This window comes from Trichoplusia ni, chromosome 4, assembly GCF_003590095.1.
Source record: "Trichoplusia ni isolate ovarian cell line Hi5 chromosome 4, tn1, whole genome shotgun sequence".
Classification (NCBI taxonomy): Eukaryota; Metazoa; Arthropoda; class Insecta; order Lepidoptera; family Noctuidae; genus Trichoplusia; species Trichoplusia ni.
In genome coordinates this window covers 2,493,837-2,636,406 of record NC_039481.1, presented here as the reverse complement: position 1 = coordinate 2,636,406, position 142,570 = coordinate 2,493,837, and the positions used below count along the sequence as shown (strand labels likewise).

Below are 142,570 nucleotides of genomic sequence, written 5' to 3'. Positions count from 1 at the left end.
CCACGATTACTTATGTCAAGCATTATCCTTTTACAAGTAGCTACTTATGTACATTGCTGGCATGACGTGTGATTTGCAGTGCATAATATGAGTTACAAAGTAATCTATGTACTTCCTTCGTTCATAAATCTTTATTGAAAATGAGCAATCGAAAAATAAAAATGAATAATACAAAAATAACTCAAAAATGCACCAGTGCGATACTCGGTAAATAGGTATCGGTAAGGCGTACTTCGTCTGTTACCTAAAACAGTGCCGGTGTGAATGACAGGGTATATGGCGCCCTCGATATAGTGTATATCTCACATTACTTTAAATGAAAAGCAAGACTTTTAAATATATTTCAGGGCTCCAATTCCGTTATTTACAATGGCCGATGAATGAATGGAAATTGGATTAAAATGACACTTTTCTTATTCTCTTAAGCACTTTTCCAACACAATTATTGGAAATTCCATACGGTGCGGAATTTGGGCCCAATACCCTTGCTCTCTCTTGCTGTCAGGGATCCTACACCGGCACCGCTTAATACACGCATCGGTATTATTGTTTCACCCAAAAACAGAACAAAACTGGAGTGAACGCATTCCATAGATCCCGCGGCCTTCCGCCCCGCCCTCACATTCCATCGAGATAGCTCGAGGATCATAGATATTGAAGATAGCCACTTCGATCAAAGCCCGAAAAAAGTAGGAGCAAATTCTTACTAAGAAAGTAAAATCGGAAATCACAACAAATTGTGTACCTGACATGCTCTATCGTGCATGTATTTAATGCTTTACCACTACCATTATCCTAGGTACTATCTACCTAATCAGTAAAACTCAAAATAAGAATTCAGCCTAGCTAATTTAGCCTAACTTAGAAATACTGTAAAACACATGCAATCAATTTTCTTTAAACAAAATCTGCCCCATGTTCTTCACATTAGTATCTGCCTTTTGAAGCTAATTAGCCAATTAGTTTTCAAGAGGGTCTGATAAAAGTTAACAACGAAATTCAAACGGATGTCACAGTTTCAAGATTTTTTTTAATTCGTAACCGTTACACATTTGCCATCTTTATTTGCGCACATAGGAAATCGGGAAGGTTTTTACATGACCGGGAGTTTTTTTTTTTTTAAGCCATAAATGAATATAGGTTCGTTATGTGTGACATTTACACACAAATGCTACAGACCTAGAAGACAAGAGTCTTGCGATGTAAATGAGTCGTATAGGAATGAGGGATGTCCGGGCATACTGGTGCCAAATGCGTATAATATGTACACTAGTTGATCGCAAAAGTCTGAACTGTTATTGGTTAGTAAACAACTACTAACCAATAACAGTTCAGACTTTTCTACAAAAATTTAGGAATTTCTATTGAAGCTTCTTGAGACAATCCTTACCTATTCAAGGTTCTTATGCCATCTAGTAACCACTAGTGCAACTTTTCGATTTAAGTATACAATAACAGATGGTGCTGACTTCCACAATCTCACAATGCGTAATACGACAATGGTTCGAATACGTTACCTATCAATTCCAATATTTTTTTCTAGGTGGCGCTTATAGTCAATATACGGTATGGTAATAAATTACTACAAGTTTTGATCTCAATAAATAATGTCAGGAACATGAACATGTAAAAACAATGCATCTTATACAAAATGAAAATTAAACTAAGGAATGGAAATGAAAGCTTCTATTATTTCTTAATATTTTATTCACTCTACATCCCAAACTTCTTCAAAGGCAGTACATAATTTAGCGCATGTTAGTGCAGCTGAAAGTGGATAGTTACTGATGGATATAACATCCTCTGAGTAGTCAACTTCAACCTTGCCGTGTGCCATTGCACCAATAACCATGACTATTGGCTCATCTTTTGGAACTAATTCCCTACAGTTTTTCACAACCTTAGAACTAAAGGACATTGTGACTTTCCTTACACCTACTGGCAGGTGTGACGTAATAGGATTTTTGATAACTTTAAGCAGCTTCATCGGCCCATCTGAAGCTCTAATTGCAAATTTGTGAAGCAGTTGCACTGAAAATAAGAGAACAATAAAAAGTCAACCAAGTGTAATGTTGCACACAATATGAAATGTTCAATCAATTTTAAATTAACTCAAGATCATTTTAATTGATTAACTCACCCATTAAACCAGCAAATCTCTTAAAAGTCCGTGGTATTCTGGTTTGTGGATTGATTTCAATGAGTACATTTTTTTCTGTGTGAATGTAAACTTGCAGTAGGCCAGCTCTGTTCAAGGGTGAATCCATCAACATCAGGAGAGACTGGTGTGTGATGTCTGGTCGGCAGGAGCCTGGCTCTCTGTCATTCTTTCTAAGAATGTTAGCATGGTCATCGCAGTTTAACAGTTCAAAGCTATTACCTGTCTGAAATAAAAGTATGTTTAAAGTTTAGATGTTATGCTATCTTTAGGAGAGAAATTTTAATAGATGTTTAATTGATAATACAAAAATGTGTTTCTAAAAGCAAGCTTATGGCTAACAAAGCCCTTGTGGGTGACACCAGACCCACAGGAGATTGCACTCAAGCCAGTTGGGGATCAATTTCCGTAACAACACCCACTGGTCAAGAGGCCGCGTGTCTGCGGGATGGATGGGGACAGCGGGTAACGATCCATGACGATTATTTAAACTGTCAATTGAATCAGGTCCATAGCAGCACAGCAACATAATTGTAAATAAACAACAATATAACAACATTTGCGGCCAAAGAATGTGATTTCTTACTTTAACCGTTTCCAACTGTGCGTTTTCCAGGATGACTATAAGACGTTTCTCTTGCTTCTTTATATGCGAAGTTACCAAGTGTCTAGGTATTGGATCGTATTCAAATTCATCATCTTTTGCCGCAAATTTCCGTTTTTTGCCCATTGTAGTTTAGTAACTGGTCGAGGTATGTATGGAGAATTCAAGGTTTGAAATATAATTGGTATCTTAAGCAAATCTACAATTATTTGACTATTTACAATGTTATCGCCCTCACGTTCTATTTATTTTTAACCAAATACCCACGTGCAACGGACAATGACATTTGACAGTGATTTGACAATGACATTGGGTACACAAAACTGTCGATGACGACGGTCGATGGTTTGGACTATTATAGAAACAGTCTTACTTACTTATAACAAAAAATAGGATGCACTTAAGTAAATAATGATTAAGTAACAGTACTAGACTTTACAGTAATAAATAGGAAGGTTGTTAATTTCTCATACTTCAGTTTATTTTATACCCAAACCATATTATTTTTAAGGGCAATTCTTGTGAATTGACAACATATTGACAATTTGTAAAAAGTCAAAACATACCTCTCTTCTTTCTGCTCATAGCCGATATTCGAAAGAAATAAATAGTTTACATCTAAAGTTATTAATTCTTAGTAGAATTTGCCTTTGGACATAATTAGTGCTTCGTCATGGCCAACGACAGAGAGGTTCTCCGAGAAATATGGGATGGGAAGCTACCTATTTGTTTTCAACTGGCCCAAGAAGAAATTATGGAAATCCAACAACCTGATCCATTTTATGTGATGGTTCCTAGACTGAGCTACTTCCCACTTGTTACTGATAAGGTTAGTGAAATTTAAGAAAACCTTTAGATGAAATTAACGTTAAAAAATAAAAATTACAAAAAGAAATTATGCATTTCAGATGAAAAGGCACTTCTTACGCTACATATCTCAAGAAAATGCTGATAATGAAATGTGGTTGGACTATAATGGGCAGCCACTCAAATGGCATTATCCTATTGGTTTCCTATATGATCTTTTTTGTGGGAATGACCCACAACTGCCCTGGCTGCTGACTGTGCACTTTACCAAATTTCCAGAAGAGATCCTACTTCATTGCCCTAACAAGTAACTATAAAAATATTTTATACTTATTATGGACAGTAACTTTAGGTACTAATAGACACATATGAAAAACTTTACTACTTTTCAGAGATGTTGTTGAAGCACACTTTATGTCTACAGTCAAAGAGGCAGATGTTCTAAAACATAGAGGCCAAGTTATGTCTACTATGCAGAAAAAGGATCACAACCAGTTATGGCTTGGACTGCAAAATGGTAAGGTAAAAATTAAGGTAGGCTTTTTTGTAAATGGAATTTAAAAGTAAACTTATTTGAGTTTATCAGACAAAGAAAATGTTAAAATTTAGTCTTGAAGTTATAATTATTTTATCACTTTACAGACAAATTTGATCAATTTTGGGCTATCAACAGGCGCCTGATGGAATCTCATGGAGAAAATGAAGGATTCAAACATATTCCTATAAAGTTATATTCTGATGATGGCACATGCAGCCAGCGTCTGGTGTGTCCCAAAAATAATGATGGCAGTCGCAAAACATTGCTACAGATGACTACAGAACTGTATCCAGAAAAATGTGATGGTATGTTTTGTAATTTACTAGTATTTATTGAACCTGGTCAGAAGATTTAATTTTTATAGAACACTGAACTGAACTTGTGTGGAATTTTATACTTAGGTTTTCTAATCACTTTTTCACTTTTTTTTAATGAAAGTCTTAAAAAGATTATAGCAAAAGTTTAGGACTATCCCTACACAGTGACCTTAGGTTGCGATTAAATAATACATGTCTAATAATATAAAAATATCTTTATTGTTTCAGTTCAATTGAGAACACATGGGATAGTTATTCCGTCTGACACACCACTACAATGGCTCTCAGAGCATCTGAGTTATCCAGACAATTTCCTTCACTTGTGTGTGTTTTAAATCCCTAGTACTTGACACCAAAGTATATAAGTTAGAAGTATTTAAGTAAGAAGAAACAATAAAACAACTAAATAAACAATGCAATTTAATGGTAATCCATTCAGACAATGTGGTGTTTAAATAATCAAAACAGTATGATAAATGACTAGATTTGGTTTTGTGATGTTGTATAACAAAATCAACCTTATCATTCTAGTCTTAGAGACGATTGTGGAATATTGTGGAATAAATCTGTTGAAAGATTAATAACAACAAAAATCTATTAAACCTTCATAGACATAACTGGCTCAGATACCAAACCTCCTGTGTGTATTTTACATTGCACCTTGACATTGTTTAAATGTAGGAAAAACCATTTTAAGTGGAAAAGAAAACAAAATCATTTTAACATAGAGAGAACATTCCTTATAAATTAAGTGCAGGTATCTTATCAATACTAAGTATTATTTACAAAAAAATATATTTTAAGCTCACTAGCACTTAAAACATTTTACCCAGTTAACAATAAATAATACATGATTTCAAAGAAATATCTGAAATGCTAACAGAGTTCAATGTTAGTAGATCAGTAACAGAGTAATTAAAATCCACAATTGATACTACACAGAAACCTGATTAAACTTTGTAAAACATAATTTTATGGTGGAAAGTGAATATAATTTACGTAATTGTGCTTGAATGCAAATAAATATATTTTTTGCTTGACAACATTCTGTGTAGTAGCAATGGAGCAATAATCCATGATTTTTTAAATTAATCAGGCAGTATAATTTTTTGTACAAACAAGGTTTAAAGCTGAACATATTAATTCAACAAAGGTTTTGTTTAAAAATATCACAACATTAATCTTAAATTAAATACATTAGTTACAGCTCTGTTTTCGGTTTATACTTCTGAATAATGTAAGGAATGTGTCTGGTAAATCGCTTGCATCCATTATTAGCAAATATTGGCTGGTCCTCATTTGGACCATATGTTATGACGGATAATGCTTCCCTGTAAAGATATATATTTTATATAATAAGCAAGGAAAATCATTTAGTTTTAATAAATCTTAATATATTTCAAATATTAAAAGTTGTTTCAATTTATGTGATCAAGTAATTGTAACTCTATTTTTCGACTGAATTATATTTCAGTCAGTTTTGGACTAAATAAAATAAATCAATAAAAAATATTTTTATAATACTTACGTCATCATTTCCTTGGTTGGGTGATAAATTGCATGAGCTCGAAACTCGGCCAATGCACACATTTCCACATGTTGTTGCTCCAATGGTAGGAAAGGCACATAGTGGTCAATCAAATGGTTAGCAATAGCTGCTGCCTTTTCAAATCCCCCTAAAATTAAATCATTATTTAATATTACATTTTTATTTATACTTACTTACTATATATTTAACATTTTGTGTTGATTTTTGAAGAGGTTTCAAAAAGTCATGGAAAATTGGTATTTATTTCAATATCAATTCTGAATGTGTCACCAATTTCGATTTTTCAGGTCATTTTTTATGTTTGGGAGGGTAGTGATTGACTGACGAAATTACAAGGATTTACTATCAAGTTGCTCTCGGATACAAATGCTGATTACCTTGAAAATATGCTGTCCTCCTAATAATAGGTTCAAAATCGTGAAATTCTACATCATTTCTCTTAGCACCTTGTTCATACAACTCTAATAACTTTGTTGCTATTTCCTGTCCTCCTATATTTGATATAAAAATAAATATGCTGTCTCTATAACAAAAAGATAAATTCATTATGCTATGGAATAAAGCTAAGTTGACTGTGCAAATGATATGAGTATGAATGTTTATACTAAAAAAAGAAAAACTGAGCAATCTGAATACTATGAATCATTACAGCCGTATTGATTTAATTTGTATCTGGCTCCTTCATCATTTGACTGGCCATATGACTTCTAAATAATTTCTTGAAATGTAGCCACAATGCTACTAATGGGTTTGGAATAGAGATAAAAGTGTTTTAGATCAAAATAAAACCATAATTATACATTGCATGAGACAGAAACAGAAGTATTTGTAGCTGCCTTGATGTGCCAAGTTATGTTTGCCACATTGTTATCTATACTAATATATAAAGCTGAAGAGTTTGTTTGTTTGTTTGAAGGCACTAATCTCAGGAACTACCGGTTCAAATTGCAAAAATCTTTTTGGGTTTAATAGACCATTCATCAAGGAAGGGTTTAGCATCACGCTGCAACTAAACAGGAAAAAATATTCATCTTCGAGGGCTTCTGTTCAAAAATTCTTAACTTATATCTTCTAATGACGCGGACGAAGTCGCGGGCAACAGCTAGTAAATAATATAAAATGAGCCTTGCCTGTAGTCTACTCCATCCACAGCTTGATAGTGGTCAAGCATTGGCTTAATGGTATCAAGCACTGAGGGACACATGTCATGTATCTCATCAAATATTATAAGAGATCTTGGACATTTCTTGACAATGTTATTTAAGTATGCCACCAATTCTTCCTGAAAACAGTTGATTTCTTTGTTTATGTTGCTTTAATTCAACTATTTTTGGATGTATATTCTTTGTTTCAACTCAACAACTTTATTGTAACTCTTCGAAAAATCTGTTTATATAAAAAATATAGCAAGTACTCACTTTTTTCTGCTGTAGATTTGAGCAGTCAAAATCCTTCTTACCCATGTACAGTTTAACATATTTGCTTTGCATACCTCTTTCAAAGAGAGCTTCAGCTATCATTGTGGCTGCATAATTCTTACCTACTCCGGGCCAGCCATGTAAGCTGATAACTAGAGCTTTTCTATTCTTCCTATTTTCATCAAGAACAGCCTCCTTGTGAGCATGAAGAATATTCACCAATTCATTGACCAGAGGCTGTCCAAACATTTTTTGAGATATTGATAATTTTAACTCTGTAAACATGTAATGAATAAGAAAACATGTTTTTTGTTACCACTTAGAATTATAAAACATTAATTACTCAAGAAACACACGAAAATGGCAGCAGGCAGTATACAAGAGAATCTGAGTATGCTAAAAAATAATTACAGTCATAGAAGCTTAAATTTTATAAAGAAAAATGAAAACAAAGGACATAAAAAAGAATGTTTGCATTAGTACTCACTATTTATATCGTAAGGCACATGCTGATCATTACAACATTCCACATAACGACAATACGTGTTGTCCTTTATTGTGGTCCATTTGTACCAACCAGCTGACAGCAAAGCTGAACCGACTAATGACGCGGTTATAAACTCTGAGGCACCATGTTGGCATAAAGATATTATTATTGCAAAAAATATAAAGATATGTCTATACAACATTTTGAACCTTTGAGGATCTTTACAAAGAGTTGATAAACAAAAACACGTGAACCATCACTAAGTAAATACTTAAGTCTTCCTAAACTATGATTAATCCTTTATGAAAACTTTGTAAGTTCTTGGTTACAGATACGGCAGACTTATTGTATTCATCAGATTCATCCGTACCCGCCAATAAAGTCCCTTATCTAAGCCGTAAATTAAAAGGTTTCTTTTCCAAACTCAAGTGAAGTGAATGACAGTTTGAATCTAATGAATGAGCGTTTGACATTTTCCCAGCTTCATTTGAAGTTTGACTGACAGTAGTGCAGTACTGTCAAGCCGACGTTAATGTAGCCAAGTGAAAATCTGATGTAAAATAAATTGTACCAACAAAACATTTAAGGCGTAACCTCTTACCTCATGATCGCTAGTCGCGGTAGCTTCAAACCCGCATGACAATGCAATTTAGTACTATAAAAATGCTAGACCGATTTTAATAAAATTTTGATGGAGCTCAACATTTAAAAACGTGGGTATTTAGATTTCATCAATCTTTTTTTTTATTAATGGGTTGCAGTATTATTATTATATCATAATTTTGTTGACATGTTTTGGGTAACTTGGGTTTTGTTGAATGCTTGGCATGCTTGCTAGATCATGAGTGGCAGCAAAGGAAGAGCTTTTATCTTCTGTCGCCTATCTGTCAAAAACTAGAAACTGCTACTACTAAACTATTGTACCTAATTAAAGTTTAAAAAGAGAAGTCTCGAAATGTAACTTTTTAACAAAAAAATTACTTGTGAGTAGAGTGAAAACATCCCAAACTTATGTTGTCGTTAAAACATTCATGCAATTAGGTAGAGCGAGGTAAATTAATATTTGTGTAGTACTTGCCTACATTAGAGTTGAACTCTCAACTATTCGAACCAGCAAAAATAATTGCTCTATAGTAGATAGACACGATAATGGCAGCCACTAAGTTCAAGATCGAATCAGGAGTCCAATTACTAGCAAGACTAATAAAGAAAGCGGAGGTAGAAAACTTTTACACTGATTTATTTCAACCTGGACTAAGAAGCGACGATGTAGTCGAAATATTTGGTAGCATTAGTTTTTCAACTATACTAATAGATGTGATCAGCGAAGCGTTGTTACCCAAACAGATGAATGAAAAACCTTTAGGTGTTTTGTTATTTAACACTGTTGGACAATTTAACTACACAGATTTAATAAATACAATGAGAGCTAAGATTGAATCATTCAAATATACAAATGAAGATTGCCTTATAGACAAGGAAAATATACTACAGAAGGCCTTAAGCAATTTGTTCATACTTGAAATTTATGATGCAACCCAAATGTATGCAACTATTTATAATTTAGATAACATATTAGCAAATAAACAGAGTATATCATTACTCATTGTTGACACACTTACAGCATTCTATTGGTCAGAGCAAGGATTTAAAATATCAAAGATGGATTCATATATAAAAAATTTACTTAAGATGATACAAAAAGTTTCTAAAGAGTATAAACTAATATTTATGTATACACGACCTGGATATTTCGGTTCAAGCAAAGATTCAGATAATCTTGAAACATGTGAAGTTCAAGTATCGGAAGGTGTAAACATTACAGTACAGCTTTTAGACAAAAATTCTACAGGAGTATATCAAGTTAATGTAAAAACTGTGGATTCATATTATAAAAAGTGTTTTTGTATATTAGATAATGGCATTAAGTGGCAGTAAACAAATAATTGTTATTTTATTTCAGTCCCTAATATCTTAAAATTTTAAACTGTTTCTTAGGACTAAATCAACATGCTAATCTCTAGTTAGTTTTAATGGAAAATTGTGTAAACATATGACTCAAGGTATTACATCATAAAAAGACGAAAAAATATTGTCATCAAACTACATCAATAACTATGGCTAAGAGTAATTTTTAATAATAGTAGTAAGTACTAAATTACTGGTGGTGTTGGTCAGGACCAGTGCCTATTAGGTTAAAGAACATCTCTAAGTTCACTAATCACAATTTTTAAAAGGCTACTTAGGTATTAAGATTTATCTGTCTAACAGATAAATATTTTTCTACTCAAAATGGAAACATGAAATTTAATAATATAAGATTGTTTAGTTTTGAAGTGCAATTATTTAAAAGGTAATTAGTTTTATCACTGTTCTCAATTATGCTTACAGCTAAATGTACAAAAGCTCTGCCATATCAAAACACCCTTTTGCAGCTTGTACAATACAATATTAAGTTTTGATATTATTACAAAATGTTTCTTATCCTACTTTACAATATTATGTATACCCAAAAACTGTTGTATGCTCATGAAATGCAATAGTTATATTACAGCTTACTTTAATAATAATCTAAAATTAATACTGAGAGAGATCACAAGAAGAGATTCAGAAAATACTAGAATAAAATTGACTAAGTGCTTATAAATTAGTTATGCTCATCACATCATCAGATATATAACATACAAAAAAGCTGCAAAACCATGACTAAAATAATTTAAATTCTCCCATTTATTTATAGTGTGAAAGTATGAGTATCCAGATTCTTGAACAGAAAATGATGCCTCAAACATAACACCTAAGTAAGCAAGATGTATTACTGTAATTATAGAAAAAAAAGTGTTTGTGACAATTGCTAGCATAGTGTTCTTCTTATATTTATGATCACATTGTTTACCACAAGGATTAGCTAGACAGCACACCTCCAAAGCTAAAGCCACTTTATGGCGTAAATTGTACTCAACATATGAAAAAGTCCCTATACTGAGAAGAACAGCTGAAAATTGGAAATTTAACCCATGTAGCAAAGATGATACAGCATATGTAACAAATATTGCAAAGAATTGCCCATAGGGTTGGCAAGTTTTAAAAACATAGTTTTTTAACCATTGATGCATTGGAATGTTCCAATAAATAACAACTTGTACAAGAGATCTTGGTAGTTCTATGAAGTATGGCTTTGTCACATGTACTTCTGAATGGCAGTCATTTGTAAGTCCAAATCCTGCACTTAACATTGATACAATGGACATACTGGACACAAAGTAATGTGACATTCTAAATGCTTGTGCATCTCTATATGCTACCAGCCATTTTGGCATCTCATCATCTATATACCATGGCACAATACAGTTTGATAAAAATAAGAAGAGCATTGATACAGATAAGTTTAGCACAATTAATTTTATCCACCTTTTGGTCAGAAATTTAACTTCAAGATAGTGATTGTAAGTATGAAATGAAATCCAAGGTCCTAGAATACAATTTGCTGGGCAGAGGATATACCCTCCAAATTCCACAGGATTAAGCATCCTCTTAAACAAATCTCTGTCCAATTCAAAAGCTACTGATATGATCTTCATAGCTGCAATCATCTGGATACCTCTTATTTGCTGCCACATTTTAGGATTAAGCACATACAATTCACATAATAACAGAAATGCTATTACAGATACAGACATTAATAATCCTCTCCATTTTTTAGTTACAAATGATATTAATATAATGAGTATGTAGGCAGTAGTTGTGAGACCCACAGTCCATATGAATGGAGGTCCAATGTTATGATATAAAAGAAAACTTCCAATAACTAAACATAAACTGTGACGCACATTATGAGGCAACGGCACAAACTGAATAACAAGGCGAAGTAAAACATTAGCAATTATTAAATCCTTTGCGAATCGGAGTCCTTCGTAGAGGGTAGGTTCCCCACATAATGTTATGTAGGTCCAGGCAGTTTCATTATACTCTTCGTCCTCATCCATCTTACCGGTTGTGTGCCGGCTTCTTTGTTTCGCGTGTTTTCAGACAATGGGCTGATTAAGTTTTCCAAGACATATCTATAAATTTGGTTCTAGGGATTAGTGAAAATATAACTATTATAGCTTACGTCTGTCTGTGTTTAACAAATTTATATTGTCACATTTTGTGCAGATTCTAATACAAAATTACAGTTCGCGTAAACTATTATTATAATATATATATAGCTGTTGGTATTTGACAAGACATAGATAGCATAATATCTGTCAATGTCAAGAAATAAATTTATAGAGATTGAAATTTTCTGTGAGATGGGTTACTAAAATTGTCTGTGAATTTCATATATAAAACATGATGAACACGAAATATTTCTAATTAAAATTATTCAATATATTTTTTTTAACAAAATATTAACATCATATAGGTAGGTTCAGAATAGATAAGAATAAATTAACAAAATATGAAAATAAATATCTATTCGTGTTAACCATTTTATTTTATGTAACAATTGTCTTTTAAATATGTTTGTTTTTTTTATGTATTATTTTTAAAGAATCAAATAGTCACTATTATTTACTTTATCTGCGGTAGGTAAAATGAGTTGACAACACCGACGCTACACTATTGTTGCATTGATTTTGGTCGGGATGTTGCATTTTATTAATAGTTTTACTATCTATTTGGATATATTTAATCAAAGGTGCATATAAGACTAATAGTGATGCTAAGTTAAATATGAACACTGATAAATACAAAACAGTGCGTTCACGTACCTTGAAGTTTCATCGACACTCACTTTTCGCCATAGGTTCATAGACAGTGTTGGCGTGTGTATGTGTAACTGTTTAGTAAAAGTAAAACGAGATATGTGCTTTTAGTGTTATAAGTTTAGAAAAGATGGCTAGTCCGTCACCTCAGAGTAGCCCAATGCCGCCTCCACAGGCACCAAGCCCAATGGGGCCGCCGACTCAGAGCCCGGCGCCGCCACAGTCGCCACACAGCCCTTATAACCAGCAACATGTCAATGGACCGCCGCCGTCTCATCCTTCTGGCGCTGGACAACCGCCTATGCCTAATCATATGTCGCCCTCAGGCCCTCCGCATCCAAGTGCCAATGGCCCACCTGGTGTACCTTTACAACATCCTGGAATGCCACCTAGTGGCCACCAAATGCCACCGCATATGGTGGGCCCGCATATGCAGGGACCTCCCGGTCACCCAATAGGGCCTGGGGGCTCTCATCCACCTGGACCAAATGGTCACCCTGGTGCACCTCAGCATCCTAACATGCCTGGGCAGGGACCACCTCATGGATACATGCAGCATCAGATTGGACATATGCCTCCAGGACAGGTAAAGATGTTTTTTGCTGTTAATTGTACAAATATCACCAACATTCCTCTTATAATGTATGCTAAAAGTCTAGTTAAGTGAAATTTAATCTCATGTTAGTACAATTCATTAGCAATAGTCTCATACAAAATAATAGTAAATGTTAAATTCATTTGTAAAATGTTGAATAAAAAGCAAATTAGGATAAATGGATATTCTTTATTGAGTATTTATGTACTCCATGAAAAAAATAAATTTGTAACAGGAATTATTAAAATAACTAAGTAATTTATAGAGTTTCTGATCTGAGTACTAAATAATGGACTGTAAACGCTGCTGGCTAACATCAATGTCTCTTTTAACATAGTTGAAAACTGATTAGTCAGTGGTACTATATCCTTTGCACTCGGAAATATGTAACCGCTAGTCTTCATGTAGATGGTAAATACCACTGGTGTGTTGAATTTCCTTTTAACCCAGTCAGCAATATTACCAGTGTAATTATCTGTTATGACATTAATATAGAAATGATTATTTTCATAATGAAACATTTTCATTATGAAAAATTTGACTAATTCCATAGAGTTTATATTAAAATAGACTGGAAAAAGTGTAGAATGTTACACCTAGAATAATATCTTATAGGAACATTATCAGAACATATACTTACAAAAGTAACTACAGGTAGGACCATAAAAGAAATCACCATTTTCATGCTCTTCCATTACTCTGTCATGCACTGATGACAGTATATCCATCTGGAAACCAGAATTTCAAACTTATAGAAACCTTGTTTTATGTACTCAACAATACTTTTTGTGAGCTAGATTACCACCTACCAGAATGGGGTAATTATTACAATAAACATTGGTCCATCCAAATGGTATTGTTATCAGTTTTTCAAAACCTTGTATATTAATGAATACCATCATGTTCAGTGCAATTTTATCCAAAAACTTTGCTAAGTTTGAAGTTTCTTCCTCAGACAGTGATTTACCACCTGAGTAAACTGGATCACATTCTTCATCTCGAACTGGTATAAAAAAACACAAATATTGAAACTCATACAGAATCCAAATACTATTTACACATATACCTACATAAGTATAAATAGTAGTTATAAATTTGATAAAAAAAAGCATGAATATATAGCATTAGATTAAAGGTAAAATTTTATCAAAGTATATAATATTAATTTAGTCACAATTATATTTAAGTAACTCACTGAAATCTCTGCTGCTAAACCAATTCCTGTTCAAGTTTATGCCAATGGCTGATTGGTTTCTATTACACATTTTTTTGGGAAAATAAATTCTTCTGTTTCTTCCCCAAGACCAGTCCTGTAATTATTTAGATTGTTATTGTTAACCATTATATGTTAATCTTATGGAATTATTATTTTCTACTGAAATGGGTTAAATAAAAAGTGAAAAAAATCCTTTTTAGAAGCTTTGAAATTGTTCGCAATGACATGACACACAAAAAGTTGATTTGAAAAGCCTTATTGATAACCTGCAAGCTGGTAACTCAATATTGTACTTACCTTTTTTATGTTAAAATCATATCCATCAGGGTTCAGTATTGGGACAATATAAAAGTCATAATGTTTTGTAAGTGAATCAACATCTTGCTTTTGTTCTAAGATATATTCAATAAAGTTTAGTAATATTGCTGGTGACAACCAGTCCTTTCCATCTTCTCCTCCCAACAAAAATACTGCAGTATGCTTTCTTCCTGTTGATAGTTTTAGTATAGAAAGTTCTCGACTTAAATAAGTTTTAGCAATTTTGATCTTAGTCAAAATTGGATTCTTTCTAATTTTTATGTCCATCCATATATTTAGTGAATCCCATGTATAAAATCCATTTGATACATTTGGCATACGGGTGAAAGGGGAGTCCTGTTCAATAATGATATCCTTTATATTTGGGATCCTGTTGATGAAATAATATGAAAGTATTACCTGGTTCAGTCAAGATATACCTAGTATTAAAATCCCAGGATGCGACATAAAAAAGAGAATTCATTTATCACAGATAAGTAACTGATTGACTGAGTATTGATATCCTGAATCACAGATATGGAGCTCCGCAACCTCAAACCAAGACAGACAAGACACATTTTTTTAAGTCTTAATTTTATGTGTATGAAATTAAAAGCTTACAATTTTTCAGGAGGTATTATTATGTATTCTATATCATTATCTTTCAACTTTTCTTCAAATGTTTTTGTACAGCATGCATCAACAACTATATCCATTGGTACACCTGCTTCATTGGAAACTCCATTCAAAAATATCACATTATCATTTCTTATATACATATAATATAAAAGTGCTCGTTCTCTTGCATTAAAAGCCGTCACCTCATAAATGGTATACTTTTTAATTTTAGTGAAAAGACACACAACTTTCGGTAATATTAAATATAAATAAATAATAACAAACTTCAACATGTTGTTATATATTCAATGAGGCTATGGTTTCTGACATTGTGCATAGTTTTACATAATAAATTCAAATACAAATAAGTACACTGTGTCACTAATTAAAAAAAAATATGTACATGGTAACTTGCAGGTTTCTTCGTTTGCAAGTTGACCAAGTTTAAAAAAAAACCTTTGTGAAACAGTTGAAACTTGACTAAGAATGTTAATTTCAGCACATGTTACAGGGTCCTATGCAAATGGGTGGAGGTCCATCGCCCGGGAATGGTCCGCAAGGTCCACCGGGCGGCCCGGGAGTGCCGCTGCCGCCGCCGCACGGTCACCCGCAGGGTATGCCGCCAGCCGCGCCCGGACACATGCCATCTCATCACGCCATGATGCCTGGCCAGGGCCCGCCCCCGCACGCCGCATCCCCCGGCTACGGGCACGCGGGCGGGGCGGGCGCGGGCGGCGCGGCGCCCTCGCCCGGCGCGCCCGCCCCGCCGCAGCAGGCCGGCGCGCCGCCGCACCCGCCGGCCGCGCAGACGCCGCCGCACGGACAGCCGCCACCACCTTCCTCCTCCACTAATGGCGCACCTCCGGCTTCCTCTCCGATGCAGGGCTCGCTACCGACACCTGGCCCCGATAATTTGCACGCTATTCAGCGTACTATTGATTCTATGGAAGAAAAGGGCCTTCAAGAGGACCCAAGATTCTCACAATTATTAGCCCTGCGAGCCCGTTCGAACCCGCAAGATCCCGGAAAAGGATTATTCAGCAACAATCAACTTTGCCAGCTGAAGTGAGTATTGTAATCGTTAAATTTAAAATTTATTTCTGCAAAGGTTATGGCCTAACTAATTTACTACTTATTTTTAGAGCACAAATTACGGCATACCGAAATCTCGCTCGAAACCAGCCACTGACTCAGCAGATAGCTCTGATGGCATCTGGTAAGCGGACGGGCGAGGCCCCGCCCGAGTGCCCGACGCCTCCGGCTCAGGCTTACGGTGAGGCAGGGCAGGGGGCCCCGGCGGGCGCGGCGGGCAGTGCAGGTGCGGGCGGCAAGGCGGGCGCGGGCGGCGCGGCGGCCGAGGCGGCGCGCGGCGGCGGCGGCGCGCCCCCCACGCCGCTGCCCATGACCGGCCAGATGGCGCCCCCCACACAGCTCACCCCGCCATTGGTCAATCCGGTAAGTTTTAAAAAACCAATCATACCTTAAGTTTACTCCGACAATTTGCAATGTCCTGTGTTAACACGCATGCATAGAAACCATGTCAGCCATGTAATTTCAAAGAGTATAAGATAATTTTTTCATTATATCTTGCAATTTAGGACATAATTTTTATAAAATGTGTGCTTTTAGCCAATGAGCGGCGGGCCACCGCTGCGAGGTCCCGCACCGCTGCGAGCTCCCGCACCCGGCACTCAGCCGCAACATCAGGTACCATTTTATCACGACCTACTAGCAGATAGAGATAGAGCCAGAGTTATAATCTTTATATAACATTTCTTTTTGTAGTAAAATAGACTGAACGAATCGTATAATTTAATGTTTTGTCCATAGCCGGGAGTACCAGTACCAGGGGCGAAACAAAACCGTATCACCAGCATGCCCAAACCAGTTGGCATTGATCCCCTCCAGATATTGAACGAAAGAGAAAATAGGCAAGTGATATCTTGTAGTGGTTATTGAACAATAATGGCTTAAAACCTAAAACAAAGTGTGTTCTGCGTGTAACTTTTTTCTTCAACATAAATATTTGAGTAATCCTATGTATGAAAAGTTTACTTTTATGTATACAGAATAGCAGCGCGCATCGCCCACCGCATTGAGATGCTGTCGAACTTGCCGGCTAACATCCCCGATGACCTGCGTCTGCAAGCACAGATTGAACTCAGAGCACTTCGGGTTCTTAACTTCCAGAAACAGTTACGTTCTGAGGTAACTATTTCTATAATATATATATATTTTCTAAGGTGCAAACATAATAATGAAGTTAAGTCAGGAGTCGGATGAGAGGTGTAATAGTGGTTTGTCGTTTTTCATACTGTCGATGCCATTTTTGTTGGTGCAGTCTGATTTAGTTTTAAAGACTACAGTGTTGTCAGCCGATATCGTCTATAAGTATTCCCGAATTAGAGGCATTTTATTATTGAATAAACAATGGCAGATAATGAATATCTTGCGCATGCAACACCTCACTACATAACATTAAATATGGACATTACCATAGATCTTGGGGCAAGTGCGTCGCGACACGACACTGGAGACGGCTGTGAACATAAAGGCGTACAAACGCACCAAGCGGCAGGGACTGCGCGAGGCCAGAGCCACCGAGAAACTTGAGAAGCAGCAGAAACTCGAGGCCGAGAGGAAGCGGCGCCAGAAACACCAGGAATTCTTGCAGACAGTGCTGCAACATGGTATGTACAATTACTCACTACTATTACATAGATGTAGCATAAACGTCTTCAGATAGAGGAGTGTCTCAGAAACCTTCCCAACTACTTCGGATCTTTGTGCTAGCCAAATGAGTAGTAGTCTGATACGCACTACAACAAGAATAAGGATCGCATTCCTGACAGTTACGAACGAGCACGCTGAGCTAATTTTTTTCATTCTATCTCAATCTGGTGTACGAAAGAGATGAAAATTGTACTGAGCTCTCCTTCAGAATTGTTAGGAATCCCTAAAAGGAATTGAAGGAGGCTTTAACCCGCGGCATAAGCAAAGTTGAGCCTACCCAGACCTAATATCAATATTTTTTTGTTATTATATGTCATTGATTTTTATGTATACTTGTAGCTAAGGACTTCAAGGAGTACCACCGTAACAACGTAGCTAAGTTGGCGCGTATGAACAAAGCTATAATGAACCACCACGCTAACGCCGAACGCGAGCAGAAGAAGGAACAAGAGCGTATCGAGAAGGAGCGTATGAGACGGTAAGATATTGTAAACACATCCATATGATTAAACAATTGTGTCAGCGTTCATTTAAAAATTAACCTTAATGCAGTATGTATAAGGTTTATTGTAATAGTTTGTGTATGTGCTGGACAGTGGGTATCAATGTATTATGAAATCAGACATTCTAAATCTCATTTTATAAAAAAAACTATCAGCTCGACATATAATCTTTTAAACAGTGAGTTTAGAACAGCAGCAATTATTTATTTACTCATATCCTTTTAGCTTGATGGCTGAAGATGAAGAGGGTTACCGTAAGCTTATCGATCAGAAGAAAGATAAGCGTTTGGCGTTCCTGCTGTCGCAGACCGACGAATACATTGCCAGTCTCACGGAGATGGTCAAACAGCATAAGCAGGAACAACGGAAGAAACAACAGGAGGAGGAGCGCAGGAAAAGGGTTCGTATTTCTTGTTTGTTTGGGTCCATTTTACTCATTCTTATAGTGGACAAGCCAAAATATCAAAGAGTTCCTATTTGAAGTCCTAACGAGATAGATATAAACAGATTTTATAAAAAATAATGTTACATTTTAAGCAGTTTGGGTGTTTAATAAAACGAAGGTTAAAAAATACCTTATTAGCTAGTGGACTTCCCTGGGTTATCATTGAAAAACGTACCAATATTGTTTTTCAAGCAATCTCTGAAAGAGTACTACTCACGTTAAATTCCCTAAAACTAGTGCATTATTAAAATATATTTGTATAAATACAGAAGTCAAGGAAGAAGAAGTTGCTAGAAGGTGGAGAGATCGACGCTATGGACGACAGCTCTCAGACGTCTGACTCGCGCGTTCACGTCATGGATCCGAAGACGGGCGAGGTTAGTCATGCACATATATCGTGTACTTTGCAGAGTTTCTACTAAAACAAGTTATGATTCCACAGAACTTATTTGTAACATATCATATACATACATATCTTAAAAATAAATGTCAGATTATTAGCCTTAAATACCAAGTTGTTTGTCTTTAAAAAAACTTTGATTCTAAACTCAGATACTGCGAGGTGAAGAGGCACCGCTGTTGTCTCAGTTGAAAGACTGGATGGAGACTCATCCTGGGTGGGAAGTACTGTCTGACTCTGAGGATTCGGGAGATGACAGTCAAGATGATGATGGTAAGTACCTACATAGAACTAGTAGGAAACGATAATAATGCAGCAAAATATCAATCAAGAACATTACATAGGTATTTTTAAATTTATTAATAAATTATTAATTTTAATATTTAAATAGGCAGCTTTACCGTTTTTTCTCCAATCATTATCCCATATTATATCGTCCATATTGTCACATATGACGACGTCACTTTTTTTTCCTGGTAACAGAGAGAAGGCGAGGCCACCGAGATGAAAGGAGTGATAAGGAGAAGACGGATGAGGAGAAGGCGCGGGAAATGATCAAGAAGGCCAAGATCGAAGACGATGAATACAAGACGGAAGAACAAACATATTACAGGTATGTCTGATATATTATACTTGATGAGAACTGGATTATATCGGATACTTTTTTTACTTTTATAAGCGAGAGGGAGCACTCGGTCCCTAATTTATATATAATGTATAATTTTTATTTCAGTATTGCGCACACAGTCCACGAATCAGTTACCGAACAAGCCAGCATTCTGGTTAACGGAAAGCTCAAAGAATATCAAATTAAGGTACCTTATACTGCTATATTATGATTAACTTTCTTCCAGATTTTCACGATCATAATCTTTTTTTTTTTTTTGTATTTTTAGGGTCTCGAATGGCTGGTATCTTTGTTCAATAACAATTTGAACGGCATTTTGGCTGATGAGATGGGTCTCGGAAAAACCATTCAAACTATTGCCTTGGTCACGTATTTGATGGAGAAGAAAAAAGTTAACGGACCATTCCTGATTATTGTGCCACTCAGGTAATATACGTAAAATATAAATGCTTTTTGCTGTTCTTTAAAGTCAGCCCTTACATTTTCTAGTTTTAAGTCTTTACGTTCAGCAGTTCATAGAACACTACACGAATGTAAAGAGGTGTACCATATTTCAATCAATCAGAAATAACTACAAGTATTCGAATGAACCCATACGTGAAACTAGAAAATATAATAATTATGTTCAATGATTCCGGGCTATTTGATACAAAAGAGTATAATTCCAGTACTCTGTCGAACTGGGTGCTGGAGTTCGAGAAGTGGGCGCCGACAGTGTCGGTGGTCTCGTACAAGGGCTCGCCGCAGTCGCGCCGTCTCGTGCAGGCGCAGATGCGGTCCACCAAGTTCAACGTCTTGCTCACCACCTATGAATACGTCATCAAGGATAAAGCAGTATTGGCTAAGGTGAGTTTAATACACCGTCATTATGCATTTTATTTTTTATATATTTGATAGTTTGTGTACATACGAAATAGTAAAAAACTATTAAACAGATACCTCCACCAGTAGATTTAATTTGACCTTGTTTTCGAAATTATTTTCAAGGATTTGGTAGCCTTCTATTTGCGGCATTACCTTTTACTATCATTACAAAATCAAACAACTAACCAAGTATGCTATGAACAAATGCAAGTCAATATTACAATTGATAATCTACATATACTCTATACTATAACCTCTACATATTTTTACATTAATCGTTAACATATCGAGTTCTTCGTTTATTGCAGCTCATAACAACTGAAAATGTTTGTTTTTTAAAAGCTTGTGCTATAATTGTCAACAAACAATTCGTAGGTGCAATGGAAGTACATGATAATCGACGAGGGTCACCGCATGAAGAACCACCACTGCAAGCTGACGCAGGTGCTGAACACGCACTACATCGCGCCGCACCGCCTGCTGCTGACGGGCACTCCGCTGCAGAACAAGCTGCCCGAGCTCTGGGCGCTGCTCAACTTCCTGCTGCCCTCCATCTTCAAGAGCTGCTCCACCTTCGAGCAGTGGTTCAATGCTCCCTTTGCTACTACCGGGGAAAAGGTAAAGCATGTTAAATGTATTCCGGCACGACTGATTGTCAATTTAGTTACCTTAGAATTATTCTCGGGGTATTAAAATACTGTCGAATAATTGGGCACTAGAACATTAACTCCCTCTAGTTTTTTTAAATAACACATTTCCAACATTTCATTGCGTTATTACTTTATTCAGGTTTAAAACTATTTGGTAATATTTAACTTAAATATTTAGCTTTTAATAGTAAAAAGAAATGCATTACGCGAATTATTACAACGTTTATAATTACTCAGTAACACGTTTGCAATTTTTCTCATTTTTACCTGCAGGTCGAGTTGAACGAAGAAGAAACTATCCTTATTATCCGTCGTCTGCACAAAGTACTTCGTCCGTTCTTGCTGCGTAGGCTTAAGAAGGAGGTCGAGAGCCAGCTGCCCGACAAGGTCGAATACATTATCAAGTGTGACATGAGCGGTCTGCAACGAGTTCTATACAAGTAAGTGAAGCTGAACTGCCTTTTTGTATATTATTTCATGCAATTAACTGCTTAAATGCATAGAAATAAGATTATTAAGCAAAACCTCTTTCAACTTAATAACTAATTTGACCTATTACAGGCACATGCAATCTAAGGGAGTGCTACTGACGGATGGCTCAGAGAAGGGCAACAAGGGCAAGGGCGGGGCTAAAGCTCTCATGAACACCATTGTACAACTGCGCAAGCTTTGTAACCATCCATTCATGTTCCAACACATTGAAGAGAAGTTCTGCGACCACATTGGCACTGGCGGGGGAGTGGTTACTGGGTAAGTGTTGTCTCTCTCTCTCCCTCTCTCTTCTTGTCTATTTTGAACTTGTTAGAGATGATTGAAACTGTTTACGGGGTAAAAATTGTCGAAGGTTATCTGAAGAGCGATAGGAAGCATTTATATAACGGAACTTTTCTTAATTTTCGATTTTTTTGTAGTATGAAATGAATGCCTATTCAACTTCAAATTAGCTTTCATTATTTTAAATAGTAGTAAACCTTTTTAAAACTGATAATTATGGATGAAGACGTTATTTCGTAACAGCGCAGATTTCATGATGTATTCTTTTACAGGCCCGATCTATACCGAGTGTCTGGTAAATTTGAGCTGCTCGACCGTATTCTGCCTAAACTGAAGCAAACAGGTCACAGAGTCCTAGTGTTCTGTCAAATGACGCAGTGCATGACCATCATTGAAGATTACCTCTCATGGAGAGCATTCCAGTATTTAAGGTAATTTGTTACTTGTATTATATAACTGTAATATATTAACGAAACATACTTAGTTATGAATTAAAGTTTAAGATTTACTAAACATACTTCCTTTTTTTAAGTTAATATTCGTAACTAAAGCACAGATTACTAAATAGTTACTAAGTAACAGATACTTCACTCGGTACAAAATTTCCAATAAATGCTGCTATAATAGCCTTCTCCGTCGCATCAGCAACAATCGTACAGTTGTGATTGCTTCTCACCGCGCGATCCCACAGCAACCGCAGGGCTGCATTTCGATAAAATTAAATTAACATAACTTTTTGTGTCTTAAGTTATTGAGAACTGTGAAAATGTTCGGATTTATATGTGGCAGTTTAAAATTGTAACGTTTCTAAAAAAAAATCATGTAGCATTTATATTTTTCATAAATAGTTTTACTCTGCCTTTGTTTCATTTTTTTTTTTCAAAATAATAAAATAAAAATAGTCTCAAGTTTTCTTAGATAATTATAAAACGTACCTGTTAGCACTTTTAAGGCTACTACTACAATAACAATATCAATAAAATGCGTTCGCCTCGCTTGCGAAAACCTCACTGAATTTGGTCCGCAAACGCCCCGAGACCGCTAGGCCGAGCGGTAGGTAGTTATAGCGCGCAAGTACATGGAGTGACGGAGGCCTGACTAAAGTAATAATAAATAATGTTTAAGTAAGTAACTGTTCTCTAAGGAAATATTGAAAGCTAACAAATGTGTTGTTGTGTAGGTTGGACGGTATGACCAAGGCGGAGGACCGTGGTGAGCTGCTGAAGAAGTTCAACGACGTAGGGTCTGACTACTTTATATTCTTGCTGTCGACGCGCGCCGGTGGGCTCGGTCTCAATCTGCAGAGCGCTGACACTGTCATCATATTCGATTCAGATTGGAATCCCCATCAGGTAATGCTTATTTTTATAAATCACGAAAATACGTCAGTATTGTTTTATTTGTAATTTCATGTTAGCTGTGTTTGTGGTAATCACTCAGCTCAAAGTGGTTATCATTATGTGACTTGTGCTTTAGAATTTTTGCTCTATCTAGTGTTCTTGTTTCATAGGATCTCCAAGCTCAAGATCGTGCTCATCGTATCGGACAACGTAACGAGGTGCGCGTGCTGCGTCTGATGACCGTCAACTCGGTCGAAGAGAGAATTCTTGCCGCAGCTAGGTAAGCTGTTATTACAACCAACTGGTATCAAAGAAATTTCATATACGCACTATAAACATCTTTTTTCAGAATGAAACTAATAAATTTAATCTACGCCTAAGGAACGGCGCATGGGGTTATTTCAGAGTCCCATCGAACACTTAAACGTCTGGTTATCTTTTCAATGAGCGGCTTTGTTACATAATACTATTTATTTCAATAGGTATAAGTTGAACATGGATGAAAAAGTCATTCAAGCTGGTATGTTTGACCAAAAGTCCACGGGTTCCGAGCGTCAACAGTTCCTACAGAGTATCCTGCATCAAGACGGCGATGATGAAGAGGTACGTAAACGCATTCTTACAAATGGCTAATAAAACTCTCCATAAAATATTTGATGTGAATAAGAACGCTGAGATGAGTAAAGTAGACATGAATAAAGCTGTATATGTTTTCGCATATAAATGTTTTTTGACAGAGCAGCAAATATATTTTTTCCCACGTTTTTATACACTCACTTTCTTGTTTGTTTGTACGTTTGTTTATCTGTCGTTCTGGTTGGATTTTTGCAACTCATTTTTGAGACACTTCGCGATAAGCTAGCAGGCTGAAATTTTTAGGGTAGCTTGAAACCCAATGACAATGCAATTTACAACTATAAAAACAGCTGGACCGATTTGGATAAAATTCGAATAGTGGCTTTTAAACACGTTGGTTTTTAGATTTTTTAAATCCATTAATTATTGAAACAGGAAGAGAACGAGGTCCCAGACGACGACCTCATCAACGAGATGATAGCTCGTTCTGAAGAGGAGTTGGAGATCTTCAAGCAGATCGATATCGAACGCAAGAAGGTCGAGACGCAGTCCCGACTTATTGACGAGTCCGAGCTCCCTGACTGGCTGGTGAAGCACGAGGACGAGGTCGTGTGCAATAAGGTAGGTCTAGACTAAAATGATTACATACTCGCATATAACACTCGATACTAAAAACATTTTCTAATACTTCTTTGTACTATTATACCTTTTGTTTGTAACCATCGTGTCATCATGAGTTCGGAAGATAGTGACAGCGTCTCAGCATTTACTACTTGAAAGCCAATACGAAATAATTACCAATGATTTACTGATATATAATTCAAGTAACTTATAACTTTGGTGATGTTTAGGGTCAAGGTTGGAACTACCTGGACGAGGACGAAACGCTTGGCCGCGGGTCCCGACAGCGCAAGGAAGTGGACTACACGGACTCGCTCACCGAGAAGGAGTGGCTCAAGGCCATCGACGAGGAGTTCGAAGAGGAGGAGGAAGAAGACGATGACGATGAAGTGCTCGACAAGAAACGCAAGAAAGGGCGCAAGCGACGGTAATAAATACCCGATATTAGTTAATTACACTATTTTGTTAGGGCTGGTTTTTAGTGTCTTGCTGAATACGCGCTGTCGGCGTCGACAGCCAAAATGTAAGAACGGCGTCCACGCTGGTAGTCCATACATTTTTATGTCGTAGTCGACCGTAAGCGTGACTCATTTAAAAAAGGTTATTTCAGTTCAAAAGCCACAGGAGGTTCTTGAAATTATATATAGTTTTAGGTCTTTTTAATACCATATATTCTTGTCTAAACACGCGCGTCTGCACCGATTCAAAGACTTGTTTAAATTTATATGCGCGTAAATGGCACTTTTAACACAACGTTGTATGCTTAGGCCCCAGTAGTAGTGCTTTTTTCGGCGCAAACGATTATCTGAAAAGGAATTGAGACATTCAAATCTAAACTATTTTACAGCCGCAATCAAGACGAATCAGACGAGGAGGAATTGCCTACTTCATCGAAAAAGAAAAGTAAAACTGAATTGAACCAGCTAAAGAAACGTCTCAAAAACATTATGAAGAAAGTAATTGATTATTCTGACGAGTGAGTATTGAACACTTTTGATCTATTTTAACGATTTGAATGTTGAGTTGCCGTTTTCGTTCGTTTTTGGAATGGATAGTTAATTTTCTTTCAGTAATATTAATTTTCCGCTTTTTAAGTAGTCTGCATATAAATTTCGTATCTTTAAACTGGCAAATGTCTACTAAGTGTACTGACCAGACTAATTCCTTTTTTAACTTTTAGGTCAGATTAAGGTTTAGGATCTCGTAACTAGATAAAGTTAACTTCAAATCGAATAGGCTAGTAAATTAAAGTAAATTTTCATAAAGATTTAATAAATCTGCTTAATATGTTTTAGAAAACAAGACAAAATTTATAACATATTAGCTAATAACTTAATAGGTGTCCTACTCATTCTATTACTGTAGTTTAAAACATGATTATCAACGTAATGGGAATTTTAGGGGAGGTCGCGTGTTGTCTGAGCCTTTTATGAAGCTGCCGTCTCGGCGAGAACTGCCCGATTACTATGACGTCATCAAAAAGCCGTTGGACATAAAGAAAATTATGAACAGAATTGAAGATGGAAAGGTAACGTAACACTGAAATCATATGATGTAAGTAACATAATTAAAAACGTTTTAGTTTAATACTTTTGTTCTTTTTAACAGTACGCTGATATATTGGACCTGGAACGTGACTTTTTCACGCTGTGCGCCAACGCTCAGACTTATAATGAAGAACAATCGTTGATTTATGAAGACTCGGTGCGCTTGCGCAATGTTTTTATTGAAGTACGACGCCGCTATGAGAGCGGGCAGAACTCTGATGATTCTGACGATAATGATAAAGGTAAATAATACCTTTACAACTCATTAGAGCGTCATGCGAATTTAGTTTCAAAGTAAGGATTTAACTAAGCAATGAACTATTTTCTCATTGTTCTACTGTTACAAGACTATATAAATGTTGAACTGTTATAATTGTTCAAAGCCAGTCAACTCTTTTAAACACAACCTTATATCCCTCTTTACATATTATGACTAGCTGACTTTCATTGTACAGTATACCACTCATAATCGGTTTCTGAGTATTTCCCCAATTTAAAAAGAACTAATAAAGATTTTTTTTTTGCAAATTATGGTACACTTTTTAAATTTTTTAACAGATGACGACGACTCGGATGGCGAGTCTAACCGCTCCGTAAAAATGAAGATTAAATTGAAGGGTAAAAGCAAGAGTACGCCATCCCGAAAGCGGAAGCAGCGGAAATATAACATCTCTGATGACGACGATTACGAGGAAGACTAAACTCACTGTATTGCCCTTCTTACTATGAAATATTTGATCAATCATGTTACTATCTAAGCTAACAATTCAACCTTCAAATCCATAGATTATAATAATTGTATGAATGTTTGACATTATAATTTTGTAGATGAATTTATTTATAATTTCGACAATTGAAATGATTTTTAGTTAAGCCAGAATGTAGTATTTAAATGCACTTTATTATTACGTCTAATATTTCAGCTTTGTAACTGAAGGTAAATATTTCATTATCTATTTTAGTTCTCAGAAGGGATATAGGGTATTCTATGTAGTTGTAACATGGTAACATCTAATAGATATAAGTATATTATTAGGAATAACAATTTATGGTTAAGTAATGAAACAATGACTTTAGTAAAATCTTAAAATACAATAAAACCAGTATAACCTTATGGTTGCATTGCAGCTCGTGAATTCTGTTTGTGGCAAAATAATACCAACTGCCCCCAATTTGCGGTGTGTATCTTATAACACATATTTAGCCAAGAATAAATCTTTTCGCTAATTAAATGCATAACTTAAATTATTTGACATTTAAATAGTGTATGTCATTAATATTTTTACCATAAAGACATCAAAACAGTGTTATTTCAAATTTAGGTAGTAGTATATTTCCATGTATGTGCTTTGGCATTAAAATAAAATTTCTATGTTTAAATTATGTTTTATTTAAATAAGTTTTTTGGATGAACCTGGCATAGTACCTTCCTTATTTTCCGGGTGTATAATGCTATCTCGCCAGTCTGCCCACTTGTAGTCCACTCCATGTATAGTTTTCATGTGTTTGTTTAAGCTAGGACTGTAAGTGAATTTCTGACCACAGCTGGGGCATGAGTATGGTTTGTCACCCGTGTGTACCCTCAGGTGACGCCTGAGGTTGCTTTGTGTATAGAAACCTATGTGACACATATCACATTTGAATGCTCTGTTGCCTGAATGTCTAGAAAAATATAAAAGCATTATTAACAACACTTCAAATTACAAAAATGTAGAAGAACATTATAATGGATTCAATATAATATAAACTCATTGTTTGTACATACCTTTTCAGATGAATTATGAGATTCTTCTTTGTATGGGTTTTGTACCCACATAAATGACATTCAATTTTCTTTTCTGTATTATGCTTCTTCCTATGATTTAGTAACTCTGCTGATGTAACAAATGTATCTCCACAGTCTTCACAGTTATAATTACAGATTTTGTAGTGTCTGTACATATGAGCTTGCAGTGTTTCCTTAGATTTTAATGCTTTAAAGCAAATGTTGCAAGAGAAGCTAGCTCTTTCGTGGACACGCATGTGATTCTTCATAGTGAAGGCATGTTTGAACTGTTTCCCACATAGAGAACATGTGAAATAGGTTGTAGTACTATGAGTTTTGCGATGAGCTGCAAGGCTTGATGACTGAGTGAAACTTTTACCACATTCACAGCTATATGGCCTCTCTCCATTATGTGTTCGCATGTGACTGACCAGTGTTTGGCTGTGTGGCGTGGAATAAGGGCATGATGTGCAGTGGTACCGTCTGGCTGCACCAAACCCGGAAACTTTCCCAATGTGTTTTCTTTTCTCATGCATGGAAACGTAATGTTTCAAAAGCGATATCTTTGTCTTCAATACTTTGTTACACAAGTCACAAATGAAGTCACTAGGAATATTACTCTTAGTGTTAGATTCGTTACAATTCATAGAATCAGTAAGACCGATGAAATCGTTACTTTCAGTATAGTCGTTTTGACATTCATCTATATCAGTAGTTGAACTTTCTTGAATTATTGGGGTTTTATCACGAATGCTTTTGGTGTCAACAGTGTTCACCTCAACAACATCTTTACAAATTAGCCCCAAACGTTCATCTATTGAGATGCATTTAAGCCGAAAACTGTTTGCTTTATTTAATTCATTAAGGCACTCACTACAAATAAGGTGCGGCAAGTGTTTATCAGTACGTAAAGTAACTTGGAAACATAGAAATATGTTTTTCAAAATTTCTTGAGATTCAATCGAGAACAAGTTCGTACTATCTTTGACTTCCTGTAAACAAATTCGGCATAAACGATGCATAATGCCTGGAGATGACACGGATATATCCATTGTACGTAACAAAATCTGTTTATTGGTTCAAAAATAAACAACAACAATGTACAGCTCTAGACCGAACAGACAGATTGTCAACAATGACCACAGACTACAGCATTGACCACAGAGTACACTATAAAACAAGTGCTTAGGCAGTGTACATTACCTACCTCCTACCTTACCTCGTATATTCCTGATCCGGATTGATAAAACTCACTAGAACTATTAAAATTAAGAATATGACTAATATTCGCATCAATGTGAGACGCGTTTCAATAGTAAGATTTATAAGTAGGTACAACAGATGCATAATTTAGCAGAAAAACGGGCTTTCTAATGAATGGAATATTTTTTCTACATTTACGATGGACTCGCTTTGCCATTATTACAGTACCGTAAAACGGGGTGAATAGAGGGTTTTTTGGGGTGGATAGAAACAGAGTTTTTATTAAAATTTGGACGTTTAACTAGACAAAACATAAAGATTATACGCAAACTCACAAGTATTTCATAAAGTGTGTCTAAGCATTTTAATGTAAGAAAATATTCTTGTAACCCCCTAAAAAACACACACACATTCTCTATTCACCCCTTGAAACTCTATTCACCCCGCTTTACCGTTAATTAATGCGAACAGATATTTTGAAGCTTTTTAGGATGGGATGAAACCTAATCGAAAAAAAGATCGCTAAAGCATTGCACCCGTGCAAGCTGGGACGGTTCTCTATATATTTCAGGGTGCGGATATTATACTATTGGTAATGTGTGGATTAAAGAAAACTCAAACTGAATCCACTGCATTATCTCTAGTCTACACTTATCGTTACAATGAAAAAAAGTTATATGTCGGTAGATGTTATGTAAAAAGATATGGACACATCCACAGGTTATTAATATGGTTTTAACTATTTATAGGGATTGTATGTGACAGAAATAAAAGTTCAATATCAAAAGTACACAGGCTTTTTATTGGTAAGCTTATGCCTCTGCTTGAGCCTGAAGCCTCTTGATGTGTGAAGCCTTCTTCTGCTTGATCCTGTTCTTCCTCTCGGCCAGGGTCAGCTTGCGCTTGTTCCAGCGTTTCTGCTTTCCAGCTTCCTTCTTAACTTCCTTCTTTTTGTGGGATGGGTCTGCGCGGATCAATTCGTGGGCTTTCTTGTAAGTGGCTTCAATCTGACAAAGAATTGTTAAAAATTAATGATTTGTTTTTTGTATCTAAGTATTTTAGTATGTTAGTTCGCAAAAATCAATGTTGCAATTTTAATACTTATAAAAATAACAAAAATATTTTAAAACGTAATAATTTTGCATTACTTTTGTCCAATTTCGACACTGTCCAAGTGTAAATTCATGAACAGTAATTTGGTTGGACGTATTAATAATTTATCAAAAATTGTACTTACAGAGTCAGCATTTACACCAAGTTTGATGTATTTGCCAAACTGTCTCTTGAAGGAGTCTTCATCATCAGCTTCAAGGCTGCGCATGTACTCAGCCACGTGTAAACCAAAGATGTGAGCTCTGAAAAAATAAAAAATTATGTTCTAGGTCTCCTTTTTGGCTAAAATCTACTTTAGTTCAAGATACCAACATGTGTTATTAGGACCGGTTTCAAAAATATAGTGGTGTAATTTTTATCACAACCAAAAATCCTAATGTATAATGTTGCTCCAATAACGCTGTCTAAATAATAGAAAAGACCTATAATTCAGAGGATGAATGGAGCTTATTCAACCTAGAAATAGTTGAATTATAAGTATGGTGAAAATAGATAGAATTATAAATGAGAATGTAAAGAACTAAAATAATTACCTGTGTACTTCTGCATTGAATTTCTTTGCTTCGGCATCATAACCAGGGAACCTCTTGATGGAGTGAGGGACATTGAGGCCACCATCAACTGCACCTTTCATGGCTCCAAAGACACGAGCACCAGTAGTGGTACGTGCTAGACCCACATCAAGGTAACATCTATAAAATGTAAGGACCATATTATAAGGACAAAAACAACATGATTCCATGACAACATTCCATGATTAAATAAGTCAGAATATACGATACAACATTTATATTGAGCATTGTACGTGCTTTCAGACCGCCCGTAATAACTTCATCATCAAAACCATAAGTGTGGTCTCAAGCAAATTTAAACAATTTTTTCAGTCTCCATCACCATCATTGTTTACTTGATGTTATTGTTATGGACAGAAAGTAATTGTAAAAGTAATAACCTGAAGGCGCCCGGGCCGTTGTCTACAGGTTCAACATTGTATTCGTCACCAGTGACTTCTGTTGCACCACTGTATAAGGAGTCCAGACCAAGTCTCTGGAGCAGTCTTCTTGCAAGCAGCAGCCCCGTGCAGTAGGCAGCTGCGTAGTTGGTCAGACCTACCTAAAATATATCATTTAATGAGCTCTTTGCTAAAACCTCAAATAAAAGTATGGATTGATAGTAAATAGTCAGTATTGAACATATAACAACAGGGTTTTACGAGTTTGTACGGCTCTTTCAGACCGCCCGTTCAAAATCATCATAAGGTAAGTAATTATGTTACCCAATATACAAAATTAATGATAGCTGAGATTTTTGTGTCTACCTAAAACTCATAAGAGTTCAATTAAATACATAATTTTGAAACCAGTAAAAACCAAAAAAAAACTTACTTTAACGCCGTAACGCGGCAGTTCATGGGAGTAGGCAGCACAGACAATGTGGTCTCCCTCAATGCGGGAGTAAGCCACCTGGCAGGTCACATCCTTGTTGGACAGACGGACGATCAGGCGGTACTTGGGTGTGTTGTATTTGTTCTTGTCCTGTTATACAAATTCAAGAGTTAGAATCACGTAAAATATGAATAACCTACAAATATATAACAACAAACTTACTTGAACAACAAGGCGTTTACGGGCATAGTAGTCGGTTTTTCCCTCACGACGCCTCTTGAACTTAACTTGGTACCTCTTAAAGTATTGCTTGTTCTTCACGACTTTCACGAATCCCTAAAACAGTAGCTTCAATGTAATCGGCAATTTTAACAAAACATATGCTGTTTTAGTAGTAGAAATTTATCAGAGACACTTTATAATCATTAGCGCTACAGTCTAAAACAAAACTAATATTGTAATACACATAAAACATGGCACTACATATCAATTTTGCTTCTTCTGCAGCATCAGATGACGCGCATGTGTCGGTGTTTCATCATTTAGGTTAGAATAATGTATTGATTGAAAACTTTGAATAAATAGCATTCTTGATCTTTTTAATAAGGACATGGTGTCCTGAATAATCTTAAATTACGAGATATTAACACTTGAGACAATGTTTTTGGATCTAATAATCAACGTAAACTCATGACACGGTTCGTAAAATAATATCAATTCATATTTACACAATCACAGCACGAAATTACAATAACGTTGAATAATACAGTAAAAGTATAGTGACCCTAAGATTTAACAGACTTATTTTTATGACTCCGCTCACCATTTTTAATAATTCCTAAAACTATTTAGGAATCTGGCGTCCGAGAACGGACACCACCGGAAAAAGAAACTTTTTAATGTTGACAACTGACATGTACCAAAAAGTTGCCAGACGCATTTACATTATTGAGCATTATGTTAATTTGTATTGTTTGTGACTTACTAAGCAATTTTATTGCTAAAAAGATTTTAAATATTAGGACTCGGTATTTGAATTTAAATATTCAAACGTCTACAATTATTATAAAAAAACCAACGCATTACTTATTTTATTTGCTTACGATGGAGATATAATTAAGCATTCAATAGATTTTTATGGTTGCATTTTAGCAAAATTTACTGTTGTGTTGTTACACCTTTTTTTTCATCATTTCATAATGTGACTTATTTTGTTATGCCCGACAGGGCCCACAATGCTCCAAAACTAATGTATCTTGTGTACCTACCACCTAAGTTCACATTGTGGAATGCAATAAACGTATTGAGTATTGACTATTTCCTAGATTTTGACCAAGAAAACACTTCCAGTCCTGTCAAATTGCCTTTAGTTGGCAACTCTAGACATAAATTGTCAAAAAGAAAATTTCGCTATGGCTTCCTCATATTCATATCCTGAATTATTTTTGGCGGGTTTTATATTCACCTTGCCATTTTTGTATGAAAAAAGTAATGTTTTTCGGTATTATTTAAAGTTTTTTCTTTATTATGCATATGTGTTAATTACTTGTACGGTGCTCTTGCCTGTAGTGTTAATATATCCTCGCGACGTAACAAACCTAATGTAAGATATCGATTTATTTAGATATTATTTCGTGCTCTGCTCGCAAATATCTGTTTCGCACGAACACTGAGGTACTGCATTGAAGTATATTTTTTTAATGACTTTTCAACAGAGTTGCCTCCAGATTTTGCCGTTACGCCTCTCATATAGTAGGTATAGAATGGGAACTGCGAGGGATGGAAAACTGGAATACAGAACAATGTTATATTGTGATATCGAATCACCAGAGCTCACTAGACATATTAGGTAATATTTTATGATACTAATTCTACCTTCCTACTACTAACAGTATTATTTTTGATAATGTTGGTTTTCTTTTAACTGATAGGTATGTTTGAGATGTGGCCTCGTATGAAACGCTGCACAGTTGTAGCGAAAAGGCCTTTAATGTTTACTGGAGCATTTGGGTTTGGAGCCTGGCTATCAGGGCTTGTGTTTATTGATCGTCTCAAAACAGAGCGAGCTCGCCAACTAATGAAGGAAGCCACAGCAAGAGTCATAAAAGAAAAAGTATGTGTAATGTGTTGTAGCCTTATTATATATTTTTTTTAATTTAAATAATAATTTTTTGTATTGCTTAAAGACAAAACTGTGGATATTTCCTGAGGGTGCTCGGTTCAACAAAGGAAGTATACAGACATTCAAGAAAGGTGCTTTCTATTTAGCTATTGATGCCCAGATTCCTATAATGCCAGTAGTCTTCAGTCAATACTATTTTCTTGATAGCGAGACAAAGACATTTGAACCAGGTAACTAAAAGAAATTTTATTTTTTATATAAATTAACTTTAATTGTGATTAAAAAAAAAATTCTAAATTATACGTGTTACCTATGTTAAAACAAATAAATTTATTCTATTCTATTCTAAAAAATTCAAAAGTAATATATGGAAACATACCTGTTCCGTACTATACAAAATACAAATAATAGCAAATTTTACTTCCAGGTAAGGTGATCATAACTACTTTACCACCAATACCCACTAGTGGGATGACCCGTGATGATGTAGAGGCTCTCTCTGAAATGGCTCGTCAACAAATGATAGATGTATTTCATGAAAGTTCTAAAGACTTGGTCATGCAGAAGAAAATTGCTATTTAAACTTTACACTTGACATTCCATTGGCATCAACAATTTAAAAAATGATATTATCCTCATAGATTTAAGTCTATATGTTATTGATATTTTGTGTCTGTTATTAATTATGCCTTAGTGGCTGCTAATATTTCCTATTTTACCATGTATCATGGATGCTGCGAATATTTATTATTTTCTTATTTTGTGTACATAAAGAAGTACTTGCATTCAAGTGCCAAGTATTCGCAACTCTGAAGTTAATGTATCTACTCAAGGCAATTATTGTTAGATGATATTATTCTAGTCCTGTTTTTGCTTTGTAAAACTAGTCAAATGTATTCATTTGTTATTGTAGTGTTAAGATGAGGATTATTTCCTTTACCTAGTCATATTTTATAAGTTATACTCACCATTTAGTTGACTGATATACCCAACCAAAGTATGATCTTCCTCTTTTGTCCTTTAGAATTTTTATTTTTTATTCTGAATTATTATAATAAGATACTCAACCATTTTTATTGTGTAACTAGTACTTAAGATATGATTTATTTGTGTTGTGTAGATATTTCTTGCCAGTAATAAGTATCCTATTTCTTGGGCTATAGGGTGTGATTAACTAAACACGTTACACAGATACACCTTGCTGTATTGCTTTATTTTAATTAAAAAAGAGTGCATGGAGATCTCAGTCTAAATTAGTCATGATCTGGACTTGTTTTAGTCTGTCCGTACACACTAGGGGCGAAACTAAATAATAGCGAAACTAGATAATGATAAAAAATTGAACACACAGAGCTCCATTGATTCATATAGAAATGAATTCTGTTTTTTATACTCAACCAATCAAAGGATGAAGTAAGATTGAGGTGAGCTTTTTCTTAGTAATAAAAATGAGCATATTATTTGACAGTTTATGACAAGCGTCACATAAGCCTTTTCAAGCCCACTTTGCCTATGATTGTACATGCAATACGAAATTATCATTAATGTACACCTTGTTATCGCCAAAATCACTTCAAGAAAGTAACGGAATGCACATGCGTTACATGCACCTAGAATTCTGATAAGCCATGTTTCTCTAATATGATTGTCCCCACCACTCACCAGTTTCAATTATACCTCGAAATTTTAATTTGTACTGGCTCATTTTGGGCTTAGTAAACTTCCTTCCCAATTTCTCCCAAAGGTTTCATTTGGGATTGTTATAAATAAAACAAGTTTTGAAAATCTTTCATAATATTTGTTGGCCAAGCCAATGGGTATAATAGTAAATTTATAACTTTGGGCTGTGTAAGTAAGTAAAGATGTACAATAAGTGTGTTACCATGTAAAGTATGGTTGTGAGTTTAAACCCACATTTGTAATTGTATTTCCTTCTAACTCCAGATTTGACCCAAAGACGTACTTTGTGTTCTCTGTTGCATCATAAATTAGCAGACAGTAGAATATTTAACGGCAATTCAAAATTAAGTTTTGAGTATTCGCCCATAATATGTTCAACTTGTAGAAAAGCTTATCTACTTACTTACTACTTGTATACTGTGTAGTCGACCGCACATCAGTGGAAAATATGAAGTCCTCAAGCCTTTAAGTTAATGTGAACGTTGACTTTCGAAGGTAATTAATGGTTAATTTCGTTTTCATCGATGTGCTGTCCACTAATATTTTGACATTCGTTGTTCAGTAATGAAAGAGTATTGAAATAAAAAAGTGAGAAGGTTGATCATGTCTAGTGGCGGTCATGTAATAACAATGTATTTATAATTATATATAACTCCTAGTCATTTTTCCGTGCGTCTTTTAGGCAGCATTTATTAATATTTACAATAATTATTTTATGAAAATTATTTACCTGTCAAAACCTGATTTACTATAGGTTACCTGGTTGGAGCAGTTGAAATATTGAAAGACGTATAATTAAATTATAGCGACAGTAACGCACTGCGAAAAGAGCCTTTACAACTTCGTGTGAAAAACTAAATGTGAAGCCAGCTAGAGCACGCAAATATTATATAAGTTAAAGAATAATGTAGCACCTAGGTATGCTTTTTTACGTATTAAGGAAAGCAATTTGAAAAGAAGACCAGTATCAATAATTCAACTGATCTGCCAGTCACCTATAGGTATGGATAGATGTTTTATTAACCGAATGTATATTAGAGAAGATTAAATTTTAATTGCAATAAATGGGCACACGTGACCACGAAGTACTCGTGCGCGAGCATTTTAAATATATAATTACACTCTTAAAAATAGTGTTTTAATCATTCTTGACAATTAACGAACACAAATCCAAGCATAAATCATGAACGAAACCTATTCATAAGATTGCTTGATTACCTACCTAAACTTAGTTCCAGCGCCCCAATCCCGCTATTTATGATGGCCGATGAATAAAATAATGGAAATTGAATAGTATTTTAAATTATTCGTATTCTCCTAAGCGGTTTGCCAACATAAAAATAAGAATCATGTCATCTTAATCCAATTTTCATTCATTCATCGGCTACTGTAAATTGCGGAATTGGGGCCCTGGTTACTAACTAACGGCGCTGTATTTGTTTGATATGTTAATACCACTTAATAAAAATTTCTTTTTGTATAAATATTGTGATTTACAAGTATATACATCTACTACACTTATGGCGCCACGACAAAATTTCAGCTGGTAAATTTCAGGTATAATAAACAGCTTTGAATATAAATACATAATTATTATTATCTGCCATGTTTTGATTCGATATTAATCATTCCATCCCTCTCCCCAAGCTTCATTCTCATCGATATTTTCGTCCGGTACAAAGTTAAATTTGCTGCTGACATTCTGCGCCACGCTATCTTGTGCTGGAGCAATTGTAGGTTTTTCGATAACCGGGGTCATGTCCGCGAAAAAATCGAATTCATCGGAATGTTTTTTAGAATAATCATATTTCTGGTTCTTTATGTCTAGTTCGGTTATATCCAAAATATTTTTTTTCGCTTCAATCGCTGCTTTCTGCAAGAGCGATGTTCGAGATTCGTTTACAGAACTCTTATTTTTAAAATCTCTCATAGAAGCAGTATCCTTTAGTTCAGGCACAGGCTCGATAGAAACCAATTGTTCGTGTTCGTTCGTTCGTTCATCTAAAACTTGTGGAATGTTATTAGTAATATTTTGGCGAGTCGATTCCCAGTCACTCCAATCATCTTCGCTTTCTTCATTTTTTATATGCGTTTCTTTTACTATAATCTCGTCATCTAAGGATTCCCCGCCGACCGGCGAAGGTCTTTCGTTTAATGTTAATGACTTTTCAAAAGAAATTAATTCATTTCTGTCACTTTCATACAAATCTTCAGAACAAGGCAATTCTCGTAGTGTCTTTGACATATAAACGTTTGACTCATTTATTGGACTTGCTGATAATAACAGTGGTTTAGTTTTTGAGTTTGGTCTACCGTCGGTGAAAAACTTTGCCCGCTTTCCGCCAATAACTGTGTCAGCGCCCAATATTGGGACAAGTTCACTCAAGCATATAAGTGTTGCTGACACTAAACTATCATCTATATCCTTTATACCTAATAATAGCTGAAATTACAAGTGAAAGAACTGGTGAGTATAAGGAAATAAACATTGCATAGGATTATGTTTATTTAAGTTGTACTTTACCTCTGGTAGAATTTGTTGGGACAGCTCCTCATGTGAAAATACATGAACAAATTTAGAAAAATGTCTCAAAAGTAACATTCTTATTTGGCTGTCTCTTACTCCAAAGAGTTGCAATAATCTTGGTTTAATATGTATTTTAAACACACTTAGGCTGAAAAATCCTGGTATCTCTCCATTAGGTATTCGGTCTGCGAATAAAAACCATGAGTTTACACACTACTTTCAGGTCCTAACAGAAAATACAGTTTGAAACCTAAGAACTTACCGTTTTTTGGCTTAAGAATAAAAGGAATGACATCTTTTCTAGCAGTTTGGTCCAACATAGTGAGTCTAGAGAGTAAAAGCCCTCCAAGTTGTTTGGCCACTGTTTCTTCATCATAACATGTGAGGTTTTCCAAAATGTTAGAAAAAAACTGGCTTCTTTCTTCCTCAGATTTCAAAGGGAGAAAGTTTAGGAATTTGTAAATAGATATAAATTCGTGGTTAAAGAAATTGTGTTGTAGAACCTCAGACAGGTTTGGCCTTTTCACCGTGCTTTGGTGTTGTAGGAATTCTCTACAGTATTTTTTGAAATCTTTTAAATGTGGTACTTCATCTGAAAAATACAGAAACCTTATTGCAGACACATTATAGTAACATAGCAAAAATAAATAAAACAGGTGTTAAGTGCTTATGGCCATTTTGTCAGTACATATTTTATAAAAGACTTTTGGTGAAGTGTTAAAAACTTAATACTTCTCCATATATTTTATACCTGCAGAAATCTTCAATGATATTTATTTTTTCAAATATATGTTGCTGTTAATGGAATTAATTTTATTAAAAAAAAATCTTGTGATTAAAGCTTAAGTTATGTGGCTTGAGAGCATAAACTGGTCTCCAAATATGTCAAGTAGATAAGTAAGTAGTGTTGATAGAGAAAGTGTCGAGTGATTTTTAAATTAATTATCTATGGTCATTGCTGTAATATGTAGAAATAAGAAAAATAATGTTACTTTACCATCTTTACAGTCTTTGAAAACATCCTCCACTAATACAGCAAATGCATACTGATCCACCTTGGTGTTAGTCTCATATGAATCTTCATTAGGATCAACAGCTTTGTCATATCTAAAACAAGACAGGAATATTTTTATTAGTATTGAAAAATAGGATGGTAGTAAACTCAATATGTGAGAAAGCCTGTGCCCAGCAGTGGTATGTCTGTAGGCTGGTATTATATTTAAAAATAAAGGTTTATTATGATGCATTTCATATATTATTTTTTTATTTCTAAGTTGATAATCAAAGTTTTTTAAAGGACTAGAATATTATTTAGCTTTTAATTAAAGTTTTTTCAAGCATTTATTAAGTATGTACAAAAATTAAAAAGGAAAAATGGTCATGTCACATCAAGATAGGAAATAATCTTGAACTATACCTGTGTATTCTGGCATGTTTTAAGTATGCTGAAGTCAGCTCAGCAAAAGGGCAAAGGTATTGCATTCCCCCTAGCTTCCACTGTCCATCTCCAGTCACATATACAGCAGCCACACTCACATTGTTATGTGACATACTTGCCTGAAATTAGTTGTTTCTTAATAACAACAATGTATATACATATTAACATTTTTATGAGGTCAACTATTCCAATATAGTATTTTGTTGTCAGTGTCAAGGTTAATTAAATATTAATAATAATTATGAATGAATATAAATTATATGAACATACAAACCTGTTCATGAAGAAATACCAATGCTCTAAGCACATTATTAAGTCCTATGCATATCTGCAGTGGCGTTAGAGAACTCAAAACATGTGACAGTGGTTGCACAAATTCTGTGGCTAGGTGTAATGTAGAACGTTGTTGCCATGCCGATATATACCGAACGATGCAAGGATGACGATATTTTAGAAGATTCTACAAGAAAATTAAAGTCATTAACATCAACATGAAATACGTAAACAAACTTTTCTTTTTTTCATCCAAGTGCTTACGTTTGAAAACTTTTCCAATGGTGTTGATATGGCCCAAAGGGGACCTATTGCAGCTTCTCCTTTAAATACGGAAACTGAGCCATCTCCTTTAAGGCTAAAATACCTACAACTGTCGTTTATTGTTGCCTGATAGTGGCACCAAAAGTCAGTAACTTCTACGGCCTTTTCTTCAATTTCTAACCCACTTAACTGTGAGCTCTCGTTGCCCATCATTTAGAATTTAAACTTTATATCACATGTATAACATTTCAATTGCTTTTGTGATGTCAAGAAGAGTTAAATACCAAAACTTCGTGAATTAGAATCAACAAAATAGATTATCTTATCCACATACGTGACATTTTGAAACTTGTCATTGTGACATTGTCACTCTGAAAACCGACCCGACCGATTGTTGCGTTCATGTTAAAACCGGAAAAATTGAAAAGTTCAGTCGGGAAGATCGACTGACTAATGCAAAATACGGATAACTAAAAGTCAGGCAATGTTATAATTTGCAAACTAATCAGTTTATATTTCGTGAATTGAAAGTGTTATACAATCTAAAACTTACTACTTACTCCACAAGTCTTAAAAAATCATCTTTTCGATGGTGTTTTTGATTCAAAATACATCTGTCAATGTAACTTTTATACCTACTATGTCAGTGTCAGATGTTTATTAGGTCCATTTATTCCGAAAATGGCGAGTTTAATAAAAAAAGCTATTATTTCTAACCCTTATTCTGTTAGGAAGACCCTTGGCATTTTTTGCAACGCTACCCGAAACCGTAAGGATACTTGAGACCTAGTTTGTTATTGTATACTGAAAACGTTCGTGTGATTGTTACGTCATTTCATTGTAGATTGGAACTTCCAATACAAGCCTGGTCCATATCCCAAGACCCCAGCGGAACGTGAAGCTGCTGCTGCTAAATATGGGTTGAGTGTTGAGGAATACCAACCATACCCTGAAAGTATGGGTTATGGAGATTATCCGAAGTTGCCTGAAATCGGAGAGGACTCCAAGGATCCTCACTATCCTTACGACAACCCTGAGCTGAAGAGGAACTTCAATGAACCTGTATGTATATTTGCAAATTTTTCTCTGTTATAAACATAAGGTATTGTTTATTTGGTACAACTGTATAATAATAACCTACAAATTTAGCTGAAAATCTGTTCAAACTTCCTATTAATTGTGGTATTTATAATAAAACAGACTCTTCGCGATAGGTATTCTGTATCAAATAACATTAAAAATGCTATATTTTGAATGCTCAACTTCAAGTTATTTTTTTTAGATACACGCTAGGATGGAAATATTTGGAGGTGATCGCTACGACCCTTCAATGAAAAGAAGGTTTTCATTGCTGCACCAGTGGACCTGGTTTTTGGGTGTAGTCGGTGGGTCTGCAGCACTGTTCTTCTACCTTGAAAACTTTAAATTTGGAAGGCCAGTCACTGTAAAACAATTGCCAAGTAACGGACCTCATTATTCATTTGGTGGCAAATAGGACAATTGGAATTTTTGTTCAGTTGAGAGCTAAAAATTGCAATTTAGTATATTATTGTTTGTTAGTTTCATTAAAACATCTGGATTTTATTTATATCAGTTGTTTTACTTAAGATCCTTATACATTAATTATTGTTTAATATGAATATTTAATTTCTAAGACTATTGCCATACATAAATAAATCCTACAGAACCCATTTGATTTTTCTTTCAGAGTTTCCAAATTCAATATTACAAATATTTCATGTTCAATAGTGTTTATTTTACCTATACATCTATAAAGACAAGACTAAAGATATACTTTTCTATCTCTGTATAGCATAATTATGGTAATACACCATTAGAGACAGGAACTGGACTACCTTTGTATTCTTAAATGCTAAAAATGAGAACAATCAATCACAGAAAATTAATTGAATAAAGTAATACTTAAAAGAGATTTTATTTATATATACTAGTGAAATATTCATCTTCTAAGTCATAGAGATCTGCTGCAATATCATCTCTGAGGGACATAAGTTTCTGATCACATTCTTGCTGCTTTGTGCGGAACAGTTTGGAATTTTGTGTGATCGCTTCATTTACTGATGGAAAATCATTAAGAATTAAATACTGTTTTATATCAGAAACCAGCTTCATCAGGGATTCACCGGCTCTCACTGCAAGAAAAACAATATAACAATACAATTTACAAGTATTTATATCACTGCAATTTGCTTTGCTAATCATTGCATATTGACCAAAAGATAATTGAGTAAAATGTAATATCCCATGATGCTTACCTATATTAGCGGCCCGAACTTGCATCTCAAAGGTATCTTGTTCAATTTGTGTCATCCTGTTCAGTTGGGTTTCATTTTCTAGTTTTGCGAGTTTAATGATTTCTGGTGGAAAAATTAATACATTTTTATAAGAACCAAATACAAATTAAGCAAAAAAACTGATTTTTATCGGATTTCTTATATTTGGTAGCTTCAATGAGAGCTGAACACTTGAGTTTGTTTTGATTTCAAGTAATGCTCAACGAAAACATTGGTTTTTTAAATTAACAAATAATATGCTGATACCATCAAAGTTTTCCAACATGCTCTTGACATCTTCTTTTAATCGTGTGGTGTACGATTTAAGCAAGGCTTCCTTATTTTGAGGCAAGTTTCGTTGCATTTTCAACGAAGACGTAAATTTCCTCCAGCAAGAAAATTTGACATTGACAAGCTTAAGGCTAGAACAGAACCATAAACAACATCACAATTTTTGTACTGGCAATGTATTCACGAAACCACAGATGATAAATATTTAATATTCAATATTCTAAAGACTCTCGTTAATATCCAAACGTACCTACTCTTCCGTGTTATACAAATTGCAATAAATAGCAGAGTATGAGTTATCAAGAAGAACCTACAGTTAATGTGCGCGAGCACTCCCGCTACACCTACAATATGAGCATGACTTGAATGTTTGTGTAACCCGTGACGGAGTTATGCGCTCCATGCACTGCTTAAGTGGTGTTCTATTCAAACATATTTCGTTCTAAACTATGATGCGTTTTTCTTTGAATAGTGCCAACCGGAGTTGATTGATTGACGGAGTTGATTCTTCGTTATAAACAATCGAGCTACTTAACTGGAAACTGGGTTTATAAGCTGAGTTTCCAGTTTAGGTCGCGCATATTGCGTATAATACCTAAAGTAAGCGCTCGAAAAATATTACCCTTCTTATCACGCAACAGGTTCATAAATAAATAACAAAATTATACGAGGGATGATTTTTATTGGTAAAATAAATATATAAATTGAATAAATTTAAAAAAAATATCAAAAATAATTTCATTTGTTTTGTTTGGTAAAGCGAGCGTACTCTTTCAGGCGCAGGGCATTTATGTTAATAAAGCCTGTGCTGTCTTCGGGTGAGAAGCCTCCGGCGATATCCATGGAGACCAGGTCTTTGTTATACAAGCTAGTTGTACTTTTTCTGGCCAAGATGGTCACTAAAATAAAAATAATCATCATATTATAGCAACAATATTAAAAGTCCAAATACGTTACGTTCATAGAAGTGTAATGCCAACAAGACTTACCATTTCCTTTAAATATTTGAACAGTCACCATTCCATTTACAGTTTCTTGGGATAACTCTAAACATTTGCGAGTATAAGATGCTTCTGGTGAGAACCAGAATCCGTTATACACAAAGTCAGCCATTTTCTCTTGAAGATATTTCTTAACCCTGTAACATAAAAAAATCTCCATAAGCAGGTACTAGTGTGAACAAGGCACGCAACTTTTGTTGCCAGTTTTACTTAGTGTTACTAAGATGTTCTTTTGTTTGTCTTTGTTACCTGAGGAGTTCTTTGTCCAACGCGTAGGCTTCTAGATCGACGTGTGCAATGTGAAGAACTGTCCCAGCTGGAGTCTCGTACAGTCCTCGAGACTGGAAATACATTTTTTTAATGCAAATATGTAAAAAACTTCGCATAAGATAATTCGGTCCGGGACTTATTTTAATAATTTAGTTATGTAAATTGATTTCGAAATTATTTAATGGAATGTTTTTTGTAGTTTTATCTTTTTCTTTGTATTGTATTTTCAGCTGACTACATTAACGAATGAATAAGACCCGTCAATATTTTGTGTTTACCTTCAATCCCAAGAATCGATTTTCCACAATATCAATGCGTCCTACCCCGTGTTGACCAGCCAGCTTATTCAAGGTTTCCACAACAGCCAGCGGATTTGTCAAGACTAAAGACTTTTCATGACCACTGGGGATCCTGACAGAGATGGGTAAACCTGACAAAATAAAAAGAAAAATAAAGCTTTGGAAATAATTTGTGTTCTGGCAGAGAAACGATACTGTACGTCATGTAGTGCGTTGTATGCTTAAACAACCGCATCTGTTGTTGCCTTCTGGCCAGACCCACTGTAGTAAGGTTTACAAACGTAGAGGATATTATGATGGCCATTTTGATATCCATGTTCTAGACAAGATGAACTAAAAATGATAAGTTAGGTAATACATTCACATAGAGATGTTTGTATTTTAAACGACTCCCGTTTCAAGTAATTTAATCCTTGTCGCGGGGGGATTACAAACATTCAAAAATCACGTGCACAAAGACAGACTTAGAACAAGTATTCGTGGATCACACACACATAGGCTCGTGCTACGCAGGGATCGAACCCATGACACTCCGCGCACAGGTTAGCTTTGGCGTGGTCACCTCAACCACTACAACATCCGTGCAGTTAATGATGTTGATGACTTGATTGTTGTAAACTGTTAACATTGAATCCCTTGACCGTATCTTCTTCAATTATTGCAATGTCATAGGTCAAAGGCGCATAACCGCTTCATTATAAATAGACTGTCTGAAGAATAATTATATAAACATAATATTATAATGAGAGTTTAACTGTAGCTGATAAGCAATTAATTTGAGTCATGTGATTTGTTATTATTTAAATAACAAAGACGATAGAATCCGTTTCTTCTCAATGTCTCAGATTCATGGATGATATGCGTTAATTTTATAGATCGTTTCAAGTTGTAGGGAAATGATGACACCAACGTGCAACGTAGGCATATTATATTTATTTAAGTAGTTAGGTACTGATTTGTTTTGTTTTTTAATACCTATTTACCGTAACCCGAGACTAAATTTGATTTGATTTCGTTCATTACGGTAAAAAGTAACTAACGTTCTAATTTCGTTCAAAATAGATTGAACAGACTAAGGGTAAATTACAATATATTATGGTATTTGTAAGAGAGAGAGAGTTTGTGAGTTTGACTTGGGATTTCTCATCTTATCATAGCGTGATCAAGTTTATCACGCCTTCTCATATAAATCTATATATCTAATACTAACATAATTTTTCAAATTGGAGCATACTGAGATGAGCGCGTTCAAACAAACACAACTCTTCAGCTTTGTTTTACCTACAAATTCTTAAATAGCATAATACACACAGAAATCAATCATACCCTTTTCGAAATTGATGTCGATAACACTGGGGTAGTCTTCAGCTTGTTTTAAATCACGAGTGATTTTAAAAATGCCATTCGGCGGAATTGCGCCAGGGTCTTCCAAAACACCGGATTCGTAACTGTTTTTGAAAAAAATAATATTGCGATTAAGTCTTTTCACATTTTAGTAGTTAGATAAACACTAATACAATCATTTAATTTTATTAATACATTTTTTAACTCTCTCACCTGATATGCATAATATTTTCATCAGTGGACCAAGGTTCTTTGGGAGTAGCTGACACAGGGATGTTTTCTTGTTTTGCGTATTCTATAAGATCACTTCGCCCTTGGAACCTTTCGAAGAATTCCGGAAGACGCCATGGCGCTATAATCTAAGTAAGTTGTTACTGTTTAGTATTTATTAAAATGTATTTTTGTAAGGGGAAATTCTCTCTTATATCTATCCAGTACCTAATCCAATTTAGTTTTGGGCTAGCGTCAGCGCGGTAATTTTCTTCCTTACCACAGCCATTATAATACGACTTAAAAAGGGAGGAGTTTTTCGCAGGTACTTTCTATTTGTCAGAATATCGGACTGGATGAACCGACTTTGTTGATTCTTTTCATATTGATTCAATTGACGTAGAATAGCTGGTCCCGTAGAAAATCATCAAGTTTGGCTCAGTAGTTTATATTTGCGCCGGTTGTTTTTTTTTTAAATAGTACCTTCACAACTAAAAGGTAGAAACTTGAGAAAATGTATGATTAACAATATTTACCTTGCCTTCGGGCCACAGTGAGTAGACACTAAGCTCAAATCGCACTTGATCATTACCCTTGCCGGTAGCGCCGTGGGCAATGTACTGGGCTCCTAGTCTTTTAGCAGCTCCCACAAGGCCGACGGATATACACGGCCGGGCTAGAGAAGTGCCCAAATAATAACGACTCTCGTACACTAAGCCCATCTGCACAGCGGGCAGCATGTAGTTGGTAACAAACTCTTTGCGGAGGTCCTCAACTATTACCTAAAATTAAACAATTAGCATTTGTTTAAACTTATTTTAAGTGGTAAATAATTATGTTTTAAATTTACCATACAAAATACTTGCATCTTTAGCGCCCACAGCCAAAGCCTTTTCCGTGGCTTTCTTGAAATCTTCATTTTGGCCAACATCGGCCATGTAACAGACCACCTCATATTTTTTTTGGATCAACCTAATTAAAACAATAGAAAATCATTGTGTTCAGAAAATATGTTTTTAGGAAAATATATTTCACGTTTATGGTATGTGAATTATAATAAGCCGTCGAAGTAAAAAAAGAACTTTACCATTTTAGAATGCAGCTGGTATCAAGTCCACCAGAATAAGCAAGAATAACAAGATTACTCATCGCGTTTAGGAGATGGTTCCTTCTAGACAGTTACCGATAAACTGGAAGCTAAAGTGAAGTACGTATGTAGAAGTTATAAGGGTACGATAACCTTAAGGTTAACACAATAGCGTATCTTTTTGACATCCAAATCATAGTAAATACCCAATGAATGTTACCGCAGAGCATTTACCTAACGATCAGTTTGTTATTGTAGAAATTTCTTATCAATAACTGCTACTCTTATCAATTAATATGTAAAGATAGAGAGATGTAAATAAACTATGGACACTTGAAGTACGGTACACTTAAACTTTTAGATTTCTAAAGCAAAAAAATATGGTTGCCATTAAAGGTAAGTCGTCGAGAGAGAGAGAGAGAGAGCCAAGTCCAGGACACGTTAGCACAGAGAGGGAAGTCTAAAAGCTAGATATTTGCCCAGCAGTATGGCAACACATATTAATATGATATGGGAGCGAATTAAATTTATACAAAAATGCCGTTATATTGATGATTAAATAATTTAATGAAATTTTAACAATCAAATACTGATATTTAAGGTTAATGTTTAGAATGGCTATGAATACAAACTTTCCTACATAATTGCACAATCCGTCATTGACACACAATTGATGGAGATTTTTATTAAAACAGATGGTATTCCTTTTTTATAATATTGGAATTACATTAGTTTCATGACATGCCATAGTAAATCCCTTATGATTACAATCTAGACCATCATCACTACACGTTATTATATAAATACATTGTAAATCACGAATACGTTCAACGTACTTTAATAAGTTTTCAGAAATAGTTCAAAGAGTTTAAATTCTAAAACAATTTTTCAAGTATCTAACAACTGACTATAGCTACATACAGATAGTTGGAATGTAAACACAACGGTTAATATTAGACACAATTTAACACGCATAATATCAACAGTTAGATATAATATATAAGATGACTTTAGATTCCTAGCAAGTCGTGAACTACCTGATATGTGCCGACAAAGCGACATGTGCATAGAATGGGGTCAATTAGAGGTGCAAGTTACAAGAACATCCTGATTAACACATTATTTCTACGATAAATACTCGTTAAGATTCTAGCATTTGGCATTAAAACAACTGCGTAATGAATTTCGGTAGCGGAAATTTTATAACTAGCAACACACACGATGAAAGACATTGTATCTTACATAAATCGCAGACAATTTAGTTTTCTAACTATGCCTACGTTTCCATGAAATTGTAACATTATTTAATGTACTTTTATTTAAGAACAGCGTGTTGTCTGTATCAGTCTATATAAATAGTTCGCAAACCTATGTAATGTTTAACATTTCAATCAACAATAAAAATAATACAGAAAATTGCAAATCCTACAAACTAATAAATAATAATGAATTTACTTTATTTTAAATAATGTCAACAATATAAATATTTTGATCATTGATATATAACAAACGTAAAAAGATTGAACATAATTAAATTACAATGCACTTTTGCACTCTCTTTGATCTTAGATTAAATTTAAAATACTAGTTATTATAATACACACAATTTGTTTTCGAAAAGTCTCGTCTGACAAAGACAGAGGTTTCAAACTTGTAACTTGTAATAATATTAAATTAAGTTAAGCCATTATTAAAACTGCATAATTATAATATGCTGATATCACATTAAATAGTCCAAGTACGGCAACACTACGCTAACATTTCATACATTTTAAATAAATTTCAATAGAGATGGGCCAAAGCATCTGCTAATTAATTCATTTGTGAACTCAAACCTATTTGTAGGTTACATTGACGTTTTGTAATCCATGCTGGATGGAGACAGGTGTAGGCTCAGGTAGCTGTTTAGGCAGTGAGAGAGCTGAGGTCCGAGAGGAAGTTATCAGGAGTCAGTATGTGGGAAGATCCGATGATAACCTCCCAGTTCTTGAGCGCGGCTGTGACCTCGTACGCGCAGCGGATTTCCGAGAAGCAAACGCCTGGAACGAGGAAAATAACAACAAATTTATTTTAACAACTAATTACTCAGACTCGATACTTGGTTACTAGTAACTTTCTAACATAAATAAGGTAAACGAGACTATTATAAGTACACACTCGTTTAATATGACCTTATTATTAGCTTTAATTTGATACAATATTTTTGCGCATCTCTTCTTTTCCTCCGATTTAGATTTTTACAAAACATTAATTATGACCAATTGAATGCACCACATAAGTTAAAACCCTCCTTACATTTGGGCTGTCCGCTTCACAAATATTACCTTACAGTACAAGCATAACATGCATGTGTTATGTTACTAAATATGTTAAACTCTTACCTCCAACAACGAACACAATCAGGCGCGGTACGTTCTTGATGGTTTGCTGTGCCTTGTCCTTGTGCCAGTGACCGTAGCGCACGCTGCAATACAAAAACAGATTTAATATGACGACCATTTATTTAGAAAGCGGCAGTGTGTCAAGCCAAGTTCAAACTGGGCAATATCTATTAATTCGTATTTATGTTATTTTCTCTATCATGGAGACTTACCTAGTTGGTGCCTGGTATCCCGAGGTCTGGGCGCGTCCAGCCAAGAACGGGAAGTGACGTTGGTCAAGTTTGTCCTCAATAGCATCTTCCATGATGTCCTGAAATGAGGATTTAGTTGAAGATTTCGTGTTTATGGAATGCTGTGTCTTTATTGTGCTTGTTTTAGTCATACCTTGATCACGGGCGTCCATCGAGACATTTGGTAAGTTTGCTCAGTGATCCTTTCTTTCCTTGGTACTTGATATTGTTTCTTCCTGTTACCCTGTAAAAAAACGAATCGTCAGCATATCACTATTAAGTACCTTAATTTGGCTTAAACACTGAATTAATTTAGCTTTGAATTGCATATCTGAAAAATGCTATTATGATATGTTTTTTACTAGTTGCAATTAGAGATAACAGCGAATGACTTCTAACTGTACTAAAATTAATTTGCAAAAAAAGAAAAATAGATTAATGTTAAAAGTTTTTTTTTGTACAGCCATGTAAAGCCTTTTGTTGGAAGCCCATTAAAAATGAAGCTATACGACTTTATACTTAGAACATACATCAACCACCACATTGAGGCCCAAGTTGGCGAGGTTCAGCAATGTCTGCTTATCAGACGGCTCGAGCTGAGCGTGTGTCACCAGCTTGTTCAGGTTCTCCTCCGATATTCCGTTCTTGGACATTATGTACAGTGCGATGATACGCATTTTGTTGAAGTTGATGACCGCCTGTAATTATAAAGATGTAGAAATGTTAATGCCTAACAGTTAGACTTATTAAATGATACTTGCAAGAGAGTACTGGATAAATCAATCAGCTGTTTTGATTAGTGATATGTGTTCCGTGGGTTTTTTGAATTGAGTGGGAATTTTGATTTTCTTATACCTTAGTATAAGAAAATCAAAATTGCTACTCAGAAATAAGGGTGGAGTGTTCAAACTTTCTATATAATATATTACCTGATCAAGAAGTACAGGTACAATGCTCCTCATGTGATCTTTAATCTTTTCTCCCTCAGCGTCAGTGCCCATAGCCAAGTCCTGTTTAAAAAAAAAATATATTGGTTAAAACCTCTTTCGTTTTTAAATATAAACCAGTTATTTGCCGAGGTATTCGTTTTCATGCGATAACACAGCGCGGATGGCTTTCACAATCCGAGATTAGCAAGCAGCTATTGTTTACGATTTTTTTGACTATATGTACGATTTAGGAAGTGCAAACATAAATTAAATAACTATTTTTATGAGAAACCCTAATTTACAACAAATAGCTGGATATAGTTAATGCTGGATAGACTTAGAGGCGTCATTAAGTTAAAAGTATAATTGTTACAAAAGTAAGTCATATTACATTGCCTGTTTATGGCATTAACATTTTTTTAAGCTGTATATGTATACTAAGAACCGTTGTATATAATATCTATTTTATCTGTAAGGTATACATCTATGTGCCTTAGTACATGATAAAAAACTAACATTCATTTTATATAGTGTATGTTTCGTCCTACCTGTTCCACTTTGCAGAGCTTGTCAACATAGCCTTGGTAAGACTTCATGCAGTCCTCAGCGAGACGCAAGTGCGTCGCGTACTTCGACAGCTCCTTCTGGTACTGAGGCATCTTCTTGATCATCTGGGAGAGATCTCGCATGGACTGCTTGTCACCTGTTAATAAGGATTTAATTATTAAGACCCTGTGATCTTTTGTGCCTACGGCGTAATTAACATAGGCGTGTAGTATTGAAAGTTACGTCTTGTAACTTTATCCCTAATAGAATTTCCTGTCATTATACAATCATGGTTTTGTATTCACCACGAAAACAGTTCTGAAAATTTAAAAGATGCAATTTTTCTAAAAATGAGAAACCAATGCATATTTAGTGGTTCAAATACAAATTTTATCAACTTACCGCCACCCATACGCTTGGACTCGGTGAACTTCTTCAGGTTCTTAGTGACTGATGTGGATACAACAGCAATATGCTGATGTCGGAGCTCGACCCACAGTTCATCATTCTCATCCAGCAGTACTTCCTTCATGTTGCCTGACGAGTCGTACCTATTAAAAAGAATGATAATTTTAACATTATTGCATCGTTTATCTTAATCCTACCGAGCGTAAAGTGGTTTGAGGATGTCTAAAGTGATTAATAATGTTAAATGAATGCTATGCCATCTACTATATGGTAATATGGTTTGATGGCATATACTAATGTCATCAAAGCAAGCTTTCGAAGCCCATTTAATGAATCGGATTGCCTAAACTCTGGTAGTTGAGTGATCTTACTTATAAACGTCGTTTTCAATCGGCAGTAGATCGTAGGCCATGGCTTGCAAAGTCAGTTCGTGCAGTAACGGCGACACGCAGTCGAAGCCACGGTCGAGCACCAGCAGCTGGGAGCGAGCCTTCTCGGGGCCCTCGCCCATGGTCGGCTCATCAGCCTGGACAAATTTTATGAAATATGAAGAAGAGAAAACATCAAAAAGGTCTGATGATAAGAAAAGAAAACTAATCATTGAACTGATCGAGATTTTTTTTCGTAAGTATAACGCGGGAGTGTCGAGCGACTAATGTTAAATGTTAGCTAATAGATGAGTCACGACTGTTCTAAAAGTGAAGTGAGATTTAAGTTAGTAGTTTAGTGATTTTCTATTTACCTTGTAGGCATCCAGTTTTTGTTGGATGAGCTGAGCAAGTTCGACGTTGCGTTCCCAGTCACTGTGAAATGAAAATGTTGTTAGAACATCTTGTATTCTTTTTTTCTCACAAAATGCTACTGTCGGGATTGATACCACTGGCACGATATTGGCACGATATTGCCACTGGTCTAAACTGGCCTGAAGGGTTCGTAAAGTTACCTGCGGTATCGCACTGACGGATATTCGCCGAGAGTGGCGCACAGTGTGGCGATCTGTTCCGCGATACGCTCCATATTGGCGTTACGAGTCTGGGCTAGTGCAGGGTTGTACATGCACTGGAACGTCTCGGGCGAATCCAGGGAGAATACCTATACAAATATATCGATAAAAATATAAATTTTATAAATATTAAAGTATACAAAGAAGTAGTTATACTTTTCATAACAATTTTAAATTCATGACTTTCAATATTGATTTTTTGAATACTATAAGTATTCTGATGACTGACCTGACTTTCATATGGTAGGAAAGCAATGTTAATTTCCTTTAAGGTTTTGATTTTCCTTGCTGCGGAAGACTTGCAGAGTTCATTGAAAAGTTCCTCAGGGCATACTTAACATTGGCAGCGTGTAACAAGGGTTAAATAAGGTTAAAGGTTGAACTCTAATAGTAGGAATATGTCCCACATTTGTGAGTTCTTCCTTGAAACAAAGAAATTGACAAACCTGCTGTTCATATGGAATAAAAGCAATGTTGATTTCCTTTAATGTTTGGATGTGTTTAGCTACGCGACTACGTGATAATTCGTCAAATAGTACATCTGGACAAGCTGTAAAAACGAAATCATAAAAGCAATAAATAAGAAAACATAAAAGAAATGAAGAATCTATCATAATATTAATACAAAATTATTATTATTTGGTGTAACACATTAGCAGCTAATTAACTGAAGCGTATGAATCGAATAGCTTCAAGAAGCATAGAATATCTGCATGTTTACCTTCCGTGAAGAACACATGTGCAGCCCTGTACATAATGCGGTTGCCGACAGAGAAGTCATTGATGAGGGCATGTACAGACTTCTCCGATGGAGTGATGAGGTAGATACCATCCATGGTACATAGTGGTTCTCTCTTCTTATGTATGTCCTCCACCACTAAAACAAGTTTAAATCATTTTAATTTATAAGAATATTTTATGTGTGCAAGTAATTAGCTTTTCTTTTTTAGTCATATTATAATGCCTTTTTTTGTGATTCTATTTTCGATTCAATGTCATAAGGCTCATACTAGTTACTGTCAATATTTATAAAAATAAACTTATTTCTTTGTTTCCTAAAAATATATATTAATTATATAAGTTGGTTTGATCTAAGGATATCTTTTTTTTTTTTATGTATTTGGAGAAGCCTGAGTCCAAAATTGGACTGCAAAGTACTGATGATAATATTAACTATGAGGGAAACCCTTATGTACTTACAAGTGATGCCCTCTGCAGAGATGTCGTGCATTTTGCAGCAAGCAGACACCATCCGCATGGACAGCTGGTCTACCACCAACACCCGCCATTCTATTTTATCCTTCCCTTTTGAGCGATACCGGATCACCTCATTCATAATCTCTGTAAAGAGTTTGTCAGTATGACATCTTTGTAAGTTTTCTTTTTTAAAAACTGAATAAGCTAGTTTTAGTACATATTTTATTATATTAATGACCCTATAATGTGATTGTGTTGGCCATTTGGAATCTGTGGGTGTTGTCTAGATATAGTTTATTTTTGTCATTGAATATCATAGTAATTCTGTGGGATATATGTCATACAAAAAGATATTTTGATGTTTTAAAAAGATTGAGGCCACATATTCGATTCTAATAAGGTTGTTTTTATAATATATGTGCTTTTAGTAGAAGTAGGGGGTGAAGTCTGGAAACAATGGAATACATCGCTCACTCGAGGGCGCTTCGTGACGTACATGGCACCCCACCCCCTTGCTCCAGTGACACAAGAAAATCAATATACATGCGAAACACTTTTTATCCCCTTCATGTAACTTTATTACACATAATGCAGTAACAATATGAATCACAATGCTTCTCTAAGATGTATCGACATTATTTATTAAGCTTTCGTCAATCTTTCTAAAGATTTTGACCAAATCTGACTGAAATTCAGTAAATCTTTTTGTTGACACTGGTATGCTGATCACAGTGAAATCTTTATCTTAACACAAATATGAAGCTAATCTTTTGGGAAAAAGCACATAAAAAATGTGTGTATCTAAAAACACTCAGTTTATTAGTCATCGATATTGTTGATAACTTTTGATATACTGAAATCATGTTAAATACGAGCGAAGCCTTAAAAACTATATTCTGAATTACACATCAATGATTATTGTTCATGTAATTGATTAAATTAGGGGTATATTCCGGCTTAAAACTATTTAAAATTAATTTTATAAAACTCACTTTGCCCGACAAGTGCTTTTAGAGCCATCTTGAATCGCAAACTAAAGACAAAAGAGGAGGAGTAACTAGAGTGGGAAGCACACAACGATTTGTCAGGGAAATGGGAACGGCTGAGTCAAACCACAGATAACAAAACACAAAAAAATAATTTTCAGGTTTCTAACAACTCAAATTATCGCTATAAAAATCTAGTACCCTTTGTGTGTTATCATGACAGAAAAATGGGCTTTCGTGAAGATACAACATTGGCCCTATTTTCATTAATAAGAAATATTTACGTTGTGATAAAAAAAAACATATTTTCCATGGTTTTTCCACGTGACTGTATAATAATAAGATGAAATTTGTGTTGCATTTATAAAGGCTCAAAATAATTTTCAACAAGTTATCTACAAAATAACTACATTATCGATCCAGTTTTCAATAGAAATGGACATCTCTAGCAATCGTCAAAGAATTCAAGTTGTCTATGGATGGTATTCAAAATTGAAATATTGAATGTCAACATTAAAAAAACACTGAATTCAGTACACAATAGTTTTAAAACCCAGAGATCGTAATTGACTCTTATTATAAAGGTTGTAGCAATATTTATTGGTATTTTCTCCATGCTAAAAACATTTATTGCATACTTAGACAGCGCGTAATATGCTTCAATGAGCTCGGTCACTGCGCGCGCATTTTGATAACATGAATGATAAGGAGGCGGGTCAATACAAAAGCGAAAGAGACGGAAGATATTGCTTTATCATTTTAGCATCGCAGAATTGAACAGAAAGTAGAAAGAATAGAAACAGCAAGCAAAGCAAAGCAAAGCAATTCAGTTTTTTGTGCGCTTGTGTCGGATGTGGGTGTGTTGACGGTTCCCAATTTATGTGATTATCACGTGCGCGTGAATCTCGAATTAATTTGATTATTTAGGGTATGCAATTGGTACAATATTATAAAATAATTTCTGAAAGTTTTGATTAAAGCTGCTAAATTATATTTTGTTGTGAAAGTTTTTTTGGTGTACAGATTTATTAGATTACCCACAATTTGAAAACGAAAATAATTTAAAATACTTTGTTGGGTAAGCCAAATATTTTACCAACACAGTCATCAATTAAATACTTTTTGTAAATAGTAAATATTTTCAATATTTATTAGTTTTTGAATTCTATAAAAAACACGACAACTTAAAAAGTTGTTGTAAATACTTTTATTTAAAATGCATATTTTCTGCGTCACAGTTGAACAAGTTTCCAGAAATGATAGGTATAAATATTTAAAAATATTAACTGTTACGCAGTAAACAAAATAGGAAAGCTACTAAGATTTCCAATTTGCATTGTTGTCATACTTCGGTCACTTAGATACAGCAGTCCATTTTTTTTTATCTTATTGTACCGCTCGCTCTTTTCCAATGATTAGCATAGCTTTTTTTTTTATCGGCAGTTGGTGAAAGTGTTGTGTAGTCAAAGAGTCCAGTTTTGGAGCGGTTCATCAGCTGCGACTAGCTGCGATCTGACTCGGTGTACAGTGAAATGTAATTTGCAATGTATTTTGTTGTTGGACCTTCCCAAGTGTTTGTTTAAAAGTAATTGTGTTCAAGATGAGGAGTGGTGATCAGCTGATGGTGATTTCGTACCCTTGCCGTGCGGAAGGCTGGCTCGACCGTTGTGGTGAGTACAAAAGCAGCAGTGTATGCTGCACATTGAGTACGATGCTATTATTATCGAGTATTTATTTGAAAGTTATTTGGAGAGCTTTACGTAAGATTCGGTGACATGTGCGCTTGCATGCAAGTGTCTTAATCTGTAATGAAGGTCACATTCTTCACTGATTACACCTGTGTATTTACACAACTTTATTAAAAGCACGTGAGTGTGAGTGTGTATGTTTGATATATCTTCACGTCCAAACGGCTGGACCGATTTTGATGAAATTTGGTTTACACTATACAGTTGACTGACTTTTATTAATACGTCATAATATGTTATGTATTATGTGTATATGCTACTTCAATCCGATTTCGTAGGGGTAGTGTTTTTGCAGTTAGCTATTATTATAACCGATATCCTGGCTGGCGAAGCTGCGTGCAAAAGCTAGTTTAAACTTTTTATAAATCTTAGAATTCCTTGAAATTGTCTTATTAAAATGATAAGAGACTAGTTTTTTGTTACCTTTGCTCTTAGGTATAGGTTAACCGTTAAAGTAAAAGTTTTATAAATGATAGGTAAAAGCTGAAATAAGTACGTATGTTTAGATAGATAAAGTGCTTTTGGTCCAATCTGAAAATGAATGATGTCTTATCTAAATTGACACTTTTTCGTGCCTTCAATCTATCAACCTACTCAGTGTAGAAGAAAACTCAACATTGTCAAAATACTGCAATCGGAAACAGTGCCCTTAGATGCTATAAATCCTATTCACCTAGACATTCTTGAGGATTACCGACGATATGCTCAAATGACATGAATGAACATGTTGTATTGACAACGGACACCAGCGACAGCTGTGGGAATAATTGATTCTGATTCGTGGCCGAGATGTTGTGATTGTGCTAATTGTAGTGTTGCACAACAGTGGGTGTTGTCGGCTTGTCGTGTCGGCTGTCTCACAACCGTAAGGCCCTTGCCACACTTGGCGGATATTCCGTTGCTGATCTTCCGTATACAGCTTATGACGTTCACACTGTGCAGAAAATCGGATCACTTATCCCTTCCATTCACCAATCACCGATCTGTTATACCCCAGTTTCCTCTACATTATTGCTTGCTTGCAATATTGGCGACCACACATGTCCGTCGTCAGAATTCCCACCAAGTGTGGCGAAGTCCTAATAGCCATCCAGCAATTATGTATATTGACTTGACATGAACTACAAGCTGGTCTTGCTGGTAATTGCTTAAGTCCTAAATTGAACAGAACGACAACAACCACGTGTTGTTTGCTTAGTCACTCTGATCGTCTGAAAATATTGAGTAAGCGCTGAAATTATTTTAATTGACTTAAATGTCACTGGACGTCACTATTCGTAACCGATCTGAGCTTTTATTATCGAACCAGTTTCGAACAATCTTTTATCTAAAGAGATACCAAAATAATCATAAATTTTAGCATCCTCTATGTTAAGGTGGGTAAAAACAAAACACACAAGCGTAGTCGTTATAAGGTAATGAATGGTCTAAAAGGTTAATGTTCTCTGTCACCAGCTGATATAATTGTATTTACGACACACTACTAAATACTTACAACTGTACAATAAAATAATCAGCAAAGTAATTAATACAATGACGGACCTTATCGTCAAGAGAGTAGCAGGTCGTTCGCGCATGGCCCACTTACAGTGAAAACTATACGTTGTCTCTGTGGTTTCTATTGGGTTTCGGTCCATCAGACTGGGACCAATTGACTTACTTTCTAGCTTCAATTAAGGGTCTTGGCGTCCGTGAGAATTAAAAGTATTGAAAAACTAACTGCTCTGAATAGAAGTGTATAGGCAGATCATATAATGTAAAGTATTCTATGCATTGATTTTCCGTTGTTTTCTTTTATTTTTGGTCATGTTGTAGGATTAGGGACAACCTGAGATAAAAGTTTTCATTACGGGATAAAGGATATTATGAAGGATAATATTAAACAATATCTGAAGCAAAATATCGTTTTCAAGTGATTCACTAATTTGATACATCACTTTAGTGTAGATTTGGTACGTGATTAATTGATATTCACAGCCTGAAGTTCTCACAATGCGTTGCGGCAATAATTTCATAAATATTGATATACCATACATAATCGTTCATCGAGACCTCGAGAACTAGTTTTTCCTCACATGACCGAAGGCATTTCACCTAAAATGAAGCGAATTCGAACAAATAATGCATTACACGGGCCAGTGGGCATCTAGCGATGGACAGGTATGTGTAGCCAAGTGTGTGATTATTGCATATTTGCTTACATCATTACTATACAAAGTTGGTGATTAGTGAGTTATGCACTTTATTATTCAGTGATATGCTAATAAAATAGTCATTTCATATTTGCGCAAGTATACGCAAATAAGGATAATTATAGAAGCAAGTGTCCAGTAGAGTCCGTCAACGTCTTCGTGATTGATTAGACAAATGTTAAACAGATTGATTTATTATCAGTGCTCATAATGATTTGTTGTTTACAAGGTGAACAATACTGCGTAGGACATATTCATGAGAAAGCGGGCATCTATTCCTAATGATAATGCTTGATTTTGTTTACTTCTTCGATAAACATGGTTTTGGAATCGGATCTTTTGCACTCAATATGTATTCGCAACATAGTTTTGCATCAGGATTTAGTCTATTAGCAACACCTGGTCTTATTGAATTAGTCACATAATATGGCTAGAGTCAACAGTTCCTTTGTTAAGAGACTGGCTTATTCAACTAAAGAATTGTTATGTTTAACTTTGATTGATTTGATGACTGATCTCGTAAGTTATTTAGTTTTGAACATAAAAAAGAAACGAAAAGAGTGCAAAGGAGTGTTGCACCTTAGCACCATAGAAATCTAAATATTACCTTGTTATTTAGATTTCTATGCTTAGCACGTATCAATTAGTGGTTTTTTTTAAAAACGTATCAATGTCTATGGTTCCATATTAGAAACTTTTTGGAATATTGCAAACTTCATATGGATTATACTCGCGTCTAGTTTTTTATATCGTATTTTGGTTGTAAATTTTCAGTTACACTTTTTAAAGCCGTTCATGTATTTGTTCAGTCACGTAAACATTGATATAAACCTAATAATCTCAGGCTTTTACGTCCAGACGTGGGATTGTATGATAGAAACTGGGCAAATATAATTTCTTAGCTTCCGATGTCCTCCTAAAAATGATCATACAGTCTGAGTGCCAACATAAGCCTTCAAGTGTAGACCCGTAAACAATAGGTGGAAAACCAACAAAACTATTTTGGCCATGTTAGTTCTTGGAATAGCAAATACCTGTTTACCTTATTTAATAGCTTTTACTATGAATTAGTGATTCACCTTAGGTCGTTTAAACATGCATATTTTAAATCCAGCTACGTTCCTTAGTTTGTTTTCTTTTTCTCCTAAAGAAATACGTACTAACATTCTCTTGCTAGTTCAGGTCGTAATTTTATTCTTTTTTTCTGAGAAATACTAAGCACCAAGTGTGTATTCTAACTTTTGTGAAAATCGACTAAGTCTACGTGACTTCGATTTTTTAAATTCGTAGTCGAAACTAATAGGGAATGCGAAATATTGAAGTGGATAGTTTGTGTACAAAAAATGAATACCATATCGTTAGTTACATACCTACTATATCTAATGTTACCATAAAGAGGACTTATAAAAATTGTTGGTATGTATATTGTGCTGCCTTTTACAACTGCGTTAATATAAAAAAGCGCCAGAAATAGATTTAAGACATGTTATTTTTTCATATTATTAATTTATTTTGAATAACTTCTCATATTACATATGGCTATACCTATTGCGTTTACCGCAGAGGTATACCGGGTTCGCTTAACCGCAGGTATCATTATAGCTAACATTAGTCATATACAAAAAACATAATATTATATTCTGTGTACCTAATATCTTATACAATGTATGAGTACTTTGAATACTGCTTTCAATTAATCTTCAATTAAACTTGGACTGGTTTTGACGTAAATTGGTGCGATAATTATGATGAATGTGTATTGCTAATTATTAGTAAATTATGTAGCAAGATACTATTGGATTTAAATTGGATGTTGCGAAGACAAATGGAGACGATCCACAAACGTTACGTATTTTATTTATTTCTTAAGAAAGCCTCCAGATCACTTAGGGTTTTAGAGATACAATACGATCTATCCTACAGGCCTAACTGGCAGGCATTTTTGGGAGGAGTTGGATAACAAACAATGTGTTAAAAGAATTTTTTTTCATAAGTAATTATCAGATTACGTTTTATAGCGCGTCACCTACTTTATTAGAATACCTTAGCCAAAGTTTATTGCACTACCTATAAAAATTAAGTTGCTACCGTCTAATGCTTTATTCATCCAGAATATTTACTTTCGTAAATAAACGAAACATCGGAAATCGAACGTGATAAAATCTTTATTTAGATTATAATATTATTACAATAAAAAGGGAATCAGTTGAAATTACATTATTATCTACTAATACCAATGTCAATTATATAAAAAAAACTGATAAATTATATTTTTTGCTTTTTTGCATTTCATACAGTTGTCATCTTGCATCGCCGTGTTACGTGTTAAATGCAATTCCGATTGTTTACTGATAGCGTTATCAGTCTTATCCTGGTGATAATAAATCTCTAGATTTTTCTTATAGTCTATTTATAAGCAAGGACGTTGTAACGCTTGTCACAAACCCTCTACATTAATACAATTAACGCCTATTACTGACCTATTCGTTCATGTTATGTTGAAACGTTAATTTGGTGAAGGAGTAATGGCGGAGTGATGTCATAGGATGCCCTTCATAACGGTATTTAGGTATTTCTATGTGTATGTGTATATGTGTGTGCGTGTGTATGTGTGTGCGTGTGTATGTGTGTGCGTGTGTATGTGTGTGCGTGTGTATGTGTGTGCGTGTGTACATGTATATGTATAGCCTCCGCCCGACCCAGTATAACTCCACTAAAGAGAATTGTGTTTATAAATACATACGTATGTTGACTAACATTTTGTCCTTATTTTTATTATGATTGTTTGCTTAAGTTCAAGGCTTCAGTGATTTATTCATTAGAGGATATTTATTAATACACGGTGATGAATCCTCATTTGGCTGATATGCTGTCTATTGTCATTGAAAACATTATATTGTCATGACTTTGACACGTAGGCAGATTCAAATTAAACCATTGTAATAAAAACGTATTGTTACGATCAAAAATCGTAACAGCAATTATATTTCCGAATGGTAGAAAACTTGAAAGTAACTTTTTCTAAAAAGTGACATTGTATGTAATTATAATGCAATATTTTATATCTATGTAAACTCAAGATCAGATATAAAAATGACTAATCTCCTAAAATTATTGTGACTAAGTAAAGCTGTAAACGAATAAACCGTTTCTTAAAAATAATTACCGGTCATTACCTTTAGCGTGAGAAAAAGTCACAGGTTTATCTGATAAATATCTAATGTAAGCCTGTGTCTAGATGCAAGATGCTTAATTATATTGTTAATCAAACTAAAACACTACATTTCAAAATTAGCTTTAATTGGATGCGGTAATCAGTACTCGTAATATTCGATTGTTTCATCGCGAGTATCGATTCAAATCTATAGGTACTTTGAAACAGGTGATTTGAAATCGATAACACGTAGTTGGAAGACATCGACTACAACAACAAGGCAGTTCCGTCCTGTGCAAGCACGAGTAATACATTCTCAGCGTGACGAGAAAAGCCCCGTTATTTTAATACTGACTTGGATAGAGAACCTGGCACGTGCCGCGCCTGCGAATGACATTCGGTAGAAAGTAAACTCTCGCATTAACTTACAGTCGATCGCACATCACTAGTGACTTTATTTCCAAGTACTAAGGTTGTTTTTCTTATTACACTTGCTCTAAGACGTGCGCGTCGTGCCTAGTATCTTCGCTTATCGATGCTACCACACTTAACACTATCCGGTGACAATTGTCTTACTTAAGTTACTTATAAAACGACATCTCTAACTCGAGAAATTTAAGATAAGACTTTCTACAGCGAGCCTTCAATAAAACAAAAGAAAACCTTACAAACGCAGCTGCATTTTCGTTTTAATTGTATTTTCACATAGTTTACGACACAGTTAACTAATGATCATACCGTTTTGCTAATTACCGGCTTTGTTTGCGATAGAAAGTTGTTAATTTTGTGCCAGCTTCTAAATTCTCAAGCGTGTCATTTAAAATTTTATAAGGTTTTAATTGTTGTGTTGTATCAAAGAACTATATAATTGAGCAATTAGTTTGTAGTGCAACATTTTTCCTTGAAACTTTTGGTAGTTACTTGCTTAGGGTGAGTGGCAACAATCTAATGAATGATCAGACATTAAGACGTGGGGGCTTTTCGAAACGCAGGGTAATGACTATACGCCCCAAGGCGACATTTGAAGGGCCCTCTCTGGACTTTTGGGTATAAATCACGGCTAACTCGACTGAGCCGATCACGCTATCTGAATCCCTCGCAAATTGATTTTCTCAGTGATACTCATAAGTTGGGACTCGGAGAGATGATGTCAGAGGGGCATTGGACATGCGATTTTAAGTTTCAAGTTCTCAGGAATGTTTGAAGAACTAACCGCGATTAGTTTTGCTCAAAATTTACATCAACTTGCATAAAAGCCTTAAGTTTGCTTTGTATTGTACGATTGGAAAAAACATACATTTCCTAAACATGGACAGAAAATACACTAAGTAAATGGAATGTGCATAATGACTAAACCGATACATAAATAAGTCAGCCATATCTTGTGTTTAATGTTTGGGCACGCCAAAAGACAGTTCATCTGTGTACACACCCGGGTTGCATCACACTACAACACCCAGTGTTGCGCAAACTAAGCAATTCCTGGTACAATCTACCGCAATTGATTAGGAAATAATTTACTACTAAACTCTACTTTACTGCTTCGAAATAAAGATATTATTTATACCGTAGTCTTCCAATTCATCTGCCGTTGTCTGTACAAAGTAATTCGAAATCAAACTGTGTAAATACAATCGTTATATTGGAGTTTGTATTCCTTATTCACTGTGAAATGCCTTCAAGAAGTCTCAAGCTTGTATAAATCAAACAACTATATTGCCTCTTGAAAATGCAATTCACGAATATAAAGCAAGTCAAGAAACCAAGACGTTTATGCTGAAGAGAGTAATTGCATTGTCATATAAAATTATAGACAAAATGAAACACAACTCGATCACTGAAATTACTGTTATTTTTAATGATGACCTCGAATCAAAATGTATGATTAATCTTACCATAAATGGAAAAGTCCGTTACTTTAAATTTGATATCTTTAATAATGTATACACTTTTCCTAACGTTTGATATATACCTATCGATAACGAAGCGACATTTATTAATGTTGCTTGAAGTGGCATAGTGCAATAACATTTTAGGTCAAAGGTCGTGTACACACAAGTATGTACATTCTAAACGTGATAGACACGAAGACATCTAAAACTACAGACTGTTAAAAATGCATCGGCCATTTTGAGCCGTCGCGGTCGCATTGTAGAACGTTGATTCGTAAATAGAACACGATTTCGAAAAATAGAGCAAAGCAAGGATCGTGGCTAATGGTAATGACGTGAGCTAAACTGAGAAATACTGGGCTATCATTCAATTAGATGTATAGAGAGGTCATGGAGTCTTCCTCCCACGGTCACATAGCTTATCAAGAGAACTGGACCGGGGTCGGCACGGCCGGGTATGTCCACGTTAATGTGACAACGACAACCCGTTTCTAATTGTGATATTACGTGACAGCTGCCCGTATTGTTGGCGTGATAATTGTTTGTCATTTTGTTTCTTGTTACTATTTTGTCTTTACTCAGTATTAAGGGCTTTAGACAACTTTAGAGTGCAATAAAATAGTTGTCTCTTGTCACTACAATTACGTTCAAACCGTTGCCGCGTTGGTAGAGTCCAAATATAACAAAATAAAATACAGTACTTAAGTGATTAATATTTAAAGTGTTATTTTCTGCTTATTATAAAAAAGTACTCATGCATTTAAAATAATGCCTAAAATATACCAACCTTACGTATATAATTTCAGGAAAAAGTAGAAAATATTGAATTTACTACATTCGCATGCATGTGCGTGTTTAAGAGACATTTTTTGTCGAATATGAATGTTATTATAATGTAAATTTATTTTTTGTTCCATGATACTCACTCTACTGTACTCTACTACTGTATGATAAATAAACTTGCCCACTTTAGTCCATAAACGCTTGTCTGAAAGCCGTTTTAGGGATTGATAAGGCCATGCATTTGCAGTGTGTACTATTAGTGCTTTATTTGCAAAAGTTTTGATCAAGAAGTTATAAAAGAAAAAAAAAATACAAATAAAACAACGTTATTTAATTTTCGAAAGAGTTTAGCAAACCTAGAATTCCGTTTTACTATTGCGTGGAACGAACATTACAACGTTGGAGTATAAGTATGGTACTCTAAAGAGGTTTCTACCGTGACTAACATGGCGGCAGGAACTGGTAACAGGAAGAGGAAGTTAAGTAAGCGTGAAGATGCTATTTGGCTAAGGCCCAGGTCTGACATAATATGAGGCAACCTGCCAGTAAATTTATCAATCATTTATAACAAAAATCATAGCCAGCCAGAACAAAAAAAAAAGGAAAATGGGAAAACCAGAAAGAAAATTTTCAAAAACACGTATTCTGTTTTTGGAAATTATACTTAAAATGATGGTACTCGTTTTCGAAGTATTCATTTCCATAAAAACATTTTGAGTACCATACTGAAATCTGTTCGAGAAAATTAAAATAAACGCGTCAACTACATGTTAAAGTTGTTTGCAAACAAAAGCGAATTATGCGCATGAAACTCGTAGACATAAATCATTGAAACATAATTAACTTAATTGAAAATTGCCTATTCAATTACCTAATCATTTTTAATTACCTGTATCATACTATGTATTAAAATTTTGTAAGTAAAAAGTATTGCGAAGAGAATTTTGACATCGTAAAGGTTACCTATGGTGTTTCGTTATTTCGTATATTATCTACTTTGACATACATTTCATGCTGAGATTGCAATGTAGCCAAATAATTACGGGTTTTATCTTCATAAAACATCTTTATGGTTCCCCGAGGCATTTATGATTTACGCATAAACAAAACGTGTTTATAAAAGTTGTCGTGAACGCAACTACGAGTCTGCAACCGTGCTGGCTCTTGGCTAAGTATATTTTTACTTTCACACTTTCAATCACGATAAGACGACAAGTTTTATTTGTTTGTTGCTCGTCGAATCGTTCCCCGTGCCAAAAATTTCGTAAACTGCACTTTTGTGAAGAATTTTTATTTTTTACCTTCATTAGCTACATTTAAAGTGGTTTTTTCCCGGTAGTCTCATTTCGAAAAGTGAAAAACCAACTTTTCCTGAGCATCTTAATGAAACATTTTGTGGATTTCCTCTACATTATAATTTTATGTAAGATTATTGAAATTGGAGTTCGTAGCGTTATCTAATTCATCTGCAATGGTAGCAAGCATTCAATCCTTGTGTCATATCATTTAAAAGTAATATGTTATATTACTTACCTATAGTACATGATTCGACTCTTTTTCTTTTATCGATGATATATATTTATTTGATACATTCGAATTCCTTAACCTCAATTGTGTTATGGTTGAATCCAATTACAAATTCCGTATTTATAAATTAATACTCATTGCTGTGAAATACAAATTAACCGTGTATTGGTTTCCAATTTCCATAATCCGAGAGATCTATTTCATAGCCCAATGCAGTAATCGACACCCAAGAATTCGCCGGCTTCGGATCAATGCAACGTGACTTCGTGTCACTAACTCAAGTGCCGAACTGCTACTTAAGTAAAGTATACTCCATCGATACAATCATATACTGTTATTGAGAACTATACCTAGTAACTAGGCAGCCGAAATAACAAAAACTCTACAGAACCTTGATGAACACATTTTTTTATCATTAGTGTGGGTGATTTATTGACTTTTGCTGATGATTGTATTTACTTCTGACCAAGACTTCAGGACCCCAATTCCGCCATTTACAATGGCCGTTGAATGAATGGAAATAGGATTAAAATGACACGATTTAACGTGCCTTCCGAAACACGGAGGAACTCGTTATAACAAAGATGGTCACCCATCCACGGACCAACTGTGTCAAGCCTAGGAAATACAATGTATTTCCAATTATGAAGCATTTTTCCAAAACATTTCCAATTATTGTTTTGGAAAAATGCTTCAATTGCAGAAATGGGGTCCTGTATCAAGAACTTTTCTAACCTAAGAAACAAGGTCTCTGTATTGTTCTCACTTTCAATACAACTCCATGGTGTTAATTTAATAGCTTTGCTGACGCAACTGTCATAACGTGGACGCACTCCATCGGTCGGCATTGAAAACCTCTTTGCTAACAAAACAAATGATTAAAGTTCTTGTATGTTTTCGTTCACATTAACCTGATTAGGTTTCGCGTATTTTTAAACCAAACGTTTCTTTTGTGAGTCATTTTGATAATGCCGCAATCCAATTAATTGAGGAAACATCGCGATTGCTGAAAATATAAAATAAAATATTTTAAACAGTTTGTGATCCCCGAAGAAAATTAATAAATTCAAGCTTAACAAAGTGTTGATTACCGAAACAAGCAATTACTATAATTTGTTTCTTTTTAAACCAAAATCGTAAAGTAGTCTTAAAACGCAGTAATGTTCTATAATCGTGTGTTATAATTCCTTCATAATTTTACGACTTAAATGGTCTAAATCCATTACGAACATTAATTAGCGGTTATGATTGTTTATTGTACCCAAAATTAACTGTTATATTCGATAATCCGATGATTTACAGCCAACTGACTTTATCGGTAAAGTTGCAAGCTGTATTTGCGGAGAGGCAGACATAGTGCTCTTGTGACTTTGTTCTTAATTTTTTGTTGATAACTCTATATGTCATATAAGACATACTAACTTTATTAAAATAATACTAAGTTTCGGGAGTTAGTTTCATAATTCTTAATCTTAAATCTACTAAGCTTAATCTATTGCCAGTTCATTTCCCTCATTATAACACGAACGGATAAGTGTAGACATTGTGTATAATATTAAGTAGTTTTTAATGTAGCAAGTTGTAAAGAATATATTTATTCAATAATTTATTATAAACACCAAACTATAAGCTGGGTCTTACTTAAATTTTAAATTAAAATAAATTTGGAAATTGTTTAAATATGTCATTTTCATCCTTTCGAAGCTTCGTTAAACGTAATAAACCTTTTATGTCATCATCAATATTACGCACATTCATAATTTCCGTTTTCATTGCATTTCCAATAATTCCGGCCATGCGCTCTGTAGATAATTAATGAAAACGTCAATTAAACATGAAATTATTTATATTAAGCTGTTTGCTTTAAATTGAATAAATTATATTTTCATTCATTTGCATGTTTGCATTGTAAGAGACTATACTCATGTGCGTATATATCAAGAAAGTATTTGGATATTATTTGTCTCTTTACGGAGCAAAAAGATTTACAGTCTGTTGGAGTGAAGCTAATTACTAATTAATTGTAGAGCTAGAAGTATGGAATGAAGAACTGTTAACTAAGTTATGATTGATAGTACTCATTAACTCATTATCTCTTAGACAAATTGCTGTATTACGTGTGACACTTAGATTTTTCTGAGAAGCGAATGCTTGGGGCGCGTTGGAGCGCGACCCCTGCGTTAACATCTCGAGTTACTATGAGAACGCACCTCTGAGAGTAGGTACATACAGGTACGTGGTAGGTGTCTTCACCTACGTGGGAGGCTGACCGATGTAAACCGATATTAATTTCACATTTACCTCACAATCACGACGCTAATGTTATTATTACTACACAACAATTACACGTCACAACAGCGAGGGTAATCAACGTTAATGTTCGTTTTATTCCTTTGTGTGGTGCGTTAAATGTAGGCAGGTATTAAATGGTACCGTGACACGAGTTCGTTATGTAGGCGAAAGAGTTTTTGACCCCATGCGTTTTTATTGTTTTCGTTATCGATTTTAGTTTGTGTAACTTTTAATCCCTTAAATCGTTTTCTATTGACAAAGTTTCTAATATTGTAATTGAAAACATTAATGAAATGTTGACACGCTTTCGATTCTTTGAAACGGTTTTCTTTATTCTGGTTCTTGCTAGCTACGCCTTGTTATGATGTTATTTAAATGATATTTCGTGGCGAGGCTCTACAACGAACGAAATATGAATTGTTTTTAAGTACGACATTCGCCTGTCCGATGTCTGTTCTGAACTTCTGTAGGACGTGTGAAAAAATGACGAAATTGTTGACCGGACTCAACGGAATTTCAATGTTAATGTGCGAAACTGGATGGAGCGGCTAGATATAATCCAATTTGGTAAAAAAATATATGACATTATAAGCTTCTGTTCAATATCAGTTAGTAAAAGCTTAATTTATTGCGTATCGAGGCAAGTTTAATAGTTATTAACAAGATGATTTCACTCGCTGGAGAGCATGACATCATCCCGTGAATATTTTAGACGTCATTAAGGCCCTCCTCGGGGCTCTTTGCAAGGCGTCACGGGGGACACCCTTGCATAAATCCCAGACAAGGCCTCTTTCGCTTCGTGCCCTCCGACCCTCGCGACGCATTGTGCAGGGGGGGCAGCGACCGTCATGTAGGAAGCTCTCCCTCGTTGCCATGACAACCCCGCTTCCCGCGAATATTGACAGACGCCGATGTAGACAGAAACAACCCTCGCCAAGTCCCTGCCACTCTGCTACATAGTACACGCGTCACGCGTGTCTGCCCACAATGATATATTTTTACAAGAATTAACGTCCCCACAATGATGTGATCATTACTGATAAGGTGTCTTGCCTTTGTGTGATTTTCATCGGGGGCTTTATTACCGCAATTTAAAGTGTTAATCACATTGGCGGTGATAAAACTTTATACTAAACAGGAATTCTGGCTGTCGTACTTTATATCGAATTGAGTCAGTGTTCTAGAATGATTCATAACAATCTGGGCAATTTGAAACGTAAATTCAAACATGATGTTGATCAAAAGAGAGAAACGGATGAGTTTTATTACGGAACCCATAATTTATAACGTGCATCGTGTTGCAGGCTTCGGGTTACTTCCGGATTTCGTATTTCCTTGTATTCATTTTTTACAAATAAACCTTTCATTTGTAAAAAAAATGTGAAAGCAGAAAGAGCTTTTTTAATTTATTATGCTACTGGCTGAATCATCATTAAAATAAATATAAGAGAAGAAACAGTACATTACTATGAACGATAGTAATGTATGTATAACTTTCTTATTATCGCACCACTTAGTATAAGCGAACGAGTAATTAAAACAAAAGAAAATCTTGAAGTTTTACGAGTATGGAATTTAATGTCATGTAATAGAAATCTATTCATGAATTCAACAGAGAACCGCGCATTCTGAGGCCTATTAGAATAAAATTTGCATTCGGAGTAAAAATACAAACAAGTTATACGGCTAGGGGTTGTCGACCTTGCTGTACTGATTTCATAATGAAACATATTGAGCAATTATATACCTTAAATGTGCAATTTATAAGCATAGTGTTGAATGTAACGATATTGTCGTCCGCTGAGCCCTTGACACGGATATTCAAATGCAACTCAAAGTCAGTGGACTGGATTGTAAATAAACCGCTGCGTCAGCAATGACTACTCAATATGGCAACGAGGACTGAATCGGCAAACACTACGGGCCGCGTACAGTCTGTGGAGAGCACGCGGATTTCTTCATGACGATCAAGAACAGACTTTAAAACTATGACCATAATGTGCATCTTTGTTTGGAATAAAATTGGCGTCAGGAATCTTAGTCATCATTTTATGTCAAACAATTATAGACTTTATTTGGTTAGTCTTGAAGACTCTTTTTGAAATCCTCGGTTCCGTGATCCGCCAACTTTGCGCCAGTCCCAATACAAATGATACACTCAAATAGGTATGTTGCGACTAAGAGGAGTAAACGTGTTCGCGGATGTGTGGAAAGTTAGCCCTACTTGGTCTTAGAAAACTTTGTTTACTAGTGTCAATAGGAAACAGGTTTTAGAGGTCACGTCTTAGCAAAAATGCGACGTTTTATTTTAATTTACGAATTCTTATCAGTGCTCTTTCGCTTGCCTGTGCCTTTGCCTAATAGTGCGATAATTTTATGGACAATTTTCTATTACTCAGGTTATTTAATTTCAATGTTTTACCCAAAATCAATAATATTCGTATATTCATAGCATCATATGAGTTTGCATTGACTTCATGCCTAATTGACCATTTGAAGTTCAACAAAAATGTTTACCGACCTATATTTGTCGTGCAAATAGTAAAACGTCCTACATTTTCAATCATAATAATCCGATAAGTTCGAACAATGCAATCGCAATCGTGAAATGATTGTGAAGCAAGTTATATTAGATTGTATTACATATTGTCGAGTAGTTGTGACTATATCATTTAAGTATGTATTTTGAGGTAAATAGACTGGTTATCGAAATTAAAAAGCTGTTTTTATAAAAAAATAAGAATAATCGAATACGATTCGTCGTCATTCTTAATTTAAATTAACAACGTTCATTCGATTTTTAAATTGCAATAAAATAGCTATAAAATGAGTTTTTAATATTGTTAGGTAGTTATACAATGTATCTGTTTTATATTTTCAGTTACGTAAAATTGTAGAGTTTTAAAATTTTATGTTCATTATTCAATCAGCCATAGATAATTGCGTACTTAGATTGTTTTTCTTTTTTATAAGGGTTCCATTCATATCTTGTAGATATGAATGGAACCCCGCAGACTACAGACTTTTTATCGGCTGAGAGTTCTAATCTGTTGGGTCATTAGGATTACCTTCGCGACGGTAATTCTATTATAAATACTCATATTTCAAATAAGAATACGAGCTTTATACCGGTTTGGTACTTTCCTAAAAATAGGTTCGAAGATTATTTTTTTTTATTGAAATATAGACGGCATATTAGTCTTAGGCAAACTATTTCAGTCGAATATCCATCGTGTAGGTCTATTAACGAGTCTTTTTGTATTCCTATGTTGACTTTACGGGATACAGGATTTTTGCAAACTTGATTTTTGTGTCTCTAAAATATTATTTTACGATAACTCGAGTCTGTAATCTACGTAATCATACACAATCCATTAAGCCTAAGACTGGGGGATGAAATTATCAGTCTCCCTCTTGAAACGGCAAACTGTATAGCTATTAGAATTTACGTGGCAGACGATATCCGGGCGAGATTGAAATAGGCTTACAGTATTACGTATAGGCGGTATAGGCTATGTGGGTTTAATCTGCGTCGTTCCAGTTAATCGCCGGGTGCAGCCTGCACTGTCCATCGTAGCGTGTAACTTAATTTCTCTTCAGAGGGATAACGTCCCTCCTACGGCCCACTGTACAGCCCACGGAGGCGGGTATTCATGAGGTGATCACAAAGGAGGTTGAGATATTACTTTGTATTCATTCTGATTTAATGTTGGTGTATTAGTGACGTCATTAAGACAGAAAATATTTAGTGTTAGGTCTGGTTTATGATAGTCGTTAACCGGGTAAAGAGTATATGAGATCTATGTAGGAGGGCATTTTAATATCGAGTGCCTAGGTATATGTGTAGAGGTATGAGTCATCGTGACGTCACACTTGCTGGCTGAAGGGTTGCGAGTTTACGACATTTCGGATTTAGAATTGATCGTTGTTTTATAGGGTTCAGTACCCAAACGGTCAAAAGGTGCGGCCATTTCTAAGACTCTTTTGCCTGTTCCTAAATCTGATACCGGGCTGTATCTCTTAAACCATGATAGCTTTACAGTTGAAATTTTCACATTTGTATACAATACATTCTAAAAAATGGAGACCGAGCTTCAAATTAATTTGTTTTCTGTTAGATTATTGTAGGGTTCCCTTAGTTTCTGACTCCGATTCGCACTTGACCAATACTTCTTTTATAGAAATTTAAAAGAAATCTTGAACTAATAAATAATAGAACTACTCACTACTACACTACTCAGATACTCCTCTGACATATCCGCACTTACATAATAGGAACAAAATTATATCTCGATGCAAAGCTTCGTTCATTACAAATGCATTAGTCTAGAAAAATATCGTTGTTTATTGCTTCATACTCCAACGTACGCAAGAAGTTTATTGTGTAAGCTGTTCTCATTCACTATTCATAATTTATAAATTTAATGTATCGAGTAAACAAATACATTTTAGTTTATGAATGGGTAAATTCAGATTGTAAACACAACCCAAATTCGATTCGAAAGTCATCGATTTATGCGGGAAGATAACAACTGTTGTATTAACATAATATGGTGTATTTTAAATAGCCTAGATTGATTAAAGTGTTGTTTAAGATTCAGTTACCATTATTGACGCTACAGCTCATAGTTAAGGACTCCTATTGAATTAGCATCTTGTGAGTACCGACAATGCGCTAAAGTTTCAATACAAATTAATCAATATAAGTTTTTAAAACCCAGCGCTTTTAATTAGGTCAGTACAGTGACTTGCAGTTTACGCAATTTCATTACCATTATGTATTGAAATGCTTCAATAACAGGGCGGGCCGTCCAGTTTTTATGAACTATCGGAAAATGCCCTGTGGCCCACATACTGGCGGCAAAAGCGCTCCGTAACGCAATCCAACGGATTTTGTATCCAACTTCCGCGAAGAACGCTAAAAATAAATATAAATTAGGTAAACTATAATAAATGTTCACGTTTATAACGTATATTATCAAATTAAATGCCCAATAAACTCGTATAAAAGTCGTTATTAATACTGATGCTAATCAGACTGGTATTCTGCAATTTGTAATGCTGTTACGCTTCTATTGTTATTAACGTTTCATCGTTACTTAATGTTACGTTTATTTTGATTAGGAAATTTACTTTATATACTCTGTAGTATCAATTCGCGGATATGTGGATGTAAATCCAGCCACTCTCGTAGATTTCCATCCAGGTAGAGTCACGGCTGAGTGAAGTCAGTTAGAGCATAAAGATCAATGTATCTGTTCGCGTGCACTGCAAATAATTTACATGTTGCCTGTATTGTGTGTAAAGCGTGAGGTGATTCACTCCTCCTAAATATATATCATTGTATTCCATAAATGCATACCAATAAAACTTCGGAGCTAATCAATAAGGAATGAGTTTTACAATCTGGCGATCTTTATTCAACGACATAATGACTCTACCTGCTAATTTATTCATAAATATTCATGTGTATTTCGGCCTTTATATTTTTATACAAATGCTGTGTTGGGTCCCTCATCGCGAATGTTGAAACGTCCGCCCGGGGTCGTCAAAGGCTGCTTCACACTAATGTGAATAGAGTCTCTATTTATGTATTCAAACAGTTTATTGCGTGACGCCAACAAAGGATGCACGCAGTCTTTATGTTACTGTTCATCCGTTATATTATGAAGGACAATTTATCGATTGTCAATCGAATAATGGGCATCTGTTTAGACGCGATTTGACTATCAGTGTATCAATCTAAATAATTTGTTATCAGTTCCTTAGCTACAGATTATACATTGAATGTTGTACCAGATTCAAGAGCTTCACATGGAGAGACGGATAACGATCTTGTTTTATGTTATTAACATGTGTTCATTAACCGACAAGGCTCAACATGTTCGAAGAATAATGACCTAACTATTCAGCGAGCATTACACAGATCAATGAACAAAGAGTGCTAAAAAATCGCAAGCTTTACATACGTAGACAGTCACAAAGTGCGAACAGGCTAACGGTACAAGGAGGTTGAGTGATATGTGTGGTGACGAAGGTTGGGTGAGGAAGGAGGTTCGTCCTGCCGGCCTCCTGTCACGTCGGCCGCCGCTGCGATACCTCGCCGTACGTGTGGAGGTGCACTAAACCAGTGACCTCATCGTAACGGTTGCGCATACTAAGCGCGACCAATGAACATGATTTGGCTTTAAGCTAAGCCACCTGTTATTTGAACTCATACATACATAATTGCATGACAAAGCATTGTAACCTATATATTGAACGTATACACGAACGTACAACTTCAAAGGATTATGCTAATTGTAGAGACGTGTAGGTTTCGTGTAGGTGACTAAAGCTCGAAGAATTATCATTAATGTCTCAATTAGGTTTGTTTCGAATTAATATTATAAGCGTAAGTTCACAGGGCAAGCTGATAAGAATGAAGACTTTATTGTATTTTCGATAACGATGACTATATTTGTAGCTTTCTTGTCTAATGAACGCTATTAATATACAATTTAGATGATTTCCTTACTTCACTTCGAAGTGCCTAAATATTTATTAAAAATAAAAACGTTTAAGTGTAGATAAACTCACCTTAACACACTTGCTGTTGTAGAAAATACTCGTTATTCAAAGAAAGTTTCCTCCACTTTGCATAACTTAAAAGTTGGCGCTATAACGATTGTTAAACGTTTGTAATTACTGCGGTAGTGCTACTTGGTATTAGAGTTGTTTATTTAGTAGTAAGTACTAGGTAAAGTTTGTTGTTATAATGTCAGAGAGTACCTTTTAACTTTTATCTTCACTCTTTTTTTTTGGGTACTTCAAACTAGGTTAACGATCTTAGTGTCTCATTTTGTCTATGAATTCAGTATCAAAATGGAACGTGACTCGAAACCATAAACATTACCAACTCAAATGTTGGTGACCAAAAGACTTCGAGTTTGTTTTCATTTTTAAGGTAAGTACATAAACAAATGAAAAACAAAATTGTAACTTGTAGATAAACGAGTTTTCAACAAAGTGTTGTCAAACGTAGCACCAAAACAATTTATTGTGCCTGCGTTATTTACAAATAAAATTATTTTATTCAGGTTGAAGAATAACAGTTCTGACAAGGGTGTGACAAGCGCCTGTCAAAAAAAGGCTATGCATAAAAACATTGTCTAAATATAGTATGTTTCCGCCCCATCCCGTTGCAAAATTTGCAAACCCTTGGAAAGAGTAATAAACTATTATCGCGAAAATACACCTATGACTAAGTCTTGGCTCGGAGCATAAGATTTAGTCATAATGTTAGGTGCTGTAATGATTATTTTGCCCAACTAAAGGCCAATTATCATCCACTAAATAACTAAAGAAAAAAATATTAGAATTGAGCTTGCTAATCTGCTAACTTATGCTACTAGCGTTCAAAACGTAACTAACAACAACAACTGTTCTGAGCTTATTTTTTTAAGGGACTTTTATCTCTTCGAAATATATGACTACATTGCATTGCATAGTGTGCTCCTGCGTAGACATTTAATCACCGTGGATTGTAAAGCTAGTGAAGTAATTGACATGTTTACTAAAAGTGTATACCTATAATATTTTTTTTTTTTCATTTCTTAATATTACTTTACTTTGACTATTTTCTTTCTTTTTTATGTTAAAAACATTTTAAACAGCTACAGCGCCATCTACTGGCGAGTAGTAGAACCAAATGAACATAGTCGTTACCAATAGGTGTAAATGCTTGCCGATAGATGGCGCATCTTGAAGTTGCATCTACTTGAAGCTAGATGGCGCTTCTCGGTATAGTGAAAAAACACGACTGTAAACATGAAACTTTTCTCGTGCGTTGTCGGTTCTTTCGCTGATTGAGTTTCAAGAAATTAAAGTTGTTATGCTTTTTTTAACATTTTTTATAATTCATCATAAGAGTTTAGTGCCAATATTGCAATATGATGCCACATGATACATAGAGCTTTTTTTCATTTACATATTAGAGATTTCAGAGTTATCATAGAAAATTAACCAATTTTTATGACTTTCTCTTACCTAAACTACCTAAACTAAAGGCCTTTGCAAAAACAATTTGGTTGCTGCAAACAATGATAAATACAGTTCATAAAACATCGAGTACCAAAAACCTATGACCACGCAATCTGGTAACCACATGTTAAAATTCAGTGTCAAAAATGCGAACATTTCTAACAGACAGATCTATTAGCCTAGCTTTGTTTGTCAGGTCAACGACATTACATTTGATTTCTAAAGCTATTTAGTCGCCGTGGGTGTTATTGTTCATACTAATTGGTGTTGGGTTGAGGAACTGCGATAATGATTTTCGCACTGCGTCAGTACGCCAACGTTCATTTGTTAATGCAGTTATGTCAATTCTTTATTCTATGATTTTGGTTTAGGAAGCTGTTAGCCTGAAATATTGGTGTCGATTGCGAGGGCGGGGTATAAAATAATAATTGTGAAAATGGTTTGTTGAGGATTAGGAACTTCCGGTTCATATTAAACACTGCTTACAGATGCTTTTTTGAAAATGTAAATTAGCGGTCTTATACATTTTTTTCTAGATTTCTCGAATTGCTAGATCCATGCAACAGATCCGGTTAATACGTAAGACTTTACTTAACTTTACCTAAAATTTCTTATTATTTTTACCACTTGCTTACAATACAAACATTTGCACTTTTTACGATAAACTGTTGTAAAATTTCATTAAAAAAAATCGGTCAGTAAATTCACCTAGTAGCTAGCGTAACTACAAATCTAAACTAATATTATAAAAAGGTAAAAATAAATATTGGTGTGTTTACGACACTGTAGCAGGATCTCACGATTTGCTGAACCGATTTAGATTTTTTGAAAACTTTTAAATCTACGTCATTTGTGTCATTCGCATACATTAACCGTCCAACGAAGTAGGCACGGGCCAGCAAGTATTCAAGTCTTTATCTTGAAGGTGTAATAAACACTAAACAAGCGACGATCGGACAATTTGACCTAATGGCTAGGAATGTCAAATAAAGACAGCTCTATTGGCATTATAAACGATGTTAATGTCGACACTACAATTAAATTCTTTTTCGCGTTCTCTCTTTATTATTAGCACGAAAGTAATTTAATTTGAAAATGTCACGATCCGATGTCGTTTATTTGAGTGTTCTTCGATTGTGTTTATGTTCTTTTTAATTTTAACTTTGGTGTTATTTAATTTTACTTTTTCTTTCTGTTTTCAGAGTCAGAACTGAATCCATTCGTATTTTTTTTAGTTTGACTTTCATTTTAATTACGAGTTTTACGAGTTTGGTACTGATACGTTACCTATTTTTTTTAATAATTGATTTCATTTTTGAATAAATCTTACTCAGTCGCACTGTTCTTGTGCAATTGTGGAAACTATATCTTAATGTCATTCTTATCTTTTTCAGCAACGTACCATTTCACAGCTAAAAATACCGACAAAGAACATTTAGCTGTAAACCATTTTCATTTCTCAATTTCTTTCCGTCGAATTACAAAATATTATTATTACCATCGATACATCGTTCACCTTTCCCTATCTACGACCCCTACAAACATAATAAAATGTCATGAACTATTTACATTGGTGACCTACAGTAAACTTCAATATTGACGGAGCAATGACAAGCAACCAAGCAGGCAAGCATCTGCCAAGCGATCGGCAAACAATCGCTTCCCGTGAGAAAGATGGATATCTCAATGATCCTTTACTGAACGTTATTTGAAGATCAGATGACTATCTATTACTAAACACTCACTGTGTATAATATTGCTACTTGATTGGCCGATATGTTATTGTAGGAACCGACCGAACGCAACTATAGTCGTTAATTTAACAAGGTTGAAAGTTTTTACACAGGGACTTCTTCAACAAAACCTTTTTGGTTTTAAACTAGTTTCATGACAATGGATGAACTTTTTCTGTTCTAAAATCTCTAATGGGTGTACTTACTGGTTTTTCTTGTTATCTTAATCACAGTTTTCTATTTAATTTACAACATTATTGAAATGACAAGTAATAAATACAACTTTAATGAATAAAACATCTCGTTTACATTATCCATTAATTAACTAATTAAGAGAACGGTTTCAAAAAGTATTATGCAAATGCATATGTTGCGTGTGTTAATACAAAAATATTATTTTGCAATTAGTAAATACATTTCGTATGAGACGTGGGCAGTAATGGTAGTGTCAGTAATCGTCGCACCATTATAGCCCAAGATAAAGAGACCTTTGACTTTTCAATTAAGCTCTATTAAGCAACACAATACAATTTCCTTGCACAACTGCTATAAATGCCCACTGTGAAATTGCTCACCCTGCATGTTCATTTGTTCGTACTATTTTTATCTCGGCTTAACAGGCACGACTGCTGTCTCAACTCATTGAATCCCGCGGTCAAATGCAAATATATCAGAATGGAACCGGTCCATAACTCGAAATCTACGATAAAGTAACGCTTATACGCGAACTAGCTGCGACATGAAAAATACAACTTTTTGACACCACACTAATAGACAAGATTGTGGGGACTGTTTCGACCCCTATGACATTAAAGTATCATGAATGCGAGCATTATCAATCTCGGGGTATAAAAGCCCGGTGTAATGATTTCGTGCCCCTGTAAATCCCTACCCAATTGTGTAACTAGGCGCGAAACTTGTTTTAAAGTGACGACAGCCGCTACTGTTCGCTAGACGAGTTTGATTTAAATCCTTTGTGCGTGTTTAATAGTTGACATGGATACATGAATATGTATGTATGAAATGGGATTTGTGAGTAGATCACGAGCGGTAACGGTTCGTACGTTTGTGACCAGCTGCGGACGGATTCTGATGAGCGGGTCCGTGGCGCTGCGCCGGCGCGGCGAGCTGGCGCCCTCCGCGCAGCCGCAGTCGGTGCGAGCGCGATCCGCCACGCGCACCTCTGTACCGCGCGTCATCTACGAAACGAATTACAATCGAAACATTCGAATCAAACGGTCAACTCGCGATTGTCAAATATAATTGGATAGTGACAGACGCATGTCGTATGTCCAGTGTCAAGTTCAGTGTATGTTTGGTAGGATTTATATTGCTAAACAGTTGTTTGTTTACTACTGCCGGCGTCTTATATTCACGTGTCATTTTATGGATTTGCCTATGCGAAAGAAGAAAATTGTTTTTGTGAATTGTTGCTAAACAAACGGTTTGTTTACTTATTTATCAAAAAATATTTCGTTCTGTTTCCTTATTTTAATTAGTCGATTTTTTTATTCAAAATATAGTTTTATACGGATGTGTTACGGTCGGTGTAAATGTGAAGCCTTTTTTAAGCCCACATTACTATTTTGGTTTGGTGTAATGTTAAACCTCAAAATACACGATACCAATGTCATTGTATGATACAGAAAACTGTTTCAATTTACTATGATATTGAGGAGGAAAAGCTTTCTTATAACGTCTGTACTTACTCATATACGCAATTCATACATTTCTGGAATTTAGAACAATAAAATTAGTACCGAAGTATTTATTGCACTAAAACATTTTCCTGCTATCGTTGTTTTGTAAGAAGGTTCCTAGTATTGAGGTCGCACAAGTTCCCTGGAACTATTCATCGGGTACTTAGAGTGGTGCGCTGTTTTAATACATTTTTAATTGCGATCGAGTAAGCTTAAAGGTTTTTAATCAGCGATAGCTTTGCTCGCGGGGCAGGGACCGCGGATAGCGCGGCCATAAAATATCGATCTCCGTTGCTAGGAGCGGGCGATGCCAACAAACCTGGTTTATAATCCCCAATAGCCGATGCAACTCTCACCGCTACTTACCATGCAGTGTCTGCGGCCCACAGCCTACAGCTTGATCAGACCCGGCCCCGCGTAAATCTCTTGGGAGCTTTTCAAGCGGTGTCTTGGCCAACTTTCCATGACATTTCGAAGTCATGCAAAATTTTTGAAATATGTTTATTGTTCGCGAATATCCATAAAAAAGAAAGTGAATGCTTTTTCGCATGGATGGAGTCTGCGTTTTATAGATGTTTCATACAAATACATATAATATAAAATTGGTTCTATGTATTGTAAAAAAATAGTTACGTTTATGAAAATAATATATTTATGTCAATATACGTCGTGTAAATAAACCTCAAGAGTTAAAAAGAGTTTGCAGATAGGCAAAAAAGTCTCAACTTAATTGCTAGTAAAACTTAAGACATTAAATAACATTAAGTGAAGTCAAGGATGTTAGATTGCCACCCGTACAGTGATCATGTTGATCGTTAACTTTCAAGATAAATGAAACGACTTTAATTTATTGTTGCTAATCTAAGCTTATTTCAAGTAAATAAAGTTTAAGGTATTTTTATTTGGATAGCTGAGTGGTTGAGGTCGCCACGACAAACCTACTGTGCGCGACGTGTCGCGGGTTCGATCCCCGCGTAGGACAAGCGTCTGCGTGATCCATGAATGCTTCAAGTCCTGAGTCTGGATGTCTTTGTGCATTTGATATATGACAATATTAGTGAAACACCCTACGACACAAGAATGAAATAACTTAGTGCGGGAGTTCTTTAAAATAACATCTATTATCGAGCTTATCGTGTGTATTCATTGCACAGAAGTAAATAAAAATAAACGGTATTTAGAAACTTCACTATTTATCTTCTAACGAATGTTTAGTTAAGTTAATTTTACGTGTTTAGTATAGCTCACCCGCGTATTTGTTTTTCCATGTAATAAAATCGTATGTGTAGTCCTTTTTGTTCTTGGTATTGACACTAGGTTTATATTATTTAGTCATTGTGGTTATAGAAATTCTATTTATTTAGAAGTCACTTATAATTCAAATTATGTTAATAGGTTGCGATATGTTTTAAAGTTGATTACAGAATTATATGAAAAAGGCGGTGGCATAATTAAAAAATGTTTCTAATGTGTCAAACAATAATAGAAAAATGTTTTTTTTTTTTAAGTTTAACACTACGACCACTAACAAGATGTTGCTTCTTTTAAATTACATGAATAAAATAACTGTTAGATTCTGTTCCTTTTTGTATAATGTTAAGTATTAGAAACTGTTTTAACCTATATTATAGTTAAAATGTTGAAATACTTTTATGGGCATGGTTCAAGTATGTGTGATATTCGCACACATTTCAAGAAGAATTGTTGTCTTTGCGTAATTATAATAAAACAATTGCATAATAGTGTTATACTTCACATTTGCTAACAAAATTCAAAAGCGTCTTAAGTATTTACGAAATTTTACTTAAAATTACATCATAAACTTAACTTATTACACAACTTTGTAAAATTTATGACATTTTAGTGTAATTTAACACCATAATGTTAAAATGAAAACTCGAAACGTATTTACTTACAACAACGTACTACTTGACTAATACAACTAAGAAATTAGTGAAATAAGTATTAAAATTAATTGTTTTTTTTTGGCAATCCTTAGTAATTGTACTCGTATAACATTACGAGATAAAAAGCCTTAAGAACTTTAAGATTGCACATTCTCTAGCAAAGCACATGCATATTAAAACGTTTATTCTGTATTCCACAGGGTGATTTATTTAATGATAGATGTAGAGCATTTCCTATTCGTATCAGACCCGTGCAGGTATACGAGTTAAACGGTTGCTTATTTTCGTTCGTTGACCGTGGTTAGCTGACGTTTTTGTCGCCGCAGAACTTAAGCACGTGCCTGCGCTAACTTTACAATAACACTTTTTTCTTAAATGTAAATCAGATAAAATTAACACCAAAGCATTTTTTTTAACACTACAATAAAAATACAATTTTACGCAGAGTAGTTCTTAGTTACATATGAAATAATCCGTGAAATCTTATTTGTAAAGCCAAATGTTACTTGAATTAAAATGTAGAAACGTAGAGTCAATGTTCTGTATCAAATATATAGTGATAATAAGTAATTAGTGCTGTAAAGCTGTAAATTCTTAATAGCTTTGACCCACTTAGCCTTAACTGCTTTTAATGGAAGTTGTAGCCGATCTGATCTTATTGTATGATCATCTATGCTTTGATCGTTTTGACCACAGTATGGACTTATTCACAGTCGTATGGAGAACGACGAAAATTTCGCTTCATCAAGCTGTTTTAGTTATTTTTACGTGGAATGATGAGTGTAGAGACGATTTATGTAGAGCCAAATTATCTAAGGACGTTCGTCGTTCTACGACTCGGTAATACTCTTTGGTTTTTTCTCGTGATTTCTGCGGGAATATTCCTCGTCTACATGTATCCAACCTTTTTTCACGAGTGCCCGAACTATCCGAGTGGTCACGACACCGCATCTCCTATTATCAAGCCGCTATAACAATTTCAACGTACTTTCAGAATAATTGCATTTTCTAAGCACGACTCCCAGACGTTGACCCTTTATCCACGTCCATTTGTTCAATGGAGGAAAAATGCTTTTTACAAATGGCATTATCGTGTAAATTCGGATATCGTGTACTTTAGGATACTTTGTTAAGAGAAAAATGTTTAACTTCAATAGTATCATGTAACTACTGTAATGGATATTTAGGAGTGTGTTTGATTAAATAATAATGCCCTAACAAATGACAATTAATTTGGACGGAGAGTTCAATTGAACTCAAAATGTTAGCTATAGGGGCCTGAGTTATTCGATTTAGTTCAAATGGAAGCACTTTTTCCACATCAATCAATATAAATCATTGCTTGAAATGTTCTTGAGTTAAAAGCTATATACTATACAACTTTACGAACTGTAGCAAAGGAATTGCCCTAGAGGAGAGGAAATAAAACCGGTCAGTTTAAAACTAGATGCTAGTTATCAACTAAAATAAGGTCCATACATTGATTTGCTCTTATAATGAAATGGCTAATTTAAAAATGAACCTTACTCCATCGACTTAAAGATCAGCATTTCAAGGTCAAAATCTTGCCAATCATCTCTAACAAGTCCGGAGCGGACGCAAGTCCAAAATAATTCAAACGTAACGGACCTAACGTCGATACGATACCGTAACGTACTCGACCAGTTACAAAATCTACAACCTGTCTTACACATCCGGCAACTTTAATACCAGCCTCAGAATAAATTTATTCTAATACTCAATACGGAATAGGTATTAATAGATCCTTTGATATTTCATTTTGTTTGAAGTCAAATATAGGATCAATGGCTGTATTCTATCGATAGTATTTCTTAACGGTTATTTATAACGTTATCAGTGTTCGTGAGCCGTATGCATGTTATATGCATACATGTGTTTAGTTTTATTACTCTGTGGTGACCCACTTAACACTCGTATCATTCAAAGCTGCGTTTTACACTTAAATAGCGGTGATGGGGTTTCGATAGAGTCGACTCTCTAGAATGTACGCATTTGTCTACGTAGTGGAAACTTACGTACGGAAATATGGGGGTATTGCTTAACTGTCACCAAGTGATCTGGATCAGTGTGCAGTATTTATTTTTGTCAATTATATTTGAATAAGTAGGTGAACAGACTGTTTCAGCAACAAATGTCCCAAAAACGTTGACCCGTGTTTGTACAGCTGCAGACGCCGACAGTAGTAAAAGCGTTCAGTTGTTTTGTTTAGGATGAACAAATGAAAGTGACATAACGTGCTTATTAGGATGTGTTCGTAACCCTGTGATAAAACAACAGTTTTATTTTGTGTCGCCGTAAAGTGATGGTTGTGATCAGCAATGCCAGATTGGCGATACAACGTGCTCTCGACCAACGAGGCGTTTATAGACACTGAAGGGGCGCCCATGCTGGACCCGCTGGCCGCCAGCTACCCGCGCCGCGCCGACCGCAGCCGCCCTCACCACACGTGCCCCTACACCACCATATTCCTCGGCGCTCGCGCGCACCATGCTCCATATCGATTACCAGCTCTGCAAAGCGATTCCATCGATCCCTATGCAGACGTGTACTCCGTTGACCGCTCCTCCAATCTCACCGATACCTCCAGTTTTGCACGGTATGAAGACCTGCGCCCTCAGATCGACGACATTGTGTCGGAAACCGATGATCCTGGTTACACAAATGAGAAATTAACAGATAATGTGACATTACAAGTTCAAAAAGTGCCATATACTTCCAGTGTGTTTTACATTTCAGCAAAAACTGACTCAAGTCGCAAAGAAGTGGTGCAGAGTAACGATGTATTCCTTGTCGAGGAGTCTGATTCAGATGCATTATCGTCCTGTACTTGCGACAGTTTTGAACGGTGTGAGTTTGACTGCAGAGACTTTGAGCCATTTTCTGACACGTGTTGTTGCGATCCATTGAGTGACGGTGTTTGTAGCCGTAGTCCTAAAGATGTGGACTCGCCGGAACATTTTTGTGATAGAGTTGCGGAAGAGGACGGTGTTTCAAACCGGAGTGATATGGAGGGATTAGATCTCGCTTTGTTTGAACCGGCGCAAACTGAGTCAGCAGAATGCGGCGACGAGTCCGCGCAAAATAATGCTGCTTCCGCTTCGTCCACTCTGTGCGGCGTATTGTACGCGCTACCTGACAGCAGCAATGGTAAGTGACGCGCAGACTAATTTATTCGCAGTTAAGTGCTGGCATCCCGGAACCGTTGTTGTGATATCGCTCAATTATTGTGATTAGGAGCAAGCGAATAGAGCAGTCGCGTTGTACCGCCGTGTGGTCGCCGTCAATCCGTCTCGTATCCGATACGAGCAACGGTGTGCGGGAAATTACTATCGCATCAATCACTAGTAGCATTGTCATAGTTGCGACGCCAACAGCAATGGCTATCGGAAGGCAAACATAATAGACCGTGAAGGTACTTATCATAACACACGTAACATTACTTACATACCTTACAAGGAATTGCTTGATCTTGATCTAACACCGATTTATATAACACTAGATTTATTATCGTTCATTTTTTTCGAACAGATATTCTTTCAACATGAAAGTACTTTTTGATATAAATGTGGCAGAAGAACGAAGTAAGCATTGCCATCAAGTCTCAGTTGTACAAAAACTTGTTAAGTGTTAGCAGTCAGCAACGCGGAAGCCAGCGAGGCTTTTATATTGTACCGGCGCTACCTACAAATTGCTTACCGTTACTCGCAAGTTTCTAATTACCGGTAACGATGGAGGGCGATTGTTGGCTCATGCAAATCCGATGGATACCAGACCAGATAAGCGCAGATACAAACAGATAGCTGCGAGCAAACATCATGCATAAGTCAACGATCTAGATTTTTCCGGTTCAGAGAGTCTTCAAGATTTAAATGAGATACCGTCTTACGGGCCATTTAACGAAGACACCTGAAATAGAATGGTCATAGATAACGTTATTACTGACTACAGCTATATGGCTTTATAGCCATAAGTTTTTAACTCCAGATGTTATAATTACAAGTGTACTACGGTTAACGTAATTATTTCCGTGTGAACAAAAAAATATGTCGGTCGTTTTGTTAAAACCAGCAAGTACCATTAAAAATGCTCAATGGCTTTTTAATGGTTTCAAATTGCACTTGACAGTATGAAACAACGAATCTTACGTATTATAATAGATTTTGGGCACGCTTCACTATACCTGCTTCCTTAATAAAAAATAACATTATTTGCAATTTTAGCGCCATTAGGTGTTTAGTGGAAATATGTGTAATATATGTAAGCGTTTACGATTAACTTGCAATAAAACTGAAGAGCAATCTTCATGTTTGTAGGTTATGAGATCGGTTCCATCCGTAGTTAGAGCTGAATACCACACAAATCGATTTCTATATAATATAAAACATGTAGCAATAATAAACGTTTCTTGCAAGAAACTAACTTGCAAGAGCTTAGCAATTTTTATCTATGACGGTTTTCCTTAACTTAATTTAGAATTAACAAGTAACATATTATAAGAACCAATTAACAAATCAAGATATTTTGTTAATAGTTAGTAGTTCTATTTTGTAACAGCAAACACATGTATCCCGCCTAAGAAAAAACTACTGAACCAAATTGAGCGAAATTTTTAATCGACCAAATGACAGTTATTTCGCTTTAAATCAAAAAGAATCAACAAAACCGAAGGACTTAGGCAACAGACATAAAAATATATAGGTTAATTAAGCACCACCTTCTTTTCAAAATCGGTTGAAAGCGTAACTGCCATTTCGCATTTAAAATTTTGTACCGGCTCCACGTTAAGAATGAGTAGTTCCAAGTTTAGCATTAGCCGTTAGTTTTCAAGGTTATCAGATAATTCGCAAAGCGACTTCGTTTTGTGAATTGTACGATTATGGAATAATGTGGAATGGCGTTTTCGTGACATTGTTACCGTCGAAAACATTAATAACAACAGAGCATTCATTGTTAAAGAGAGCTAAAAGCTTTGCTTACTACGGGACGTGGCTTACCATATAAACAAGTATTTTACAATCCGTGAGAAAGTTAAGGGGTCAGCGCTGTTTTTATTTTACGATGTTGTGTCGTGCTTGTAACTTAAACATTTTTCTTTATACTTTTTCTTTAAAATAACTCAAATATTCATTCGAGTTTCAGTAGTTTTCAAAAGAATCCAAGATCCTTGAATAGAATTAAAGGAAATATAATTTAAATAATAATTTCTGACAAGGTAATATTTCTAGATTTCATGCCCTTAAAGCCTTAAATAAAAGCGGTGCAAAAAAACGTCTGCAGCAAAGTGGGTTAAAGGGAGACTAAATGAATATTACGAACCAAAGTTAGCAAATGTTACATACCGGAAAAATACTTGCTCTTAACGCGAGCATAGCTGTGCAATGTGATAATAATAAATTTCTAAAACATGATATCAGCTACAATCCACAATTATGTAAAGATGGCTGTTTGAAAGAATGCCTCACTCTTTTTATTTTTTAAACATGGCTACCGTGGGATCGATCACCTCTCCGTCATTCGCAATCCAAAACAAGGAAATTCGTGTTGATTTAAAGCGCATTGTGCCGACGAAAATCTGTTGCTTTGGAGAGGAATTTACATTATGTGATTTATAGTGATTCATCATGTTTACGTACCTATTGTTGTTAAACTTGATTTGTGAACTAATAACTCTGGGTTTGAGCTTGTTTGCTTTGTCGCCACTTGCTGATATAACTATACTCTCTAATACAAAGTCATAGATCTCTGAAATATGTATGAAGTGAAAAAATTATTATTATTTACCTTTCAGGAAAGAAGTTTGTCAGTTTATATTTTGTTTAAGGGGTCAACAACATCAATCAATATTTGTTTTTACTCTGTCTAAGGAGGTTGTTGTACTAGAGCTTGTGATGTCATGTGTATAAGAAAGTTGGACGATTGCGTGAGCAGTGCAGTAGGCGCCGCGCTTTATTGAACGATCTATCAACATTATAATGAATCTACAATTATTAATCGTAATCGAAAGAAAAAGAAGACAAAAAAAACCCATATAAATTGCAGCTATTAAATCAATCCATTCATCATTCAAAAACTATTAGTAGAGGCGGTGTATCGACGTCATAATTACAACAGACCATCAGTATGTATGTGAGGCAACACGAGTAGCTATAAATGGCACTAATTACTTTATGTCAGCTTCCTGCGAGCTCCATCAAGTCACCACACTTCACCAATAGTCAATAGATGTCGAAGAATGCAGCCGGTCTAACAACTTGTCACAAACCAATCAGGGCCAGTGTTAATGTAATCTTATCGATACTCCATTCAAATATCATTGAACATCCTCATTACCTCATGAGTTAATCACGACATGTTTGCACTAATCGCGATGCTACATCCTTATTCTCCATGTTTCTTCTACCGAATGTTACTCGTTTATCCGTTCATATTATGATCGTCATCAGATATAAATCGAGCCATCTATAGTAGACTATTAAATTCAATAACAAGCTTCAGTAGCTGAAGTATATAGCAGTTATAAGTAAGCCGCGAGTTTCTTATATGGATCCACAGCTGTATAACGTCAGTAATCTTGCTAGACTCGATCGGGCGGGGTGCGCATCCTTGTCCAGTTATGTATGTGATGCAATCGTTTGCTTATACTTTCTAATGAGCTTGCCCTTCCTGTAAGCCGCGTCTTGAAGGAAGCCGCTTGCGCATGCATTTAACACTTTGCGTGCATTAGGTGAAGCAAGCACAGGATTCAACATTTCACTACACGACGTTTTGATTAAAATACAAGTTTCGCAACTTTTTGAAGTCAGAATGTTGAAACTTTTCTTCGTTTTTCAATAAAAGCAAAATATCCATTTATGTTGGTCAACATGCGTATAATTCTTTAATTCGCATGACATACACCTGCTTTTAGTTTACAAATAAATAAAGTGGTGATATTTTTTGCGAATTGCAGACAAAATACATATCAAAATAAACTGCGAATAATATTGGACGTAAAGTGTTAAAATTCATTGCAAAAACAGGAACTAGAGAAATCGAAGATTTTACAAAAAAAAAACAAAAAAGTTATGAGAAGTTTATATAGAAGTTACACATTACACACTAACCTAACAATATTGAGAATTTAAAATAGAAAAAAATAACAGGACGGTCAACTACTAGCGCAGTTGCAATTTCGCGTAATAACTAGCAATTTGTGTGAGAAACTTACAGACAATACGGATGCGGAATTGAGTTTACGGTATCTAATTATGTCATAATGATAATATGCGGTCGTGTATTTTGGAGTAAGCTGTTGAATACAGTTACACAAAGTCGACCGACTTCGGTACCCGTCGTATTACGCACACACGACGCTACATTTACGCCCTGTCGCGTAATTGAATCATTATATTTTGGAATAGTTAGTTGATAGAAAGTTGTATGTGTCGATAGCCTTGCCTATCAGGCAAAGCTCCTAAGACCTTTGTCGGGTAATCGTCGAGAGATTCAGAGCCTTCACTGAGAGTAAAGATACATTTTTGGGTGCTATTCCCAATATTCTTTCGTCGTGATAAGTTAGTAACATCTAAGTATAGATTGGACTATTACTATATTCCAGAGTTCTAGTCATACCTATAGCATAGAAAACAATTTCAAATCGCAATATCTTAGGTGCTATTTATGTGCAAACTAAGTTTTATTGTGAATGTTACTTGCGTGCGACGAGGAAAGTTAATTAGGAAAGCGTATCCTGGCATCAGGCCAATGCACATAAGTTACACAAGGATTGCTCAGTGGCTGCTTGGAGAGATAATATAAGTTCTGTTTTATGCTATGTGTTTTGTTATTAAAATCTAGAGGACCATTTGATCTAGTAGCTTTTGGTTTACATAGAATGACGATTAGCGCGGCTAAAAGCAGCACTGAAATGCTGAAAGTAAGCTTTCCTGCTATAAAAGTCTTCTAAGTGTTTTCGCCTTTAAATTGTAACATACAGATTTACCGTTGATGTTGAAATATTACTACGGATTTTAATTTGTGCGAGTGTAAACAGTTGTGCACGTATATGACTCAGACAACTTAGTCTAGATTAATCAGAGTTTGTATCGCGATCAAGGTGAGGTCGATTGCTGTACTTAACGATAAAACTATAAATTATGTTTTAAATTAAACTCATGTTGTGTGTTTTGTGAATGTTTCTGAGGTTCTAACTCAAACAATTAATGCTACATGTGTTTAAAGGAAGCTTTTACGACCAGCCGCATCCTATAAACGGCAGATACTAACAGAATAAAAATGAACAAACGTTTCTTTGGAAGCAGGGTCTTACAATGAAGACACTTGAATATCGATTCTGAATACCGGTATATTGTTCACTGCGATTGCATAAATATGTCTATCGGTTTTTATACCTCCAAGGGGCATTGTCTCTTTTGTTTGTAGAGTGACGTCGATTGTGAAATGTTAATAACTCGACGCGTGATTGGTAAGAACAATTTTTCATTTTGTTGCAATTAACCGACCTTCGTCTATAGGTATCTTATGAAATTTCCATTACAGCGCAAATACAAGTTTTAACAGCTATGGCATGTAAATAATTACTTAATCACACTTTCGATAACTGTGACTTTAATGGTAAGGAAATAAATAGAATTTATAGATGTGCTGGTGAAGTGCTTAAATGGAATGTAATCACAAACGTTTATAAGCTTTTCTTCCGCGTATCTTCTTTAATAACTTTAATGTTTGAACGTTCCTCATAATGTTTATATTCATAGAAAGTTTATTAATTAGCTTTAGGAAAGGTTCTGCCCATGTAGTTTACTTATAATTTTGTAGTCCTAGCGTTGTAGAAAATTGTCAAATGTATGGAGTAGACGTTTCGTTTCGTTTAGTCACGAGACTTATATCTGTCGTTTTCATACCTTCTATACATTTTCCGTAAACGCTAACGATGACTAAAATGTACCTTAGTTATCGGGGTAATTTGTTTTGTATGTATGTTATTTAAGGCAATCTTAGAATATTAGCTAATATTGATATCCAGTGATCATTTAAGATAGCTTTTAGTCCGACAAATCTATATCCATGGGAACGAAGCTTGCGCAGTATATGGCATCAAATTACGATCGGAATAGGAATGCGTTTGGTAAATAAATTAAGAGTACCGATATCCATCGGGTTTACAGATTTATAGTGTTTTGGTACGTGAGATAAATACTCGTTTGATTTATTCACATAAGTGACAGCTGCAGTTGATTTAAGCACCGGCTGACATTTGAATATATTGCTAGACTCCAATCTCTAATGATCATTTAGTTTTGGGTGCTTTATACTTAGCTAAGCCGCGACTTCCTTCGATAGAATGCCTGCAAAAAGTTACTTATGTACTCTGAAAGTCAGCGACCAAATTATATCAAAACTAATAAATATACACCAAAATTTACAATATATCCTGATGGGATAAGGACAGGGGAATGATGATATTTATTGCAAATTGGTTAGAACACTTAGAACGTAGTGTTGTAATATTTGTCATGGTTGAAATCTAACACTGAATGTTATATTAGGTTAAATGTTAGGTCTAGAAGTGTGAAATTGGGACATCCTAGAATCTAAATTAGTGCCCTGAATATTTAGTTGCAAGCATATTGAGCTTGATTGTCGAATGTTAAATGTTTGCTATTTGAGAAATTGGATTAGATAAGTTAGTAATGGGAACCGACATTGTGAAACTGAAGAATAAGCAATAAAGGTTTAGTAAGGACTCTACATTTTTGTTTTATACGTCTTAAAATCTATTTGAAATCGGCAAATTGGACACTATTAAGTTTTTCAAAAATAAATTACTGCATGATAGCCTGTGTTCTATAAGGGTCAATGAGCCAACTCAACATTTCTTCATCAACAAATATTGGATCTCAATAGATTTTTATGCAAGCGATATGAATGTTAAACATCTTAAAATCACAAAAAATGTAGGTGACAATGGCATATCAAATTCACATCGAGAATATTCCGAATAGTTTTCAAACATGAGCCAGCAGGCAGCTGGTGATCGGGCACGCGTCGGCCGGCCTGCGCGGGCGCACCTGTACCAGTGTCCGCGCCGGCCACTCGCCCGACTGGTCCAGTTACCCCACTGACGTCACCTCCACACACTGATCAAAACTTTCAAAGTGATAGTTCTTAATAAATGTCAAGGCTAAATGATAAAGACGTATATTTGTTTATGTTTTAATACTGTGAGTTGTTTCTTATTATTTTGCTGTTGTTTCTGAGCTTTTTTTTACAATGTTTGCACGGTGTACATAAATTGAAGTACATGCGAAAATCGATTTTATTGCTTGAGAATAAAGACCGTGTTTGTAGATATATTTCGTCTAATACGGTGAACTTTGTAACCAAAGCACGATTCTGTAAATATGAAAAAAGACAGATCGCATCTCGAACATTTGCCAGGTTTTGTTATTTTACATATTTTCTTGTTTTACATTCTTATTTAGGTAGCATCGCAGTATTTGAGCTGGCTTTACGTCACACCTCATATCGGTACGTGGTCTCCATTCAAGAACCAGTTTACATCTAACAATTTATAATATCTAAACATAATACATACACATACATGAACACCAAGACGTGAACAGAATACAAAATCCAAATTCATTCACTTGAATTACTTTTACAGAGCGTTGCTCAAATGTCGGATTGAGTCTCAAGTTAACATTAAATTATGCATGGCATTTGAGTTACCCACGGCGACATGCTTTAATCTACATAATGCGACAGTACTGATAATAATTATATGCTTAAACTTACGTATTTCACGTCGACTTTGATTAAATAAGAATAACTTAGAATCTGTCAGGATATATTTAGTTTCAACTTCTAGTAAAAATAAACGCAGGAAACTAAATAATCCGGACAAAGCAATTCAACGACATGAGATAAACGACGCCAAGACTAAACAGTCAGCTATAAATAAATTAAAAAGTCAGAACGAATAAATACAGTGAAGACGAATGATCAATGGTTTTTAAATGGGCATTGAAATAATTCTGTGCACATCTGCAACCCCTCGCCGAGCCCTCGGCCGACAAAAGTGTTATCCATGCGTTGAATGGCAAAGGCAGAGACTTCGTGACTTGTGAGAACTATACCGTACACTCCACACGCCGTCGTACGATTCAATTCTACTAAGTCACCGCGTTCGCGTGTGCTGCACAACACTTTGAATAGTTTATTCATTTGATCATAATTGATTTCTTTTTATATGAATGAATGTATTCAGTCTCGCGGAAGAAGTGACCTCTTTTTATCTTTGTTCTGCTTCATTCATGAGCTTCTATAATTCATTCAACGTGTAGATAAATATAATACCTCCTTGGCTGCACAGCGGCCATAACGTACGTATTGCTCATACTAAATCTTCTAACATCCTGTAAGTCGTGCGTCTCAGCTGTATTCTCGATGAACGCTTGCTTTACGATCTTTCATAAAAGCTATGTAAATCAAATTACGATATTAGTTTAATACTGAGGAAGTCCAAGTATTATTTCTTGGTACATGTGACGCGTGCGCAAACAAATGCGTTTCCGTTGGTAGACGGAGAACACTGGCTCTAGAGAAAGTTGTCGAGCCTTCTTTCTTAACAATCTATTGCAGTTCGCCATTATGTCATGTCTCCGGCTTTTTTGGTTGATTATCTGATGTAGGAAGAGATTATGAAACTAATATCAGTGTCGTCGTGAAACCGAAGTGATTGATGTCTTCCAATATTACGTTTACTGTACAACAACTAGTCGTTATTTCATCAGGAAGTTTATCGTTTAACTTAATTTGGAACTGAGAGTAATGTGTTAAACGTGATTCTACAATAAAAATATATCAGACTTGTACAAAATTTACTGGTACTGGCCTCTCTCGCATATTTCCTTGTCTATGTCTCCCAAAAATGTTTGTAGATTTCTAAATTTTAACTTGCCCCGTCAAGTCATCGTCTTTCCGCCGGATTACTGCCAATTGAAGTTGCTACTTACCGACTATTGACATGTTCCGGGTACTAAGAGAGCAGACGTTAGCGTTGTTCTTAATGATTCTATTCCAGTTAAAAGTAATATTATTTACTGCGAACTACTTGCACTGTATAATGACGATATACATTTATGGAGCGACCATTGGGCTTACCTCTAAAAATGACTGCTGTCGCTTTAAGAGAGAGATGCACGCCTTTTTGTGTGTTATAAATATAACCTGAAGACTTGGCGGTAATCCATCGGGTATAAAAAAAACAGAAAAGTACAATTTCATGAACGGTTCCATAAATAAAAGTAAGTTACGCAATGCCTAATACAAAGATTGCCCTGTAATTACGAACAAAGACCAGATAAAACCACTCATGCAAAATGCGCATGAAGAAAAACAAGTGAGTTAATAACAGTCGGTGCGTGTGAAATAGCCAGAGTCAACTAACACGGTCGGTGTCACAGTCCAAATGATCATCGCTTTGACAATGGATATTGAACATTAAACAAGGCCTATAACATAAACTATTATGTTACTCAATTACGTTTATTTTGTTTGATACAAAGAATCCTTGAAAACTTGCATGATCAGGAAATGTTCTTGCAGTACCAGTGTGCAGTGTGCAGTCCTTGAGAAAAGTTTTGCAGTAAAACCTTTGTTGTTGTCCTCTCATTGGTTGCTCCGTTTATTGCTCTCGCGTGTGTTGTGGCTAATCAGCTTTGAGGTCATAGGGTTTCCGCTGCAAACACAACACTAGCAGTTATCCAACACCGCATCTGTTACATCAACCGTGCGATTGTGGGAACTGTTGCATGCGTTTGTAATCATCGCAGTATTGTCTGACTACTTCTTTCTAGGTAATAAGAGCATATACGCAACCTATATGCTCTTTGTGATAATTAACTACATCGAACTTCTATTGTTTTACAAGTATGTTAAAATAGTTCCTATATTTTGTTTTATAATCGTAAGCTTTTGTTATACAACCTCCATCATCTGATTCATAATATCTTTTTAAGGTTTATGAATACATGTCATTACTGTGCTGGTGACTGAATGTTTTATGACTAATAGACTCCTATTTTAGGGTATGTCGAAGATGCACTACGATTTGAACATATTCGTTGGCTATAACATATAGCAAATTTTTAATGCTTGTGTCACACAGCGATGTTGTAATAGATAACGTTATGTTATAAGTTTATTTGGTCTACTTTCTCTACGTGTGAAGGGCTCGAAAGTCTGTCGAGTGTCGACCAAGATGTCGACATGTCCCGCCCACGCTCTTCAGACATTATTACTGCTATGCGGTACTTATTGTGTTATAAATTAATCCTGATTTAATTCAAATACCTTTGCCTGGATAAACATTGCATTTAATTGATATTTCTTGTTCCCTTCAATTGGAATAGATAAGTCGCGAGTTTAACGTCGGAGATTCTAAGTAACTTTGAAATGAATCATGAAGAACGGTTTTACATCTTTAATTATTTTTAGGATTGCTTGGGTCCGAATGGTAAAAACAAAAGCTAGGTTTGTTTTTCTTCCAAAAATTTATTGTGTTTTCATTATGCTGTATAAAACCCAGTTCACTTTTTTTTGGTATTTTTATTGTACCGAAAAATTTCACACTGTTTTTATTATTCTAAACACTGTCAGTTATCGTATTCACAGCACGTTGTCACACCGCACGCTTGACACAAACGGTGCCAATGCCCAATCGTTGTCATGCCTACGTAATAGTCCAGAATGCTTACATTTTTATCGCCCAGCATTATATTATTCCAAGATTACCGCCTACGAAAATCTTCTCGACGGGAAGCTTTTATTGTCCCCAATGCAAGCTCATGATTAAGATATAAAGGCGAATTTGAAGAGTTAGTCTCGAAGCATGATCCTTAGAATTTAAGACGTGAATGTAGTGATGATTAATGGAATTGTAAGTATGTTGATGAAAGGGATGTGTCTTCGAAACGAGGAATCGTCTGATGTCACTTTAATATAGAGTTCTAGAATAAAGAATTCATGTTACTCGATATTATATGACGTTAATGAAACAACCTGTTTTAGCCGAGCGTTGGAAAGCTAATATTATTTTCAAACGCATTAAAAATCAGTTAGGCCTTTTAGAAGAAGGGCGGCGAGAATTTAATATCAGTTTGCTTGCAAAAAAGAAAATTGCATACTATTATGATTCTCACGTTTCTGGTTTCCACGTTTATAGTTAGTTTTTATGCACTGGCTACGCCCGTGTATGCAAGGTGATATAATTACGAGTGTAAAGGAGATCCCTGTGTGCAAACGTATAATTTATAATTGTGCCCGCTTGGCGTAGCTTCAAAAGGGCGACGACCTTAGCAGCCGGTCGACAAGTAACCTTTAGGTCTACTGAGGGCAAACCTAGCTGCATGGACCTTTATTTTTTTATCTAATTGGAGGTCAAGTTACCCATGATTGACTACAAAGGGTTGGTAACTTGCATTAGACCTTAGAAACAACTTTTATTTTTATAACTTTTGCCGCGTAAGCTCCTGATAAAGGACTCCAGTTCAGTCCGTAACTAGTCGGTCTATCCCGATAAAGACGCCTGAGTCGGTGAGTTAGTCTTTTTTAGATAAATATAATTATACCCTATTGATTGTTTCAATGCGAAGCGAGAGTATAACTTACTAACTAACTTTAAAAGCAAATATTTCCAATTATCTTTACGTTTGTTTATTGAGACATTATTCTTACGAAATACCGTTACTTATTACCGGTAAACGAATCTTACACGGGCTTAAGTTATAGGTAAAAAAGCCATTCACTTTGACCTGACATTCAAAGATCATTAAATAACTACTAAAACGATATTTAATACTTGTTACATTACATTACTGGTTGGAAACATGATTACGTTATGCTTTCAAAAAGATATATCTTGCTAGCTTTTGCTAAATCTACAATAACTTTACCGGCCTTTTTTCGCATTTAAATAAAAGCCTATGTTTAACTCTAAGGTGCCAGCTGCGGCGGTCCCTTATTTTACGAAAATCTGTCTAGCCGTTTTTGAAGATGTAACAAAAATCATACAAACATTCACACAGCTTAGACTTTATAGTACTCGTGTGTTTACAAAATGAAGAATTAGCTTCAACTTGCAGTATTAGTACTTCTACACATTTTACTATTTGGCAAGTTAGAAAGACAGTTTTACAACATACACTTGTATACACCTTCACTTGTATGTTTCAGTCAACACGAACATAAAATGTACAAATATATTTGTTTGTAGTCATGAACCTCCTCACTTTGTCGAATGACTCTTAGCTAAAGCTTTGAACTAAACCGTTTGAAGTAGAATTTTTGACGGACAGTACACTTTGTCGCAGTACCACCTTGACAACAAACATTTTACCCCGATATTTTCTAGATTTTCCTCAAATTCAAATGCATAAAACCTTGGCAGACGAGAAAAATACTATTCGAATAATATACACTGTTTATTTTAATAATAATTACTAGAAACACTTCTCTCAACTTCACTTCAGCATTATTGTTACCAGTCAGTTCTCAAGGGTAACTGGTTAGGCGTAATTTTAATCTATTCCTTAATCTTAATGACATATTTATAAATAAATTAAATACAACAACTCCGTGAGAAACAATTAATGTTTAATTCACTTGTCTTGCATGTCATTTACATAACAAGTTATTATGATAAACATAATTATGACTAGGCTAATACTAGTTTTCGGATATACTTTTTGAACAATGATCTTTGTTGGTAAATATCGTCTAGATGAGGCATTATTACAGGTGTAACGCTAATCGAATAACTATAAACACATTTGAAATAAATATAAGGTCACGTGACTCGTCGACATAGATTGTCATTTCCATCAATACTACTATTACAAATGTGTACATATGTAGTTTGTTTGTTACTCTTTCACGCGAAAACTAATCGACCGATCGTCATGAAACTTTGCACACATGTTCTTGAAGGGATTAGAAAGAAGTAACATAGGGTGTTAGTTATGTTTTAATCGACTTAAAAAAGAAAACAGGATTATGCTTTACAGCTCTATCTCACGTAGGCTAAAAAACCTCGTATCCGGTTCCAGTTTTGTAACTATCTGTTTGGAGTTTATCAACAAGAAGGACAGTGTTTCCATCCGTATCCAAAGACAAGAAATGCAAGCTTTGATATGCGAGCTGGCGTAAAATATGCTGCATAGTGCAGATTCATGTTTAGTTGCGATAGAGACGGGTTTATGCAATTCATAATGATGAGGAAGGTCGCTGTTCGCAGTCGGATGACCACGCTTAGATTATATATTTGTTTGAGAAATGTTTTGGAATGGTTTATTAATAGGCATAGATGGATATGTACCTTTGACTAGCCTCTAATGCCCTAAGTATTGCATTACGTAAGCTAAGTTGGTGCATTCAACGCCAAAATTATTTACAATTACAAAAATGTCTACATATTCTGTTTGTATTCATATATAAATTACGTACTGGTCAAATAGATGTCACCTCTGTTTTGAATCTCTGCAAAAAATGTAGAGTGTTTAATGGCTACAAATCAATACATAATTATATATGCAGCTGGGACTGGGATCTCGAACCGATAGGTTTATAGTTTTGCTTCGGATACACTTGTGGGTCCAAACTGAAATAAATCTCAACAATAGCCGCAGTAAAGTATTCGCTATGTTAGATCGATCGGCTAACGTGGCTCGGTAGCTATCTGTTTATCTATCTGTCGTGGTGTCGGTATGTTTATAAATAAACAGCGGCGCAACATGTTGCCTTCGGTCGCTGGGTTCGCTTGTTTATTCCAAGTTCATTGTTGTTGGGCATCTCGTGTGCGCCTCGCCGTCGTCGCCAGCCCTCCCACGCAATCCGTACCCCTTCCAGCACTGAAATTATTTTAACACACACTTAAAAGCTTCCTCTCCTTTTTGTACGAACTGTTAAAAGTTAATATGCTTCTGTGTATTGCCTATAAAATCAACATGTGTTTAGCTCTGTTTACTTAAAGGATGTGAAGGTTGAAGTTCATTTGGAGAATAAGTAAGTTATGCAGTGTGCGTTGTTTTCTACAACTTGCTTTATGCTGGTGGTCATGTTGTAGTACGGTAGTTTTTTGAGGCGATTATGTGTACTATTGTAGTGATTGAACAATACATGTCTAGAGCTACTACCATACGTGGAGTGGACAACGTTGCCGACTTGTATAATGTTATTATAAGGCCACTTGTACCCAGACTAGTCTTACTCGTTCGTTTGACGAGTCGCGAACTGCACGCTTTTAACTCGAATCATTGCCTTCGGCTGGCGCTAACTAGGTGCCACCGGCGTTACCACACTGACTAGTAATCAGGACTATCTCTGATCTAAGATACGATCACCGGATACGCCTACCTTCGTGAAAGGTTCGCTGACAGAAATATGAGCTGTGCGTCTTGAATAATTATGCCACACATATATTTCGCTTGGATATGCAACGTCATTCTACCTGCTTCTTACCTGCTGAGCTTAATTACTGAATAAATAATGATATGTAATTATTTGTAAAGTCAATGTTATCATAAATGTTTTGTGGCCCTATAGTGTTATAAATTATGAACAATAGCCTGCGAATTGTATATTATTGTAGAGCTTTCCCGCCTCACTTCGCAGCCGTATCATAGAGCAGGCGAAGCGTGCGTGACTTAGGTGGAGATAGTGATTTTGATAGCCGCCGGCTATTTTCGAAGCACGACGGGCTTTTAAAGCCGATTCCAGGTTTACGCTCATTAACTATAAGTATGCTGAGCGCCTCGGCTTTGTTGCATTTACGAAATAAATAAGATAATGTTTCGCTTTAAAACTGGCCGTTCTCGGAGTATTTTGCATCTATTGTTTTTTCCGCTTATTTGAAAGCTGCATTCTTTTTTAATTTTGTAAAGTGGACCGACGAGCCTGTGTGGTAATTTATGGCATTGACCGAATTATTAATGTTTTCCTAAAACATATAGGTACCTATCACATAATCTATGTCAGTTCCGCCATCGATAGATTGCTCCAATTTTACTCTGAACTCTTCGGTCATGACACTTTTAATATCTTAGTAGAAATTGATGATGAAATTAGTATAATGTTGATCAGACATCGAGAAAACTTTCATAATAATATCTCTAGTAAAATTCAAGGTTTAATTATGGAATCCTTTATTAAAATAAGTGGGTTTATCGTATCTGTGTTACCTACATACCGGTAAGTGTTTCGTGTTTACGTAACAACGCATTTTGTTCAATGATAACAAGTGAAATTAGTGTTAATTATCCGAATGTTATGCTCTTGTAATGCAGGTAATGTTGCGTACTCAAAAACGATTGTGTGTTTTAAATGGCATTTTATAAGGAGTAAAACTGCGTAAGTGTTAATAATCGGCATTAAAATAACACTTCGGGGTATTTGATACGTTTTGTAGGAATTTATTATTTTTATACAGTCTATGGATAGTGCAGAGAAAGAAACCTAACTGTACGATATTACCATTTAGTTATAATATTTTGAAAAAAAAAAAAAACGGAACTGTTGAGAAGTAAGACTTAGCGTATAGATGGAAAATCAAACGAATGTCTTTTGTTTCCTTGATTGTATCACTTTGGTATTTCCGACCATTTTATGGTAAGCAAAATTAACAGAACAGCTTTATAATAAACTTCAAATAATTATATAATTGCATTTAATTTTCTAAATAATAACAAACAAGTAAAAGTAAAGTTTAATTTTATTATATTAACAATAACACTATTAAATGTTACGTGTAGACTGCAAGGGCGTATTCAAATGTGCTTTCTACAAAATCGAATATTCATGAATATTCAAACTTGCCTAAGGCTGTGTTTATAAAAACATCAATGAAAATGCGTTGTTGGGTGTGGTTGCTATTTATCACTGTTTCAATACTAGCATCAGTTTGTGTAGTATGATTTCGTCAGCAGAGAACTTACTGTCGGTCCTCAAGTAAAATAATGGTCGTTGTGGAACCGTGACAGCGCATTACATTTCGTAGAGCGGCGTCTCTTTTTCACATGATGAGCTTTTGTACCTTCACAGTTTATCTGCCTTTAACCTTAGATGCAGGCATGAGTCTGGATGAATGAATTTAGAATATTTTTTAATTATCAGAGTACAACTTATACTATGTCGAGTCCCTTTGCACGACTTATCAATCATATAGCCAATTCGTCTAGAACTTGAAACTACAATGATATAAGGAGTATATTATTGCGTTCGATAGTTCGCGTGTTTCGAGACAAACAGTCATAGAGCGTTATTACGAACATGATTTACCGTAGACTGCAATCAACTGAGTCATAGCATTCACAGAAACTGTAATAGCAATCACCGAAAGAGAGTAAAATTTTTTTGTTTCTTCAGGTTTTTGACTGAACGGTTTCTTACGTAAAACTATTGCAGACAGTAACGGCATTTAAATCTTCACTTGTTTCTTTCATTCGACGACGGAAAGAAATTAATAACATTTTTAAATTGTATTTTTTCTTTACGCTACCAAAAGCTCTCTAGTTTAAAAGACGACGTTTTTATGTAACTATATCCAAAGCAAGATGTTTTAAATATAGTCTAAGTAGTTGCCCTTTTCGGTGAGAGTACTTAGTTCAAGTTATTATTTTGTGTCTGAATCATTGAACAGCCGAGTGTCCCATGAGTCACCGTTTAATAGATTAAATGGAACGCATTAATCCATGTGGACTCGGCCTCGCACCAGCTTTTATTAGCTGAACAACTACTTCAATTACTTGCATTGTCCTGTTTAAAACAAACCTCTTTTCTTTTTGTGTCATCAACAAAATGTTTTCTTTTTTCTTGGCACTTCAAATTATTGGCCATTACTGCCTGTTATTGTAATGAAAGCATTTATTTGTATTGACCAAGGAGTATTTAAGCTTTTTTTACGCTTGCTGTTGTGAATGGGATTTCGATACATTTCGTAATATAATGTGTGCTAACCTAACTGAAATTGAAAACAAAAGCGATCGTCATTTGTTTACGTCTACCAGCGCACCTGTTTATTTTTTTATTCAATGATGTCGTGTGATAGTAATTGAGAATAGATATCGTTACATAGTTATTGTTCAGTACTTTTTTTATTTTTAAACTTTAGTTTTCTTATAATACAAATATAATGGTTTACAAGCGTCTTGATCAATTTAAAGTCTTAAATCGAAGTCTAAACGAAAGAACCAATAAACAAACAGTGAAATGTGATAAATTTTCAGCTTGCCTGCGTTTCTGTACAAATAGGTTTTAAGTACGGACCTTCATTACCATAAGTGGCGTCAAGGGATACTCACACACCTCGTATTTGTCTTTCTTGGAGCCGTTTGTTTACCTCGTAAGGAAGTGCAATGTTGACACTACATAAGCCAATGAAATAGAATATTTCGATTGTTTTGAATACATTTAATATCGAATTTAAGAAACAAAAACTGGAAGCTTTAAAACTTTCAAAGTCCTATGCAAATTTTGATAATCTAGTCTTAATATCCAAAAAGTTTTATTAAAAACAGCATTCCCGTTTTCTAGATACCTTGGAAGATACTGATAGACGGGAAGATAGAAAGATTATATTGATATACTAAGCGGATGCTGATATCTATGACTAATTACGGCAACATTGCTTTTATAGGCAAAATAAAAAGAAATACTTACATAATGTATGAGGCGTAAAGCTAGTCTATAATAGTCTCGTACCGCATGTAAAATATCGGTCTGTCATCAGTCTACTCGACTCGTTTATCTACTATGAGGGTCTACCAACATCTCACAAAGCAAGTCTGTTATATTTGTTGAAGGGAGATAGCGCTCTATATGACGTAGCGGTATCTCTTTCACTCAATCGTTACAGGTTGTAGTCTCTGTGACATCGATGCCGTAATTTATTGCATAAACTATTCACTTGCCGACAAGACGCATCGTGATTATTTAAATTACAAATGCTTTTTTAAGCTTTACAGATAAACATGCTTGCCACATATCTGAGTTTATTTATCTTTCTGTATTTGCTATACATTTTAGGCATATTTATGTATAAGCTTGACAGAAGTAAGATCTTTGACCAAGATTAGAATAAAAATAATAGTTTTTTTTTTATAAAAATCTAATTTGCCAATAAACACTGTCCTTAATTCCAATTATATTTCCTCGTCATTTCTCTACATTTGATCTGATTGGAATTCCAACACGAATTGTTTAGTCCTGCTTAGGTAGCTCAAACGGAAAATTATACAATAATGCAATTTCTAATTAATAATTATGATATCTAAACATCTTAAATAAGTAAATTTTTGGACACTTTTATTGACTTTAATTATAATATAATATAATAATATAATATTGGACAACATTCACACGACGCCATCTAGTCTCAAATTAAGCAGAGCTTGTGTTATGAGTAATAGACAACTGATAAACATACGTATTTGTATTGATGCAAAAAGATTTCATTTATTTATCTTTACACAATTACTGGTCTTCATGTAGGCGATCTTTCCAATTTTATCTAATTGACGAACGGTCTACTTTGTTTATTATCTCCCGCTATCGTTGTATATGTTAATTAATTATGCGATACACATATACAAGCATGTAATTTACCTATATCTGCCTTCACTACACGTAATCTAATGCTGGCATGTAATGTTTAAATTAAATAAGTACCTTTCACTTTATATTTTAAAGTAACGTAATTTTCTTTTGTGTGTATTGGGTTTTTTTATGAGCTTTACATGATAATTTATTATGTTTTTTTTTTATGTTGTCGTGGGCCAAATTAAACGGCATTGTTATGATTTGAATACAGAACTTTTAAAACTATGTCTATGTAGTAAGTAGGTACCTTCATGTGTGCTATAACAGGTACTTATACCTATGTATTTTTTACCTATAACAATGGATGTGTAATTGTAATAAAGAATTATTGTTTCTTTAGGAGTACTGAATAACTTTTTTATTAATTACCTTAATCAATCATGCTTAAAAGTTGTTTGCGAGTTACTCCAACTACTATTCTATATTCTGTGCTCCTACTTAGTGGCGGTTTCAATAGTTTTTTTTACGCACATATTCTGTTCAAAATCCTTCAGTATGTCATAACTTGTTACTCTATAAATGTCTCTGAACTATGCAAACTATAAACTCTACGTTGTTTTCTCTAACTGTTAGGAGAATTTATTTATCATAAAATTTCATTTTACCTAAAAACAAAGCTAACTATTATGAGTTGTCGTGCAAAAACTACTTTTTCAAACTATCCACAGCTTTCACTCAAACTGAAATAACGATTACGTTTCGTTCTTTTTATCGCTTAGCGCAAAAAGTTTGTGAAGTTATTATCCGTTCTATCTTATGCAGGGAAAGTTATTCGGATTATTGTATTTTATTTTGCAAAAAAATATAAAATTTAGTTATTACTATTAATTATACTAAGTTGTAATATTTGCCATTGTGAGCTTTTTGCGCCGTTTAAAATTATAACCCCAGACACATTAATCGTCATATGAAACAAATGAAAACTAAAATTTCTAATGTAAGCATTCGAAATTCGAAAATACTAATAATTTATTCGTTTCAAAAATACCTGCGAAATATTGAATACCTGAATACTTATTAAATTCTTAATTATTGTTGCTACATAGTTTTCCTATGTTTGTCACTAGATGGGGCAACGAGCGCGGTCGGGGGTGCTGTCGTGGGGGTGCCGCTGTCCTGGGAACCTTTTTACTGCGTTCTGCAGCAGGACCGGCGAATCCTCACTGCCTACACCAGCGAAGAACTTGCTGTGAGTATTATAATCATTCTAACAATCATTTAATAAAATATTTTACTTATTGAGAGATAGCAATTGATCACACATACATTTTGTTCTTTCTAATCGTTTTTCTATGGATAAAATTTTGTTAAGTATGTATGTTCTCGATAATTATCAAGCAATCTTTGTACTAGTTACCTACTTAACGTTTTACGTGTTTTAAGGCACTTAGTTAATGATTTTACTACGTTTCAAACCTTTTAGCTGTTAATCGACATCGTGTTTCAGTGCATTAACCAGTTTCAATTACGTGTTGTTTTTAACACATGCGGCAATCAGTCATGTACTGTAAACTACAAATAACATTAGTAAAAAATAACATACTAACATAACGATTGTTCGAATCCAAGACGCTCTAATTTTTTTGGCTCTAGCCATGTTTCATGTTGTTTTTACATTCAAGTAGTTTAACATTCCGTATGGACCAGTAATAATGGCAACACGAAGGTTTTATTTATTACTGTATAATCATAGTAAACCGGACGCGGTGATGTTACTAAATTTGTCTGCAATAGAGCGTGACTATTGTCGAATAGCCGGTGTTTGTGTTTGACTCGTAAATCATTTATGACAATCTTTGGTATACAAATTATTTCATTGGCAATGTTTCTAAATTTGATTATAAAAAGCATATTCTGGCTCTTATTTTAAAACAGGAACTTCGTTTTTTTCTACTCCTTTTTATACACTGGCTTTGAATTTGGAACACCAGTTTTAAAAATAAAAAGTAAACAACTTTTATGATTACCTGCCAGTACTAGCTGAATGAAAAATCTCCGTACAATAATAATGCTGGTTACTTTCTCACACATATACGTATGTTACTTAAAGATACCCAATTGGGATTTTCTGTCGGTTCGTTTGTTCCGCTTTCCTAATTTTGTGAAAATTACTTGTTCCGAACATTTTTGGTAGTTAGCAAAGTAATGGAACTTTTTACGCAAGTCATTATGTTGCTTACGAAATGTAGAGCCATTGATCAGACATGATTTTCCACGGAGATTTAAAAAATATTCTCTGCGATTATTTTAAAGTACCCCACTAGGTGCTATAGACATTGTGGGTAATCTTTTGACTGAGTAACTGTAATTTACTTTAATTTTAAAGTTGGTAGAACGAACTTAAAAATAAATTGGAATGAGGTTCTATTACTGAGGAATGTAACAGTTACTTAATGTAGTAACACTGGCAATAGGTCAAATTGACTGATCTCAATGTGTTTGCGTGCAGCGCTCGCGTGAGTGCTTTAGCGCAGCCAAGGGAATCTTCTGCATCATTACGATAATACACATTAGAATAGGGCTGATGTTACCATGCTCCATTTTAAACTAGGTTAGTCCTTACAATAATTTGTTAAGTTAGAATGATGGCTTTCAGATGTGTTTACTCTTATTTAAGTGTACTTAGTTTTGGTGTAAGACATTTGTAAACTTCATATCGTTTTGAAATTCTCAAAGTAGAGAATTTTTGAGAAGAAGTTGTGAACGGAGGCAAACATCTATTACTCTTAGATACTCATAATTGATAAATAAAGACATGGATACAAGGGAGCAAAAATATAGCATAATGGTGTATAAATAGCTTTAGGCTGTCGACTTCGCCTGATGGAGGTTATTGCTAATATAAAAGCATATTTTTTTCTTTTTGCTGCCCAGATTTTGGTTAATAGAGCTTGTTCCCAGCCCTAAGTTTAAAGTGAAAGTTAATATCGTCGATCTGATCGACAGGCTCCACTCTACATTGCTTAGCGTTTCAGATTTCTGATTATACTCATTATGATAACTATGGGACCAGCGGATGAGGTTGCGTCATCCGAGGAAATTAGATTAAGTGTTGTAACAGACAGCGCGATTTGTTCTCATTTCAAACGCACACACAAACCGTTATAATGATGATAATGTTTTTTTTGTAATCGACTTTATAAAATGGCCTCTCGAATAGACTCAACTTATTTCATTTTCAGCCAGTATGCCTGCGGCTGTAAATAAACAAGCTGACATTCTTAAGTTTATGGTCCTGATAAAGCATCTGACGTGTAGAAAGTTCTATACATCATTAAGGACAATTTCTTAAATAAAACCTATTCATTCAATTAAATTCAATATGAGACCTGTTTGTATGAATAGGGCTACAATGCCTACAATATTTTTGTCGCGCGTCGCTTGTAGAGTTCGTTACACCGCAAAGTAGTGACATTGACATGATCATTATTTCAAAGGGGCTACGGTTTATTTTTCTGTTTCGTTGTCGTGTGCTGTGCGGTTTGGTGTACAAACAGACAAATGCGAAGCGTGGGCGCATGCGCGGCCGGCACTCTGCATAAATCAAAATTATGCGTTGCACGCCTAAGAGCGGCTTTTTGCCGCGCGGGATAAGACGAATGAACTCTGTTAAAGCTTTGTTCGAAACCATAATTTTATGACCTATTTGGTACTTGTTACTTCTTAGATACTTTGTTGTGGGCAGAATGAAGATGTTGCTCTCTGCTATGTCTGTAAATAGGATGCTTGTGGTATTCAAGAACACATATATGGCATCATAATCTATATGTAAATAGTAGTGGGTATAGCATACATTTGATGGAAAGCAAATTGTTATCAAGGTGATCTAACGGATTTTTCGTAAATATTTTCTCCTAACTGTTTACACACTACTGTTGACCATTATAATTACATCGTAGGCACAATATAATTATTGATACCGTATATGTCCCGTTGGTCTTCCATGTTTGTCAATATGAGCTTAAAGTTGCGATTCATGACTCATAACGAGTACGTTGTCCCAATGACATTCGGCTTTACTCTTTTGGTGTCAGCATCGTTTTGCTAAATCTCTTTAAAAATTAATAAATGTGCCCTGTATGGATATGAGAAGTCCGAAAGTATGAAACTTTTGCGTTTTGCTGTGTGGTCCCTGTTGGCTTTGTATCAATATATCGTTTTTGATTAAACATGTTTGATCGTCTCCTCCTTCGACATTTACCAACTATTCCACATTTTGTTATTAAGTTTGAAATAATTGAGTTTGGTATAATTCTTTTTTGGCTCTAGCCATCAGAATATTTGAGTCATATGATCATCAAATATAAGACATCCTATGGCGCTTAATCAAAGCCAGGATGTGTTCAGACAATGAGGACGGAAACGCGAAGTGACTCGGTTCCGCTTCTCACGGAGACGCTTTCTAGATGAATGCTGTATCATGAAGTACCTCAAATGTACGTTGTCATTTACGTGAGGTTTTAGTCTTTAGGTAAACGGTACACTTTAAACTATTCATAGCAACCGCAAAGTGAGAGATCCACTTTGATACATACCAAGAGTATCTTAAGTGAAAGATCTACTTTGCTTTTTTCATACCGTGACAGTGGTAATTTTTCTAACACGATTTCGATACGAATTTCTCCGAGAAAGGATTTTCTATTGTTCAAGGCAGATAGTTTATTTGACAGTTTTGTTAAAGAATTACTATATTTATATTTATTTACGTCTCTTTTTCCAGTTGGATGAACTTTCACAAACGATAGTTTTCATCATAATTTGTCTATGAAGCCCGTAACGATAATTAATATTACTTTTACTTGAACATAAATACAGACATAATTTATTTAGAGCTTTTTTTTCTGCAGCGTATTTTCTGTAAACAAACTTTGTCTAGGTACTTGAATGAATTCAATACTTTCACGATTCAGAATCAGAAAATACAAAGAAAAAATATTAAAACGTAAATCTGACACTGCCATTCAAACACTCATAGTTGATAGTAGTCATTCATTGAATTCCAAATTTGTTTGTTAAGTATTTTTCAGATTGACAGATGCAGTGCAAAACTACTCTTAGGGCTCTAGCACATCCGACGGAAGAAACAAAACTGTCAAACTCAAAAGCGTTATTAATATAGTCAATAAGTACCATGCTCTAACATTAATTGAGTGTACAGGATTATAATATATTTTACTTTTCTTCAGATGTGCTGAAGCCCTTACTATATGTCTCTCCTATAAAAAGTACTATATTTATATTATTTATAATGTGTATTATTCTCATTGTGCCTTGTATTGTTGCACGCGGCTGGACAGTCGTTCCCCGGGTTTTATGTCGACAAGGTAAGATGTGTGACGTGGCTTTACGATTATTGTGTGCCTTTATTCATTGCCATCATTAAACCCATGTAAATAAAACGACCAAAGTATTTGATTATGACTTTAGTTATTAGTTTTGTTCGCTTGTTGTTTAGGTAACTTATTAAGTTTTGGCAGTATCGTATTAAGTAGAGTGTTATCTTGTATAGTTGTTTAGATGCACGACCGATTTTTTTATGTGTACTTGTATTTAGTCAATATAGATTCGTTTTAAAGTAATTTGTCATCATCATGGTTTAGAATAATTTCCAGTCGATATTTGAATAGTTTAATTTTCGATGTAAATATTATTCCTTATTATTATATACCTATTTGCTATGTAGTTTCAATTCCTTGTAAGAGATAAATACTGTAGTTTATACTCAGTCCATAGTTTAGAAAACATACGAACAGACACGTACGCTTTCCATTTGAAGAAATGACTAATCAAGCTAGTCAAGGCAATAACAATCAAAGTAACGATAATTGATGTATACTAATGATAACTTAGTTTACTTGCTTGTTGAAGAAAGCTTATATTCCAGTCTTTGTCCTGGGCCCCGATTCTGCTATATACAATGGAACTATTCCTATTCTCTTAAGCATTTTGCCAACACAATAATTGGAAATTCAATGTATTGACCGCGAGTGTCCCGCCCCCTACAGAATTTTCATTTATTGTTTTGGAAAAGTGCTTGGAATAATACGAATAGTGCCCATTTAAATCAATTCCCATTCATATTGGGGCCTTGATTCTTAGAAGCAGAGATTTTGAATAAGATGGCGGCGTAAATGGTAACACATTGGGTGATGTCATGGTTGTATAAAACGCCATGTGCGCGACGGACCATGGCGGTATACGGCCAAATGTTTATATGAATATTACAGATTTAAATCTGAACTTTATATGAGGCCCTACATATGTTAAATTGCTGATCGATTTAGTAAAGGAATGTTTATTGAACTACTTATCTCCTACTAAAGGAACACTTGTGTCTTAGAAAGCAGGATTAGCTGAATGATGTTTTGAATTATCTATTCCTTGTGACAATTACGAAGGGGACTTATGCTTTGGCCGTTATTTTTGCGTTCGGCCGTTATTCGAGTTTTTTTTTAATGACATGATTTTAGCGGTAAAAAATGCAGTCATAATAACCAACCTTCATGACTCCCAATTACATAACAGATACTGTACATAATTATCATGCTATTTAATAACAAAAGCAAGGACAGTTCACTTCCCAGGCTAAAGACCATAAAACCTCTCACGTTATGTTGACCTTTCGAACAATTGGTAAATGTTGAAGCCCATTAAAATTGAAGTAGGTAATCGGGCTATCAAGTGTATTATCGACTTATAAAATGGTACGTAATTGGTGCCTCTACCATGAGATCTTAAACCAGAGCAAACTGTACAGCGAAGAACGACAATTACTTTAGGATTTCGATACGCCCCAGGACTGAAGCGAGATATCATGCTACACTGCACCTAGCGACATCTCGCTTTAACAATGTGAAGTTATGCGTTAATAGCTCATGGTACGAGGTTCGAACATTGCCCGTAACTACAAATAGGTTGTATAGCAGTCGTAGATGTAATCTCGAGCACTCTCCAATTAAAAAATAAAAGACGAAAATATATTGCTTTTGAAAGTTATAATACCATTTAGAAACGAGCCTAAAACATGTGTGTTTAGTTCTTGTTTTTTCCATAAATACCACAACTATGAACTAGCTCAATGAAACAAAGCTTTTGCAATCACACAGAGTTGTGAGTAAAATAAAGAAGATGAGTAAATTCCATTAAGTTTACGCATTATATGTATTTATTCATACAAAGGTTAAAACAATATTAAAGTCAAATTCTTTGCCTTACACGCAATATTGGCAGTCAACAGTCTCCTGGGAATATTTTAATTGCTAATAAAACTACAAATGTGTATTGTGCACATAAAACTCAAGTACAGTCGCGTACACACTTGTCTTGAATATCGAATACGGCTCCAAGTGACCGTGCTATTTGTGTACCGTCGAGTGCAGAGATTAACAGCTGTTTTGATTTAGTGTAAGTACTTTAACTGACTTGTAGCGATTTCGCTCAAATCGTGTCTCTGATCATTACATCTAATATGAGCAAAGCAACATTAAACGTTTATACCGTTTATTATTTACAATTTACTTAAATCATATTTCTTGAGATACTCAATCTACATCTCTAAAACACGTTTGTTAGATTTGAATTTATAATAAAATATTGGCGTAATATTTCGTGATAGCTACGGTAAATAGATAATACATATTAATCGTTTTGTAATAGGTGCACTACCTAATTACTAGCGGCAGTCGAATGATTGATTGACCGGAGCTAATTCAAAAGCGAATTGGTTTTTCATCGCTATATTTTGGTAATAACACAATCACGTGACTTGAATTTACAAATTGATAAAAGTAATTTACGAATTCCTTGCTCATGATGTCATTAAAAAGATGAACACTCGAAATTTAAAATTGCGTTTTGTTTTTCTGTTGTTTGAAATCATTGTTTCTTTACGGCCAGTACTATATTATACAGAGTATAGAGACAGTATAATATTATATTCGGTAAAAAAGTTTATATGCTGTTAGTATATTATATCTCAACAAAAAGTTTATGCTAGTAATCAGTTTTCGATATTAGCAATAGACTTTTACGACTGCTCATTACACGTTCCGTACCCATAATTGCGTATACGCGTACATATTTTAGGCAACTTTAGATTGCGTTTCCGATAGAAAAGCCATGAATATGAATTATCTTCAATGTGTCCAACGGTAATGGGTCGGTACATGTGTATGCGCAATAACTATGTTTTACATCAGGTATAAACGCGTATAGGCGGTATAATACACTGTTTTACACTTGCATCGAGCCAAATGGTGTTTTTTCTAAGCCTGATAGAAAAAACGCTTAAATGATCCGGATTATTTTGCAACTTATGGTAAAAATAACATTGTTTTAAGATCATAATTCTGGCAAGTTATTTAATCCTTTCACAAACATTCAAGTCACATAGCACACTCTGATCCAGATCCAGAATAAAAAATTGAGCATCGAATCCGCAACTTGCAGTCGGTTTATCGTTTTGGCCTATACTACTCGGCTGTCCGTACTGAGATATTAGACTGCGCGGATATCCAATAAAAAGGAGCTTTAGATTGTAGTTATTAATGTACTTCTATCATTCATTATCACTACTCTTTTCGTAGTTCTCTTTGCTTCTGGTTCACTTGCCAAATGTGTAAGCTACTGATAATATTTTGCTTAATAGTTCTAACTTCATAAAAATAACGATGTTTCAATATATCTGCTCGCAAGTGTATTAAGGCAAGCTACGTAGGTACTGGGTACATTGTAGTCTCGTCCTGTCCTTTGCATATCGTTGAAGCGATGTGTGAAGGGCTTTAAGCCAGGAATTTCGTATTTTCTTGAATGATTTATGTATTAAAAGTACTTCTTAACACATTGTTGCTTCAAGTTTGCGTATATTTACTATTATTATTTTCAGAGTACATGAGGCTGTTAAAGTAATATGTTTACAAAATATTTTTAAGCTTTGTTCAGTACCTTAATTAAGGTTTTATGGTTTAAAATGCAAAACGAGAATACTTTTATATCATTCATATTTATTTTAGACATGTGCACCAACAACTTAGGCCAATTATTAAGCGCCAAAGTGTTAATAAAACAATTAATGAAATAAGCTTTTTTTGGTAAACTTATCTATAGAAATAAGTTTCTATCTCAATAATTTAAAGTATTTTATTCTCGCTTTAATATATTATAACTTGGCAATTCGCATAATGCACGTACGATGCAACATGACCGCCATTTCGTAAACAGCTCCCCTCAGGCACATCTGTAAATGGCCACAAACCGCTATAAAACCTATAAAATATGGAAATAGTGTTAGATAACCCCTTTCACAATAATAACGCGTTTATTAAATATTACATTACGCATTATATCCTATTGGTACTAGATAGTAAGATTAGTAAATTACAATCCCGATAACTTGCGTATGTTTAACTAATGATTGTTTACTGTAAAACATTTAATTTAACTGAACTTCAATTTAGTGTTAGCTTCATGCAAGTTAGAAAATTCAAAATGAGAAATCCGTGTAATCCTTGCCGTCCTTTAAATGTCATCTGCCTAAGTTTAAATTGTTTTTTTTTACGAAGAGAAAAATGAAGAATTTCTATTGATTCAATAAAAAAAAAAATCAATAATCAAAAAGTTTTTATTTCAAATAGGCCGTTTCTCAGGCACTTTTAAAACGTTACATTACTGACTCTAGTCGCACGGTTCCAAAGTGTCATTCTTATGGAGAAGAACCGTCAAGAAACTCCATTGCTAATGTGTCTCAACAAACATATATTTAACACATCAATGTCAATTATGAATAAATAATGTTCATTAAGATAATTCAGATATTACAATTAATAATAATTTAGTGCCGCAGTTCGTGAGGTTAATGAAAGAGGCAAATGCTAGTTGTACTCCTTGACACGTGGATACATAGTCACTAGATGTATTTATCAATAAATATGTTTAAAATTATAGACACGTTTAAATAGACATTTGACAACAAAAATCATTAAGCTCATAGGAACTTTCTTTATTGAAAAGTCAGGGATCTTTAATTTGTTAATGTAGAGTATGTACGTCGATAAGAACTGTGTGTGCCTGTGCTTGTATTAAGTAATTTAAAAAAAGACAGATGATGTGTTGCAACGATCAAGCAAAGTAAAGCAGTTGAAGATAATTCAAGGTAGTAGTCAGAGCCAACGTTCAAACTAGCTGCAAAATTGGTTTAGAAGTACCAAAGTCATTCGTTGCCAGAACATTAGGTTTGCCAAAATACTTTCCTTCTAGTACAGTCGTGAACAAAATTAATGTAGTGGAACTGGAATCGTTACACTTTTGTTTTTATTGCTCATTTACTTTTTATTATGTAACGAAACTAACATTACGGTATACTTAAATGAGTGCGTTTCGTTACGTAAATATTACCTAAATTGTCTAATAAAACTAAGTTTAAGAGAGTTAAGTACTTAATACTGTAATAGAGTTTTAATTTAAGTACTTATACTTGAGATTATGGCTTTTTATATTAGGAAATTAAACTAATCACAGTACAATTATTATTATTTCGTGTTTAAGCTCGATTTTGTACATATTGATATAGATATACACATTATTGACATAAAAGGGTCCTCTTTTCCTATGGTTTCTTTAAACAATGCAATTTCTCAAGTTTGCTGATTTCCTTACAATATTTTCCTTCACCGCTTTTTGCGAGTGACTAGAACTTTGCAGTACGCACATGAAACCGATATCACAAAAGTGACACTGTACAAGTAAACCTGTAGTAGAAAAAGTTTCGTACCCGTTCTTTTCTTCCAAACGTCATATTCACCAAACCGCTTGTTATAATTTCTCTCTAATTGAAAGAGATGGCTGTTACAATTTATTTACCAACATTTCAAAGGGCTGCGCTCAACGCGTTTCTAATTTCATACGGCTTTCTCTGACCTATTTATAGGTGTCTATTACAAGGTGCAATGTCCGCTGGCTTAGTGCTACCTACTTGTCAAACATGCATTACTTACTGTACGATTATATGGACATAAATAAGTACAAGGTACGGTTATAATGTGACACTCAATAGAAACAAAACACTGATGACTTTTAGTGTTGCATTTCTTTTGTTTTATAGGACATTCGGCCTTATTGTTATTGTATTTGAGTGAGTTTTCGTAGTTGCTCGTAAAACATACTTTTCAAAGTAAAGTGTCTTTCTATTTCTTGTATGATTACATACTAAGTGATGGAGGATATCGTGGGAAATCTAGGACTTAATAAATTGCTTACTCACAGTGCCCAGTGATGATTGTAGCTCGGTCCTTCTATATGAGGTGAGGCTCTTGCCCTGTAGGACAACTAAAGACTGGCATTATAGTTCTATCATTTATCTGAATGACTTAGGGCTCATATAGACGATGCGAGATATTCGGCAAGTTATAAATTGCGGAGCCACGCAGCTTTGGGAAGACGATTCTTGATCTAATACTATTTCAGTTGCAGGAGGGTAACAGACTCCAATAATATTTCTTCAAAACGCCTTCTGGTTTAAAACATTATGTATCACCACGCCGCTATGTATGTTGAATTGCACGATATTGCCCTCATCGGCTAAATCAGCTTTAATATTAGTCTTCGCGATACATTTCCGTAGAGCCAGAAGATTGATGATAATGTCAGTTGTTTAAGACAGTAATCGATATTGTTCAATGCATACGTTCAGCCAAGACAGTTGTCTATCAACTTAAGGTTGAAAATCATACGCACGTCATAGAACAATAAGGTTGATTTTCCCGTTCAAAAGTATTCTTATAGGTACTAATGTCAACCTAATCGATATTTTACATACACACGATTTATTTTTCGAAACCGGTAGGCCGTTTTCTTGGCAGTCCGTACCTACTCGTGTGTGGTACATGATCGTAATATTTATCAAGTCGTCGGCTTTGTCTGATTTACATTCAGTTATTTATGAGTATGTTCTAGAAGTTCTCAAGTAACGTGTTATGATCGGTAATGACAATGGATTAAAAATACGAATGTTTTTGTCTATAGTTTGTTTTTGTTGGAATATTTTACATAATTATTATTATAAAAGTTACCTACCCATGTCGTATTAAACACGTTTTAAGCTTTAGTAGTATCAAACTTCTATATTATCTTCCTGAAAAGAAAGAAGCCTTTACTTTAAAGAGTTAAGCATCTTTTGGAGTAGGTATTTTGAAGAAATATGACTTAAAATAATTATAAGAATATCTTACTTAAAACGTACCCATGTTATGTCCACTTCAACACCTTTTATACCTTTTTCGTAAATACATGGTAGAGCTGAGATAGTACACGCAAGCGAGCCTCAAAGACTTAATTACCTCAAGACTGTCACAAGAAAATTGTGACAAAATCCAGACAATTTCAATTATTATAATGACGTCTCTCTGATCTCCAGGAACAAGTCTTGATAAAAGGGAAGCTGTCACTAATTGGGTCACGTTTAACTTACAAACATGAAATATGTTGTTGGTTCACTTTTTATTACACCTTTGATGCAACAACTGGCTTTGAACGTGAGAGCTCGCGGAAGAGTTACAGCTCTTGTATTTTGTACCATCAGAACACCTATAGACACTTCAAGTAAAATTAAAGTCGTTGTGGGAAAGGGACGCCGCTCTACGTCTTGTAGAGCGCTATCTCTTTCACACAACTGCAGTAATGTTACTTTAATAGGTGGTAGGTCATCTTTAAGTCAACACAGGTTATTAACTTGTAAACCTATTTATTGTTTGATCTTAACTTGAGTTGACTGTTGTTTTAGAGAAAGTTGTAAGATTAACTGGTTGAATGTTTTGAGTTTATCGAGTGGAGATGGTTTATAGTTCGATAATTTTGTTACCTTTTTAGAAGTTGCACTAATTATGGTTTAATTACCATGCTACTATACTGTACCATACTATATTATACCATATAAGATGATCAGGTGCCTTTTAAGTGAAAATAGAAAGCACCTTTATTTATTTATTTTATTAGTATAATAAGTTACAAAATTCATGCGACGTCAAATAAAACACTGATTTCATTACTCACCATAAATATTCTGTACACTAACTACTATTATCTTTACTTGCTTATAAGTGAGTAGAAAAGAAGACCTAATCGTCTTAAACGACGTCCCCTTGATAACTAATTAATTATCCTCTTTAATTGTCCTTGAGCTTAAACAAGTCATTTGTTTAATCCACATTCATTAATCTGTTGCGTTCAATTTATGACGTATGCTTTACAATTGCGATCTTGAAATGTTAGGAAAGTTGAGCTTTCCGAGAAATATGTGAGTGTTAACACAGAGTTTGTTTGCTTTGAGTACGGATTTGTTATGGATTTTGAAGCTTTGATGGTATTTATGATTTCAAAACAGGCTTGCACGTAAATTCTACTTATCTGTTGCTGAGTGTGAATAGAACTCCTTTTCGGGTAGGTATTGTGGGAAATCCTCATAAATACACACCTTCTTAGAGCAGGTAGTGTTAGACTCTTACCAACTAAACCTGAATCGCCGTACAAAGTCGCCCCTATTTATCACGCACCATGAATTCATCAACTGTAAATAGAACCTGCATATATCTTTATGACCTGTAACTAATAGGTATCTCCTAAAAGTGTTGCTAGCTGATCGCGTAGCCCACAAATCTTCAATGTACCTCTTTCGTCCCAGAAAAGACGAATCCGAAACACTACTTCCACACTTTTCTTGGGATCTCACTCATCACATTTTTTTAAACGACTCTTGCAATAACGAATTTAAACCTTGTATCACAAACATTCAAGTCACATGCTCAAAGACACCCAGACTGAGAGCGTTCGTGGATCACACAAATACTTGTCCTACGCGGGGATAGAACCCGCGACATGTCACGCACTCTAGGTTCTGCGTGGTTACCTCAGCCACTCGCCTAGCCTTGCAGACATTTACCAGACAACCAGTCAGTAACTAACGCGTTGCAGATACACCTTAGTCTCCAGCTATCCATGCGAAAGCCTACAGCTTGCCCCTTTTACAATTCAATTTACAATACACAGCTTTTAAAGCTAGTTTCACTGCCTTTCCTATTGTGGCTGATTTTCACTTCGAAACCGCTGTATTCATTTTGGTTTAGAAAGATAAGATATTGTTCTAGGCGAAGGAAAGTATGGTGTGTATTTAAGCTCAAAGTTTTAACTTAAATGAATTGCTTGTATATCATTTTGACCTTACGGATAACGGGCTAGCCCCAATTGGGTGATCTATGAAGGCTTGTTCTCAGGCTGGGTGTCTAGTGCATGTGACTTCTAAGCTTGTTAAAACCTCCGCGACACAAATATTGAATTCCTTAGTACACCTACATATAAACCTTTTTTTTAGGGATATGTTTTATTTTTTTGCTAGTGACTGTTCCATCCTACTACTATTATAAAGGCGAAAGTTTGTAAGTATGGATGTATGGATGTTTGTTACTCTTTCACGTAAAAACTACTGAATGGATTTGAATGATCCTTTACCACAATATAGCTTATACATCAGAATAACACATGGGCTACAATTTTTGAGGTTTCTAATGTGAGGTCGTAAAAAAACTCATTTTTTGCGCTTACTTTGCAAAAGCTGACTGAATCCTACAAGATAGATAGAAGGCAGGTATAAATTATAACTTATATCTTCTAACCACGCGGACGAAGTCGCGGGCAACAGCTAGTATTATGATATGTTGTTGAAGTTAAGTTGCAGCCGGTTCATTAATATACAATTTTTTATTACTTATCTTATTAATCAACGTTACTCAATGCCGATATGTATTGAGATCGACTTATCTGCCCACGTAATGGCAGCAGCTGAATGTGTCAACAAAAGGAAATGAGAGTACAGTCAGCAACACAAGACGTTTAACACAATCCGTTTTACAAAGTGCCAGTGTGTTTTGGTGTGAACTAGGCGTCAAACCAATATTATCCCCCGATGAAGAAGAAGGGTGTTATAAGTTTGACGTGTCTGTGTGTCTGTGGCATCATAACTCTCGAACCAATTAAGCGATTGAAGCGGTTAACATTCTTACTGATGCCGGTTTACTATTTTTTACTTAACAGCACATCAACAACTTATTAAATTGGTTTAAGGGCAGTTGTCTGGAAAATCTGTTTTTGTTAAGCGAGATTTGTTGCCGACTGTACGAGCTATAGATCTGACGCAGTCGCCAGCAACTTGTCAACTTACAGACCGATAGCGATCTATAGACTCACATGTTACAAGTCACAAGTCAAACTATTTCTGCATATCCCCGACTTGTAACGGAGTCGTGAAGGCAGACTTATCTGGTACAAATACATACATGCTAATTAAAATTCAATTTTATTCAACGTTCCCGCGGACTAACTGTTTAGTGTTATGTAGAAACAGCTTAAGAATTTGAGGATTGTCTTATTAAGTGTAACGGGTACATAGATAAGATGTGGGCGATAGGGTACTTAATAATGTGGAAATAAAGTTTTGACTAGATGAGTGCTCGAAACAGGTTTTCACGTCTATCTTAGTCAGCTGGTTTAATTAAAAGATGAGCTAGTTGGGCTGCATCATCTTTAAAAAATATCAGTGTGGTAGTTCTCCTTGAATCGATTAAGATTTTACTCACGCGGATATATCGGGATCGATCGACTGCTCATGTGTTGATGCAGCGACAGTACTTCGGTATGTTCGGTTTTTGTCGGGTGATCCCGATCTATAAGCGTGAGTCTACCGTTATTAAATTAATATGTAATTATGAATTCGCCTTACGAAAGTTTTCCAATCATTTGTTGCCCACAGTGTCAACATACGCGAAGATTAGTATTCATGCTCAACGTAGCTGAGTATTGGTCTAACAATATGATGCTTAATGGCTTCTTAAGAAGAATGATAAGATAAATTATATTAATATTCCTGTTTCAATTAATCTCTTTTAAATTGTTAGAGATTTCTTAGGAAAAGTCGTCGAGACTTACTCTACTCTACGTCGTCTACATTGACCTTATGGTGATCTTGAGTTGTTCCATATTATAAGTTGATGATAATATCAGTTCGAAAGCACCAACTATTATGAGTGGTTATTTAAAGGTAATAAAGAGAAACCTTTCATAATAAAGACTAATGATGATGAGTAACCAAACCAATATGACGAAGGTAATATGTACTTGTACTGAGTTTGAGTGTTTTGTGCATGTTACATGTTTGTGAAAGCTCCTGCGACACAAGGATTCAATTCCTTATCGCGTGTTTTTTTTTAATCACTTGTATTTATGGCAGCCTAGTCCATACATTTTAAAATGAGAACGTTTCAAACGCGATATTATCACGGTAATATTAGAGAGGTAAAGCAAGGACACTAGTATCGCTTAGTATCTGGTATCAAGTGACGAGTCCAAGCGTCACGCTCCGAGTATTTACGCCGTTCACGCCGTTCACATGACGCTACACGTAATGTCATACTAGGAATAATGGGAAATAACACATGTTTCGGATTCTTACCGCGCGTACGGTTACCGCTCTATTGTATGGCATTTATCCAACACTTCATAATGCTGTGGTGCAATGTTGTTTCGCCGTCACCGTGTAACTATTGCGACCTTTTTTATCGATTGATTGTTGTGTAGGCTTGATCGATGACGTTTTAATTAATTATCGATCACGGTAAATGTCAGTTGAGCTTAAGACATTCTGCGGATTAAATTTCATATTATATTACTCATTTTTTTTTATTGTTCGAGTAATTACTCGTTTACTTTTATATATGTTTTTATTTCTACCTATTATTTTACACTCACATGTGGCCCAGTAGGCAGTGTTAACTATACTATAAGTGTCAGTTGTTTTAAAACAATGGAGTCGTAATTCAATCCAATTATGAATTCTCAGTTTAAAAAATAAGGAACAAAATTTACGGTCCGCAATTTAATTTTAAACCAGCCAGAGCTTTTTGAATTTGTGACTTTTATATCGACCTACTTGTATAAACTTCGAGGATTCCTAACAATTTATAGAGTTCGTGTTTACGGTACAACACAGCATGTAGATGTAATGATCAACGGGACCAACTAGTTTGAAATCAATCCAATCAAGTCTGTTCTGCGATCAGGGCACATACCTCCTCATCTTAAAGTCATATTATTCCTGTTGTGGAAGCGAGATGCCGCTCTACATTGCGAATATAACCATCTCCCTCTAACTCTAAGACTTGCTGGTAGGCTTTCAGTTCTCAGTAACGAATACCGTACAGTATCTCACTGGGTAAGATGATCTTGAGTCGAAAGGGCCGTATAAGGCCTCGAAATAATCTCGTTCTAGTTTTATAGAGTCAGCGTTAGAGTTCCCACGGTAACCAGTCGATCGACTCACCTACATTGTGCTTAATGGATAATTACTTAACCATTACCATAGATCTGTGGTGAGCTTGATTGCACCCAAGATTGACATTTATTTGTCGACCGGCATCATACGTGTGATCTACATATGACGATTACAATTTATTACTCACAGTGTATGCGAGTTATTTATGTGCAATGATTTCTGGCGGATAAAGGTAAAACTAGTTTATCATTCATAATATTATATTATAATAAAACATATAACTTAAATATATAATGTCCCTTAATAAAAAGTACCTTGACAAACTCAATGAAATTTTATGGGCCCAAATGACAGCTTTTTCGCGTAAAATGATAAGAGAGTCGACAAAATCGGTTCATCCAGTCCGAGGTTCTGAAGTAACATAAAAACGTTATATTTTTCCGTCGCTTAAAAATGATTTCATCGTGGTTTATTTTTATAATAATAGCTCTGGCAAGAATGTGCGGGTGGTGCTATCAACACATCCTTACTGCAGCATCTTCATGCTAGGACTGAAACAGTCTTAAAAAGAGTCAAAAATGGTCCTTTCTTTTCTTCAAAACGTGGTATTAGGTCACAAGCCTCATAGCTACTGGTTAATTTGTTTTTAAACTGTTGTTTTTTTTGTCCTCGTCGATACGATTATCTACTTTACAATCAATCTAGAATCTAACCTGTCATTAGTTACACATCATATTCACACCACTACCTGCGCCAATTAGACAAATGACTGTCGTACACTACAACTGGTAACTCAAAACATCTGCATCAGTGAGTCCGTGAGTCGGTTAAGTGCGTATGTTATCAAATAAACAGGTCTAATCATAACACACGGGTTGTGAGTAGTCGAAGGTATATCAATAATTGTGGGTACGGTGACAGCACTACGGTCATTTGTAGTGCTGTCAGTGTTAGTCATACGTTTGAAAGGTTTCTTTGAGTGAACTCTTTTTCCGTTTTAGTGCTGACTCAAGTAACAAGTTTTAAATCGTAAAAAATCTGTTTACATTTCCGAGGAACATTTTTATAGCCCGGTATTTTTTTTTTCGATGTTGAATTACGAGAATAAGAAAAGGATGATTCCAAATTCGTGAGTTACTGTCGTTTGTCTTTCGCAAGTCGGTACATAATATTTAAAGAATACAAAAATAACTATTTACCGATTGTCACAGTTTAATTAACAACAATTACTTATCTAAACCCCTCGTACCTAACCTACTTCTAAAGTTGTAACTTCCTTTCAAATGCAACAACAATAAATCAAGAAAGTAGGTTATGTCCTTCACAGCTTCAGAACGGAGGTTTCATTCACCGTGACTTACGGGGAATCAGAACGACAGGATCTCCTAAAATAACCGTGCAAAAAACATGCGCCGATGCAAAGCGGTGACGGGATGTTAGCCCGTTACTCACAGCACGCAGAAACAGTATGGTATACTTGTCATATACTGAGAAATACTCAGATAGATTCAATTATACCCGATTTTTAAAATCCGGCTTTGTCTTTTATAAACTTGGAATAAAAATAGTGATGATTCTTGTAACCGATGGTCAGCTAGATACGAGAGCTCATGAGTTGACACTACACACACATACACATTACACACAGTAATAAAGTTTGGAAAATGAATCGCTTGGATTTCCATATTGTTGCGCAAAATTTGGTTTATGATAGCGTGAGCCCCAGAAGAGCCTCTGTTCAGAAATAGGTCTCGATGGGCTGAGGTTAAAGAGGTACACACTTAGCTGGTCTTGAAGCCAATACTTTAATGTATTTTAAAACACAATAATTAATAAATAATATTCTAAAAGTTTTACAAGTCAAGCAACGTAGCAATATGATACTACCTTTGGCATCTTTGGGCAACATGTTTTCCTCGCAGTTTTGTTACAATAAAACTACCTAATCCTTACATTATTTGGAGGTTATTGACACACCGTAAATCAGGAACATATCGGTAAAACGTCATCTAATACACACTGGCGTGCATTCGTAAAAACCATTAAATTAAATAACAATTAAAATAAAAAGCTGACGATGTTGTTTTGTTATTGTGTTCATAGTTGGATTTTTGGTTGTCAATGGCTGGATCGCTGAACATAATAATTATATAATCATATACATATGAAACTAGTCAAGTGCAATCAGATAATTTGACAGAAACCCAGGGTTTTTTTTTAAAACTGAACAGTATTATTTATATAAAAATGTCTTACAAACCGACACTTTTTAGTATTTTAGGTACCTATACCAGTTTTTTCTTAATTAGTAGGTAGTTTAGTAGTGCAAGGTTGTCAAGCTGAATTAGACTGGCGATAATGATACTTTTGGATTGAACCCCGTGGCATTACCACTGTAATTGTATACGTAATTGAATCTAATCACTCTAGTAAGTACTGAGTAATCATCATCTCAAAAATATAGCCTCATAAATAAAATAAATTATCACACACACGAAATATGACTATAACTAGATTCTTAATGTATTAGTGTAAACAATCTTAATTTGTCAAAAACTCAGTTAAACTTCGACTAAAACCCAATGAAAAACAACAATAATATGTGTTGGATAAAAAGAAAAGACAGACCAAGATTATTTACCCCTTTTCAAGTACTTAAATCAATGGACTGTCTAACAGGGACTATTGCGTAAGAAATTATTTATAAATGTTTTATTGTCTAAGGTACTTAGTTGTTATTTAAGTACCTAAACTAATGTATTACAGAAAAGTTAAGTTCTTTACTAATCTATCCTGTAAATGCATTAACGTTTACTACCTCAATACCCACATCATAAAAGCTCTTTACACAGTAGACTGTATACAAATCCTATCCAATAACATTACTGTATACAAGTTGACGTTGCCCATAAATATGTCATTATCAATAAGCAGCTGCTACTTCATACTACGCGGTACGGAGGCAAACTGTAAGCTTTTAATCGGCAATACATTAAACCCACACGATTACCCTTTTTTATGTACTTATGTAAATAGAATGACTGAATGAATATCTATTTTCGTTGCAACTGATTCCCCGTAGCATCCGTTTAGCTAATTGCTAAGCGTTTTCATTAGCTTAATTTTAGCATTAACGTACATGTGTCGAGTTATTGATTGCAAACTTCCTTTATTTTATTGCTTGATTTCTGCATCATTAGACAAATTTAATTAGCGTTGTTTGATACGGATGGAAGCGTTTTTTTGGCTGTAATATGTTTAGTCTAATTAGATTTGACCCCTCCTAGTAGTGTTTGTAGTTTTTATGTTTGAACGTAACGAGTTTGTTGCTAATGCCAAATTTTTTGTTTGCCAGACCAATAATAATGGTGAATATTCGTCGAGAAGTCTTCCCCGCGTGAGGTTAGACAGCGGGGCCACCGTCGGCAATGCTGGCGTGAGGCTTCGCTGTTGGGCTGCACCACCTTCTATAACCGAGGAAGAAGTTGAAGATGAAATCGAAGAAGATGCTGTTTCATTACGTGCGATGCCTGCTCAAGGTGAGTAAACTTTTTAAACTAAGTAAAGCTACAGAATGTAGTATAGTACTACGTAGTACAGCGCCCTCTATTTAACGACAGAAGCAACCAACTTATACCGCCATCTAGCGGCAAGTACGCAGCAACAGCGTTTCTATTCGACGCTAGATGGCGCTATAACGCATCTACTCACGTTGATTCACTCAATAACAGATGGCGCTACTAATGTTAACATCTTGTATTAAAATAGTAGCTTCAGAAGGATATAAAATAAACACACAGTATTGAGTATCTATATAAAATTCAAATGAAGACATTTACTTACAAAATGACTACTTAGGTGATTGATTTTACCGGAAAAGTATCTAAAAATCTTCTAAAAGTTAAATTTTATAACATCTGTTAAAAAAGTTGCAAATATATTATGATGCCAAAATCAAATAGAACTTCATGAGTAATTGCATTGATTTTAAATAAACTTCGTAATAACATAGAAGATTAATCAAACCAAACAAGATGCACTTCATTACGTAGCATTAGATTTGGTTTGAGTGACGTTTCGCTGCAGTGTTGCCAACGCAACGTTAGAAGGGCGCTCACCGTGACGCCAGCGCACCCGTTGACAATCGATTCAACTAAATTTTCACGCTCCTGCATACTTACTTGTCACTGTTTTTGTCGCCCATAATATTAGTCAGAATATCAACTTCTTCAACGAATTCCTAATCTTTGTCGGGCTGTGAAACAGATCGACGCTTTTTGTTAGTATTGTTTCATCTTTTTGGATGAGTCTTTGTTAAACAGTTTTTTGACATTTCATCACTTTTCTTTGTAACTACGTTGATTACATCTACATGTTGGCACAGTATTGCACGAAATGGTACTGTTTTGGGGAACGACTTGGAAAGGGTCATGTTCACGGAAACCTTTGTATTTCTTTAATTAGCTTTCCTTGTTTGTAATAAATTACCCTGAAATTTCTCACTGACTTAGTTACGGATACAATAAAGCAAAAAACGAAAATCAAATCGGAATGTAGCCAATTAAAAAAACCCCTTTTTGTTGTTATGTTTCATACACGTAACGTGTGTTTTCCAATAAGCGAGAGTATCAATTCGACACACGACAGTCCCTTCGCCCCTGTCTGGCGCAATCGAGCTAAAATGGGCACAATTAGGGCCCGGCCGTTTTTAATTGACATTGCTCCCTCAGCGAGTGGGCTGCCCGCCGCCCGACACTTTGACAACCAATCTCGGACAGGTGAATAGATACGCAAATAACTACTGCATATTTAGCAGAATAAGATATTAACGAGTTTTTGCCAAGACCGGCTATATTTCAATGAAATGTGTCTGTCCATGAAAGTAAATCTTTTTTTCCAAGAAAGTCATAAAATCCTCCCCAAAACCCCATTTTGACCCTTCGGATATTATAAGTAAATATTAAGTTTTACCAGAACCAATATCTTAGGGTGTACCGCATGAGGTAGTAAGGTTAAGTAAGACGAAATGATTTTATCGGGCTTTTACCATTAAGAGTTGGAAAATCTTAGGATTAACGTACTTCGCACTTTTTCAACATATATAGTACTTTATTTAACTGTTAATCATTTATATGCAAAGAATATCCATATAATATGATGACTTGTCTGTTTGAACAAAGTTAATGACACTTTCGGGAGTTGCGTCATTCCGATATACATATTCATAATGATAACAGATGTTGCACCGATTTAGGAAGACTTCTAATAAATTACTGTTATTATTTTTGTGTCACACGTGCTGCAAATGAGAATATTTTTTTCTATAAAATAAAATTATTATAATTCATCTGTTGAAAAAAAATAAGAAGGAATTGGTTAGTTTGGTTGTGTTTTCAATTGTTTTATCTTCATCCAGTTGCAGATAATTGTGGTACTTTAATTTTCTTAATGTAACCGGATTCCGAGAATGTCTAATAAAATTTTTAAAATTATTTTATCGCTCAGTGGCTGTGAAACACGACGAATAAAAATTGTGATTAAACTTATCAAAAGGTTAACGTAACGTAACTTTTTCCGGTTATAAAGGTCACAATTTCAATAGGGTCAGTAAGGTACTTAGGTGTCAGATTAAAGGAAGTTGCGTAAAGTTCCGTCAATTTTTTTTAATAATTCACTAGTACCTACCAAAAAAAATGTGTTCACAACAAATAGAAAAGTGAACAGAACAGTTTGTCTCATCAAATTTATAGCGTACTCCTAATATCCATCGGCTATCCCGATAAAAACACTCAAATTCAAGCTCTTCTAAGTTAGGCCCAAAAATAGATTAACACGCGACCTGTAGGTGGAAACTTTATAATATAACGTCTGGCATACAAAATGAGAATAACATTTTGCATTGATACGATATTGAGTTTTCCTTTGACCTTGCCTGATAAGACATAAAGATACAACAATATGGCTATCTCATCTATCCTATGTCCTAATTTGAAAGGTTTAAGGCGTGTCAATGTTTTGAATTAATTATGATTAAATTGCACAACGGAAGTCCGTTTACATGCAGATATTGACAATGAATAGTACTGGAAAGTTTTGGAAAATTGAGATCGGCGAGTAGATAATGGTGGAAAGATTTAAGGTAGCCCTTTGCCCGCATCGAGAAACTATTTCCTAGAAGAAATCGAAAAAACAGTTGAAGGTTATGAGAGCATTTTTTTCTATTAACTATTCACAATTCTCAATTTTCTTTTTCAAATATTTTGGCAGCTAAACATATATTGCTATTTTGACATTTATTTATAAAGTAAGATCGATTTTATTGAGCTTCGCGGCTAAACAACACGCCTCGTTGTCTCCCCGTTTCGTCGCAAAAGGACTGCAATATTGAGTTTTCGAATCGAAAATTCTGTAGCATTTGGAGTTGGGCCAGACATGAATTGCAATCGATTTGCTCCAATACGAGTCTCGTTCTACTATTGAAACCTACAGGCCTATGTACAAATGAAACTTAGGTTAGTGACAAATACAGCATAAAACATTAGGGCGACTTTGCTAAGCGTGGTTCTTGAACATTGTTAATATTTATTTATTTATTTATTTACACTTTTTATACAATATTTGTACAACGGCGGACTTAATAGTCAACGCTTAAAAATAATTTCGAAAGTTTCCCTTTCAACGTTTATAACCAACTAACCATCAGTCAACTCAGCTTTCATATTTTCGTCGAGAAAGAGTTGTTACGAAAATACCAAATGTTAACCTGTCGTATGCGACACAAACTTTGTAAGCGCGGGGTCGATTGACGTCTCCAAAATAGCGGACGTTAGCTTTACAAAAAAGTTTCTAATTTAGTAGCTGAAGTTTAGTTTTTTATTTCTGTAATATTTTCGGTTGCTCACCGGCCTTAGCACTTAACGTGGACGGAGCGATTGATCTCTTGGTGTAATTTGTTACCCTTTTTCGTGACTTCCTCATTAAACTTGGTTATTTGTTTAAGAGACTTTGATTTGTAGTCGCAACTGAAATAATTACTTACATTTGGATTTAGATGTTTCGATTTGTGTTAAATTGTTATCGCATATTTGTTCATTTCATTTGTTTTTTTAATGTACTACTATATCTAAGTAGTAGATAGAGCTTACTGCGTAAATGTTTAGACGGATTCTGCATGGGATGCAGAAATGCCTATTTCTTCTGTATTAGCAAATTAATAAGAATAAAACATCTCGTTACATATGAAAATAGCTCTTAGACTATATAATATGTATATATTTTCATTTTAAAATTTAAAATTGATGTCGAAAGCGTCCTTTACACATAGAAACTGCACTGCGACCCGCGACCTATTAAGTAATTGTTAAATGAACCATAAACTCAATAATTTCGTTTAACACTTCGATAAATCGTCCGAAATTAAAATTATTTTTTCGTGTACCTGTGATGCCGTATTTACCATCAGCCTCTTCCCGTCTGTTTTTTAAACTTTATTTCCAGAGTCCGTTGGCAAGTTGTCAACCTTTCAGGCTTCAGCGTTCCTTCATATCAATTTAACAAAAATTATAAACTCTTCAACGAGTCACATGATTTTAACATGTCGTTTGTTTTTTTTAATTTATCCCTCATGGGAAGTTCAAAGGTATCCATGCCCTTTGAGCGATTTCATTAGCTAAAACGTCACATTTCTAGTATTTTTGTCTCTTCACGTTTATTGATGGCCAGTGACAATTTTTACCATATGTACCGGAACAAATTTATGGAAAAACTAACGTATTTTTATTTAATGCATTATGGAAATATTGGTTCACAGTTTTGGTTGAGATGACTGAAGTTACAGTTATTAGTATAAAGTAAGGACAGGATGGAAGTAGGAAGAGGAATACTAGAGCAATTTCCAAAGGAATTACGGTTATAGAGGGGACGACAATGTATTTCCAGCAAGATTTACTGTTCTATATATTATTTCAAGTATTTTCGAGTTATGAGTACACTGACTCCACGCTATATAGGACGTTTATATGACTCAGTAGCCCGATAGGGAAGTATAGCCAGCTCACATCGGTTCCTATGAACCGGCGCCGTCCTGAATATTAAACATATATACATTGTTTGTCTATAAGGTTCGGTTTCGAGACAAAAAATGAATTCTTAATAGACACTACGTCGTTTACCGACTCAACTTAAGTTCTGGTATTACGAAAGCTTGCAACTTTCATGTTTTACTGTCAATTGCACCGCATTTATAACGCACTTAATCATTTAGCCTGAATGTTATTGCAGTTCAATAAAAACTTGTGATTTCTTTATGTTTGTTATTAATTAAATGTGAAAGGAAAGTGAGTTTGTTAGGTTGTTACTTCCTGAACGTTATATGGTGACACAATTTGTATGAATTGATTTTGAAGGAGGTTGAAACTTATGATATGAATTTTGATTATTTGTCTATGCACAGTTTAAGGTACGAGAAAATTTTCGCTATGGAATTTTACGGACTCTAAGTGAATGTTTATTTTATATCAGGGATTAATTGATGGGTAATAAAATACTGTTAGAATACTTAAATATGCAATAATAAACAATTTGTATGTCAATTTACCTTGAAAATATTAGTAATATAATAAGGAAAACTTTGTGAACTTTAAAACTTACAATTCAAATTCTAAGATTTGTTATTCATCATTTACCAATACTAAAAGTAAAGACAGTTAATTAGGAAAATAAAATATTTCAGTTTTCTCGAATGTCAAATTTATTGATCATTTACATTATATTTTAAGATATTATATTTATTATACTACAATAATACAGCAAACAAGGCTATATTAAAATACACACCGTATTAAAATCGTGCTCAAAAATATCAAGAAAATTTAAATTAATTCCCAAAACGTGAATCCTCGACTCCTCGCCCCAGACAAGCGTTATTGAACTATCATGGAAGGATTACAACTACTGTATCTATAGTCTATATGGTAGAGCTGTCTGAAACAATGAATTATATGCCTTTGTATCTATCTATTTAGCTTTCTAGCTAAATATTAAAGAAAGACTGATAACCAATCTAACTAAAGGATATCGTGTTGCCCAAGTAACTGGGTTAAGGAGGTCAGATAGGGAGTCGCTCCTTGTAAAACACTGGTACCTGGCTGAATCCAATTAGACTGGAAGCCGACACCATAGTTGGGAAAAGGGCTAGGCCGATGATAATGAAAAATATTAAGAAAAAAACGCAGTAAGGAATTTAATCCTTGTGTTGCAGGGTTTTTCAAAAACATTCAAGTCACATTCACAAAGACACCCAGACTCAATACAAGCATTCGTGGATCACACAAATACTTGTCCTACGCTGGGATCGAATCCGCTACACGTCGCGCACAGTGCGTGGTCACGTCAACTACTCAACTAAACATGCAGTATCATCCTATTATCTGTGCCAATAGATGTAGTTACAATAAATTATAATAATCTATTTATATGAATTAGCAATGAACGCCTACTCAAACAACGAAGGTTATGAACTTGATAATCCGGTTACACTTCCGAATATATCAATATTATTAAAAACACTAATATACATTGAAATTATTGTAATATGAGATCAGGCGGTTCACATCATTCATTAAACGGAATTCGGTGAAGGGCGTCTTGTGAAGATGGCAAACGTGATGTCATAAACCATAATATATTGAGCCTTCCATGCTTCATGTCTGAAAAAGTCAGTATAAATTATGTCAAATAATCTTTATTTGTTACACATAGGTTAAACATAGCTATAAAGTTATGGGGCGTATACTTAAAATTAGGGGATGCAATGAATTTGGCGACATGAGGATACAAATGTTAGACAAGTAATGAATAATTAACAGAATCAAGTCAGAAAATATTGTCACCATATTAATAGTCATTGAAGTCTAATCTATACATTAACAAAATTAATTTTACATTTGTAATATGCACTAGGTAGAGTCTGTCAGAAAGTTACCCGACCATGTTTTAGGTAAGCTACTCGCTACTAACAGTCTGCCTATACCACGAAATGCTAACAGCACTGCTTTAAACGACTGTCACCACTTATTATTTAAATTTAAAAATGCAGTGTAAAAACGTTAAAGGTATAAACATGGAGTGGCATTGCATGTAGGCGGGAACCTGATGCGACATTAATTGATACCTGCCATAACGAGCCGGCCCGCCAAATATAGAATGCTGTATTTTCGGATGCAACGTGTGATTCATCATAATATTTCCAATATTGGACCGATGCATTTCCAGTGTTCGTTGATATCAGCCGGCGACAGGAGTAGTACCGACTATTGTCTCGTTATACATTATTAGGGCTGCCACACAACACAGCTAGATTGTTCTCGTAGTAAAGTTCTGGCAGGCAAAATAAATAATTCACGCATTATCACCGCTTTCTTAAAGTTGTGTGAATATAAATGCAAATGCGAATTGTACGAAAATGATTATTATTTTTAATAACTGTGAGATTTTTTTTCAGCACTATGAAGGAAAGTAAACAAACGCAATTAGACATTGCAATCACACATAATTATATGTGCTTTCTCCGGGCGTGCATACGACAATAGAGTCATTTCGTTGAAAAATCGTGCGCGTTGCAAGTGGTTTAATTTTAATTTGTCAACAAGCGGAAAATTAATACGTTGATTGTGAGTGACGCCCCTACTTTTCTCTGAGTCAATGGCGGCAGACGCGAGGCGCGCACGCCGCGTCCGCGCCAGTGTGCGCCGCTGCTTCCGACTCGCCACACTTCGGCACAAATCGGATTCGCGTTTTCAAATTTTCTAAAGAACGCGACGCGATTTTCTATTAAAAAAATATCGCACACGTTGCTTTTGTGTAAAAGTATTGTTTAGTGCGTGAATATTGACTGCTATCAAATAGTGTGTGGTGCGATTGTGTTATGTTTTGTGATTCGATCAGCTGTTTTGGAATTAGTTCGTCATAAGGTTTCTGTTGTTTTAAGTAAACATTGCCTGTAAATGGATTATTTTTTACACACTTTACAGTTAATACACATAACAATCAGTTAAGTTACACATTCACATGTATAGGGTTAAGCTGTGATAGTTGTCGACTGAGTTCTAGTAAAATAGTTTGTCGTTTCGATAAAGAAAGCAAATATCTGTTATTCATTAGCAACATTCTTGGAATACTTACTCGCTGATGTTCGACGGACCTAACGAGCGTCTCGTTGACAAAACAATAATATTGAATGTCCTCATTAAATACCGATTGTAGACTCAAAAAGGTATTTTATAATGTCGTTTTTATGTTCTCAAAGAGTAACGTGTAATAACTGTTATTACTTCCAAAAAATAAGTGAAGCAAGTAAGTCCAAGTTCCTCATTAAATGATCGTTCAAACTATTGATATACGCGTGGGTGTTGATGCCTCGTTCTCATCTTACAACCAAAATAATTACCGGCGAAATAAAAACAATAGCGTTTTATCTAATATGTGACCTTCTTCGAAACAATCTAAGAATTCTTAGAAGTCTTGTGACATCGGAATATTAAGTCGTCAACTTGTAAATTATGCATGTTATCTGGTACATTTAATGCATTTTAAGCAGGCAGATTATTTCCTTAACAACTATTATCTTGCTTACATTTTTCTTATGCATACGACTGTTTTAATATACAGCTTCCTCAAAGTCTTTATATAATAAGTTTAATATTAACTGAATAAAACCTGATACAGTGATGCCAAAACATCGATTATTATCTGTTTAATCGATGCAGTTAATTTGTGTGGCTTATTGTTAAGGTACTATATAATGATATTGTATATTGATTATGTAGTGTAATAATAAGACGGCATAACAGACGCACCGTAAAAAAAAAACTCACGTAAACGGTGATACTGGCTGCATTAGGCCTCTATTCTCCATCGTTCTTCTCTCGTCTTCGTATCAAAACTCCTTGGTGTACTTCTACTGAAAATAAATACTATATAGCAACCTTCGCACGTCGGCTTTGTTAAAAAGGACCATACTTCATCCGCTGGTTCGAACATATGCGTAGGAGTCTGTCAACTGTTCTCACAGACCGCCTTGTCTTAATACATTATCGAATTAATTTTAATACTCATTTGGCAATGTAAAAAGTATGGCCATCTAAAGGACACAGTGTATTAAATTATCGATGAAATAATTCGACATGAGTAGAGGGTTTTTCTTTTTTGTTATAATTGTAAAAAAAACATTGTCAAGCAATATAGATGTGAAGTGTTTACTGTTTTGCAAATATTGATTAATTTCGTCAAAATTATAGGACAAAGGAAGATATTTTGACAAATTATGTAAATAACTGTTTAGTATTGTCTTCAATATACTTTTACGTTAAATAATTTATTTACGTGTCCAAAACGGATTTCTCATTCTGTTATTAAACCGCTGAAATGCATGTGAACGATAACAGTAAACAGAAACGTTTACTAAAAGCAATTGTTGTGAATTCCGTCCAAATATAGTGTTTTACAAGTTCTAGCTTATACTACATACATATGTGTACATTAAACCTACATGCGTATGTAGCCTGCATGCTCAATGCAGTCTATGAGAAAAAAAAAACTGTAAATCGTGGCTGACATTTGACGTTCCAAATTTAAAAGAAATATCCATTTAGTACTTACATGGAGTTCCACTTTATTAAATTAGCAATGAGCTCTATTATTGATATATAACCTTTTTGCTTGTCGTGCTAAGACAAGTTATTGAACCTTGGCTTCATGACTGCATGACCATCTAGATTACATTTGACCTCAAGGATCGATGCCTTATGAGTCACTGAGGTGCTTGACCATCAAACTTTAAAGTAATTTGCAAGGCATGCAATATTTTTTTACGTTAAAAACTTTCTTCAGTTTCGTAGCTATTTTGATCTGTTTATTAACTTTGCACTTAGTAGTATCAGTGAAGTATGCACTCATTGCAATCACAGATAATAAATAACGTTTTAAGTGTACGTAGTATTTTGTTAAGTATTACAGAAATAAAATCGTTATCAAGATACGTTTCGATAAATTACTTAAATAAATGCGGACAACATCACATACATTGTTCTGAACCCAAAGTAAGTTGCTGAAGCACTTGTATTAAAAAGCGGGTTAAATAACTTCACTTTCAATTTCAAAACCTGCAGGTTTTACATCGTTATATTTTCTCAAACATCGTTAAATAAACATAAATGATAGACAACTTTATGATATCTAACCTCAATATTAAAGTTTGCACCAATGTCTATCATTATCATTACACAGATTGAAAACTAAAATCTATATCTATATACTAATATATAAAGCTGAAGAGTTTGTTTGTTTGTTTGTTTGAACGCGCTAATCTCAGGAACTACTGGTCCAAATTGAAAAATTCTTTTTGTGTTGAATAGACCATTAATCGAGGAAGGCTTTAGGCTATAAACCATCACGCTGCGACTAATAGGAGCGAAGATACAATGGAAAATGTGAGAAAAAACAGGACGGGTATAAATCAAAACTTATATATTCTACCCACGGGGACGAAGTCGCGGGCAACAGCTAGTCTTTCATAAAAGTACTTGGTTTATCAGCTTTCTGCATTAGTCGCCATCTTTAAATTTACAAGAGAAAATTTATGGAAATTCCGCGTTCGAAATTTGACTTTTAAAGTTGAGTTCATGGGGGACGATTATTAAAACATTATTCCGTTTGAACTTTGGTAATAGGACACCGCACGAAATATAGAAAACAGTGATTCAACGAAACGTCCCATTGGCTTTTTTGCATAAAAATAACGTCACTTTCGTTAAAACATAGTGTTACTAGAAAAGTTTACGCTTTACTTATTGGTTTAATGATAGGTACTAGTGTTTAAAAAGTCATATAAGTATCGAAATAAATAAGGTTTACCAAACAAGTAAGTCAAAACATCGATCATTCAACCGTTAATCCTTACCTGAAGACTTTAAAGTGGTTAACATTAAATGCGTAATTACTTACTGGCGAGTATTAATTCGATTAATCTCTAATCAATTGCGTGTACTCATCCACTATAATCCAATACAGTGGAGGTGTGATCTTAATTACTGTCTACTAATCGTTCGAGATAGCGAATCAAATAGAAATGAACTTGTAAAATTCTAAACATCGCTGCGCTTGCAACTGTTACAGCATAATTAGCGAATTCAGATTATGTAATACATGTTTTTGTTGCATAAAGCTCCCGTGTAGCGACTTACGTGTCAAACTTGATCGGGACAGAATTTAATTGAATAGAGCTCTGTTTTAAAAGTGTTATAATGGCTACTTCCTGACGTGTGATGCAATGAACAGTAACTGTGACGAACCGTTCCGAATTGGTGTGAGTAGCATCGTATTGTTCACGATGCTACTATGTCACGATACTATCAATGGCGAGCACGAGACGAGTATTACTATGATTTATTGACTGCTTAGAATTTAGAAAATGTCATGTTTTGCTCTTAGGAATTTGTAAGTTAATGGCGTTGAAGCATGATTTCAGGACGTCTATTGGAAACAGTAACGCTCTTTTATTTAACACTATAAAACCTCATGACAAAACAATCTACGACCATTTGACTCTTTTTGACTGAATTTTGAAAAGGTATTTTTTACAAACTTTATCATTATTTTAAACTGATCTCTTGATGCAAACTTCACAATCACAGAATGACTTAAATCATGTAAGAAACGTAATCACAGTGATAATAGACGATGTAATAGCGTGCGTGTTCTGACCAAACAATGTTTTAGCTACCTTTAATCGTTCACCGGTTTGATACGCGAGTTTCTATCGAGACTGGCAATCGGAGATGTGATCACGCGACTGGAAATTACTACTGCACTAGACGTGCCCACTTTCTGATAGATAAATTGTAAATCACATCTGACAGTTACGACTGATTGGCTGCCTGAATGACTCCGCCATTAAGTTCCAATAAAAAGAAAACGCATTATAGCTTATTAATCATTTGGCGCGAAAGAGTTGAGGGTCTTCGGACGAGGGTATTGACCCTTGAGACTTTCTACGTGCATTAGATAACGCACGGAGAGACTCAGAAAGTCTTGGTCGTTTCGCATTTGTAGAGAACTACGCACCTAATGTAAAGTGCATGTTAAAGTACCGGTATTGATGTTATGATGTTATGGAAATGTAATCTTAGGTTTTTGTTAGGTGTTGTGCCTAAGGACAAATAATTGCGATATTGAACCTTATACCATTGATATAAAACTGCTATTTCTAGTATTTATATGAGTTCCATGATACATTCTTCTCGTATTCCATTGATGTGATACTTCTAGTTTCTCTTTCAGAATACTAGTCAAGTAAATATTGTTGTCAAAATAATTTACATTTATTTTTAATTTCATAACCTTGAATTTTAAAGTTATTCAGCATCTTTTTCCGTTCGAATCACAATAACGTTTTTTATTTACAATTAAGATTATTATCCGAGTTACGAATCCATTGTTCTAAATAACGTCGGGAAGTTTTCTGCAGATTTTTTTTAATGTAGAGCAGTTTTTTGCGATAGCTTAAAACATAATAATGTCATAAAAACAGTGAATTATAATTATTACGTCTGATTATACGAATATCTACTTAATAAAACCAATCTTGTGTGTGTAGCATATTATAGCTAGGTTTACGACATGATATTGCTTAAAAGTTAGTTCTCCTATGTATATGTATAAATAATGTAAAAAATATATATATTTATCCATTTCAAAATTTCAAATTTAACACACAACATCTACTCTTAGAGAAAATTCACTTTGTTCTGCACGATTTTTATAACATTTTATTTATTTATGGTGCTGGCCCATAGTTGGGTGTATCGTAAGACAGAATTAAAACGGCTTTTTAATTATTTTTTTACCCATGCATCTAATAACTGGACACAGTATTGTGATTGATGAGTGATTCTGGTGACTTTGAGAAAACACAGTTTATATTATGTTAAGATTTACTTTTTTTGCAACGCTCAAGGTCTGAACTGACTACAGGAAGCCACAGATAAATTTATGACAAAAGCTTAAAGTTCCTTATTTAAAAAAAAAAACAAAATAAAGTGTTTATATTTATTGCCACAGATTATCAATATAATTGGTCTTGAAACGTTTTGTGAGTTGACATTTATTGCGAGTATTTATTACGATTTTATTTGTATTTGGAACTGCATGTCTAAATTAAACATGGCAATTGTCTTAAAAGTATCCATAGTTACTTTTTTTCTACTTTTTTCTCTGCCATTAAGATATGTGATAAAGGAGTGTTTTCATAAATTATAATTAATCAACATCACTCAAACGCAACCTGTCAAACTGCAATTTCCCCACCTCAGTAAAACTTATGACATTATGAGCAGCGAAAGTTGATACGTTATTAACGTAAATAGTCCGAGATTTTCCCTTCTGTTACATAAAATGTATAAATAAACAGCGATGACGTAATCACTCTATAGACTTCGTAAACTTAATGAGATTTTCTCGTTTTGTATGTTTTCTTTATTTCGGTGTTACCTTAAATCGTTTGCTAATGGAATTAATAGATTTGTTTTACGATTAATTGTTTACATACTGACTTAGAATACAGAAAAACAGATGTCACAGGCTGACGATTTAAATTCAGTCAAGAATTCTAAATGTCAGAGAGTTACTTAATGTTATATTTGACAGATAATATTGTTTCCTATCGGTATAATAATTATGTAATATATTGAATCGATCTTCTATATTCAGAGTCAATTTTATTGAATTAAACATGAATTGATATAATTATATCAGTATTTAATTCAGCATCGTATTGTGGAACTAGGATATGATATCCAGGAAGGCGGTGACGACCCGAAAGCCGCTCGGATAAGATTGTTTCCAATTAAAGTGAGATCACGTCCATAATTAATGTTATTGCCTCTATTTAGATGTCTGCTTGATAACAATCTTAATTGATCCTTGAATTGAACCCAGTATTTGTATCTATATTGCTGTATTGCGGGGCTGATTGAAACCGTTTATCCTGAACAAGATATAAAAGGTATTTTTATTTTCTATATTGTTCATGGAGATAGTTCTGCTTAAATTACTATGGTTCAATTAATGCATCAAGAATTCAAATACCCTGTCAAAAACAACAGTCAGTTCCCATTGTCTAACGATGGTTATACATTTGTCAGTGTCCAATTCGCTGGCTTAGCAGATTCAACCCTTTTTAATACAGTACGTACCCTAACGCAATTCATTAGGCAGAGCCCTTTATTGCTCACCCCTAGAGGGTGACCTAGGCCAAATCCTGAGGGGACAAATTCTGAATACATTTGTGCAGTCGATATGCTCAGATGAGCAGCGACTGCACTGGGTGCAGTACATAATTGGTACATGTACTTCAATAGCAGGGGTCTTTGTGATCGATACTGACTACATCGCGTATTCGTTTTTTACGCAACATGCTATTTGGAGTTTTAAGGCAGGGGTGACCAACATAAGCAAGCAATCATACGTATAGGTATTTTGTATTAACATTGTTCTGTAGTATTTAAAAAACAGAAGTATTTTATTACACGCTGTACCAGTTCTATTAAGGAACGTAATAAAGAATACATTTCTTAATAAATTACACAAAGGAAGCTTCTAAGAAACTTTATAAGAAATAGTTATTTTGTCACGTATCACGTACTTGAGCCACTTACATGATTATCTAGGTTTGAACGTGAAAGTTGCGACTGTCACTATGTAGAAAATGACGGACATGTGTGTTTATATATAGCTTCCATTGTTCTTTCCGACAAAACCGATTATACTTCTCAAATTAGTAAATTCACTCGTATGTATTCAAATTGTGAAAACAAAAGAGTTTTTGCTTATTTACCTTTGGTTTACATTGACGAAAAGAAAGATAAAATGGTTTGAAGTTTTTAAGGCGTGACGGAATCAGCAATGTTGTATCTGTGCACTTGGTTACTTTTTTTTATTTGCGGATCGGAATGTCCTAGGTAAAAGATTTGCTGTCCTCTATGACCTCTATGAAATTTGGTAACGAATTTATTACCAGATTAGCTCAATCGTGCGTACATCATTGAGCGAAATTTTAAATTAATTTACAGTATAATATGTGATATGTCATTTAGGTACAAATAACGTCGCCCTCTATTGGTTAAACTAACATTTAACTAAACTCAGTTCAGTATATCCTTGTTCTCTACATCGCTACAAACATATATTTCTCTATATAATATTACTCTAGATATAGATAGTTTTAAGTAGTCCATTCAACATCTGCGTCTGTCATCTAATCGTGCTAACTCAGATAATGATGCCGAGGCCGACGTAGATCCAATGCCAACTATTGTAAGTCTTCTTCACGAGACAGAACCCTTCCATATATGGTCCCGTATATTTGTAGATCAGTCTTACTCATGTAAATGTTGATTTGTTACATCTGTAATGCTTGAGAGGTATTGATTCCGATTTGGATAGACAAGGTCTGGTTCATTTCTCAAACTGTCTAGATGTCTATGTAACTCAATGGAATTTGCGACTAGCTTTTTGTAAGTTAAATGTTTGTAATTTAGTTTTTGTCGCGACTCATGAGAGAGACAAGTGGAAGAAGATTGGGGAGGCCTTTGCCCAGCAGTGGGACGTTCCACGCTAGTAATAATAATAAATAAATTTAGTTTAGCGAGGCTAAGACACTGATGTTTTAGTTCTGGGTTGATTATAATGCTCCGTTGCTCGTAATTTAGACAAATTATGCAATAAACAGTTGTTTTCAGGCTGTTATTAGTTGTCTTTTATTAGCTAATGCTCTGTCCCGTATAACTGTACTCGTGCATTAGCTCGCTGGCATATAAATATACATAATTTATGGTTTTACGGTACCGTCGAACGTCAGTTAACGTCTTGGCTATTTTAGCGACAGGATACGACCTTTGTCAACTGCGGTGACGAAACCCAAGATTAGCTGGACGTGTGCAATACTGTCGACATTTGAAAAACGATCTTTATTACGTATTTTGGTACTTACTTACGGATAAAGATACTCTTGAGCTGTGAGAAGACCGTTACGAATAAGTAAATAATGCCATTTGGATTTATATTGATATTGTTGTTCATTTGTTTTATGAGTTTACGCAAAGTAACATTAGTTACAAACCATATTATTGGTTGTTATGGTCTCTCTTAATATATATATATAATTATCTTTATAAAAATAACAAAGGCCAGTATTGCATTAAAGCGTAAAGAAAATATAATATTTCTTTAAAATTAGATAGGATTTAATAAACTCAAAAATCCATAGATATCAATAGTTATTCTAAACATCTCTGAAAATTAATTTTCCATCGCGAATGAATCTCAAAATCCCGAGCTTATTAATTGCAGTATATTAATTACTATCACCTCGATAAGCAGAACTGAATGACTCTATAAGATAAGGAGAGGTGTTATCACAGCATGGAAATAAACAAGCATTCCTCAAGTCTGGAAGTACTGTAGTGGAATTAATTACGTCTTGACCGCTGATAGACCAAACGTGATTGACATACAGATAGCAGTGCTTACGTGAATGGCCTATGCCCTTGATCGTGAATGACTTATTGGTTATACATTTATGCTGTCATTTATGCTCTTCTACTCGGAGGAGTTTTAGACCACACACACTTCGATTTTTGAAAGTGTTGTTTCATGTTTTATTTTCTTTGCAAAAAGTTATGTTTTTCGACAAAAAGCATACAACTGCTGGCGTAAGCTTTTAAAAAATATTTACCGCGGAAGCAACTATTTATTACGTAGTAACTGTTTCTTAATCTGTGGCGGAAGGGTTTGTTTTTCAGAATAGCTTATTGTTTTTTTTTTTATAATTTCTAACTTTATATAACTGGGACAGTTAACAGGATTCTTCGAATTCTCTCTTTCTACATTTTCCTTTACGTTAATAATATGAGTATACGTCTCGAACTAAACTATCCTTAAAGGACCTCTAACAACAATACTTTAGCACAATAAATACCAAGTCATACAGTGATTAAAAATCTAATTAAAGTAAATAGTTTCTTAAACATCTTGCGTGTTAACAAGTACCTTTGAAACATATTAGATGACGTAGCAGTACTGGCCAGTATGTTCCGCGAATGATGGGGCCTCTGACCACATCCGAGCTATTATTGTACCTTACAGTGCCAACACAGATAAAACCAACAACTCATAGGGATCACAAAAAATGCTGTCTATAAGATATCAGCTATCTGTAAAATATCAGACAGTTTAAAAAAAAGTAGACAGATTAGTATAAGTTCTTTTTATGCTTCCCTTTTTAGTCGAAAAGGCTCGGTTAAAGTACTTGATTTTTGCATCAACAGATAATATTAATTAAAAGTTCTACAGATTAGAACTGGTTTTTATTTTAAATTAAAGTTTGGTCTATTCGGCTTGGCATCACGATAACCCCCTAGCTCCTGGCTAGACCTTATATCTTGACCATATAGCTCATTATACTATAAAAACTTAAAAAACGCAATCGTCGTAAAACCTTCTAGGTAGGTACATAAGATATTTCAATGCTATAATATCGTTGCTTAGGAATACAAACAAGGAAGGAAAATATTTCCAACATTATGAGAACTTAATTATTTATATCCGTCAATTGTTTTAGTTCCCTTCCAATAAGTTATCATTAATTCTGTAAACAATAGACTTATAAAATCGCTACTATTATAAAAAACTGACTACCAAAACTGCTAAACGGATCCTCATGAAACAGTACAAAATGTTGACCATTTCTTGGAGAATTTGAAGTATCATGGATACTTTTTATTCGACTAAGGGCCGATTTTTCAATCATCAGTTAATTTCTATCTGAGGAATAAATATGGTCGTTTGTCATATGTTCTATAAGAAAGCTGTCAAAACGTCAAACATATTCGTCAGATAAAAGTTATCTGGCGATTGAAAAATCGGTCCTTATAAAAACGAAATAGGATCGGGCTTTACACAGCCGCAGGCCACTGCTAGTACATACTCTATAGAGGTCTAAATACATAATATCATTTCCCTAAAACATTCGTCATTTTGTTGCAAAATGCAATTGAAACTACTGCCACAGTTGCGTGCCTGATAAGATACAAATTCCGGGTCGTCACATTTAGAAAGATAAAACCTATATTACATTAAATTTACTTAATTAATGTTGACAAGCCTTTTCTTTCAAGTATTTATTTGTTCCATGTGTAACGCTGATGTCATAACAGTGTACAGGTTTTGGACAACCGTTGAAATTGTATATTTATGGTAGAGATATTCTATGAGTCATCAACTCGAAGTACTTCAAAGTTCAGCACCTTACCTTGGTCGTAAAGGATTACAAATGTGTGTAACTTGAATATACTGATCTGTTGCCACATGTTTACCGACGGCGTCCTTAATGAACTGATTTATTTATAAACCTTAGTAATAAGTACATTATGGAAAACAAATGCTTATTAATACAATGGCTCTAGCCGTAGGCGGTCCTTTTTATCTTCCTTATGTTTGGTGTACAAGCCTTGGAGAAAAACACGTATAAGACGCTTCAAGCTTATTCTACGCAGTTCAAAGTATGTGGGTGGCATGTAACGTAACATCGCCAATTACCTTCAGAACTAACCCTCTAGCACGTAGAGTATCAGCAATATGAAATTAGAACATTACCGGTCATAAAGTGCACTTCGATATGAATACTTTTTCTATAAATAGTCTATCTTCATTATCTATCACTGTCCCACTACAGGTGATCCTATATTTCCATCTCTATCTGTTTTTTCCCTTTTGAGTCCCGCTTCAGTCTCCTGTCAGAAATAAAGCGTTAAATCATTTCTCTTGTTGGTACCGTCAGCGTTGGTGTTGGCGCTACGCCAGCATCCGGCTAAGCGAGGATGTTCCAGCCGGGATGTGCCGG

At 34.9% G+C, this 142,570-nt stretch overlaps 16 protein-coding genes across 20 annotated transcripts; 6 read left to right on the top strand and 10 right to left on the bottom strand.

The window, feature by feature from the left end:
• Positions 1–1,689: 1,689 nt before the first annotated feature.
• Positions 1,690–3,034, bottom strand: LOC113492521 (ribosomal RNA small subunit methyltransferase NEP1). Its single transcript, XM_026870000.1, has 3 exons — positions 2,745–3,034; positions 2,141–2,384; positions 1,690–2,031 (listed from the first exon to the last, which is right to left on the bottom strand). The coding sequence occupies exons 1-3, from the start codon at positions 2,886–2,888 to the stop codon at positions 1,709–1,711; spliced, it is 711 nt and encodes a 236-aa protein (XP_026725801.1). The 5' UTR covers positions 2,889–3,034; the 3' UTR covers positions 1,690–1,708.
• A 263-nt stretch (positions 3,035–3,297) lies between these two features.
• Positions 3,298–5,233, top strand: LOC113492520 (autophagy protein 5). The gene is made up of 5 exons (XM_026869999.1): positions 3,298–3,591; positions 3,671–3,876; positions 3,962–4,086; positions 4,212–4,412; positions 4,653–5,233. Exons 1-5 carry the CDS (start codon positions 3,436–3,438, stop codon positions 4,757–4,759), a joined length of 795 nt encoding a protein of 264 aa, XP_026725800.1. The 5' UTR covers positions 3,298–3,435; the 3' UTR covers positions 4,760–5,233.
• Positions 5,234–5,605: 372 nt separating this feature from the next.
• Positions 5,606–8,375, bottom strand: LOC113492519 (torsin-1A). Its single transcript, XM_026869998.1, has 6 exons — positions 7,879–8,375; positions 7,392–7,666; positions 7,104–7,255; positions 6,351–6,496; positions 5,953–6,100; positions 5,606–5,755 (listed from the first exon to the last, which is right to left on the bottom strand). Exons 1-6 carry the CDS (start codon positions 8,078–8,080, stop codon positions 5,626–5,628), a joined length of 1,053 nt encoding a protein of 350 aa, XP_026725799.1. The 5' UTR covers positions 8,081–8,375; the 3' UTR covers positions 5,606–5,625.
• Positions 8,376–8,606: 231 nt separating this feature from the next.
• Positions 8,607–9,824, top strand: LOC113492517 (DNA repair protein XRCC2-like). Its single transcript, XM_026869997.1, has one exon. The coding sequence runs from the start codon at positions 9,028–9,030 to the stop codon at positions 9,814–9,816; it is 789 nt and encodes a 262-aa protein (XP_026725798.1). The 5' UTR covers positions 8,607–9,027; the 3' UTR covers positions 9,817–9,824.
• A 7-nt stretch (positions 9,825–9,831) lies between these two features.
• LOC113492516 (protein-serine O-palmitoleoyltransferase porcupine) lies at positions 9,832–12,116 on the bottom strand. Its single transcript, XM_026869996.1, has one exon. The coding sequence runs from the start codon at positions 11,862–11,864 to the stop codon at positions 10,539–10,541; it is 1,326 nt and encodes a 441-aa protein (XP_026725797.1). The 5' UTR covers positions 11,865–12,116; the 3' UTR covers positions 9,832–10,538.
• Positions 12,117–12,459: 343 nt separating this feature from the next.
• LOC113492515 (ATP-dependent helicase brm) lies at positions 12,460–27,813 on the top strand. Its single transcript, XM_026869995.1, has 28 exons — positions 12,460–13,212; positions 15,864–16,417; positions 16,495–16,807; positions 16,982–17,059; positions 17,183–17,283; positions 17,422–17,560; positions 17,853–18,042; positions 18,425–18,563; positions 18,814–18,988; positions 19,303–19,410; positions 19,586–19,706; positions 19,917–20,046; positions 20,167–20,248; positions 20,330–20,487; positions 20,730–20,907; positions 21,301–21,543; positions 21,849–22,015; positions 22,137–22,325; positions 22,622–22,780; positions 23,530–23,701; positions 23,860–23,969; positions 24,172–24,292; positions 24,701–24,886; positions 25,117–25,313; positions 25,734–25,862; positions 26,288–26,414; positions 26,495–26,675; positions 26,992–27,813. The coding sequence occupies exons 1-28, from the start codon at positions 12,757–12,759 to the stop codon at positions 27,132–27,134; spliced, it is 5,046 nt and encodes a 1,681-aa protein (XP_026725796.1). The 5' UTR covers positions 12,460–12,756; the 3' UTR covers positions 27,135–27,813.
• LOC113492506 (carboxypeptidase B-like) lies at positions 13,391–15,690 on the bottom strand. The gene is made up of 6 exons (XM_026869983.1): positions 15,356–15,690; positions 14,735–15,125; positions 14,417–14,531; positions 14,031–14,224; positions 13,862–13,949; positions 13,391–13,696 (listed from the first exon to the last, which is right to left on the bottom strand). Exons 1-6 carry the CDS (start codon positions 15,643–15,645, stop codon positions 13,422–13,424), a joined length of 1,353 nt encoding a protein of 450 aa, XP_026725784.1. The 5' UTR covers positions 15,646–15,690; the 3' UTR covers positions 13,391–13,421.
• On the bottom strand, positions 27,801–29,676 carry LOC113492507 (gastrula zinc finger protein XlCGF57.1-like). Its single transcript, XM_026869984.1, has 2 exons — positions 28,199–29,676; positions 27,801–28,095 (listed from the first exon to the last, which is right to left on the bottom strand). Exons 1-2 carry the CDS (start codon positions 29,248–29,250, stop codon positions 27,825–27,827), a joined length of 1,323 nt encoding a protein of 440 aa, XP_026725785.1. The 5' UTR covers positions 29,251–29,676; the 3' UTR covers positions 27,801–27,824.
• Positions 29,677–30,182: 506 nt separating this feature from the next.
• LOC113492511 (60S ribosomal protein L5) lies at positions 30,183–32,830 on the bottom strand. Its single transcript, XM_026869991.1, has 7 exons — positions 32,723–32,830; positions 32,122–32,235; positions 31,900–32,049; positions 31,467–31,627; positions 31,048–31,206; positions 30,639–30,756; positions 30,183–30,408 (listed from the first exon to the last, which is right to left on the bottom strand). Exons 1-7 carry the CDS (start codon positions 32,723–32,725, stop codon positions 30,214–30,216), a joined length of 900 nt encoding a protein of 299 aa, XP_026725792.1. The 5' UTR covers positions 32,726–32,830; the 3' UTR covers positions 30,183–30,213.
• A 418-nt stretch (positions 32,831–33,248) lies between these two features.
• Positions 33,249–35,398, top strand: LOC113492512 (1-acyl-sn-glycerol-3-phosphate acyltransferase alpha). The gene is made up of 5 exons (XM_026869992.1): positions 33,249–33,502; positions 33,615–33,748; positions 33,831–34,012; positions 34,086–34,251; positions 34,449–35,398. Exons 1-5 carry the CDS (start codon positions 33,312–33,314, stop codon positions 34,601–34,603), a joined length of 828 nt encoding a protein of 275 aa, XP_026725793.1. The 5' UTR covers positions 33,249–33,311; the 3' UTR covers positions 34,604–35,398.
• A 1,874-nt stretch (positions 35,399–37,272) lies between these two features.
• LOC113492504 (protein-associating with the carboxyl-terminal domain of ezrin) lies at positions 37,273–40,578 on the bottom strand. Its single transcript, XM_026869980.1, has 7 exons — positions 40,204–40,578; positions 39,941–40,126; positions 39,646–39,785; positions 39,226–39,335; positions 38,491–38,820; positions 38,226–38,413; positions 37,273–38,144 (listed from the first exon to the last, which is right to left on the bottom strand). The coding sequence occupies exons 1-7, from the start codon at positions 40,414–40,416 to the stop codon at positions 37,323–37,325; spliced, it is 1,989 nt and encodes a 662-aa protein (XP_026725781.1). The 5' UTR covers positions 40,417–40,578; the 3' UTR covers positions 37,273–37,322.
• A 249-nt stretch (positions 40,579–40,827) lies between these two features.
• LOC113492513 (NADH dehydrogenase [ubiquinone] 1 beta subcomplex subunit 8, mitochondrial) lies at positions 40,828–41,793 on the top strand. Its single transcript, XM_026869993.1, has 3 exons — positions 40,828–40,972; positions 41,048–41,265; positions 41,486–41,793. Exons 1-3 carry the CDS (start codon positions 40,885–40,887, stop codon positions 41,696–41,698), a joined length of 519 nt encoding a protein of 172 aa, XP_026725794.1. The 5' UTR covers positions 40,828–40,884; the 3' UTR covers positions 41,699–41,793.
• Positions 41,794–41,937: 144 nt separating this feature from the next.
• Positions 41,938–42,923, bottom strand: LOC113492514 (mediator of RNA polymerase II transcription subunit 22). Its single transcript, XM_026869994.1, has 3 exons — positions 42,765–42,923; positions 42,480–42,581; positions 41,938–42,356 (listed from the first exon to the last, which is right to left on the bottom strand). Exons 1-3 carry the CDS (start codon positions 42,859–42,861, stop codon positions 42,139–42,141), a joined length of 417 nt encoding a protein of 138 aa, XP_026725795.1. The 5' UTR covers positions 42,862–42,923; the 3' UTR covers positions 41,938–42,138.
• Positions 42,924–43,455: 532 nt separating this feature from the next.
• LOC113492508 (argininosuccinate synthase) lies at positions 43,456–47,466 on the bottom strand. Its single transcript, XM_026869985.1, has 9 exons — positions 47,000–47,466; positions 46,779–46,884; positions 46,449–46,694; positions 45,916–46,061; positions 45,685–45,806; positions 44,338–44,489; positions 44,039–44,130; positions 43,778–43,926; positions 43,456–43,687 (listed from the first exon to the last, which is right to left on the bottom strand). Exons 1-9 carry the CDS (start codon positions 47,059–47,061, stop codon positions 43,527–43,529), a joined length of 1,236 nt encoding a protein of 411 aa, XP_026725786.1. The 5' UTR covers positions 47,062–47,466; the 3' UTR covers positions 43,456–43,526.
• A 79-nt stretch (positions 47,467–47,545) lies between these two features.
• LOC113492505 (protein ROP) lies at positions 47,546–54,785 on the bottom strand. 2 transcript variants are annotated; one of them, XM_026869981.1, is made up of 15 exons: positions 54,686–54,785; positions 53,697–53,837; positions 53,218–53,373; positions 52,943–53,046; positions 52,437–52,585; positions 52,236–52,296; positions 51,865–52,019; positions 51,488–51,636; positions 51,088–51,242; positions 50,540–50,620; positions 50,141–50,308; positions 49,765–49,854; positions 49,593–49,690; positions 49,381–49,463; positions 47,546–49,038 (listed from the first exon to the last, which is right to left on the bottom strand). In XM_026869981.1, exons 1-15 carry the CDS (start codon positions 54,711–54,713, stop codon positions 48,905–48,907), a joined length of 1,752 nt encoding a protein of 583 aa, XP_026725782.1. In that variant the 5' UTR covers positions 54,714–54,785; the 3' UTR covers positions 47,546–48,904. The 2 variants fall into 2 exon arrangements, with proteins under 2 accessions (XP_026725782.1, XP_026725783.1); XM_026869982.1 differs by lacking the exon at positions 52,943–53,046 and adding an exon at positions 52,726–52,829.
• Positions 54,786–75,886: 21,101 nt separating this feature from the next.
• Positions 75,887–126,874, top strand: LOC113492510. Of its 4 annotated transcripts, none has more exons than XM_026869988.1 (5): positions 75,887–79,331; positions 83,860–84,797; positions 104,372–104,493; positions 108,602–108,628; positions 123,971–126,874. In XM_026869988.1, the coding sequence occupies exons 2-5, from the start codon at positions 83,969–83,971 to the stop codon at positions 124,160–124,162; spliced, it is 1,170 nt and encodes a 389-aa protein (XP_026725789.1). In that variant the 5' UTR covers positions 75,887–79,331; positions 83,860–83,968; the 3' UTR covers positions 124,163–126,874. The 4 variants fall into 4 exon arrangements, with proteins under 4 accessions (XP_026725789.1, XP_026725788.1, XP_026725787.1 ...); XM_026869987.1 differs by having other exon boundaries at positions 75,887–79,466; XM_026869986.1 differs by having other exon boundaries at positions 75,887–79,466; positions 83,815–84,797.
• Positions 126,875–142,570: the final 15,696 nt, after the last annotated feature.

Coding starts and splice junctions, on each gene's coding strand:
- LOC113492521 (XM_026870000.1), bottom strand. CDS start 2,888: ATGGGCAAAAAACGGAAATTTGCGGCAAAAGATGATGAATTTGAATAC. Junction 2,385..2,744: donor CACAGTTGGAAACGGTTAAA/GTAAGAAATCAC, acceptor CTTTTATTTCAG/ACAGGTAATAGCTTTGAACT. Junction 2,032..2,140: donor GAGATTTGCTGGTTTAATGG/GTGAGTTAATCA, acceptor TCTTATTTTCAG/TGCAACTGCTTCACAAATTT.
- LOC113492520 (XM_026869999.1), top strand. CDS start 3,436: ATGGCCAACGACAGAGAGGTTCTCCGAGAAATATGGGATGGGAAGCTA. Junction 3,877..3,961: donor CTACTTCATTGCCCTAACAA/GTAACTATAAAA, acceptor ACTACTTTTCAG/AGATGTTGTTGAAGCACACT. Junction 4,413..4,652: donor GTATCCAGAAAAATGTGATG/GTATGTTTTGTA, acceptor TTATTGTTTCAG/TTCAATTGAGAACACATGGG.
- LOC113492519 (XM_026869998.1), bottom strand. CDS start 8,080: ATGTTGTATAGACATATCTTTATATTTTTTGCAATAATAATATCTTTA. Junction 7,667..7,878: donor TGTGCCTTACGATATAAATA/GTGAGTACTAAT, acceptor ACATGTTTACAG/AGTTAAAATTATCAATATCT. Junction 7,256..7,391: donor CAAATCTACAGCAGAAAAAA/GTGAGTACTTGC, acceptor AACTGTTTTCAG/GAAGAATTGGTGGCATACTT.
- LOC113492517 (XM_026869997.1), top strand. CDS start 9,028: ATGGCAGCCACTAAGTTCAAGATCGAATCAGGAGTCCAATTACTAGCA.
- LOC113492516 (XM_026869996.1), bottom strand. CDS start 11,864: ATGGATGAGGACGAAGAGTATAATGAAACTGCCTGGACCTACATAACA.
- LOC113492515 (XM_026869995.1), top strand. CDS start 12,757: ATGGCTAGTCCGTCACCTCAGAGTAGCCCAATGCCGCCTCCACAGGCA. Junction 16,808..16,981: donor CCCCGCCATTGGTCAATCCG/GTAAGTTTTAAA, acceptor GTGTGCTTTTAG/CCAATGAGCGGCGGGCCACC. Junction 23,702..23,859: donor CAGATTGGAATCCCCATCAG/GTAATGCTTATT, acceptor CTTGTTTCATAG/GATCTCCAAGCTCAAGATCG.
- LOC113492506 (XM_026869983.1), bottom strand. CDS start 15,645: ATGTTGAAGTTTGTTATTATTTATTTATATTTAATATTACCGAAAGTT. Junction 14,532..14,734: donor ATGATTTTAACATAAAAAAG/GTAAGTACAATA, acceptor AAATAATTACAG/GACTGGTCTTGGGGAAGAAA. Junction 13,950..14,030: donor GTAATAATTACCCCATTCTG/GTAGGTGGTAAT, acceptor TCTGGTTTCCAG/ATGGATATACTGTCATCAGT.
- LOC113492507 (XM_026869984.1), bottom strand. CDS start 29,250: ATGGATATATCCGTGTCATCTCCAGGCATTATGCATCGTTTATGCCGA. Junction 28,096..28,198: donor CTCATAATTCATCTGAAAAG/GTATGTACAAAC, acceptor ATATTTTTCTAG/ACATTCAGGCAACAGAGCAT.
- LOC113492511 (XM_026869991.1), bottom strand. Junction 31,207..31,466: donor AACGGCCCGGGCGCCTTCAG/GTTATTACTTTT, acceptor TACATTTTATAG/ATGTTACCTTGATGTGGGTC. Junction 30,409..30,638: donor TTGGTGTAAATGCTGACTCT/GTAAGTACAATT, acceptor ATTCTTTGTCAG/ATTGAAGCCACTTACAAGAA.
- LOC113492512 (XM_026869992.1), top strand. CDS start 33,312: ATGGCTTCCTCATATTCATATCCTGAATTATTTTTGGCGGGTTTTATA. Junction 33,503..33,614: donor CGCGACGTAACAAACCTAAT/GTAAGATATCGA, acceptor ACTTTTCAACAG/AGTTGCCTCCAGATTTTGCC. Junction 34,013..34,085: donor CAAGAGTCATAAAAGAAAAA/GTATGTGTAATG, acceptor TATTGCTTAAAG/ACAAAACTGTGGATATTTCC.
- LOC113492504 (XM_026869980.1), bottom strand. CDS start 40,416: ATGATGGGCAACGAGAGCTCACAGTTAAGTGGGTTAGAAATTGAAGAA. Junction 40,127..40,203: donor CATTGGAAAAGTTTTCAAAC/GTAAGCACTTGG, acceptor ATTTTCTTGTAG/AATCTTCTAAAATATCGTCA. Junction 39,786..39,940: donor TGGTATTTCTTCATGAACAG/GTTTGTATGTTC, acceptor AACTAATTTCAG/GCAAGTATGTCACATAACAA.
- LOC113492513 (XM_026869993.1), top strand. CDS start 40,885: ATGGCGAGTTTAATAAAAAAAGCTATTATTTCTAACCCTTATTCTGTT. Junction 40,973..41,047: donor TTGCAACGCTACCCGAAACC/GTAAGGATACTT, acceptor ATTTCATTGTAG/ATTGGAACTTCCAATACAAG. Junction 41,266..41,485: donor AGAGGAACTTCAATGAACCT/GTATGTATATTT, acceptor TATTTTTTTTAG/ATACACGCTAGGATGGAAAT.
- LOC113492514 (XM_026869994.1), bottom strand. CDS start 42,861: ATGCAACGAAACTTGCCTCAAAATAAGGAAGCCTTGCTTAAATCGTAC. Junction 42,582..42,764: donor CATGTTGGAAAACTTTGATG/GTATCAGCATAT, acceptor TTTTTCCACCAG/AAATCATTAAACTCGCAAAA. Junction 42,357..42,479: donor AGTTCGGGCCGCTAATATAG/GTAAGCATCATG, acceptor TTTTTCTTGCAG/TGAGAGCCGGTGAATCCCTG.
- LOC113492508 (XM_026869985.1), bottom strand. CDS start 47,061: ATGAGTAATCTTGTTATTCTTGCTTATTCTGGTGGACTTGATACCAGC. Junction 45,807..45,915: donor GAAAATATTATGCATATCAG/GTGAGAGAGTTA, acceptor TTTCAAAAACAG/TTACGAATCCGGTGTTTTGG. Junction 44,131..44,337: donor ATCGATTCTTGGGATTGAAG/GTAAACACAAAA, acceptor ATGTATTTCCAG/TCTCGAGGACTGTACGAGAC.
- LOC113492505 (XM_026869981.1), bottom strand. CDS start 54,713: ATGGCTCTAAAAGCACTTGTCGGGCAAA. Junction 50,309..50,539: donor TACCTGTACTTCTTGATCAG/GTAATATATTAT, acceptor TTATAATTACAG/GCGGTCATCAACTTCAACAA. Junction 49,691..49,764: donor GATGGACGCCCGTGATCAAG/GTATGACTAAAA, acceptor TCCTCATTTCAG/GACATCATGGAAGATGCTAT.
- LOC113492510 (XM_026869988.1), top strand. CDS start 83,969: ATGCCAGATTGGCGATACAACGTGCTCTCGACCAACGAGGCGTTTATA. Junction 104,494..108,601: donor ACACCAGCGAAGAACTTGCT/GTGAGTATTATA, acceptor GCGGCTGGACAG/TCGTTCCCCGGGTTTTATGT. Junction 108,629..123,970: donor CCGGGTTTTATGTCGACAAG/GTAAGATGTGTG, acceptor TTTGTTTGCCAG/ACCAATAATAATGGTGAATA.